This window comes from Panicum hallii, chromosome 3 (genome assembly GCF_002211085.1).
Source record: "Panicum hallii strain FIL2 chromosome 3, PHallii_v3.1, whole genome shotgun sequence".
NCBI classification, from domain to species: domain Eukaryota; kingdom Viridiplantae; phylum Streptophyta; class Magnoliopsida; order Poales; family Poaceae; genus Panicum; species Panicum hallii.
In genome coordinates, this window is record NC_038044.1 from 34,833,234 (window position 1) to 34,977,412 (window position 144,179).

The 144,179-nt window shown below is 47.5% G+C and overlaps 1 protein-coding gene and 1 pseudogene across 1 annotated transcript; both read right to left on the minus strand.

Annotated features, from left to right (window-relative positions):
• Nucleotides 1-3,846: 3,846 nt before the first annotated feature.
• On the minus strand, nucleotides 3,847-92,368 carry LOC112885406 (annotated as a pseudogene).
• Nucleotides 4,458-5,780, minus strand: LOC112884149 (52 kDa repressor of the inhibitor of the protein kinase-like). The gene is made up of 2 exons (XM_025949500.1): nucleotides 4,625-5,780; nucleotides 4,458-4,528 (listed from the first exon to the last, which is right to left on the minus strand). Exon 1 carries the CDS (start codon nucleotides 5,599-5,601, stop codon nucleotides 4,639-4,641), a length of 963 nt encoding a protein of 320 aa, XP_025805285.1. The 5' UTR covers nucleotides 5,602-5,780; the 3' UTR covers nucleotides 4,458-4,528; nucleotides 4,625-4,638.
• Nucleotides 92,369-144,179: the final 51,811 nt, after the last annotated feature.

The window sequence follows — 144,179 nt, forward strand, 5'->3', positions numbered from 1 at the left end:
CAAGGCATATTTTGGATAAAGCTGTAAGCATCGTCAAGCTGTCCAGCTCTTGACAAGGCATATTTTGGATGGAGCAGGCCGCGAGTGTTGCCAAGAGGGAGTGGGAGTTGGGGACGGTCTCCTGCTCCTGGGAGGCAGTTGCGCTGGTTGCGGAGGGCTGATGGTCACGGAGCATGCGGAGGAATAGGTGGAGGGAGGCGAGCGGGTGGCCGGCGCGTAGGTGCGGCGGAGGAGGCGGGACGTGGCTGTGGGCGGGAGCGGGAGGCCGAGGAGGAGCAGCTGCGCGTGCGCCTGGAGGGAAGGGCGGCGGCGGAGGGAGGCGAGGAGGGAAAGGTGGAGAAAGCCACCGGACGCGGCGGCGATGGTGCGGGCGGCGGGCGCGCGGGGGCGCGGGCGGCGCAGCACCGGGGGTGGCGGCGCGGGGGCCTGCGGGGGCGGCGCCAGTGGGCCGCGGCGCGGCGGAGGGCCGCGGGGCAGAGGGGCATAGCCGCGCGGGGCGGCGGCGGGGAGCCGCGCGAGGTGGCGGCGGCGGGGCTGAGGGGCGGCCGTCGGGCCGCGGCGGCAGGGGCCGCGGCGGTGGCGGCGGGGCGCGGGGGCGGGGCGCTCGGCTCAATCTGCTGCGGGCGTAGAATAAAACCAAATCGAGGGGAGGCTGGTACTTAGGGTACCGATATTTTCGTTGGCCAGAGTGAACCGACGAAATGAGATCTATTTTCATCGGGCCAGTGCAGGCCGACGAAAATCTGTGCTTTGTTTGGTCGGCCCGGATCTGGTCGACGAAAATATGGACATTTAAGAGTTTTGGGTCTGGCCGTCTGGCAAATGGTGGATGAGTTTTTTGAGTGGGAAATAATCAATGTTTATGGACTATGGTCCTATTCAAGATGAAAAAAGGAGGGAGACTTCAATTTGATCAGAAGAGTGGATGAAAAATCGACCGGCAATGTTGATCAAAGGTTTATGGACGTCTTTCTGAGATGATAGAAGCTGCTGAGTTGACGGAACTCTTTTTCAGAGGTGGTTGCAAATATACATGGACAAATAAATAACTTTCTTTTATCCAATGTGTTCTGGACAGAGTTCAAATCAACAATTCTTGGGAAGATGAATTCCACCTAGCTTCTGTGAAATCTATCCTGAGCGTAGGCTCTGACCGTACTACACTGTTGCTAGAGATAGAGATGAACACACCTTGGCAAATTAGATATTCCAGGTTTGATCCAAAATGGTTGGCCCGAGAGTGCTTTAAAGTTTGGGTGGAAACTAAACGGCCAATGAGGTTTAAGTAGAGTTGTATTGATGACTAGTATGTGCTATCTAGTAAGTTGAGGAGAACTATCACGGGACGGTCTCATAATTTTGAGAGTGAGATCAAGCAGAAAAAGCTCCTTTTGAGGCAACAGATGCAGGATTTTGACAAGGTGGCACATAGTAGAGACATGTCTCCTAGTGAGTGGGACCTAAGAGGAGTCAACTAAGATATATTAGACAGAAGAAATCCATTGGCAGGAGAGAGATAGAGAGAAGTGGATACATGTCTCCTAGTGAGTGGGCCCGAAGAGGAGTTAACTAAGGTATATTAGGGCAGCTCCAGTGTAAAATCGATCTTGCTCTGCCAAATGAAAAGCGTGTCAGAAAATTCGGTGCTTGAGTGTAAGCTTCAGCGTGTAGGACCCACCACTCAAATAGGGCAGGGAGAAAACCAATTAACAAATATCTATATCTCTACGTGTCATCTCTTTGTGTGGCCCTAGACCTTAGCTGACGTCCCGTGGACGTCCTCACCACTTAGCAGCACATATTTTATTCACTTTGGTTCGACGCGTCTGCGGAATGCAATTTCAAGTCTGACATCCACGGTTCGACGTTCACTATGTGCTCTGTTCGATTTTTCACCTCCACAATTCGATTTTTTCATACACTGGAGCTGCCCTTAGATAGAAGAAATCCATTGGCAGAAGGAAGAGAGAGATGATAGAAGGAATACAAGCGTTTGACCAACTTTTAGCTGCAAGCCTGGGGATTAACACTTGATCCTTATTTAGTTTCCCACATAGACTGCCATCAGACTGGTTATTCTCTTATTATCTGCCTACAGAAGCCGTCGAAAACAAACTAAATCTAAGATTTAGGAATAAAAATTGCTTACTATTCCTAATGTATATGCGCAATGCATATTTAGTTCCTGCTATACATTAATTTAGTCTAGACACGCTCGAGGCTTGACCATTTAAAAAGCTAAGAAACCTAATTATAAGTGTCTAAAGCTGACTGATTTAAAGCGTTATCGATGTGATATGGATAGTATATACATATAGGGATCAAGCATTCCTCACATGTCAGGAGGGGCCATGGCGCCCTGCTGCCCCGCTGGCTTTGCCACTCCAATCGTTCGTCCAAGTGACAGATAAAAATGTCAACTTGTCAGCATCTCTAAAAAGCAACCGATCAACATAATTCTATGATTTTAAATAAACATATAAAGTGTAGTTCATCATTTATACGGAAGCTATGTACGAGGTGGAGGTCGTGGCTTCCACACCAAAAACTATGTGAAACATAGTATATGGCTTGTTATATATGTGTAATTGGCTTGTTGTGGGGTGTGTCTCGAGTGAAGAACTATACTATATTTTTTCAAAATTTCTGCCTTTGAAAAATCATTTGCAAGATTCTACAGTAGTTTAGCACCGTTTGATCCAAAACCGACAATAAAAACCCTAGACCCGTCACTAAAGACCCTTTATTTGCTAGCTATTGTAGGGTCTAAAACTACACAAGTTCTAGAAAACTTTTTTGTCCAACAATTCAGTCTACAATTATTTCTTCCTCCAGAAACCAATGTGCCACTAGTACAGAAACAGGATTTAATCCCGGTTGGCAACCCTTCGGGAAAATAGATGACTTTTCGTCCCGGTTGACAACCCCCTTTTAGTCCTAGTTGTAGCAACCCAGACCCGTTGGCGCTTCAACCCCCTTTTAGTCCCGGTTGTAGCAACCCAGACCTGTTGACGCTTAAAAAATTGTGCCCCGCGGGATTCGAACCCAAGACCTCTTGTCTCGCATATATCTTCCTTGCCACCTCACCTACGCAACACATATGACGTACTCTATTTGGGATACTATCCTTTTGAACTAACCCGTGAAGAACCCTTTAGTCCGGGTTGGTAATAACAACATGGACTAAAGGATCCTTTAGTCTGAGTTGGTGGTACCAACTGGGACTAAAGGGTTGTCTCGGTTGGAGCCACCAATCGGGATTAAAGATAGACTTTTAATCCCGGTTGGTGGCTCCAACCGGGACTAAAGAGCACTCCTGCTCCCCTAACCGTTGGATTCAGGACTAATGCTTTCATTAGTTAGTCCTGCGTCCAACCTTGGCTGGGACTAAAGGGGTGGATGAAAGGCTTTTTCTGTACTAGTGTGCTGTTTAAACTAATGAAAATATATATGCAGTAAAACTAACACTTGTAGACCATATATGTCTCAAGTGTTTTAGCTTTAAAATAAATTGTAGACCATATATGTATCTTACCATGCATGCAAATAACATTCATATATAGCGACGGATAAATAGATTACACATGAAGAATACAAATGGCTGACCAACTTTTAGCTGCAAGCCTGGGGATTAACACTGCTTGATCCTTATTTTCCAATGAGAGTACAATCCTATGCAGCTACTACCTGATCCTCATTTAGTTTCCCACAGCTGCGATCATACTAACGCACAGCATATATAAATTATTTGGACTGCATCATTATTCTCTTATTATCTGCCTGCAGAAGCGAAATTACTTTTTAGGTAGTGATCGATTATATGCTGCAGGCCCAGCATATAATTTATTACATGGAATAGACCTCTGGCGTCATAGCAGTGTTTATGCATGGAATCAACCCTGCAAAATTGATGGGATCTATTTCTGTGATTCGTAGAAGATTGCGACCACCCCACGTTCATAGGTAGCTTGCGTAGGCTGTAGCTTGTCCCAGAACATGTACTCATCGCGATCCAAACGATAGGTCGTGTTTGGCATGCTGCACATTACCTCCGCGTTCAGCGCTCCTGATCCGCAGCATGCCCTCTCGACCTCCCTGAGCCCTGAATGTCACACACATGATCAATCAATTGAGTTTCGAACTGCAGAATACTAAACAATAATCTTGCTGAATCATCAACCAGCAGGAATTTTTTTTCACCAAAAAGATTATGCAAACCTGCCACGAGTGGGTTGCTGATCAAGTCAGCGATAACGTTGTAGGTGCTTCCTGTGGAGTATTTCATGCCGGGCAGTGGCGGAGGACGCCGAAAATTTTAGGTGTGGCGGACGGGGCTGCGGGGCGGCGGGCGCGGGGCCTGCGGGGCGGGAGCCTACGGCTGCGGACTGGCGGACTGGCGGTGGATTACTAGATTATGTTCAAATATTATACGGAAATAAAGGTTCACAATAAAAATATGGTTCAGAAGTACCTCAAATGAAGAAAAATACGTAAAGTACGCATCAAATCAACAATTGGACCAAAGAAGCTGTCAAACAAAGAGACAACATAAATTAGTAACGAAATATTAGAGTTAAAATATTAAATGTAATACAAGATACACAATTAGAGTATAGAGTTATACCGGTATATTTATTATTAGTTGCGTCTAGGAGACTTTGGCAATTGCATATTTCTATCTTTTTTCTTCTGAAAAGCCTTCTTGATAGATTCAAGATCAATTCCTTTAAATATCTCCCGCTCAATATACACCACCATCAAGTCATTAAGCCAACCATCGGACATCTTGTTCCGCAACTCAGTTTTAATAATCTTCATGGCTGAAAATGCTCTTTCAACTGATGCAGTTGCTACTGGTAGCAGCAATGCCAGCTCAATTAGGCGATAAACCAAGGGAAATATTTCATGCCTCTTAAGTTCAACCATTTTCATTGCTAGGCTTGCAAGGTCATAACAAGCTCTGAATGCCTCAACTCTTCTAACATGAATAATGAAGGTTTCTAACTGGTCTCTTATTCTTTTCCGGTCATCAAAACAAAAATCATCCAAATATATATCCGTGAGGCGAGCAAGTTTATTCACATCAAAGTTAGAGAACGAATCTCTAGGATCAAGGCAAGCAAAGCAAGTAAGTAATTCCGATGATACCTCATTGAATCGATGATCAAACTCTGTTGTGATAGCATCTATGGTAGCAAAGAAGGTATCAACACGAAAGTAATGATCTTGAGTGATGTTGTTTCTCCCTCCTTTCCTTGATCTACCAAATCTTGGTACACTATCTTCCATATTTGGTATTGGGATATCATTCTCTTGGCAAAATATTTTGACTTCTTCAAGTAGTGGCTCATAACCTTCGCTTCTCAAATTGTTCAAACGTGTTTTCACGTCAATAACCAAAGACATGGCCTCAACAATATTTTGATCCTTCTTCTGCAACAGATGAGATAGCTCATTTGTTATGCGAAGGATCTGTAACATCATCTTCATGATAAACACAAAGCTGAAAGACTCCATAATAGGCACCAACCCCCCTGCCCTTGATGGATTACGTTCCTCATCATGCACCACTTGCAGAACTTCTATTATTGAGTCCCACATTGTTTCAATACGAAGCAATGTCCTGTAGTGAGATCCCCATCTTGTATCTCCAGGCCTAGGCAATGATGTTTCTTGATTTTGTCCTCTACCTGATGAAATATCTCCACTGTCCAACTTATTCAAAACAATTGTATGATGACTATCAATCAATAAATCCTTCCTCTTACAAGATGCACTAGTGCTGCTCACAATCATATCCACATAGTCAAAGAAATCCTCTATAGATGAACAACACTTTGAAACCAAAACAACTACCAACTGCAATTGGTGAGCAAAGCAATGGATATAAAAAGCATATGGGTTCTCATCACGAATTAGTTTTTGAACACCATTGAATTCACCTTCATATTAGAAGCTCCATCATACCCTTGGCCTCGTATTTTGCAATAGTTAAACCATGGGCACTAAGAACCTCCACTATTGCTCTCTTTAATGCTTCTGATGTAGTTAGCTTGACATGCTTGATACCCAAAAATCTTTCAACTACTTGCCCCTTTTTATTCACATACCTATATGAAGAAACTCACAATATTTAGAAATATTATAACAAGATTCATCAACATTCAACAAGAATATAAGATATAAAAGCGGATGTTTACCTGACTATTATGGCCATTTGCTCTTTGACTGATATATCACGAGATTCATCAACAAGAATAGAGAATAAACAACCACTCATCTCTTCTTTTATGACTTTGGTAACCGCTTGAGCACAACACTCGGCAAGTTCTTTCTGAATTGTTCCAGAAGTCATTTTAGCATTTTTAGGACAAGCAAATTCAAATGCCTGCCTCACTTCCTCATTTCTTAGTTTGTACCAATCAAGAAATTCTAGAAAGTTACCTTTGTTCAATGAAGTTTCTGATTCATCATGTCCACGGAACGGTTCACCTTGCAAGGCAATATAACTTACAATAGCCAAAGATGTATCTACACGGGTTTCATACTTCTTTTGTGCCTCTTTGGTATGAACTATAATTTTCTCCTTTACACTTGCCCTTTGATTATCAAAATCATCAAATGCCGCTCTTGATCTATTATGAGCACTATTAGGGCCACCAACATGTTTACGGAGTGCTAAGTAGGCATTCTTCCATTGCCTAAAGCCTTCTTTTGTAAATGCCTCATAACCAAATTTATCATCATCTACACCAACTCTTCTAAAAAGATAACAACAAAAGCAATAAGCCTTATCATTCACCAAGCTATATTCCAGCCAATTATATTTCTCAAACCATTCTTTTCGAAAGCGCCTTTTATCTTCTCCTCTAGGAAAAACATGACTACTAGGTTGAGTTGGACCTCGTTCCATGAAAGCCCTCCTAATTTCATCTCTAATATTAGGACTAAATTGCTCAATTGGAATCCGAAGCCCCGGATCAGAAATGATATAATCCGGATTGAACTCAATTATTGTACCTTGATCATTTTGATCATTTTCATTGCTACCTGGCTGTTGGTCTATGGTATTGGTGTCCTCCAAATGAGTTTCCACCACCTCTTCCTCCTCTATTATGGCATTACCAACTTCACTTCCATGAGTGCTTGGGTTTATGCTACTGGATACGAATGGACTAAAATAGCTCTTTAGATCTGAAATAAATAGTCAAATTCATATTAAAGTAAATTAGCTTAACTTCCCAATCCTATACAACACCCAAAAAATACTAGTTCTCTCACCTCTTTCTTGTGCCTTTCTTTTCCCTTTTCTGCTAGAGCTTGGATTGGAAGCATCACCATCGAGTGGCAACATGCTAATTACTTTCTGATCCGGGGCGGCGCGCGGGGCTGCGGGCGGCCTTAAACCATCAATTTCTGGCTTATCTGAAACATTCCAATATACAACGCAATAAACACAATATTCAAGCTAGATCGAGCATTCGAGCGCAACAATTTTTATTTACACCCTAACATGGTAAAGAAAAATCTATATAGTGGAGAAAATACCGAGGTACTGCAGCACAAAAGAAATAGCCAGAAAAATGATAGTGCCACCATACTGAAAAGTCCCTAACCTGCTCCTACCAAACTGAAGTCAAGAACTTTAGCACTACAATTCATTTTCACACCATATTCAGGTAAAAATGGTTAATTCAAGCCTAGTAAACTAGCATAGAAAGATGTATATTAAACGTGAAAATAATCGGTCACAGCTCTGTAGAAATTAATAAGCACAACCCATCAGAAAACGCTAAATTTGATTTACAAAGTACACTACAGTGGTGGTAATTTGGTAAAACAAATTGCCTTGCCAAATGCCAATTGCCAAACTACCTAGCGCGGGGCCGGCGGCGGGGCCTGCGGCGCGCGGGGCCGGAGGCGGCGGCGCGGGGCCTGCAGCCCTGCAGCGCGCGGGGCCGGCGGCGCGCGGAGCCCGGAGGCGCGCGGCCGCGCGGGGCCTGCGGCACAGCGGCAGTGCGGCGCGCGGGGCCGGGCGGCCGGCAGCGCGCAGGCGGAGGCGCGCGGGGCCGGCGGCGGCCGGAGGCCGGAGCCCGGAGGCGCGCGGCCGCGCGGGGCCTGCGGCAGTGCGGCGCGCGTGGCCGGCGTCGCGCAGGCGGAGGCGCACGGGGCCGGCGGCGCGCGGGGCCTGCGGCGGCGCGGGGCCGGCGGCGGCGCGGGGCCGGCGGCGCGCGGGGCCTGCGGGCTGCGGCGGCGGCGGGCCGGCGGCCGCGGGAGCGCGGGACGGCGGGAGGCGGGAGGCGGGACTGGGGACTGGGGATTGGGGATAGTCGCATAGGGTTACACATTTTAATTGGGCCGGGGACCGGGGTATTCCCGCTTGGGCCGGGCCGAGGTGTGGCGAACGCCACACCTCGCCACACTGGGCCCTCCGCCCCTGATGCCGGGCATGGAGGTTGTGACAGCTCTTGCCACTTCAGCCCTAAGGAGTTTGTTGAAGGTCTGTGCCATGGAGTTGGCAGCGTCGTTGCATCCTCTGTTGGCCATGGGGCCTCTCGCACCTGGAGTACATCCGATTGCTGGCACGTCTAGTATCCCCAACCTCCGTGCTTCCATCTTATACAACGCCTGCATGCATTCACGCATGGTACATTAATTAACACCTAGCAGCACGTGTGCACCACAAACTGTGTGATGGCTTAGAAAAAGGGTGTATAGCCATGTCGCTGTTGCACTTTCTTTGTATGACAAATGCTTTCGTGTGTTATGTGTAGTGGGAGTGTACGCTGGACAGGGTCACTGAGTACACAAAGGCTCACTAGTACCGATTGGGAAACATCCATTATCCTGCTTTCCTAACAGGAACCGCCAATCTGGGACTAAAGGCCCGGGCCTTTAGTCCCGGGTCTGGCAACCAGGACTAAAGAAGCCCTTTAGTCCTGGTTGGTGTTACCAACCAGGATGGGACTAAATATTCTTTTTTTTTTATTTTTTCTATGTTCCTTTACATTCATTTCTTTTTTGTTTTAGTTATATTTTCATATTCAAAATTACATAGTATTTTATAGTATTACTATACGTTCATACACTTGCGCTTGTTTGAGCTGAGTATGAAATCCACTGATATATTATATATTATATATACACACACACATATACATAGCAAGTGGGATTCACCACTAAAGTGCAACAAAGTGAAACATGCATAGATATATACATACAAAGTGCAACGAAGTTTTATATGATATCTATGCTATATTAACTACTTCTATTAAGAATGTGTCCATCATAGTGGAATTCATCATCTATTTTGACGATTTGCTCATAAATAAATCCTGCCATGGCTTCTTGAATTGCCAAAACTTTTTCTTGTGGAAGGAGCTGATTCCGCATCCTATGGATCTATAAAAAAAGTGAAAAATACTAATTATGATATTTTTCAAAATTTGTTGAAACATTGCAAAATATTGTTTATTACTTATTTCCGTTTCCCAAGAAGTATATGTCTTGTAAGGACCTACAAGAGTGTGAATGTTCTCGCAAACATAGCATGCTCATAAATTATTACTTTGTGCCTGCCTCAAACACTTTAAGACAAAACAAATAATCAGGTATCCATATGAATATATAATAAAACAAATAAAACATGCAAAGCAGCATCCAACATGTACCGGAAAGTCTGTCTTCAATCTAAGTTCGTTTATGAAATTATGTGGTTCTTTTTCACTTAACTTCTCCCAAACCCTGCACATGACCGAGAACGAATAAATATATTTATCGCTAAGCACATGTAAGAAATTCTCACAATTAGTAATTACCTTTTCAACAAGTCGGTCATGTCTTGGTAAAGTTCGCTAAGCACATGTAAGGAATTATCACAATTAGTAATTATCTTTTCAACAAGTCGGTTAAATCTTGGTAAAGTTCTGGTTTTTTCTTCAATGAGTCCATAACAATCGCTAAGCGTATGTAAGGAATTATGTTAATTATATCCAGTAATTACTACAAGATTATACAGAGCCACTTTTTGTTAGGGTTAGAAAAATTCAATTATACAAAAATAAAAGGGTTACACGGCAGAAAACACTCACTGAAAGTTGTAAGAAAATACTATATTCTGCTTGTAATGCTAAATGGATAAGAATTTGTATAAGTTATGAAATGTTTCTTGAGGGTTGCCCTTGAGGGTTGTCCTTTAGAGTAATGCAATTCACAACCACTGGGTCGACGAAGCCCAAGTGAAAGTAGTCATTCTTCCTGGAAGTTTGAATCTCCATTCTACATGATACAAAAGAAACAAGGAATCTATAGATTGAGGGCATGTAATAAGATTCGCTAATTATGTAAATGAAAATTGAAGAACACCACTTACAGAAGGCAGGTGCTGACAAAACTGATGTCGAGGGCGTCTTGATGGTATAGTTGGTATAATTCTTTGAAATACAACCACATCACTTCCTTGCCATGAAAGTAATCTTCATCTTTAATCCATACATCCAGCATGCAGTTGTTATGGCTAGAAGCGAGCATGTAGTAATCATGTAGCCTGCGTTTTTCTGTCGGAAACACAAGCACGACTTTCAGGGGAACAAGGCTCTTGTGAAACTCATAGTTCCATTTAGCAACTCCGGGGTGTGTTCTAATTTCATCACGCCCTGCAACCTGAGCCGCCGAGAGACCAGAGGTGCCTAGAAAAGCAATTAGCCCTTGTTGTTCTGTTGGTAGCATAGCGAGCGGTTCAATTGATTGATTTTTTTGGGCTCCGAGCTGGGGAACATCAGACGACCCAGCAGATTTTTTCTTCTTCTTCTCGTATGATTTGGTAATTGAGCGGTAATAGTCTGATGGTGGAATGAATTTCCTCCTATTTGCATCGGTCATTTTTAAGAAAAAGGCTGAATCTGCTGGATTTATGGGTACCTTCTTCTCTGGCTTCTTTGGTTTGAAGTGCTCGTCAATCGCTTTCTTAGCTTCCTCATAATATTCCTCATAAGTTTTCTCCCACGGTAGCTTAGCAGGCTCCTTAGCTTTGTTCTTCGTTTGCTCCTTCTTCTTCGAACGCTCTTTAACTGATGATTGCTTCTTCGGCGGTTGCTTTTGCTTCTTTGCCGGCGGCAGAGGAGGTGAAAGAGGAGACTGCCTAGGAGGAGGTGACTGAGGAGAAGCCAACTGCCTAGGAGATGAAGCAGGTGACTGTGGACTCATGGTAGGTGCCCTTGAAGGAGAATATTGTGGTATAGGTGGCAGAGACGGTGGACTCGTGCTATGTGCCCTTGGAGGAGGTTGCAGAGATGCTGGCCTTGATGCCTGATCAGTAGGCTTGAGGAGGATGTCGCGCTTCTTCCACAGGATCCAACCATGAATGGCCTGTTCTAGTGTCGTCGTCTCCCTGTCACCTCTTAGAATGTCAAGCTCGCACTACTAGATTTTTACCCTATCGCCACGGAAAGCATTGCAACAACACTAATTTTGTTGCAATAGATAGGTGTTATTGCCACCTTTTTCAAATTGGTCGCCATATCTCACCCATAATGCCACAAATAATGTTGCGTTGCAATTTGCGTATTTTCTGTTGCAATAGCTGGGTGGTATTTGTCAGACCCGGGACTACGGGACTGCGTACATAACGTAGTTCATACAGGATTAGGGGATAGGACATATCCTATACCTTATCTATATTGTACTCTACTCGCATGCGAAGTAGAACTAGTCGATACAGAAGGAAGCTACTTGAGTTGTACTCGAATACGGTTCCTAGGCTAGTGTCAGACTAGGATTCATGTAACCCTATCCTCCCGGATATATAAGGGCGGGCAGGGACCCCCTCAAAACAACCTCAACACCAAAGGCAATACAAACAACCAAACAGGACGTAGGGTATTACGCACATCGCAGCCCGAACCTGTCTAAACCTTATGTTGCTTGCACCTTCGAGTTCCTGATCTCGGCGTCACCCTACCTAAAACTTACCACCTCGGGTATACCCCTCGGTGGGCAGGCGGTAAAACGCCGACAGCTGGCGCGCCAGGTAGGGGTGCGCATCGAAGTTCCACCGGCAAACTCGATGGCATCGTTCAAGTTCACCAGTGCTGTGCCCCTCCAGGGCATGACGTTCATTTTTGGCTCATGGGTCTGCATCGCAGACGGCGCGGGCAGTTTTCGTCGGTTCACCATTGACGCCATGAAGCCAAAAACTCTTGCAGTGAGTTTTCATAGTGACCTTGACGAGTTCGTCGATAATCTCGACGACTTGTCAACCCAAGGTTCCGCTGCGAGGATCGTGGAGGAGTTCGTTTTCAACGCAACTCCGTCCAGCGCTGCAACAACCTTGCTCGGGTTGGACTCTTTCCAATCTGAGGACTTGCGTAGCCGATCACGACTCGGTCTACGCAATTTGGCCACTAATCATCAGGAGGCCAACGATTCCGATTCCCTCTCCGCATTGGAAAAGGACTTGGACTATTTACGCCGAATCGGAAAGCCCGAAGCCACCGCACGTCGGGGGGCTGCGGGTTATCTTGGTGACAACGATCTGATGATCACCTCCACTCCAGAGGGCCGTTTTGTGCATTGGAAGGGCATGAAACTCTCTGACTTACTCGAGGACAAAGACCGACTTGTGGCACACCTTGAGCCCTTGCCTTTTCAGGAGGGCAGGCCAGTAGCCACCGTGGCAGAGGAGTCGACCGAGTTAGTCGAAGCGAGCTCTGATGAGCTCGAATCATGCAAGGTGCTGATGGCGGAGGAGGGCGAGGATGATGACAACTTACCCATCATCGAACTTGATGTGATATCCGAAGATGAGGCCACAGCCAACACCGGCGATGAAAACGATGCCGATCGTGAGGCACGGAGGGCCAGGAACAGAGCTCGCACAGTCCGGCGTAGGAGGGTCAACGAGCGCATGCGATCTATGCATTGCGAGCTAGACGCCGAATTCGCTGCCGTGAGCGAGCGGGGCTTCAAAACTCCTGTGGCCAACATCGCCAGGGTAACTGCTATACTCGAGCGCAGTAACGATCCAAACTTGCGTCAAGCACTTCGCTACGCGCAGAGGGCATGGATTCAGCTTGATCAACAAAACCTGGCGTCCACCGTTAGAGAAGAACACGTGGGAGAAAGCCGCAGCCAGGCTCACAGTCGAACGGCAGGCGGCCGTCCTCGACTTCAACGCAGCAACAACAACGACAACGCTCGTGGGAGTCAGGCCACTGGCGGGAGGCAGCAGCCACTTCCAGGAGGCAACCCGCGTGTAACACCCTAATGTAAATATCAAAATCTTAATGAATTTATTCTGGCTTAAATAAAGTTTCTAAGGTTTTTTCTTGATTTATCTTGCATTTAAATTTAATACCACAAAGAATTAAAATTTATTTTAGGATCAACATGTTTGTGCATTCATGCTGGTGCATCTCTTTTGTTCGTTTGAATGGTTAAGTTTGAATTCAAATCTCATTTGAATTCAAATAGAATTGAGTTAGCTTGAAAAAGAAAAGAGAAGGAGATTAGGGGAAAGAAGCCAGAAGCCCATTCCCCCTCTCTTTTCCCTCCGCGCGGCCCTCCTCTCCCTCCTTCCCCCGCGGCCCAACAGCCCATCGGCCCAGCTCGCCCCATCAGCCGTTCCCCGCCTTCCATCGGCCAGCCCGAGCCGTGCCTCCTCCCCTCTCTTTCTGGCTCTCTGGCCCCACCCGTCAGCGCCTCCCTCTCCTCTCCTTCTTTCTTCCTCCCCGTGCACCGGCCGCCTGAAATCTTCGGTGAGCCCTAGCGCTGGGCCCGCACGCCGAGACCCCCGGCCCGGCCTTTATCTGGCTTCCGTGGACTCCCTGCACCTCATCTCCTACCCCGCAGCCGCCCCAAACCCTAGCGCCACTCACCCTGACGCGCAGAGCCCTCGGCCCCACCGTGGACAGGCCGCTCCGCCGCACCCTAGCTCCGGCCAAGACCCGCAGCAGCTCCGCCTCGCTGCCAGGAAGCTTTGGAGCCTTCCACCCTTGACCTCGAGTCCGGCCGTGGCCGGAATTTGATCGAGAACCGCCGCAGGTGAGATGCCCCGCTCGTGCGATTCCTTGCCGCCGGTGATCCCCGGACCCCCCTGACCCCCGTGGCACCTCCACAGGTACACCCCGAGCTGATCCGTGGAGATCAGAAGCCCGGAAGACCCCTGCAGCAGCTCTCCCCACGAGCGCCGCCCGTTTCCGCCGCTCGGCCCTCGTCGCCGACCAGCTTGCGCCGCTCCTCCGATCCGTTCAGGCCCTCGGTGAGCCTCAGCATGTCACCTTGGTCCTTTTGCGCTAGATGTCGTAGACCTTTAGCCCTCTCTTCGACCGGAACACCGCGCGCCGGCGATGCCGCCGTGCCGACCCGCCCCCATTGTCATGCGCGTAGCCTGAGCCCTTCCCGAGCCCCGCCTTAGCCCTAGGTGGTTTACCCATGTCGCGCTGAACCTCCTAGATCCAAGCTCGAGTTGTTTTGACCCCCGGAGCACTGAGATCGCCCTGCTCCGGCGACGCGCCACCGCGGAAACAAATCTCCGGCGACCTCCCCGCCGCCGGCTGCGTTCCTGTCAGATCGGACCGGTCCGATCCAGATCGGACCATCCGAACTGGAACGTGTCCGAGTCATCAGATCTAGATCCAACCGTCCAGATTAGAAGATACTCCTTTGGCCTGGCTATTTTGTTAAAGAGCCCCTAGGTTTTCCCGAAATCAACCCGCAGTCCAGCGCCGTTTAAAAGAAATTCCATCTAAGTCCTGTTTTTTAGCGCCGGAGCCCCCTGAGCTTTCTGGAAATTGGGTCCGCCGTCCATCCCTGGTGTTTTTTTGCGGGTTAGACCCCAGATCTAGCCTTTAATTATGTTTAGACCCTCGGTTTTGCGCAGAACCCCTTAGAATCTCCTGTTTTCTTACAGAAAAGCCCCTGGACCTTGTTTTAGCTCTAGTTTTCGTGTCTTAGCTCCGTTTTAGTTGGTTTTCACGCTCACGCGATCGTTGTAATGCGTAGAACAGTTCTATCATAGTTTTGTGTGCTGTTTCTATGTAATGGTGTACTGTTTCTTATCTTTTGTCTTTGTCTGCATCTATTTGTATGTGCTGGACCATGTTTTGGCGTTGCGATCGTGAGTAGACGCTGAGCCTTTGGACGAGTACCAGGAGCCCCTTTCTGCAGAGCAATTTGAGCGGCAGCAGGAGAACTTTGAGGAAGGCAAGTATAACATGAACATCCTATCACTTTTAAATACAATTTCATACTGCATTTTAATACTGTATGCCTATAAGGATTTCCTAGCCACTTTTATCCTTTATCAAATACCTTGGGTTGCATTTTGATTAGTTGTGCTAGGTGCTGCGCTCTCACACATCTCGGTCCTTTTTAATTAATTTGATTAATGGTTATATGCAACTTAATTCTGAGAGTGGCCCTCTGTGCTATGTGCTTGAGCGGCTCACGTCTCGTTAAAAGATGTTTTTATAGAAACTTGGTTTAGGAGGCCAGCACGGTGCTTAGTGCTTGGTTGGCCACTCTCCATAAGGACCGGTTCATAGAGTGACAACCTGGGACAACCGCGCAACCATAAGACTGGAATGGGACGGTCTTGACTTACTAATTAGGTCATTTTGATTTGGGAGTAACTTACCTGCGGGGCAAGAGGAGTGGTAAGCTTCAATGGTCCCTGCTCCTCCGGCTTGGTCTGTGCTGTGTGTCTTGTACCCCCGGAGGTGGGCCCCATCGTTGCTGATCCAGAAACCTTAGCGGTTACACCTTACTAACGTGATCCTTTGTAACGGTCTCGTAGTGTGCTACTAGTCATCTCACCTAAGGAAGTGTGATGAACAACTAGTGTAGCTCACGACTTGTGGGTAAAGTTGTGCAACCTCTCGAGAGTGTAAAACTGGTATACAAGCCGTGCTCACGGTCATGAGCGGCCCAGATCCTCCGTCTGATTAGTGGGGTTTACCTTTGGTGGTTTGGCTTGGTTTTCAGTAGTCTCCTGGTTAATTTTGATTAATGATTATGTAATTTGGGTTATGGTAATTCATCCACTTGTAGTAAATAGCTTTAATAAAATTTGCCAAGATTAAAAGCTAATGCAGTTGAGTCAGCTAACCGTAGAGCCTCATAGTTGTGTTATACTTGTTGAGTACAAGTTGTGTACTCACACTTGCCTTCTCTACTCTTCTGTTCTCTTGGGATATCTTCGACTGCTGCTCAGTACCAGGCAACGGGGAGGACTACATCAGCGGACTCGACGATTTCTAGGCGTTGTCTCCCAGCCGACGTCCCTGTGGCGCCCTGTTCTTCATGTATTTATTTTACGCTTCCGCATTCCTTGAACTGATTCTTGATTCAGTTGTAATATAGATATTCATTTACAATTTATATGCTTTTATTTCGAGATACGTATTGTGATATCTTGATGATTCTGTTGTATATATGTGTGACTTGATCCTAGCGCATATATGATTGCTCGGTTTATGTTCTTATAAATCGGGTGTGACACCGCGACAGGCCAATCATCGGAATCCTCTAGAAGACCTATGCTAGAAAATCAATGAAGGATGCGATGTGTGATCCATAATTGATTCCAGGCGCAGAGAAGTAGCCGAGACAGAGGGTACTGACTGCAGCGATCGTTTTCCAGCGTTCACCGCACGGTTCAGCAGTTACAAGTATCCTGAGGGCTTCAAGCCGATTGGGATCACCAAGTATGATGGCAAGCAAGCTCCTCAGCAATGGCTACGTTGTTACTCCACCGCAATAGAAGTCGTAGGTGGCTCCAACATCACCAAGGTCATCTACTTCCCGATGGCTTTGGACCCTGCGCCGCTCACATGGTTGGAGAGCCTCAACAATAACTCGATTGACTCCTGGGAGTGGCTCAAGAAGGTCTTCATCGATAACTTCCAGGGGGCGATCACCCGCGCAAGTACTCATCACGACCTTGCTCAATGTAAACAGGAACGTAACGAGCTCCTACGATCCTACACACGCTATTTCTTTGACGTGCGCGCCACCATTGCGAATATCTCGGAGGAGGACATTATTGACTGCTTCTACAATGGCATCACCGACCCAGGCATCTACAGAGACTTTGGGCAGAACAGATCGAAAACTGTTGCAGGGCTTCGTGACATGATGCACGACTGGTCCGATGAAGCGTCCCCTCATCAGAGGTGACTAAATGTGATACAAATATCAATCCCAGGAGGCTGATAACACATTTATTACATCAGATGGTTCATTACCGTACAAACCGTCGAGGTAGCGGGCACTGAAGTGCCACTATCAAGAGGGACAATATAAGGACTACAAACCAAACTAAAGTGCCAATGAAATTTAAGATAACATCAGAGTCTTGCGCCATGGTAAGCTTCCTGTGGAGACCCTGAACCACAGGCAAGGTTGGGTGCAGGACGGCGACTTACTCGACGTCTTTAGGAACGAAGTTCGGATCCTCCTCTGTAAAAACTAGGCAAGAGTGAGTACATACATACTCAACAAGTCCAACCACACCCACGGAGGGGAATAATAAAGATCATGCATAGGATATATCAAGGATAAGGCTAGGGTTCGTTTGCGATAAAGCGAGGTTTTACACATGCAAGGGTTCATTTAATAAAAGAGTTCTCTCAAAATATTTCTGCAGTGATCGAATAATAAGTGGGTTTGATCCTACACAAAGATCCAAGTTTTAATGCTACCAGACTCCACATCCACATTAGCTCATGGCACAACCACCGGACACTTTCAAAACAACTCACGCCACAAAACCAAGAATCCCAAAATGTCTATTGAAATGACCATGCCGTAACTCGTCCAATACCGTGGATACGGCTATTCAAAGAGATTTTACACTCTGCAGAGGTTGTACACTTTACCCACAAGTAGGGTACCGCACTACGAACACCTTAGTATCGCTGCGGATCCTAACAAAGCCATTACCCACTTTAGCTGAATCTAACTAGCCAACACGGAAGCAACCATGGGGTTAATGACCTATCAACAAAGTCATAACCGGGACATAACTCACACAGATCGTATTCCTTCTCCATGATCTCCCATTGCTCACCAGCTCTCCTTTTGGCTAGCAGAACAACTAGTGGGGTTTATGCTAAGCCGTTGCCCACACAACGGTCGAGTGGTTGTACGATAAGTGGGTTAGGCAAGATAACACCTCAGTTCATCCTTACATTGACAAGAAGGACATCTCCCAACCATGCTCAACCACAAAAGTACAAGCTCACCAGTGGCATTTCACACAGGAAACACCGTCCATCTCGTCAAGTTATATCTTTCTTTTATTTTCCCGAAATCCCATTTTATCTTTTAAAACACTTACACCTTTATTTTTGATAAAGTGCGTTGTGGTCATGGTTAAAATATAATAAAGGGAATAAAAGGTCCTAAGCATCTCTAGCTGTAGATAACATCCAACAGAGCAAATCCTATATAGACATTAACCTAGGTCATCATAGAAATCAAGGGGTGGCTATCTAACCATATCTTGCAATAAAACAATGCATTTTATAAAACAGGCCAATAGGTTGTGTTTATAAAACTGGGATAAATATGCATCAAAGGATGGGATTGGACTTGCCGTCCTCAAAGCCTTCCGGAACCTCCTCCTCGAGGTATGGGTCTTCGGGCTCCGGCTCGCGGTCCTGCTCCTACTCGGTCACACCGTCGGCTACGACACATAAACAATCACACAATAAAAACAAAGTTCACCAACGAGCTAAAAAAAAGAGAGAGAAATAGAGAGCTTTTATAAAAAAATAGAGAAGACTATTATATTTATCGGATGTGGATCTTGAGACTTGGAGAAAATATTTGATGCGTGGTGGAGTTTGGAATCGATTCGGAATAAAATATCGCATGAACTGATGAGTTAAAGGTCATTTAGGGAGTAGTTTAAAAGGATGAGGACCTATTTGTAATGAAATAAAGAGATAGAAGGAGCTATGGTTAAATATTTGGGAGAGGGAGGTGGAGGGTTGCGGACTGCATAAGGAGGAAAAGTGGAGGGGGTTATGCACAAGTCTGCCTTTCTTCTTCCTTGAGACAGAACAGGAGGGGGAGGAGAACGGTAGAATGGGGGGGGGGGCGGCCAGGCCATGGGCGCTGGTCCCCTGGTGCATGGCAACACCCGGGGAGAAGGGAAAAATGGAGAAGAGGCCGAGGGGGTCCGATTCCGGCAATCACCTTGTGCGGAGACGGTCTACGGAGGGCTGTCCATGGGGATGGGTGGTGGCTGGCAATGGTGAGCGGCAGTAGCGAGCTGCAGCGCGAGGTAGAGGAGGGGAGGTGCTGGGGCGGTGTGGGCGGAGTGAGGGGCGGCTTGGGGTCTGATTTATAGGCCGAGAGGAAGAGGGGAGATGGCCGGTATGGGAGGGTCACGGGCAGTACAGGAACCTCGCCATTAATGGCGGCCAGGATGCCCGGGGACAAGGCGCAAGCTGCGAGGGCGAGGGGATGGGACGGAGACGGGCCGGCGCAGCAGCGGGCCGCACGCCGGCTTGGCGTGCACGGGCAGCAAGCACGCAGCGGCACAACGAGTAGCAGCGGCCGCGGCGGCCGTGGCGTGACGCGGGCGGCGTGATGCGAGTGCACGTGCACAACCAGCAATGGGGGCAGAGGCGGGTCGTGCGCTGGCCCGCGCGTGCGTGCAAGGAGCGGGCTACAGCTCGAGCAGGCAGCAGGCAGCACAGGGGAGAAAAAGAAAGAGGAAGCCAGTGCAAAAAAAAAGAGTCTGGGAAAAAAGTTAGAATAGAGAAATAAAATGGATTTGAACAAAATATGAGAAAAGAAAAGAGGGGACACGCGCACAGCACCGACGATCGCGGCTGGGCAGGCGTACGCGGCCGACTGCAACACGATGGTGATGCAACGGGATGGCGGGGTCAGTGGAAAAAGAAAAGGGACGGGCGGCTCCGCGGAAAAAGAGGAAGAGACTGCGCGATGTCGGAACGGCGGAAAATCGGGAGGTGGGCTTCGGGAGCTCAAGAGGTGGAAAGGTTTAAAAGATTTTTAAGCGAGTGATTGATAGTGCAATTTAAATAAGCTAAAAACACGGGCGTTACAAACCTACCCCACTTAAAATGAATCTCGTCCTCGAGATTCGGCTGGCTCCTAAATAGATGGGTGTCAGACCCGGGGCCACGGGACTGGATACGTGACGTAGTTTAAGGGGGTTTAAGAGATTAAGTCCGTCTTATCTCTTATTTACCTCGTTTATCTCCTATTTATCTCGTTTAAATAGGAGATAGAGCTAACCGATACAGAGGAAATCTACTCGAGATATGTTCTGGTACGATTCCTCAGCTGGCGTTGGTTAGTATCTTTGTAACCCTGGCCTCTCGGATATATAAGGGAGGACAGGGACCCCTCTCAAAACATGATCTCTAGGTCATTCAACATCAAAGGCAAAACAAACCACCATACAGGACGTAGGGTGTTACGCGCTTTGCGGCCCGAACCTGTCTAAGCTTTGTGTTCCTTGCACCTTCGAGTTCCTGATCTCGGCGTCTCCTCACCCAAAACTTACCACCTTGGGTATATCCCTCGGTGGGCAGCCAGTTAAACGCCGACAGCTGGCGCGCCAGATAGGGGAACGCGTCGAAGATCCATCGGCGAGCTCGATGGCGACTTTCAAATTCTCCAGGTCAGTTCCCTCTCAGGGCACGACATTCGTTTTTGGCTCGTGGGTCTGCATCGCAGATGGTGTGGGCGATTTTCGGCGATTCCTCATCGACATGAGGCCGAAGACCTTCGCTGCGGATCCTCACAGCGACCTCGACAAGTTCGTTGATGGGCTCGACAGCTTGCCGCTCCATGCTTCCGCAATACAGGTTGAGATGGAGTCTGCTTCAGGCTCGACTTTTTCTAGTGTTGCGGTAACTTCCCCTAGGTTGGACTTGTTCCAATCTAGGGATTTGCATAGCCGATCCCAACCCGGCTCATGCAAACCGGCCACTGATCTCCAGGAGGCCAACGTCTCTGGGTCCCTCTCCATGTTAGAAGAGGACCTGGGCTTTCTGCTCTAGGACGGAAAGCCTGAAGTCACCGCGTGTCGGGGGGCTTCAGGTTGTTCTGGTACCGGTGATCTGGTGATCACCTCCTTGCCAGAGGAGCGCATCGTGCATTGGAAGGGCATGGTGCTCTCCAATCTACTCGAGGCAGAGGGTCGACTTGTGGCCCACCTCGAGCCCTTGCCCTTTCAAGAGGGCAGGCCATTGGCTACCGCGGCGGAGGGATCGACTGAACTAGTCAACGCAAGCTCTCATGAGCTTTCCTCCCGCCAGGTGCTAATGGCGGAAGAAGGCGAGGACGATAGGGATCTTCCTATCGTCGACTTTGAAGCGATCTCCGAAGATGAGATCACGGCCAACGTCGGCGACGAGAACGACGCCGATCGTGAGGCGCGGAGGGCCAGAAACAGGGCCCGCACAATCCGGCGGAGGAGGGCCAATGAGCGTAGGCGATCTATGCATCGCGAGCTTGACCCTGAGTTTGCTGCTGTAAGTGAACGAGGTTTCAGGACTCCGGTGGCCAACATCGCCAGGGTGACGGCCATCCTCGAGCACAGTCATGATCCGGAAGTGCGCCACGTACTCCTTTATGCGCAGAGGGCTTGGATCCAGCTGGATCAGCACAACCCGGTGTCCACCATCAGGGAGGAGCGCGTGGGTGAGAGTCGAAGTCAGGCTCACAGCCGAACGGCTGGCGGCTGTCCTCGACATCAGCTCAGCAACGACAACGCTCGCGGAAGCCAGGCCCCTGGCGGGAGGCAGCAGCAACTACAAGGGGGTCATCTGCGGTAGGCCAATCATCAACTTCCTCCAGAGGACCTACGTCAGCACATCAATGAAGTCCGCGACGCGCGGACCGTGATTTCCTCCAGGCGCAAGGTCCGCGAAGAAGTTGAAACTGAAGGTACTGACTGTAGCGACCGATTCCCTGCTTTTTCTGCATGTTTCAGCAGCTACAAGTACCCAGAGGGCTTCAAACCGATCGGCATCATCAAGTACGACGGCAAGCAAGCCCCTCAGCAGTGGCTCCGTTGTTATTCCACGGCCATTGAGGTCGCCGGGGGGTCGAATATCACCAAAGTCATCTACTTCCCGATGGCTTTGGACCCTGTGCCGCTCACTTGGTTGGAGAGCCTCAGCAATAACTCGATCGACTCCTGGGAGCGCCTCAAGAGGGTCTTCATCGATAACTTCCATGGAGCGATTGCTCGTGCAGGTACTCATCATGATCTTGCTCAGTGTAAGCAGGAACGTAACGAGCTTCTGCGGTCCTACACACGTCGCTTCTTCGACGTCCGCGCCACCATCGCGAACATCTCGGAGGATGACATCATCGATTGTTTCTATAACAGCATCACCGACCCGGGTATATACAGGGATTTCGGGCGGAACAGGCCGAAGACTATTGCAGGCCTTCGTGATATGATGCACGATTGGTTCGAACAGGAGGAGAAGATGTGGGAGCGGTTCCCGAGGCGTCAAGATAGCAATCTGCGGCGCCCAAATGACAACCGCAATGACAAAGGCCAGCGGGACTTTTCGGGTCCACCCCGGAAATGAAAGCCAGATGATATCATCGCGGCTATCGATCATCCTTCGCGGGGCAAGAAGTCGACAACGCAGGAGGAGTTTGAGAAGCTCCTGTAGAAGAAGTGCCCGTGGCACCCAGGTGCCAATCATGCCGCCATAGACTGCTACCACCTTCGGAGGACATTCAACAACTTCGGTGGTGGCAAGAAGAACAAGAAGCCTGCGGACAAAGAACCTGAGGATGACGATCAAGAGGATCACGGGCGCAACCCGAAGTTTCAAGACGCCTCGAAGGTTGTCAATGTCATCTTCGGGGGAGATGAGGATTTTGGTTCCAGGCGGGACTAGAAGTTGCTTCTCCGGGAGATTTTGTCCATTGAGCCGGCGGTACCACGACCACTCCGTTGGTCGGAGGTCCTCATCTCGTTCTCTCGTGACGACCAGTGGACGAGCTTTTCGGAGCCTGGTAAGTTCCCCTTGGTCTTGGATCCTGTGGTGGCGGAGGTCAAGCTCACCAAGGTCCTCATCGATGGCGGGAGCGGGCTCAATCTCATCTTCGTCAGCACTTTGAAGAAAATAGGCCTGGACTTCAAGGACATGCTGGTTCCCAGCAAGTCTCCCTTTTACGGCATCGTCCAGGTAACGCGGCACACCCGCTTGGTACGGTGGTCCTCCCAGTCACCTTCGGCACGCGGGAGAACTATCGTACTGAGTTCATCAAGTTCGAAGTGGCTAACTTCGAATCTTCTTACCATGCAATATTGGGTCGTCCGGCACTCGCCAAGTTTATGGTAGTGCCGCATTACGTTTATCTGCTTCTCAAGATGCCAGGACTCAGCGGAGTACTCACCCTCCGTGGCGACTTGAAGAAGTCGTACGACTGCAATCAGGAGGTGATCCTGTATGCTTCGACTACTCGCGTGCCAGATGCTTCGGGAGAAGTACTCACGGCCGCGCAGCAGCTCTCCAAGTCCGGGCTGGAGATTCCCTCTAAGAAGGCCAGCAAGTCGAGCATCCAGTCGACTGATGACATGGCCCTCAAGACGATCCAGCTTCAGGAGGGAGATTCATCTAAGACCGCTGTCATCGGCGCGGGCTTGGGTGACAAATAGGAACGCGCGCTCGTCAGCTTTCTTCGGGCTAACCGAGACATATTCGCATGGAAACCAGCAGATATGCCAGGGGTGCCCAGGGAGTTGATCGAGCATGCTTTGAATGTACACCCGAAGGCTACGCCCAAAAAGCAACGCCTGCGAAGGTTTGCCCACGATAGGCATGAGGCCATTAAAAGGGAGATCGCTAAACTTCTCGCGGCTGGATTCATTAAAGAAGTAATCCATCCAGAGTGGGTAGAGAACCCCGTTCTTGTAAAGAAAAAGAACAATGAATGGAGAATGTGTGTCGACTACACTGATCTCAACAAGCACTGCCCAAAGGATCATTTTGGGCTACCGCGCATTGACCAAGTTGTCGATTCGACGGCTGGTTGTGTCCTTCTCTGTTTCCTTGATTGTTACTCAGGTTATCATCAGATCACGCTCAAGGAGGAGGATCAAATCAAGACTGCATTCATCACCCCATACGGGACTTATGCCTACAAAACCATGTCCTTCAAGTTGAAGAATGCAGGAGCGACCTATCAGCGTGCGATCCAGATGTGCTTCGCGGATCAGCTACATCGGAATGTTGAAGCTTATGTGGATGACGTGGTCATCAAAACCAGGGAGTCCAGCGACTTGATTGTAGACTTGGAGGAAACATTTAGCAGTTTGCGCAGATTTTGGTGGAAACATTTAGCATTTTTGGAGTACCTTCAGGGAAATTGCTCGGGTTCATCGTTAGCAACCGGGGCATCGAAGCCAACCCTGTAAAGATCACGGCCATTACTGATATGGAGGCTCCGGCCACAATCAAGGTGCAGAAGTTAACAGGTTGTATGGCGGCCCTGAACAGGTTCATCTCCCGACTCGGGGAGAGAGGACTGCCGTTCTTCAAGGTCCTGAAATGCCAAGATAAGTTCCAATGGTCGGAGGAGGCCGAGCGGGCCCTGCAGGATCTGAAACATCATCTTCAGTCACCTCTGATCCTTACAACACCGTTGCCAGGGGAGGATCTACTACTTTACATCGCGGCAACAACTCATGTTGTCAGCAGTGCTATTGTAGTCGAGCGAGGCGAGGAAGGCCATGCGTTTGGCGTGCAGAGGCCTGTCTACTTCGTCAGCGAGGTCCTCTCCGAATCCAAGGTACGGTACCCAGCTGTTCAAAAGCTTTTATATGCAATCTTAATCACATCAAGAAAGTTACGCCATTACTTCGACGAGTACAAGATCACTGTGATCACGGACTTCCCGTTGGTGGATATTCTCCATAATCAAGATGCCACGGGGCGCATATCCAAATGGGCAGTGGAACTGGGGGCTTTGTCAATCGACTTCAAGCCACGCACTGCAATCAAGTCACAGGCTCTAGTTGACTTCATGGCTGAATGGAGGGAGAATCAAGTCCCAACTCCAGTAGACAAGCCAGAGCACTGGACCATGTACTTTGATGGGTCCCTCAAGCTCGACGGCGGTGGCGCTGGTGTTCTGCTTATTTCTCCACGAGGTGAAGAATTGAAGTATGTCCTCTAGATCCTGTGGGCGGTATCCAACAATGAAGCCGAGTATGAAGCCTTGCTTCACGGGCTTCGTTTGGCGATATCACTAGGGATCAAAGCGACTACTTGTGTATGGCGATTCTCTTCTTGTCGTTCAACAGGTCAACAAAGAATGGGACTATAACAAGGATATGATGGAAGCTTATGTACAGGAAGTGCGCAAGTTGGAGAGTAAATTCTCCGGCTTGGAGGTTCACCATGTTTTGCGGGAGCACAATGTTGGTGCGGATATCCTGTCCAAATTGGGTCAACACGTGCGCAGGTCCCGCCTGGAGTTTTCGTCCAGGAGCTCAAGCAGCCATCCATCAAGCCTTCTCCACAGGTAACCATCGACGCGGGTCCCCAACAACTCGATCCAGAGGTTATGATGCTAGGGGAGGACTGGCGAGAGGCTTTTATTGACTTCATCCGCGATCAAAGGCTACCAGTGGGAATTGATGCCAGGAGCGCAGGGGTGGCACGCGTCCTGCGCAGAAGAAAGGGTTTCGTCTTGGTCGACGGCAAGCTCTACCGGCGCGGCGCTCGGTCAGGAGTTCTCATGAAGTGCGTCACAAAGGACGATGGTCACGACATACTGCGGGAGATCCACGAGGGCGTCTGCGAAAATCATGCAGCTTCAAGAACGCTGGTGGGGAAAGCATACCGGGCTGGTTTCTGGTGGCCCACTGCAGTGACCAACGCGGAGGATCTCGTGCGCAGGTGCCAAAATTGTCAATTCTTCGGCAAACAGACTCATGTTCCAGCTCACAGCCTCATCACCATACCGTCATCCTGGCCTTTCGCTTGTTGGAGCCTCGACATGATTGGGCCCTTCACAACGGCACCAGGCGGTTTCACCCATGTTCTGATGGCTATTGACAAGTTTACTAAGTGGATTGAGTACAAGCCGATAGCCAAGCTCACGCCAGATCGGATCGTCGACTTCATCTCAGCTATTTTGCACTGTTTCGGCTTCCCCAACACCATCATCACGGACTTGGGATCAAATTTCACGGCAAACCAGTTCTGGGAGTTCTACGAGAATGCTTGCATCGAAGTTAAATATGTCTCGGTCGCACACCCAAGGGCCAATGGACAAGTCGAAAGGGCGAACGGCTTGATAATTGACGGCCTCAAGAAGAGACTTTATGATGAAAACAGCAAGAAGGGAGGCAAATGGGTGCATGAGCTGCCACATGTCGTCTGGGGGCTTCGGACTCAGACGTCCAAAGCCACAAGACAAACACCTTTCTTCCTCGTATATGGATCTGAAGCTATTTTACCAGCTGATATCATGTGGAAGTCTCCAAGGGTCGAAATGTACAATGAAGGCGAGGCGGACGAGGCGAGGCAGTTAGAGCTCGATTCTGTGGAAGAAGCTCACTGCACCGCTCTTGTTCAGTCAGCTCGGTACCTGCAGGGGATCCGGCGATATCATGATCGCAACGTCAGGGAGCGGTCATTCAGTGTTGGTGATTTGGTCTTGCGTCGCATTCAGGACGAATCTGGCCTACACAAGCTCAACTCAAGGTGGGAGGGCCCGTTCGTCGTCAAGCAGGTTACAAGGCCAGGGTCTTATCGGCTACAATATCCTGAGGGTCAGGATGTCCTGAAGTCCTGGAACATTCAGAATCTGCGCAAGTTCTACCCATAAGAAGATGTCCGGAGATAGCTAAATCCCCGGGGGCTTAGAAGATCCCTTTTCCTTGAATCAATTTGGAGGCTATGTGCCACAAGATTCGAGTTGTACATTCCCTTCTGGGCGCACGGAGGCCGCGGTCACGTGCAACATTTGTATAAATCGACTTCCTGTCGTAAAGGTTACGGAGGCTATGGCCATGGTCATGTCTCATTGACTTCATTTTTTGACGGTACCCTCCGCTCCGCCCAAATTCTCTACATATCGATCTCCGCCGCTACCTTGGATGGTCGCACGCGACAGCAGTCGCATTTTCCCCAACATAATCGACCCGTTCGACTGGTTTATTTCCAGTTTGTTGGATGAGCTCGTGCAAAGAGCTGCCTCGACTACATCCTGCGTGGTTGCACCCAGAGTAGTCTCATCCCTGCCAAGAGCACGGCATACCAGCGGCGACGGCCGCATTCGCTCCCAGCAAGTCCGATCCGTCCGTCCGGGTCCTATCTAACTTGCGAAGCGTGCTCATACAAGGAGCGACCCTAACTACGTCCAGAGTCGATGCACTCGGGGTAGTTTTTCCTTAAGCCCGGCATTCGCGCGACGTCGCTCGTGTTCTTTTCTACAAGTTCTAGACCTAGAGTTCGGGTTGTGGACAACTTGTTAGATAAGTTCCTACATGGAGCTATGGCTACCTTTAGGGTCGTTGCACCCCCGGGTAGTGTCTACTACTTATGCCTTGTAAGCCTGGATACCAATTCAGCCTGGGCACATACACAAGTAGAGACATCAAAAGACACCATATATACAAGGAAACGAACACTTGTTTTTAGTACCCTAATCCTGCATTACACTTTGAACTATACATTCTGATACAGGTTGGGCTTCTAGGAGGTATCTGTCGAATTGTTCCTCGGTGCAGTCCGCCGCCATGCCTTGAGCGAATATCTCCAGTTGCGCGCTCGGCAGGAAGGACTTCACGATTGCGAGGGCGTTGTTGACGCACGTGACAGGTGCCTCGGAAAGGAACTTCATTACTTTCTTTGGGGCCTCGCGGAGATGCTCTAGCAGGGGCCGGGGGTTTGCTTCGCCTTCTTCTGGTGGATCCACCACGTCCACCAGCTCCCGGGCGGCCCCCCTGAGGTCTTCGAGTTCTTCGCCCAGAGTCTTGATTCGCCGAAGGCTGTCGACGAACTGTTGCTCAGTGTCGCCGATCACCTTCTGCAACCTCTTGACATCATCTGTACGGCGATAGAGCAGGTTCTTCATGTCAGTAAGTAGCTCTTTTTTACTCATTAAGATTCTCCTAAGCTTTGTGGTGGAAAGCTTTTCAGAATCCAGGTTGAGTCATACAGTGCAAGTACCCGAGGGAAGCAATTGTTTACCTTGGTGTGCTTTCTTTTGCTCCTTGAGCTGCTCCTGGTGCTCCTGCTTATGCGCCTCGAGCTCCTTCTTCTGCTCCTCGAGTTGTCGCTGGAGCTCGGCGTTGACCTTCTCAAGATGCACATTCTCCGTCTTCTCATCGTCAAGGCGCCTTCTCAGGGCAGCAAGTTCCTTGCGGTCACAGGCAATGGCCTTTAATTCTTCTGCTTGTTTCTGGGAGTGAGCGATCACACTCTGCGAAAAGGAGAAATCCAGATAAGCAACTCAATATATTTACTGGCAGTAAAGTTTTCAGGTCTTACCATGGCAAAGTCATGCGCCTTCTTGAGGTTCTCTATGTTGCCGTCTGTCAGCAGCTGGTCACCCGCCAGGTCGGCGGCGGCGGCATCCTGACAACCTGACCTGGCCAGCAGCAGCTCATCGGGTCTCTCGGAGGTTCCCATGGCTTCTTCAGTAGTCAGCTGCTGCGCACCTGCAATCACAAATGTTCTCACCATATAGCATGCGGATCCCGGTAGCTAGCTGGGGTGGTCAGACGCTCACCCGCGCCATCCGTAGGAGCGGTGCTAGGGGCCTCGACTTGTTTCTCGTCACCAACCCCGATCTCGGCTTGTCGGAGCTCGGGAGGCGGCAGGTCAGGCAGCGTGGTGTCCGCCCCGGGGGCTGGCTCCGCGGGCGCCGACCCTTCCGGGGCCGATGGATCGGGGGCTGACGTAGCAGTGACTGGCCCAGCACTTGCGGATTCCTCTCGGGTCGAAGACTCGGGGGCTGGGGTAGTCAAAGCTGGCGTCAGCTGGAGGTCCGCAACACTTGCAGCACTAATGAAGTCGAAGTTAGTCAACACATAAGTCGAAAGATCAAAATATTTGCTGTGCAACCAGAGGCAGAAGTACAGTACAGATTTCTTCTTAATGGCCCTTTTCATCTGCAAGGCCTGACGCGGCGTCCCCGTTGCTGGCGGTGGGGTTTCACCAGCCTGTGGCACGGTCCCCGCCACGGCGATGGTGACGGCCGCGGCGGCCGATGGGCCTGTTCTTTCTTCTTCGGGCTCGGCTCGGGAGGAGGAAGCGGAAGGACTACAGGATGACATTGTGAGCATGGCATAACCTCAACATATAGCAATGCATCAAAACAGTAAGCTCTTACCCGGCAGACTCGAGTTCTTGCGCCTTTCGCTTGCGCACCAACCGACGGCCTTGCGGCACCAACGGCAAAGCGCCGGTCAACTCCACGCTTTGGTCGGAGGAGTTGGCTCGACGCGCTTCTCCTTCAGCCCCCTTCTCCGACCGGGAGCTCCCATCCTCGGTGGATCCGCTACTGCGCAGGGCCGCAGCGATGCGAGCCCTCTTTGCCTCAACAGCGGCACTGGGGAGGAGGTGGTCCGGCCGGGGGATGTCAGGCCGTGGCGGGTAGCTGCGGTACAGCTCTGTATATCCCTGCAGAAGGTCCTTCAGTTCAGTATTGGAGTAAACGAGGATATTTTCAACAAAAAGAAGTCGAATACTCACTGGCTTGGGCGGATTTTGCGCGGAGAATAATGTTGGCACGTATGGCACGGCGTCCACGTCTAGCCCGCTGAAATCGCTGGAGCGCGGCCTCATCTGACAACTCCTCTGTGCACATGCGAGAAGGATCAGCGGGGCCGGTGTACTTGAATCCCAAGCGATGGTGCTGCTGGATTGGTTGGACGCGGCATTTGTAAAATGCGAACATGACGGAGGCACCGGTCACTCCCTTCTTCTTCTGTGCCTCTATGTTGTCCAGCAGCTCCTTGACCTGATCCATCTCCCCACCGGAGGGTTCAAGATTCCACTCTGGCCTCACTACAGGTGGTCTGTTTGACTTCGTTGGGAGGTGGGGAGCATGGTTCTCGATGCAAAACCAATAATTCCTCCACCCGGGAAGGTTGGAGGGGAATTTGTATGTGAGATATTTGTCGCCGACCTACTGTCGCAGTTGGATGCCGGCGCCCCCCACAACGGAAAGATTCTTAGTTGTGGGCTGTGGTTTGATGCGGAAAAGGAAGCGGAATAGATCCCGGTGGGGTTCGATTCCGAGGAAAGACTCGCAGAAATAGATAAAAATTGAAATGTGACAGATAGAATTGGGGTTGAGATGATGAAGCTCAAGCCCGTAGTAATACAGAAGGCCTTGGAAGAAGGAACAAGAGGGGAGGGCCAATCCCCGTTCGGCAAAATGAAGAAATGTGACGATTTCGTCAACATTTTCCATGGGGAAAGGTTCACGGTAAGAGGGGCGCCAGTTGACAAGGTTCTTTTCTTGCAGCAACCCCTCGGAAACTAGGTTGTTCAGATGGTTGAGGGAGCACTTACTTTGTGTCCACTCCGCGGTCGAAGGCTGCGCCTCTTTCTTCTTCCCCTCGATCTCTGCCTTCTTGGGCGCCATCTCCGATTCGCTGGCCACGAGATGCTCGGGGACTGCGGGGAGAGGGGGCGGGAAGGTCGGAGCGGGAGGAGTTCTTTGGGGGGAAGGCGGCGGCGTTTGGCTCTGTTTGGGGATTTTGGCGGTTCTTGGCAAAATGCAGATTGAAAGCACAGTCTTTTCCCACTGTTGTCGCGGGGTTAAATAACCAGCGGGGTGGGGAAAAGTTACTATTCCGAAGTTCAAGGGTCGTTTTTTGGGAATATTCCGAAGTTGAGAGGTCATTTGGTGGACTGTTTGGATTAAATATTCGATTACTCATTTTTTCAGGGCTCATTAGCCCGGAAAAAGGGGGATTTCTAGATTCATGATCCAATGTCCATCATTTGTATCATCACTTTGGCACTTTCTTAAGTTGTCATTTTTTAGCCTGCATGCCATGGTTTTCGGATCCTTATCTCCAAAATTGTGGGATTTAGATTCAAGGCTCGGGGGCTGCGGGATACGTGGCATCAACTACTTATTTTTTTAAATTTCTTTGAAGGATAAGGAGGATTACAGACTAATGGGACCCTCAGCCTGATTCTCCAATTCAGTCTAAGGCTCAGGGGCTACTCCATATGGAGTGCGATTTTTAAATCGCACACCATAACAAAAATTCGGGGCATGAGCACCTCATAGCTTCGATGCAGCCAAGCAAGTACTCGAAGAAGGACTTCAAAACGAAGCTTCAGAAGAAGTTGAAGACTGCTTCAGAAGTACTCGATAAGCCTGCAGTACTCAGCTACGAAGAGCTCGGGGGCTTGTCAGACCCGGGGCCACGGGACTGGATACGTGACGTAGTTTAAGGGGGTTTAGGAGATTAAGTCCGTCTTATCTCTTATTTACCTCGTTTATCTCTTATTTATCTCGTTTAAATAGGAGATAGAGCTAACCGATATAGAGGGAATCTACTCGAGATATGTTCTGGTACGATTCCTCAGCTGGTGTTGGTTAGTATCTTTGTAACCCTGGCCTCTCGGATATATAAGGGAGGACAGGGACCCCTCTCAAAACATGATCTCTAGGTCATTCAACATCAAAGGCAATACAAACCACCATACAGGACATAGGGTGTTATGCGCTTTGCGGCTCGAACCTGTCTAAGCTTTGTGTTCCTTGCACCTTCGAGTTCCTGATCTCGGCGTCTCCTCACCCAAAACTTACCACCTTGGGTATATCCCTCGGTGGGCAGCCGGTTAAACGGCGACAATGGGGAAACTCTTTCTTCAGGGCATCTTCACGTTCCCATGTAGCTTCTTCCACTCCATGTCTGCTCCACTGAACTCTGCAAATCCGTACTTCGGAGTTTCTTGTCCTTTTTGTGACAGTGTCCAAAATCTTGACAGGTACTTCCTGGTACCGAAGATTTGTCTGTAAAGCTATTTCTTCTTCCGGCACACACTCTTTCTCGGGTACCCTCAGACATCTTCTCAGTTGGGATACATGGAATACTGGGTGTATGTCAGCCATTCTTTCTGGTAGCTCTAGAAGGTATGCTACGGCTCCAATTTTCTTCTGTACTTGGTACGGTCCAATGTACCGAGGGGCTAGTTTCCCATGTACCTGAAATCTTCGAATCCCTCGAATAGGTGAAACCTTGAGATAGATGAAGTCTCCTGGATTGAAGCTTACTTCTCGTCTCTTCTTGTCTGAGTAACTCTTCTGTCGAGATTGGGCGGCCTCCAGTTTTTCTCTAATTTCGGCCACTCTTTCTTCCGCTTCCTTTATGAGTGCGGGTCCAACTAGGGCACGCACTCCAACTTCTGACCACATCAGGGGGGTTCTGCACTTTCTCCCATAGAGAGCTTCAAATGGTGACATGCCCAAGCTTGCTTGATAACCGTTGTTGTACGAAAACTCAGCATAGGGTAAACTTTGTTCCCAATCCTTGCCATAAGTAAGGACACATGCTCTTAGCATATCTTCCATAATCTGGTTCACCCTTTCTATTTGACCATCGGTCTGCGGGTGATGAGCTGAACTAAAATCCAACTTGGTGCCCATGGCCTTATGCTATCTTTTCCAAAACCTAGAGGTGAATTGGGTTCCTCTATCCGAAACAATTCTGCTAGGCACACCATGCAGCTTCACTATGTTGTCCACATAGAGCCGGGCTAGCTTTTCTCCACCATAATTGGTCCGTACGGGTAGGAAGTGAGCGACTTTTGTGAGCCAGTCCACTATCACGCATATGGAGTCATGTCCTTTCTATGTCTTGGGTAAACCCACTACAAAATCCATTCCTATCTCATCCCATTTCCAAACCGGGATGGGTAAGGGTTGCAGCAATCCTGCTAGCTTCTGATGTTCAGCCTTGATTCTTTGACAAGTATCACAATGGGCGACGAACCGTGCAATGTCCGCCTTAATTCCACTCCACCAATATTTTTGTCTTATATCCACATACATCTTGGTGGATCCTGGGTGGATGGAATATGCCAAGTTGTGGGCCTCATCCATAATAGTCTGCCGGAAGTCTCCTTCCTTGGGTACGCAAATTCTATCTTTGTACCATAAGGTTCCTTTGTCATCCACTCTAAAATCTGTTGCCTTGTTTTCTCCAGTATGCATGCGGATTTTCATCAAGTCCTTGTCTGAACCTTGGGCCTTTCTGATCTTATCCTCCAAAGTGGGTTGAACACTCAACTTGCGACTGGAACCATGAGGGGCGATGTGCACATTTAATCGTGCCATTTCTTCTAGTAGGTGGGCATCCTTAGGTCCATAAGATTTCCGGCTTAAGGCATCTGCTACCACGTTTGCTTTACCAGGATGGTAATGAATTACCATATTATAATCCTTAACTAGTTCTAACCACCTTCTTTGCCTTAAGTTCAAATCTGGCTGGGTAAAGATGTACTTCAAGCTCTTATGGTCTGTGTAGATCTCACACTTATTCCCAATCAGATAGTGTCTTCAAATCTTAAGGGCATGTACTACGGGTGCGAACTCCAAATCATGGGTTGGGTAATTCTGCTCATGAGGCTTGAGTTGTCGGGAAGCATATGCCACTACTTTCCCATCTTGCATAAGGACACATCCTAATCCTTGACAGGATGCATCACAATAAATGACAAAGTCCCGTTGAATATCCGGCAAGGTTAATACCGGGGTGGTTGTCAGTCTTCTCTTTAACTCCTGGAAGCTTCTCTCACATGACTTAGTCCAGGTGAACTTCTTCTCTTTCTTGAGTAGTTCTGTCATGGGTCGGGCTATCTTGGAGAATCCTTCAATAAATCACCGGTAATATCCTGCTAAACCGAGAAAGCTCCTGATTTCACTGACATTGGTTGGTTGCTGCCAATTGGAGACTGCTTCGACTTTTTCGGGGTCTACTACTACTCCTTCTGCAGTCAAGATATGACCAAGGAATGCTACTTCCTCAAGCCAAAATTCACACTTGCTGAACTTGGCATAGAGCTTGTGCGCTCTCAACTTTTCCAAAACCACTCGTAGGTGCTGCTCATGTTCTTCGACACTCTTAGACTAAATAAGTATGTCGTCAATGAAAACTATGACAAACTTATCTAACTCTTCCATAAACACCTTATTCATGAGGTTCATGAAATAAGCAGGTGCATTGGTGAGTCCAAAGGACATCACCGTAAACTCATATTGCCCATAGCGGGTGACGAAGGCCATCTTCAGAATATCACTTTCCTTAATCTTGAGCTGATGATATCCTGACCTTAAGTCTATCTTGGAGAAATACTTGGCTCCCTTCAACTGATCAAAGAGGTCATCAATTCTAGGAAGAGGGTATTTGTTCTTGATGGTTACTTCATTTAGTGCACGGTAATCCACGCACATCCTCATGCTTCCATCCTTCTTCTTGACGAACAAGACCGGAGCTCCCCATGGTGATGAGCTTGGTCTAATGAAACCACTTTGTTGTAACTCTTCAAGTTGTTTCTTTAGTTCTGCCAATTCGGAGGCTGCCATCCTATAGGGTCTCTTAGCTATAGGGGAGGTTCCAGGGACAAGGTCAATGACAAACTCTATATCCCTATCTGGCGGCCGTCCCGGGAGTTCTTCAGGGAAAAAATCTAGGTATTCATTTACTACTGGAACTTCTTCCAAGGATTTAGCTTCCATACTAAAAACCATTGGGTTTGGTCTACTTCCCCGAGTATGGCAGGTTACTTGTACTTCTTCCGGGTTGGTTAGATGTACCACCTTGTCAGCACAACTTATAAGGCCATTGTGCAGGCTTAGCCAATCCATTCCAAGGATCACATCTTACCTTTAGACTTAAGTACTACTAGATCTGCTAGGAACTCTACCCCACTTAAAATGATACTTACCCAAGAACAACCCAGTCGGCACTTAATGTCACCTCCAGGCGTTCGGGTTAATAGAGGCGTTTTTAGTAGTACTGTAGGTATATTGTGCTTTTCCACAAAACTTGAGGATACCAATGAATGGGATGCTCCAGAATCAAATAATATTGTTGCCAAAACTGAGCTGACTAGAAACTCAACGAGCACTACGCCTTGAGCATCCTGAGCCTCTTGCGCGTTGATGTGGTTGATGCGGGCTCATCCGAAGGACTGCTGGGGCGGCCCCATCTGCTGGTTGTTGTTGCCGGTGTTGTTGCTGCGGATGGGTACACGATTGGCTCCTGATAGAGCTGGTCTTGGTCCATTCACCGAGTTGGAGAAGGCTGATGCTGCCGGCTTGTTGTTGGCATATGGATAGTTGGCAATGAAGTGCCCTGTCTCACGGCAGTTGAAGCATGCCAGTGTTCGCATGATAACCCGCGTATTGGCACAAGTGGTTGAAGACTTGTGCATATTGCATGACGGTGTGGGTTCCCTGAGTCAGATTCAGAAATTCATTGAGCTTTCGCTCAATGAATCCTTCGGGAATGTGGTGCACTCTGAAAGCGGTCCAAAATTCATCCCAGGTGACGACATGACCAGCTGGCTGCATGGCATGGTAATGGTCCCACCATATGCGGGCGGTGCCGCGAAGTTGTTGGGCTGCGAAGAGGGCCTTGTTCTCATCTGAACATGGTGTAGACAACAATGCGAACTTGGACTCGATGGTGCGGAGCCAAGCATCAACGTCGAGGGGCTCATCTGCCTTATGGAACAATGGAGGCTGGGTGCTGAGAAAATCTTGATAACTAGCCGATGGGGGTTCATCACGACCTCGGGATTGGTGATGAAATTGGCTCATCTGAGCCTGCACTAGCTGGTTGAGGAGCTCTGTCTGCCGAGCCATGACCTCTGCTAGATTTGGCGGGGCTGGTGGCGGTTGCTGAGAACCGCTAGCTTGGTCTGGCCGGAAACCTTCCGGGGTTCCACGAGTAGCTCCAACCATCTGAAACAAAGGAGATATCCATTATCAACCATATTCTTACTCCTATTTTCAGATGATTTACTGTTGCTAAACAGATATGTAGTTCACATGTTCCTTTCAACCAACTCATTTCAGATGCAAAGATATTGAACAAGATAACAGAACACGAGGCTTAGATTACATCGCAGATACTGGTGGTCCTTAACGTCTTACATCAGGGTGGTTCGACGGCTACGGGTCAAACTATATATACACATGCCGCATATATTACAACAAGCGGCTCTAAGTCTAGGTAATCTACTCACGACCTAAATCATCGAGGTTGCCCACGGAGGACTGGCTGCTGGAAGAGGAATGATCTGTGTGGCAGAACCGCCTGAATTATTCTGGCTCAAGTGCACTAATGATCACTATGCAGCTGTCATTAACTCAATGCACTTCAAACGGAACAATCCATTATTCTGTTGGGTCTCCGCCCGATACAACCACGGTTCAACAGGATCGAAGCAGGCTTACCTCGCTCTAAGGCGAGTTTACAATCACAGAACAGCTCATCAACTTTTAATTTACAGATATTCGAACATTATTACAAACCAGGTTCAAACTCAAGTAAACTTATACAAACCATGTTTAAACTGACAAGCAGAATAGCTTATTCAAACTCACAGCGGAAAGAAAAGATTACGCGACTACACACGTCGCGACAGTTTACCATGCTCAGCCCAAGGCCTGGTGTCACTCAGGAGGGTCACTGCCAGCCGGGGATGGGTCCCACTCCACGGACCAGCCAAAAGATACAGAAGTTGGCCATGCAGGGTTGACCATGGAGTTCTCGAAAGTTATACCTGAAACAGATACTAGCAAGGTTGAGCATTCTAATACTCAGCAAGGCTTACTCGAGTTTGGGTATACTTTAGCCTGTAACTAGACTCATGAAGGCATTGCAAAGGCTCTGGGTTATTTTTAGCTGAAAAGCCACTAAGAGTATAACCTACTTTCAAGTTTTAGCTTTTAGATTCTAGCTTGATTAGTCATCTAGGTAAGCACCTATACTAAACAAGCAAGATAGATATTATCATCCATCAAGATTAATCCATCAATAATTACATTTATTACTCGATGTGGTAAAAGGGATAAGCAGTCTCAATCTTCGTGAGAAGCGGACGATTCTGAATCGAATTTAACCTTGCAAGGTAAACCTAACTCACACGCTTGGAACATCCAAAGATTGTTCCGAAGCAACCGTTTCCCTCATATTCTGGGTTATGGATCAGGGCCACCACAAGCGACTGCAGGACCGTACGCACACCAATTGTGCAAGACATACGTCTGTAGCGCGACTAGAAAACCCGTATACCTATCTGCCATGCAGAACGTACTCCCACACGTCGGTGCGTGTAAACATAAAATAAAAGTCGAGTGGTGGAGACATGTCCATTTGCCGGGCCATTCGGGTACTAGGCTTACCGCTTACCATATTTCACGGCATGTGGCTAGTACTTTCAAACGCTTAGCCACCACTACCACACATTTCGACCTTAACCACTTTTTAACAAAACAGATAGGGTAATCTTCAGGTCATGATACAGCACATGACCCTGTCAATCATCCTTATAATGGTTGCGGAATTGTAAACACGCAACTCCTATATCGCGCGAGTGACAGGAAATCACCCGACTTTTACCGGTCCTATTTAGCAGAGCATCTAAACGATAAGGACTCGGGTATAATACATTGGATTCCTAAGATCTCATGCAACTAGGGTTTCACTCCAACTCCTAGACGTAATGCAAAATATATATTGTATAAGTAAAATGGTAATAAATTGAAATACTGGGATATGCATCGGGGCTTGCCTTCTTGAGTGAGGGTGGGGGCAGAAGTGTCAGAGACTTCCGAACTTTGGTTCGGGGCTTCAGTTAGTTCCTTGACGACTTGTGTTGGGTCCTCGGAGAACTCTTCGCCCTGCCCTAAGACCAACTCGTAATCTCCGTCGTCGAGCGTCGTTGATTCTATATGATATGCAACAATTTAAGTAAAATAAGATTTAAATTTAAGATCTTACATCACAACAAGATTGCAATCCATCAGAGTCAACACACATGAGTTTATGAAATAAAAGGGGTTTAGGCTTGAATTACTATTCATAAATGAGTCCTGATTTAGTACTGAAATTATTGCAAACAGGAACTAGAATATTTGCATTTAAATTTAAATTCCAAGTTTAAAATTCAAAATTTAAATAAATAGGATCATAAAATTTTGGGAATTTAATTATACACTATTGATCAATACATTAGAGTATGACAAAAAGATCTTAACTAATTAGGTTTAAAGAACATGCTTAGCTAACTTAAAGCATTTCCAATTTGAATTTTCTAAATTCAAAAGAAGTTAAGCTACCAAACAGTGCTAGGTTTGAAATTTTAACATAAGGTTACACATAGCTTATAGAAGTTACATGCTAAAAATTATAAGAAACAAAGCTAGACTGTAGAAGTTATGTACAAAATATTCTTTAACCTTAGATTTGAAATAGATGCAAAAATATTTAGTTTCATACCAAACTTCATTAACAAAAGTTGTAGGGTTTGAAATCTAGTTTCCAACAAAATTAGTTTTGCAATTTTTGGATTTTTCTGTGGTTTTCTATGAATTTTGCAAAGCAGCAACACACACACATGAAATAATAGAACCACTAGGGGGGGGGTTCTTGGTCTTTTGCGCTCGGGTCCCTGAGAAATCAAAAACCTTCACACAAAGGTCCCTGCCAGGCCCCGACGGCGACCGGCCGTCGGCTCCGGCACGTTCCCACCGGCGGCGAGGTCGCCAGCGGGGAGGGACTGGTCTGGCACGACCAGCAGGGTGTGGGGAAAAGGTTGGGCGAAGTGGGGCTCGACGTGCAGAGGTGGAACCCTGCCGGCGGCGAAGAGGGGCGGCGGCCGTGGCGGCGCGTCGCCGTTCCCAGTGAAAGGCTGGTGAACGTGATAATCTAACGTGCGTAGGAGCACCAGTAGGCAAGGGGGAAGCGATCTCCATACTTGGATCGGTCGAGGAGGTAGCGGAGGGGTGCTTTCGATGGCGCGGTGAAGCTCGGGCGGCTCCGGTGAGGGGCGGCTCGGGGTGGGGGTGATTTCGGCGAGGGGGTGCTGGAAGTTGGGCCGGATCAAGCTGGGGTGCTAGGGGAGGGGGTGAGGAAGCATAAGGCTAAGTGGATTTAGTCGGGATGGTGCGGTTGAGGAGGATTCCGGTGAGGAATCAGCGGCGGCGGCTCGGTGTCGCGAGGAGGAAGAAAGGGTCAAGCAGCTGGAGAGAGAGGGGGTTGGATCGGTTTGTAGCAGCGTCCGGTTTGTAGAAGAGAGGGAAAAGAGGAGGGAGAGCATGCGGCCAGGCGCAGAGCGGCAGGCGGTGCCGGCGTGCCTGATGGGGCGGCGTGGCAGCCGCTCGGGGCGTCTGCCCGACGTGGAGGAACGAGGGGCGACCAGTGCGGGCAACGCGGGCGGTGGAAGGAGGGGCAGAGCGACGCGTGGAGCAAGGTGCAGAGGGTGCAGAGCTGCAGGGCGGCGCTCAGGACCGGGCGGGGGTGGCGGCGTGCAGCAGAGGAGGAAACAGAGAGAAGCCCGGGATTGGGGAAGACGAAGGGGACCTGGTTGTAAAAAGTAGAAAACACAGGGGCCTCACTATAAAGTATTGATAACTTTCCAAACAGTGCTCAAATGGAGATGGGCCCAAAAGCAAAAGTGTGTAGTTTTTCAAAATGCACAGCTTTGCTTAAAGACTCATCCACAGAAGAGCAACAGTTTTGAAATTAAAATAAAACTTAGCTAAACTTTCAAACCTTATGTAAATCTTATAGATCAAACTACACTACACATATATCCAAAAGGTAGTTTCACTTACTTTTGCGATTTAAACACAAATTTTGAACTTTAGCAAAACAACCCTCATACTTTTGAAATCTACCCTCCATGCTCACCCATTTAGCACAAAAGGACCCTGATTTAAATATAATTATATAAACAATCACTTTTCCTTATCATTAACATTTATAAACACACTTTTGCTGCATTTTGTACATAACCACACACTAAAGATCTAGGGTGTGACCATACTATTTACTTGAGTGTCACAATCTGGCTGAGGATTGAGTTCTGGGTCTCCATGCTTGAAGTCGAGATCGGAAACTCCTTCGATTTCCTCCGGGTCTTCTTCTCCACCTTCAGGGGCTACGGGTACAGCAGGAGGTACTAGCTGCTCCTGGAGTTCGTCGATGTGAGCATGGGCATCATCAACCTCAAGGATAAGGTTGTGAATTTGCTCCTAGAGGAACTCAATGATCGTGTTGCGCTGAGTGATGATTGCATCACTCTCATTGATCTGATCCTCCCGGTGAAGAATAGCCTCTTCCCGTGCTGTGATAATCTCCTCCTTCTCCGTGACCAAGGCTTGAAGCTCCACTATCTGGGTGACATGTCGATCAGCATTTCGATAGTGACCTTGAGCTATGCCAATCAACAGACCCACACCACGACATAGCAGAATCTGATAGTGGTGCTAAACATTCATGAACCTGATAAGGCCACGGAGCGTTTCTTCGGCTGAATCTCCCAACAAGTGGCCATAATGGGCTATCCTGAAATTCCACTCAGGATCACCAGAATCAATTGCAGGGAATAGGCCGATAGGATACCCTGCAACTTCCATCGGATGCTGGTTGCAGAAGATGTGGATGGCCTCAAGAGCTGCAGTCTCGATGGTGTCGATGAGACGATAACCAACCACATCGACCTCGATAGGCTGCCACTGGGAGCGGAAAGGATGTCGAGGAATAGTCATCTTGACTCGGCATCGAGGAACACCTTCTTCCCGATACTCCACTCCGTCATACTGGGGAGGCTCGATGTAGAAGAATAGACTAAGGGATTCCCATAGGAGATGGGGAAAACCTTCCCAGTGCAAGGCATTGGTATGGGGGTGTCCTGCATGATCCCAATAAAGGTTTGATGGAGCTACCATCTGAAACAAGAATTCAGATGGTGAGATTTCGAAGAATACTGAAAATTCAATTAAGGCTGTCACAAGAATTCTATTAAAACCATACTAGAGGTAAACAACACTAACTCGTCCTTAAAAGAACAACATATTCAAGCAAAACAACTGCCGAATACCTTCAGACTTACGGGGTTAATTTCCGTGGCATGACACATACGCCTCTCTCTAATAACTAGTCGATAAATCCTATCCGTCCTAACCCCTTAATCGTGGTTAGTGTACCTGCAGAAGATCACATATATATAACATGAACCTTTCATGGCAGCACGACATGAAAGCGTCCTGAAACAGTACTGTTCACTATAGAAACAGCATCTGTACCATTACGGCCGTACAGACGATGTTAACATACATTATCGAAACAACGTATTCATGGGGGTGCCGCAAAATGCGGGGGTATGAACAGCGATCGTCATACCCTGCGCCGAACCATATACTCCCAACATACTCAACCTAAGTTGATATATTGGCAGCATCTCAAGTAGGCCACTGCTTGAGAAACAGTATTCGGTTCGCATCACCGACAGAAGGCTAACTCCCCAGTTAGCTGAGGATCCTTACCTTCTTACCTCACCATCGATGGTGTCGTTACAAGTAGTAAAGTTGGGTTATGCATGAATTTAAGTTTTGACCCAAGTAGTGCTGCGAGTTAGAATGGGACTATATATATATATATACATTAGCAGCCATGTGATAATTCCCATATAATTCCCTAGGGCTTCGCGTTCTAAGCACCAACCTTAACGAATCCAACGCAATTTGTAAAGCTCTTTTATTAGAACAAATTTTATACTAAAAACATTTTTAAGAACTGCTACAGTTGTAAGAGTAAACCTACAGCTCTAATACCAGTTGTGGCAGAACCGCCTGAATTATTCTGGTTCAAGTGCGCTAGTCAGCGCTATACAGCCGATACTAAACCAACGCACTTCAAACGGAAGAACCCATTGGTCTGTTGGGTCTCCGCCCGATGTAACCACGATTCAACAGGATCGAAGCAGGTTTACCTCACACGAAGGCGAGTTTACAATCACACAACAGCTCATCAACTTTTAATCCACAGAATATTAAACATTATTACAAACCGTTTCAAACTTAAAGTATTATACAAACATTGCTTAAGACGACAGGCTAAATGGCTTGTCGAGGTTCATGGCGGAAGAAAATTTACGCACGCCTACACACGTCGCGGAGGTTGACACCACACTCAGCCCGAAGTATGGCGTCATTCCGGAGGCTCACTGCTAGCCGGGGACGGATCCCATTCCACGGACCAGCCAAACGGTACAGAAGTTGGCCATGCAGGACTATCTGTGGGGTTCTCAAAGGTCATACCTGAAAATTCAATAGCAAGACTGAGTATACTAATACTCAGCAAGACTTAACCGGGTCATGGTATACTTAGCCATGTAGCTAGACTCATGCTGGCTTGTAATGGTTCTGAGTTTAATTTCAGCTGAAAAGCAACAAAGAGTATGATCTACTTTCATGTTTTAGCTTTCAGATTCTAGTCTCATTAACCATTCTAGGTAAGCACCTATTCTAGACAAGCAAGGTAGAGATTAACATCCATCCAGATTATTCCATAAGGATTACTGTTCTTACTCTATGTGGCAGAAGGAGTAAGCAATCTCAATCTCCACGAGAAACGGACGATTCTGAATCGAATTTCCAAACCTTGCAAGGGTAAACCTAACTCACACGCTTGGAACATCCAAAGATCGTTCCGAAGCAACGGTTTCCCTCATATTCCGGGTTATGGATCAGGGCCACACAAGCGACTGCAGGACCGTACGCACACCAATTGTGCAGGACATACGTCTGTAGCGCGACTACATGATCGTACTCCTGTCTGCTATGCAGAACGTACTTCCACACGTTGGTGCGTGTGTACCACAGAAACCAAAATAATCGAGTGGTGGAGACATGTCCATTTGCCGGGCCAATCAGGTACTAGGCTTACCGCTTTATCATATTTCGCGGCATGTGGTTAGTAGTTTCAAACACTTAGCCACCACTACCACACACTGGGACCTTAACAACTTTTATCAACACAGACGAGGTGACCTTCCGAGTCATTATATTGCACATGACCCCATCCATGATCGTTATAGTGACTGCAGAATAGTAAACATTCAACTCCTATATCGCGCGAGTGACAGGAAATCACCCGACTTCTGCCGGTCCTATTAGCAGAGCATTTATGCGATAAGGACTCAGGAGCAATACATTGGTTCCTAGTATCAATGCATCTAGGGTTCCATTTCAACTCCTAGACTTAATGCAAGATATAATATATACGTATAAAATTGTAGTAAATTGAAATACTGGGTTATGCATCGGGGCTTGCCTTCTTGAGCGGGGCTAGGGTCAGGGGTGTCAGAGACTTCCGAACTTTGGTTCGGGGCTTCAGTTATAGTCTCAACGACGTTCGTAGGATCTTCAGAAAATCCTAGCTCATTTTCCGGGACTAGCTCGTAGTCTCCGTCGTCGAGTGACGTTGACTCTACATGATATGCAAGGATTTGATTAGTTGGTTTTTGAGTTAAGGATTTTACTTCACAATAAAGTTGCAATCCAATAAATTAACAAACATAAACTCATGAAACAAGGGGGGGGGGTGGATCCAATTCTATTATTTGTATTTAATTCATTGTCATAATAATGGAATTACTTTGAAGTAATTTGACAAGTTTGATTTTTATTTTGAAAATCATCAAGGTTCTGACTTTGAATTTTTGGTGGATAAGCTTATTTCTAACAATAAGATTATGGTGATTTTTTCATAATTTTCTGAAAACAGAAACTGAAGCATTTGAATTTGAATTCAAATTTCAAGTTTAAATTCAAACCTTGAGAAAACAGAACTATAAATTCTTGAAAATTTAATTATGAACTAATTATCAACAAATTAGGTTATGATAAAAAGATCTAAACAGAAAAGCCTCAGGAACATGCTTAAACAAATTCAAACCACTTCAAATTTGATTTGCAAAAGTTTAAAAGAACTTAAACTACAGAGCAGTACTGAGTATGGAATTTTTACACAAGCTCATTCACCACCTATACAGGCTACACACCAAAAATTACAAGAAAATAAGCTTGTATGCAAAGGTTATACACAAGATATCCTTTTCAATAAACTCTAAAATACTTTTAAAAGCATTTGGTTTCAAACCATACTCTATTAACAAAAGTTGTAGATTTATATTTCTAGATCCCAACAAAATAGGTTTGGTAATTTTTGGATTTTTCTACACATTCCTATGGATTTTACAAGTTGACAGCTAACACTAATTAAGAGTCTTGCAGAGAGGCCCTCGGTTTCTTGCACATGGGACCTTGAAACAGAAAGTTAATTCACAATTGGGTCCTCCACTATGACAACCAGGTAATTAGATATATAGATACTAGACTTAGTGTAAAGAGTATGTGCTTGCTATGGTATTTATGTATAGTACAAATAATTAAGAGTATATTTGTAATTTCTATAGAATATAGGTCCTTGAGTGTTGATTAAGTAGAATGGAAGATAGCTTTAAAACCTAGGATAAATATAACACTAGGTGTTAAGTCTATATAATATATTATCATAAGAAAGAAAGTGTAATAGATATGCTAGATCACATGAAAAATGGGTTTTTGTGTGGAAAACAAGGACCTAAATGTAATTAGTGCAAAAATATGGGTCCTTTTGTGCAAGTTAAGCAGGGTATAAAAGTGACTTCTAAAGTTTACTTAGGACTAACCTGCAAGAATGCCAGTCATCATGACAGTCATGAAAACTTATGTTTAGGTCCAAATTTTTGACCAAACCCCTTTTGAAAGAACCAAGGTAATTCAAATTTTACCTTTGTTCAAAATTCAACATGAAATACTGCAAGTTTTGAGTTTTTAAGCTTGAGCCCTAAAACAATGTTGTAGCGCTTGAAAAGTTCTACAACTTTCATTTTGGGCACCTTCTCATTAGATCTCTATATCAGTGGGAAAAATTAGTTTACTGTAGGGTCCCTGTAATTCTTCAGTTTTACAAACAGGTCCCTGGGAAAATCCCCTTTCTCTTCCTCCTCTGGCGCTGCTCTGCTTCTCTGCACTGCAATGCGCCGCTGCTCCGGCCACCCTCGCCACCTCCTGCTGCAAGTTCCCACGCGCCGCCCCAAATTTAGCGCTGGTCCGATCCCCTCCACCTCCTCCACCGTGACCTTATCTTCACCCCGCGCACGACACCGGGTCCTCTGCCGCTTGCCGTGCTGCCGCATCTCGTCGTGTCCCTGTTGCTGCCGCACTGTCTCCTCACTGCCTCCGCCACCACTCGCCCCACGCCACCTCCCTCCGCCTCTACGGACGGCTCAGGTCGCTCTCCATCCCCATCCCCGTCGCCTCCCTGCACTCGCTGCTCCTCTCCATCTCCTCCCCGAGGCCGCCTACGCGCCGCCCTCCTTCAAGCAGCACCACCCGCCGTCCGTGGGCCCTGTCTCTCCAGACTTCCCCGCCGCGCAGGCCATACGCGCCTCGCTCCGCCTCCGTGCCTCCACGGTTTCGCCCAGCCGGCCGCCACCAGATGCCCCTGCCCGGCTGGTCAGAACAGCCCGCGCCTGTAAGCTCCGCCTCCCTGCCAACGGTGATGTCCCCCTTGTGGCCCTCCTCCTCATTTTCTGATCCCCAAAAGGGATTCCCGGTGTACTGCTCGACCTCCCCGGCCGCCGGCATGGCCTCCTTCCGCTGGAACCGAGCTCCCCGGCGCCTCCTCTGTTTCAAGCTTGCATAGAGGACCTCGTGCAACAATTGGAACAAGTTCAGGGGGTTTTCTGCAAGTTCTAGACTCATAGGAACAGTGTTGTTTGGAGACCTCTGTGTAACAGTTTTTGTTATTTCATGTGAGTTCTGCTGCTGACTTGTAAATTCAATAGAAAATTGTAGAAAATTCCAAAAATTGTCAAACCAATTTTGCTAGAAACTAGATTTTAAATTCTACAACTTTTGTTTAATGAATTTGGTTTGAATTTGAATATTTTTTAATCTATTTCAAATCTAAGATAAGGGAGTATAATGTCCATAGCTCCTACATGTTAACTTTGTTGATCATGATTTTTGGTATACAATTTCTATAGATTAAGTATGAATTGATGTGGAAGTTTCATACCTAATTTTGTTTTGTAATTTAAATTCTTTTAAGTTGATCAACTCAATTTGTTTTATAGTAGAATTAGCTAAGTATACCCATTAAAGCCTATCTAATTAGATCTCTTGGTCATAATCTTTTAAGTATGCAATTGATCTAGGTTTAAATTTTCAAAACTTTATAACTTTAATTACCCAAGGTTTACATTCAAATTTGAATTTAATTTAAACTAGAAATATTTTAATTCTTGTTTTCAATTAAATCAATGCTATAGTCATGAGTTGAATGTAAATGATTCAAAGCTTAGGTCCCTTTTTGTACCATAAGTTCTTGAGTGTTAGCCTTTTGGATTGCAGCTTATCGTGAAATAAAGTAAAAAGACTATGCATCTCTTAATTTTATATCCTTGCATATCATGTAGACCCGACTACTCTCGCCGACGGTGATTACGAGCTGATCGCAGACCAAGCCGTGGAATTCCTGCTGACCTCGAAGACGCCGTCAAAAGTTTAACTGAAGTACTGAACCAAAGTTCGGAAAATACTAACTGCCTCAACCTCGTGCAAGAAGGCAAGCCCCGGTGCATAACCCAGTATTTCAAATTACTACATTATGCAATCTTATATCTATATATTACATCTTGCATTAAGTCTAGGAGATGAAATGAAACCATAGATGCATGAACCCTAGGAACCAATGTATTGCACCTGGTCCATATCGAATAAATGCTCTGCTAATAGGACCAGTAGAAGTCGGGTGATTTCCTATCACTCGCACGATATAGGAGTTGTAATGTTTACATTCCTGCAATCACTATAAGGATGACGGACGGGAAGAATGTAAGGTATCATGGTTGAGGTGATACCCCGTCTGTGTTGTGGAAATTGATAAAGTCGCGGTGTGTGCCGATCGGGGTTAAGCGTTTGAAAGTACTAACCACATGCCGTGAGTTTTGGGTAAGCGGTAAGCCTAGTAGCCAATCGGCCCGAGGAGTGGACATACCTCCCACCACTCGTCTTGCTTCTTCTAGTTACTTATGTTCGACGTGTGGGAATACGTGTTGCAAGGGCAACCAAGAATACGGGTTTTGTAGTCACGCTACAGACGTATGTCCTGCACTTTGGGATTTCGTATGGTCCTACAGTCGCTTGTGGTGGACCTGTCCACGAGTTGGAATGAAAGGCAAACGGTTGCTTCGGAACTATCGTTGGATGTTCCAAGCGTGTGAGTTAGGTTTACCTTGCAAGGTTAAATTTGATTCAGAATCGTCCGCTTCTCACGATGGTTGAGACTGCTTGATCCCTTTATCACACAGAGTAACAAGAGCAACTATATGATGAGTAATGCTGATGGTTGATATAAAGAGCTCTACCTTGCTTGAGTAGATATAGGTGCTTATCTAGAATGGATAATCAACTAGAACCTGAAAGCTAAAAGTTGAAATTAAGGATCTACTTTTGTTGCTTTTCAGCAGAAACTAAACCCAGAACTCTTATAAGCCTTCATAAGTCTAGTTATATGGCTAAGTATACCATGAAACGGGTAAGCCTTGCTGAGTATTAGTATACTCAGCCTTGCTAGTTTTATGTTTTTCAGGTAAAGTCTTGAAGACCCTACTCTTCCCTTGCCTTGGCCCTGTGCTCTTCCAGAAGATTGGTCTGTGGAATGGGATCCGTCCCGGGCCAGCACTGGTGATATCGAGTGATGTCGTGCCCGGGCTTAGCATGACATCCGTCTCGACGACGTGTTGTGAATCGTCATGTGTGTTTTCCGCTGCTAAAAACCACAACTTTAACAGTTTGTAATAATTTCTCTAAATTTGAAACTTCGTACTTCTTTTGGAAACTCTTGTAATATAATTCTCTATGATGTAAAATGTGATGGTGATTGTATCTCTGGACTCACCTTCGTATGAGGTAACCTTATTTGATCCTGTGTATCGGTGGTTTATCGGGACGTTACCCGACAGGCCAAGGGATTATACCGTTTGAAGCACGTTGGAGCCCTCGGGAGTGGACTCGCGTACTTGAGCCGGTATAATTCAGGTTGGTTCTGCCACAGCTGGTATCAGAGCTATAAGGTTACTCTGGAGATACATTTTACCTTAAAAATGCTTTTAGTATAAAAGTTTGACCAACAAAATATTTGGCAAAGCTGCGTTGGATTCGTTAAGGATTGTGTTTAGTACGTAAAGCCCTAGGGTGATATCTAGGGGAAATAGAGGTGGCTATAATGTATATATAAATAACTTTAACTACCAGCATTACTATTCTGTCAAAACTTAAATTTATGCACAACCCAACCTTATATTCTGTAACGACACTTTCGACGATGAGGTAAGGAGGTAAGGATCCTCAGCCAACTGAGGGAGCTTGGCCTTCCTGTCGGTGATGCGAACCGAACGCTGTTTCTCAAGCAGTAGCCTACTTGAGATGCTGCCAATGTACCAACTTCGGTTGACTACATTGGGAGTATATGGTTCGGCGCAGGGTATGGCGATCGCTGTTCATACCCCCGCATTTTGTACAGATGCTGTTTCTATAGTGAACAGTAATGATTGGGGACGCTTTCATGATATGCTGGCATGAAAGGTTCATTGAATATATAATGTGATTTCTCTGCAGGTACACTAACCACGATTACGAAATTAGGACGGATAGAGTTTATCGACTAGTTAATAGTGAGAGACGTATGTATTATGCCACCGAAATTAACCACGTAAGTCCAAAGATATTTGGCAGTTATTTTGGATTGTGAGGACGAGTAGAACGTGCATGCATAACTCATCATCAAATACATGAATACAATGTGTGTTTTGGTTCTTCTAGGGGTATGTAGTAGGATGTTGATCTCTGGTGTGCTTAACGGGATTCTTGTTGTAGTGTTAGTCAAGTATCTCAAGTATCTTTCTGATTTCCAGCCCTTGCTGTTATCAGAATCAGTTGTTTCGTCCCATTTACCTTGTAGGTCTTCAGCAGGGTAAATAAATTTTATCATCTGAATTTTTGTTTCAGATGGTTGGAGCCACACGTGGAACCCCGTAAGGTTTCCGGGCAGATCAGTCCAGCAATTCCCAACAACCATCCCTACCACTTTCACATCTAGCCGAGGTTATGGCTCGGCAAACTGAACTTCTCAATCTATTGGTACAAGCACAGCAGAATCAACAGCGTCAACAATCACGAGGTCGTGATGAAACTCAGGTGGCAACCTATCAAGATTTCCTCAGTACCCAGCCTCCGCTATTCAGTGAAGTGGAGGAGCCCTTGGATGCCGATGCTTGGCTCCGCACCATTGAATCTAAGTTTGCTCTTCTTACGATTCCATGTGCGGACTCTAACAAGGCTCATTTTGCTGCCCAACAATTATGCGGAGCTGCTCGTATTTGGTGGGATAATTATTGTGCTATGCAAACTGATGGCCATGCTATCTCCTGGGAAGAATTCCGGAATGCCTTCAGGGCACATCATATACCTGAAGGGCTGATGGAATGGAAACTAACTGAGTTCTTGGCACTTACTCAAGGCACCCGCACCGTACTGCAATATGCACAGGCTTTAAATCACCTGTGTTAGTATGCGAGTTATTATGCTGATAATGATGCCAAAAAGCAAGATCGTTTTTGTCGAGGTCTGAGCACTAAGCTCAAAGAATGTCTGAACCTTATCAAGGCGAATACCTTCAGTGAGCTGGTTAACATGGCTTTGACTCAGGAGGATTGCATCACGGCACACCGTGCTGAAAAGAAGCGAAGGATCTCCACTGGACCCGCGAGCATTCAACCCTCGCAGTATCAGTTGGTTCAGAATGTACCGCCTAGAGCGCCACAGCGAAATGCCCTGATCGGCAGACTGGCTTTCAGCCCGCCTCAACAACATAGAGAGTATCAACCTCCCGTATCTTTGCAACAATCCCAACAATCTGGCCTACGGCCAAATGATCAACAAGTCCAATAGAAAAGCAGTACTTATTGTTGTTTAAAGTGCGGAAGTGCGGATCATTTCATCAGAAATTGTCCGCAGCCCAAGAAACCTAATCAAGGGCAGAATTCCAGTCAGAATAACCAGAACAAGGGCAAAAGACCGATGATGCAAGTCCGCCAAGGCAGATTAACTTCACTACCCTTGCGGAACTTCCGAATGGAGCCCCTATCATGTCGGGCACATTCTCGATATATCACAAACCAGTTGTTACATTATTTGATTTAGGAGCAACTCATAGTTTCATTAGTAACAACTGCAGTACTCGAATAGGACTTGATCTTTGCCCTACCAAGGCGTCATATGTGATCTCTACCCCTGGAGAAAAAATTACATCTGATCAAATGGTCAACATGGTGCCAATTCAGTTGGGTAGCAAGGAAATCAGAACGGATTTGATTCTGTTAAACCTAGAGGGTATTGATATTATACTTGGGACAAATTGGATGACAGAACATAGAGTACTGCTAGACATCTCTTCCCGAGTTATCGAGATTGACTCACCACATCAAGAAGCAACAACCCTCTATCTGCCCCAGCAGGAGTATCTGCACTCTTGCACTTATGCCATCACAGACATCAAGGTAAAAGATATTCCTGTAGTCTGTGAGTACCCCGATGTCTTTCCAGATGATTTGCCTGGAATGCCACCGGACAGAGACATTGAGTTCATTATTGAACTTCAGCCTGGCACTGCTCCTATTTCCAAGAGGCCATATCGCATGCCACCAAATGAATTGGCCGAGCTAAAGATCCAACTCCAAAATCTTCTGGACAAAGGTTTCATATGCCCAAGTGCTTCACCTTGGGGTTGTCCTGCTCTCTTCGTAAAGATGAATGAAAATAGCCTAAGGCTATGTGTCGATTATCGTCCACTCAATGCGGTCACCATCAAAAATAAGTACCCTCTTCCCCGCATTGACATCTTGTTCGATTAGCTAGCTGGAGCTAAGGTCTTCTCTAAGATTGACTTATGCTCTGGTTATCACCAGATCAAGATTAGGCCTTGTGACATTCCAAAGACAGCCTTCTCAACCAGATATGGACTTTATGAATATCTGGTTATGTCATTTGGGCTTACCAACGCACCGGCATATTTCATGTATCTCATGAATTCAGTCTTTATGTCGGAACTTGACAAATTCATCGTGGTCTTCATCGACGATATTCTAATATATTCCAAGACTAATGAAGACCATGCCGATCACATACGCATCGTTCTTCAACGGCTACGTGATCATCGCCTTTATGCCAAATTCTCAAAATGTAAATTTTGGCTAGATAGTGTGAAATTTTTGGGACACACTATCTCTAGTGAAGGCATATCGGTTGACCCAACCAAAGTCCAGGAAGTTATGGATTGGAAGCCTCCAACTTCAGTCCATCAAATACGAAGTTTCCTCGGATTGGCAGGATACTATCGCCGATTCATCCCAGATTTCTCCAAGATAGCTAAACCTATGACTGAGCTGCTTAAGAAAGAGGTTAAGTTCCGCTGGGATGATAAGTGTGATAAAGCATTCCACACTTTGAGAAGACTTCTAACAACTGCCCCAGTGCTAGCTCAGCCAGATAATACTCAGCCTTTTGATGTCTACTGTGATGCTTCTGGAACTGGCCTTGGTTGTGTTCTTATGCAAAACAACCGGGTCATCGCTTATGCATCCCGAGCACTTCGGAACCATGAACAAAATTATCCAACTCATGATCTAGAATTGGCAGCTGTTATTCATGCTCTCAAGATCTGGAGACATCATCTTATGGGTGCTAAGTGTAACATCTACACTGACCATAAGAGCCTCAAGTATATCTTCACCCAAGCCGACCTAAATATGAGGCAAAGGCGTTGGTTAGAACTAATTAAAGACTACGATCTTGAGGTACACTACCATCCTGGCAAAGCCAATGTGTTTGCAGATGCACTTAGCCGCAAGGCACATTGTCACTGCTTATCCATATCAACCTTTAGTGACACTCTCTGCCATCAGATGAGAAAACTCAATCTAGAGATCATTCCTCAAGGTAGTCTGAATCTGCTAACCATTGAGTCTACTCTGCAAGATAGAATCATCATGTCGCAACTACATGATGAGGGTATCAGATCAAATCAAAGCTATCTCTGGAAGAAGCCAAATATAAGTGTTTTCACACCGATCATCAAGGAGTCCTATGGTTCAACAATCGTATTGTTGTACCTAAAGACCATCCACTGCGTAGACAAATCCTTGATGAAGCCCATCTATCCAAATTCTCTATTCATCCTGGTAGTACTAAAATGTATCAAGATCTTCGATAGAATTTTTGGTGGACCAGAATGAAAAGAGAAATTGCTAAATATGTATCTGAGTGCGATACGTGCCAGAGAGTTAAAGCCAGTCATCTCAAGGCATCTAGTACACTCCAACCACTACCCATTCCGTCATGGAAATGGAAGACATTAGTATGGATTTTATTGTTCGTCTTCCTAACACCTCCCAAAAACATGACTCCATATGGGTAATTATTGATAGACTTACTAAAACAGCTCATTTTCTTCCTGTGCATACCACTTACTCTGCTAAGATGTATGCCGAAGTCTATCTGGATCAAATTGTTCGGTTGCATGGTGTCCCTAAGACTATTATTTCTGATCGGGGGGCACAATTTATTGCACGCTTCTGGGAACAACTACAGTCTGCTCTTGGATCCAAACTAATTCGAAGCTCTGCATATCATCCTCAGACGGATGGACAGACTGAACGAGTCAACCAAATTCTTGAAGACATGCTCCGAGCTTGTATAATTCACTATGGTACAAGCTGGGACAAATGTCTTGCTTTGGCTGAATTCTCTTACAACAACAGTTATCAATCTAGCCTTCAGATGGCTCCTTTTGAAGCGTTATATGGTCGCAGATGTCGAACTCCTTTGAGTTGGTCCGAGGCCGGTGAACGCAAAATCTTTGGACCAGACCTAGTTGTTGAAGCCGAAGATAAGGTCAAGATTATTCAAGCCAACCTTAAAATAGCTCAGTCCAGACAGAAAAGCTATGCGGATAAAAGAAGGAAACCTCTGCAATTCCAAGCAAGAGATTTTGTCTATCTCCGACTGTCTCCTACCAAGGGTGTTCAGCGTTTCGGCATAAAAGGGAAATTAGCACCACGGTATATTGGACCCTTTGAGATTCTTAAGGTCTGTGGCCCAGTGGCTTACAAAATTCGCCTTCCATCTCAATTGGCTGCCATTCACGATGTCTTCCATATCTCTCAACTCAAGAAATGTATTAAAGTACCTACGGAGATCATTGAAACCACCACCATTGAGATTGAACCTGATCTATCTTACACCGAGCAACCTATTCAAATCTTGGATACCAAGGAAAGAGTTACTAGAAGAAAGACGATTAAGATGTACAAGATTTTATGGGATCACCACACCGAAGAAGAAGCAACTTGGGAAACAGAATCTTATCTTCAACAAAATTTCCCAAACTTCCTTCAAGCCAATCCCCAAATCTAATCGTCTGATTCTTTCTGCCTTCGAATCTCGGGATGAGATTCTTTTTAGGGGGGAAGGCTGTGACAACCAGGTAAGTAGATATATAGATACTAGACTTAGTGTAAAGAGTATGTGCTTGCTATGGTATTTATGTATAGTACAAATAATTAAGAGTATATTTGTAATTTCTATAGAATATAGGTCCTTGAGTGTTGATTAAGTAGAATGGAAGATAGCTTTAAAACCTAGGATAAATATAACACTAGGTGTTAAGTCTATATAATATATTATCATAAGAAAGAAAGTGTAATAGATATGCTAGATCACATGAAAAATGGGTTTTTGTGTGGAAAACAAGGACCTAAATGTAATTAGTGCAAAAATATGGGTCCTTTTGTGCAAGTTAAGCAGGGTATAAAAGTGACTTCTAAAGTTTACTTAGGACTAACCTGCAAGAATGCCATTCATCATGACAGTCATGAAAACTTATGTTTTGGTCCAAATTTTTGACCAAACCCCTTTTGAAAGAACCAAGGTAATTCAAATTTTACCTTTGTTCAAAATTCAACATGAAATGCTGCAAGTTTTGAGTTTTTAAGCTTGAGCCCTAAAACAATGTTGTAGGGCTTGAAAAGTTCTACAACTTTCGTTTTGGGCACCTTCTCATTAGATCTCTATATCAGTGGGAAAAATTAGTTTACTGTCGGGTCCCTGTAATTCTTTAGTTTTACAAACAGGTCCCTAGGAAAATCCCCTTTCTCTTCCTCCTCTGGCGCTGCTCTGCTTCTCTGCACTGCGGTGCGTCGCTGCTCCGGCCACCCTCGCCACCTCCTGCTGCAAGTTCCCACGCGCCGCCCCAATTTTAGCGCTGGTCCGATCCCCTCCACCTCCTCCACCGTGACCTTATCTTCACCCCACGCACGACACCGGGTCCTCTGCCGCTTGCCGTGCTGCCGCATCTCGTCGTGTCCCTGTTGCTGCCGCACTGTCTCCTCACTGCCTTCGCTGCCACTCGCCCCACGCCACCTCCCTCCGCCTCTACGGACGGCTCAGGTCGCTCTCCATCCCCATCCCCGTCGCCTCCCTGCACTCGCTGCTCCTCTCCATCTCCTCCCCGAGGCCGCCTACGCGCCGCCCTTCTTCAAGCAGCACCACCCGCCGTCCGTGGGCCCTGTCTCTCCAGACTTCCCCGCCGCGCAGGCCATACACGCCTCGCTCCGCCTCCGTGCCTCCACGGTTTCGCCCAGCCGGCCGCCACCAGACGCCCCTGCCCGGCCGGTCAGAACAGCTCGCGCCTGTAAGCTCCTCCTCCCCCCCAACACCGATGTCCCCCTTGTGGCCCTCCTCCTCGTTTTTTGACCCCCAAAAGGGATTCCCGGTGTACTGTTCGACCTCCCCGGCCGCCGGCATGGCCTCCTTCCGCTGGAACCGAGCTCCCCGGCGCCTCCTCTGTTTCAAGCTTGCATAGAGGACCTCGTGCAACAATTGGAACAAGTTCAGGGGGTTTTCTGCAAGTTCTAGACTCATAGGAACAGTGTTGTTTGGGGACCTCTGTGTAAGAGTTTTTGTTATTTCATGTGAGTTGTGCTGCTGACTTGTAAATTCAATAGAAAATTGTAGAAAGTTCCAAAAATTGTCAAACCAATTTTGCTAGAAACTAGATTTTAAATTCTACAACTTTTGTTAAATGAATTTGGTTTGAATCTGAATATTTTTGAATCTATTTCAAATCTAAGATAAGGGAGTATAATGTCCATAGCTCCTACATGTTAACTTTGTTGATCATGATTTTTGGTATACAATTTCTATAGATTAAGTATGAATTGATGTGGAAGTTTCATACCTAATTTTGTTTTGTAATTTAAATTCTTTTAAGTTGATCAACTCAATTTTTTTTATAGTAGAATTAGCTAAGTATACCCATTAAAGCCTATCTAATTAGATCTCTTGGTCATAATCTTTTAAGTATGCAATTGATCTAGGTTTAAATTTTCAAAACTTTATAACTTTAATTACCCAAGGTTTACATTCAAATTTGAATTTAATTTAAACTAGAAATATTTTAATTCTTGTTTTCAATTAAATCAATGCTATAGTCATGAGTTGAATGTAAATGATTCAAAGCTTAGGTCCCTTTTTGTACCATAAGTTCTTGAGTGTTAGCCTTTTGGATTGCAGCTTATCGTGAAATAAAGTAAAAAGATTGTGCATCTCTTAATTTTATATCCTTGCATATCATGTAGACCCGACTACTCTCGCCGACGGTGATTACGAGCTGATCGCAGACCAAGCCGTGGAATTCCTGCAGACCCTGAAGACGCCGTCAAAAGTTTAACTGAAGTACCGAACCAAAGTTCGGAAAATACTAACTGCCCCAACCTCGTGCAAGAAGGCAAGCCCCGGTGCATAACCCAGTATTTCAAATTACTACATTATGCAATCTTATATCAATATATTACATCTTGCATTAAGTCTAGGAGATGAAATGAAACCCTAGATGCATGAACCCTAGGAACCAATGTATTGCACCTGAGTCCATATCGAATAAATGCTCTGCTAATATGACCGGTAGAAGTCGGGTGATTTCCTGTCACTCGCGCGATATAGGAGTTGTAATGTTTACATTTCAGCAATCACTATAAGGATGACGGACGGGGAGAATGTAAGGTATCATGGTTGAGGTGATACCCCGTCTGTGTTGTGGAAATTGATAAGGTCGCGGTGTGTGCCGATCGGGGTTAAGCGTTTGAAAGTACTAACCACATGCCGTGAGTTTTGGGTAAGCGGTAAGCCTAGTAGCCAATCGGCCCGAGGAGTGGACATACCTCCCACCACTCGTCTTGCTTCTTCTGGTTACTTATGTTCAACATGTGGGAATACGTGTTGCAAGGGCAACCAGGAATACGGGTTTTGTAGTCACGCTACAGACGTATGTCCTGCACTTTGGGAGTGCGTATGGTCCTACAGTCGCTAGTGGTGGACCTGTCCACGAGTCGGAATGGAAGGCAAACGGTTGCTTCGGAACTATCGTTGGATGTTCCAAGCGTGTGAGTTAGGTTTACCTTGCATGGTTAAATTCGATTCAGAATCGTCCGCTTCTCACGATGGTTGAGACTGCTTGATCCCTTTATCACACAAAGTAACAAGAGCAACTATATGATGAGTAATGCTGATGGTTGATATAAAGAGCTCTACCTTGCTTGAGTAGATATAGGTGCTTATCTAGAATGGATAATCAACTAGAACCTGAAAGCTAAAAGTTGAAATTAAGGATCTACTTTTGTTGGCTGAAACTAAACCCAGAACTCTTATAAGCCTTCATAAGTCTAGTTATATGGCTAAGTATACCATGAAACGGGTAAGCCTTGCTGAGTATTAGTATACTCAGCCTTGCTAGTTTTATGTTTTTCAGGTAATGTCTTGAAGACCCTACTCTTCCCTTGCCTTGGCCCTGTGCTCTTCTAGAAGATTGGTCCGTGGAATGGGATCCGTCCCCGGCCAGCATTGGTGATATCGAGTGATATCGTGCCCAGGCTTAGCATGACATCCGTCTCGACGACGTGTTGTGAAGTGTCACGTGTGTTTTCCGCTGCTAAAAACCACAACTTTAACAGTTTGTAATAATTTCTCTAAGTTTGAAACTTCGTACTTCTTTTGGAAACTCTTGTAATATAATTCTCTATGATGTAAAATGTGATGGTGATTGTATCTCTGGACTCACCTTCGTGTGAGGTAACCTTATTTGATCCTGTGTATCGGTGGTTTATCGGGACGTTACCCGACAGGCCAAGGGATTATACTATTTGAAGCACGTTGGAGCCCTCGGGAGTGGACTTGCGTACAGGAGTCGGTATAATTCAGGTTCGTTCTGCCACATCGACAGCCCACGACAACGGCCGGCGTGTCGGTCCGGTGTGTTCTCGCCGGCGGCGAGGTCCTGGGCGGGGAGGAACAGGCCCTACACGACCTACAGGACCTGCTGATCACAACGGTGGGTGATGTGCACAAGAAACAGTGGGGGAGCATGGCCGGCGGTGAGGAATGGCGGCGGCCATGGCGGCGTGCTCATGTTCCCAGTGAGGGGCCGGCGAACGTGAGTGGCTTGGATGCGCATGAGCACCGTGGAGGTGTGGGGGTGCGATTACCGTACCTAATTTGGCCGGAGGTAGGGCGGAAGGGGGTCGTCGACGGTGGGGCGGCTCGGGTTTTTCACCGGCGGCGATGGCGGCACGGCATTCTGCTGGCTGGGGTGTCAGAGGGTAGTGAAGAAGCTGCTAGGAAGCTTCTACAGTTTGATGTGGTGCTGCTGGTGCCCTTGACTGGGGTGAAGAGGCTCTATATCGACGGCGAGGCCGAGCGGCAGCGGAGCTTTGAGCTCACCAGCGCTGCGGGAGATGATGTTTGGGCACGGGAGAATGAAATTGGTTGGGCTAGGGAGCACCAGTGGGTCATGGCGGTGCTCTAATAGCACTGGATCGGGGCTCGGAGGCGGTGTGGGCGGCTAACGACGGCGACCCGAGGCTATGGCGGAGGTCCGGCGAGGGGTGGTGCTCGGGAGAGGAAAAGGTCGTGGAAATGTAGTCGCGTGAAGGGAAGAAGGGGTGCGTGGGTAGCTCCAGGAGGTGCTCGGTGTCCAGAAGAAGGTGTGGTGACGCGGGAGCAGGAGCTGGCGGCCGGCAGGAGTCGTGACGGCTCGGGCGACGGCGGCGCGACGTGGAGAGGGCAGGAGCGGCTAGCGCGAGCCGGGGAAGCGGCTGCGCAGGCGCCAGGGTGGCACGTGTGGCAGAACCAACCTGAATTATACCGGTTCAAGTACGCGAGTCCACTCCCGAGGGCTCCAACGTGCTTCAAATGGTATAATCCCTTGGCCTGTCGGGTAACATCCCGATAAACCACCGATATACAGGATCTAATAAGGTTACCTCACATGAACGTGAGTCCAGAGATACAGTCACCATCATATTTTACATCACAGGGATTACATTACAAGAGTTTCCAAAAGTAGTACGAAGTTTCAAATCTAGAGAAATGATTACAAACTGTTAAAGCTATGGTTTTTGGCAGCGGAAAACATATGCGATGATTTACAGCACGTCGTCAAGACAGATGTCATGTTAAGCCCTGACACGACATCACTTAGTATCATCAGAATTGGCCGGGGACGGATCCCACTCCACAGACCAATCATCTGAAGAGCACAGGGCCAAGGCAAGGGAAGAGTAGGGTCCTCAAAGATTTTACCTGAAAAACAAGTAACTAGCAAGACTGAGTATACTAATACTCAGCAAGGCTTACCCGGGATTGGGTATACTTTAGCCCGTAACTAGACTCATGAAGGCATTATAAAAGTTCTGGGTTTATTTTCAGCTGAAAAGCAACAAAGAGTATAACCTACTTTCAAGTTTTAGCTTTCAGATTCTAGCTTGATTAGCCATTCTAGGTAAGCACCTATACTAAACAAGCAAGATAGAGATTATCATCCATCAAGATTATTCCATTAACAATTACACTTTTTACTCTATGTGGCAGAAGGGATAAGCAGTCTCATTCATCATGAGAGGCGGACGATTCCTGAATCGAAATTCAACCTTGCAAGGTAAACCTAACTCATACGCTTGGAACATCCAACGATAGTTCCGAAGCAACCGTTTGCCTCTCATTCCGGGTCGTGGATCAGGGCCACCACAAGCAACTGTAGGACCGTACGCACACCAATTGTGCAGGACATACGTCTGTAGCGTGACTACAAAACCCGTATTCCTATCTGCCTTGCAGAACGTACTCCCACACGTCGGTGCGTGTGAATATAAAATAAAATCGAGTGGTGGGAGGTATGTTCACTTGCCGGGCCAATCGGTTACTAGGCTTACCGCTTACCATATTTCACGGCATGTGGCTAGTACTTTCAAACGCTTAGCCACCACTACCACACATATCGACCTTACCATTTTTTAACAAAACAGACAGGGTAAAACTTTAGGTCATGATACAGCACATGACCCTGTCCGTCATCCTTATAGTGACTGCAGAATGGTAAACAAGCAATTCCTATATCGCGCGAGTGACAGGAAATCACTCGACTTTTACCGGCCCTATTAGCGGAGCATCTATCCGATAAGGACTCAGGAGCATTACATTGGATTCCTAGTATCCATGCATCTAGGGTTTCATTACAACTCCTAGACTTAATGCATAAGTATAGATAAATAGACATAGATTGCAGCGTAAATAAAGTAGTGGGATATGTCCGGGGCTTGCCTTTACTGGTGGGGCCGAAGTCAGAAATGTTAATATCTTCCGAACTTTGGTTCGGGGCTTCAGTTAATCCCTTGGTGACGTTCACTTGGTCTTCAGGAACATCCTCTGCAAACTCCTGGGAGATCTTGTAGGTACCGTTTGCAGAAGTAGTCGTATCTATATGCAATGCAACATTACATTCAAAGTGTGCACATAAAACTACCTTACTTTACAATACAGTTGCAATCCAGCACTCATATAACACACTATTCACATCACAACCAAAAAGATCTGAAACTAAACTTAGATAGAGCTTTAGAGGGACAACTAATTAGAATCAGCTACTTGTTGAGGGTTGCAACAGAGCCGATTGGAAACAACAGAGGTTTAGCCGATTGATGAGTGCATCGGGTTCCTAGATGATCGATAAAAGCATCGATTACTTTGGCAGGAGGATGATTCCTAAAGCAGTTGTGTCTTAATTGAGATGTGCTTAAGTGTTATCCTAGGTAACTAGGTGTGGTTGTGTCGGCTCGATTACGTCAGCACAACAATTGAGTGACGTACAGCCGATTGGAGTGTGGTTGAGGGTATGTAACCGATAGATATATAGCCGATTTCCTAGTTGATAAATCGGCTGATAGAAGTGTGTGGATAAGGATGGGAGAAACTAAGAATTGATCGGCCATATTTGACCGATATGGAAAACAACTAGAATCGGCTTGGATCGGCTGATAGCAAGAACTCTAAGATTGTGTGTGCGTCTCTGATACATCGACTATGTGCAACCGATGTAGGACAGAATAAAAGAATTGTATCGGCAGCAGCCGATATTAGAAAGATATCAACCGTATCAGCTAACCAGCCGATGGTAGAAGCATACCAAAAGAAATGCATCGGCTGATAGCTGTTACACAGAAGTATCATAAACTCAAAGGAAACAGATGCTTAGCGGCTGAGCTGATAGCCGATACTGAAACACAACTGCCGAGATGTGGTGGCTAAGCAGCAGATACACACGGACTAACAAAGATCTTTATATGAAAAGGGCCTTAAGGAGATTGCAATCAAGACCAGAACAATGTCTTGATGGCAGGGATATGAATACTCGGGTGAAAGGATTGACTAGATATCACATATCTTTACTTGAGATATATGTTTTATGGTTACTTTTCAGCTACAGCACATGCATATTACATAAGATACAAATAAAGCACACACTCCCTAATATTTAACCTAGATCACAAATCAAGACTTTCAATTCAAGAGCACAACATAAAACTTGTAGACTTTGACCTAAGGATTCAGACAAAACTGATTTTACATTTTTATGAACTTCCTACGAAAATCTATGAAATGTAGAAGTTCATTGATTTGAAATAAAGAAAGTTCTGGAAATCTTATAGAAAACACCCTAAAACTTTTTAAACCAAAGCAATTAAGTCCCTGGTCAGGGAAAAACAGATAGCAGGAAGATACTGACGATATTCCGGCAAAGAGATCGCCGGCATTAGAAAGATTCAGTGAATCAGGGCAAACCTTGGGGTAGCCTTGGTTATGAAGGAGAACACGCGGAAAGTAAATTCCCGCGGTGAACAAGATTGGCGATGAGAAGAGCTCGATGAGAGGGTTCACGAGCTTTCTTGAGGTGTTGTGGTCTTGCTCGGACGATCGACGAGAAATAGGAGTTGTTGGGTGTTGTGGACTCCTGGGACGAGACGACAGAGCCGGATTGGTTCGCTAGGACAACTCTTCCGCGAACCTCCATGGTCCAACTGCTCACGAGTTGAACTTCTTCTGCTCACGCACGTGTGCCACAGAAACACGGCCGGCACACCCGCGTAGCTCCCTGCAGGATTGCCGTGCTTGGTTGCATCGAGGCTCCTCCGAGCTCGTCACGTCTGACTGCCGCCTTCGCTCCACAACTTCTCCTTCCGACTTGCCATGCCATAAACGCTTCTTCGCCTCCGCGAGGATCGAGGTCTGCTCGCACCTGGCCACCTCTAAATCTTCCACAAACCATTCGCAGTGCTGTCTGATCTCGTCCGCTACTTTCTCTTCAACGGTTTCCGACATCCTTCACGCGGGGTCTCGCTGCTCCCGTGCGAATCTGCCCGCAGCCGCTGCACCGCATGCCATCGCCCGGCGTGCCGCTGCCCTGCACGTCGTTGCAACATCCGCCTGACGGCATTCGGTACCCTTGACGCCTTGTCCAACAGCAGGACCCTCGCGTTCTCCAGCACTACGCGTATCGGCATTTCGTCGAACACCTGAGCTGCGTCCTCGATACGGCCATCACGTTCCCGCATCTTGCGCAACACCTTTCCACCGCAACTCTTCCTGCGCGTGCCGTTGCTCGGCACGTCGCACTCCGGCACTGCCTCCTCATGCCTATGGGCCCGCTCTGCTCCGGCCGCCCAACACCTGCACACACCGCCAGCTTCCGCGCGCCACCGCGGGCACGCTCGCGTCGCCTGCTGCCCGTTCTTCGCCGGTCTCGAGCCGCGCCCGCTCCCTGCGTCCGCGCTCACTAGCCGTCCGCGCGCTTCACTCCAGCGCTGCCAGCTTCGCATCGGGCCCCTCCGCGCACGCGTGCCCTGCGCACGCGTGCCTGCTCCCGCGCTCGCTTGCCGCCTGAGCCAGCGCGCTCCTGTCAGCACTGCGCCGCGCGCGCTCGTCCGCTCGGCACCTGCCACGCCCGAGCTGTACCGCCCCTGTGACTGCTGCCGCGCCGCATCTGCTCCACGCCGACCCGAGCCGCTCGCCCGCGCCGCGCCTCCCCGCACGCCGGGCCACCTGGAGCCGCTCGCCAGCCATGCTTTTCGCGCCAGCCGCGAGCCGCCGCTCCTCCCGCGTCCGGCCGCCCGAGCCCGCGCGTGCTCCGCCCACCTGCTGCACGCGCCCGGCCCAAGCCGCCGTCGCTCGCCAGCCGCCGCGCCGGCCCGCTCCTCGCGCTGGAGCCCGCTGCCTGGTTCACCCGCAGCCTCCCGCGCGCGCTCGCGCCTGCGCTCGCCCGCGCGCCGAGCCGTCGCGCGTGCGCTGCGCCACCGCCCAGCTCCTGCGCGCCTGTGGCCTGCTCGGCCGGTAGAGGAAAGAGAAAGGGGAAGAACAGGATGGGGATAAGGATGGGCCAGAGAACAGACACCGGCGGTGGGGAAAAAGAAAGGCGCCAGTGAGAAGAAAACAGAGGAGAAAGAGAAAAGAGATTTCCCAAGGACTTGTGCGTAATTTAGAAAACTGCAGGGACTTGTTTGTAAAGTAAAATTTCCCATTGATTTAAAACCCAAATGAAGAAATGCCCAAAACGAAAGTTGGAGAGTTTTTCAAACTCTACAACATTGCTTTAGGGCCCAAGTTCAGAAACTCAAAACTTATATTTTTACACGTGAATTTTTGAATAAAAGTCGGATTTGAATTACTTTTGTCCTAAAGAGCGTAACTTTATAAAATTCAGGACCTAAATGCAAGCATTTATGACACGTCATGATGACGGGATAGACTCGTCATAATGGTTGGATAGACATGTCATGATGACTTGCACTTTTTATACTTTAGTCCTAAGTAATTTTGAAAGTTACCTTTAGTAAGTCAAATACTTGCATAAAAGGACTTGTACTTTTATAAAATTATATAAACACCCTTATTTTTACCATTTTTACCCAAAATTTTTACACACTTCAGCACACACATTTCAAATGCAACTTTTGGATAAATATATATTTTTTTACAGGGAATAAAATAAGAAAACATGTTTACAAAACCACCCTTCACTTATTTTAAAGTTACCCCTATCAAATTACATTTTGCAAAAACAACCCTAAGTTTTTCTGCAATTACAAAAGTTACCCTTTTTATTTGCACTTTTAAGTTTTCAAAAGATTCACATAAACATACACAAGCTTTACACTAACAAACACATACTTCACACTAACAAATATATATCTAGCATTACAAGTATATGAACTGTCACAGCACGTGGCATGGTTTAGAGCGGCGCGGGGCGGCCGGTGCTCGACACATGGCCGGCGAAGCGGCGGCGGCGCATCAGGCAGAGGGAAATCAGAGCAGAGCAGAGCAGAGAGCTGGAGGTAGATGAAGGACTGACTCGGAATTTTCCAAAAATATAGGGACTCCAATATAATGTCTAGCTAACTTTCAAACCATAGCTCAAATGAAAATGTGCCCAAAAGCAAAAGTGTAGAGTTCATCAAGATCTACAACTTTGCTTTAAGGCCCAATTGCAAAAGAGTTAAGGATTTGAAACTAAAATAAAACTTGACAGAGCTTTAAACTTTAAGTAAATCCCCTTTAAATTTCTAGACCACACTTGCATCCTAGGTGTAGTTTCACTTCCACTTGGGGTTAAAAGTAAGTTCTTGCTCTTTACACATCTACCTTCATATATTTTTGATTTCACCTCCCATTCTCACCCATTTATCACTAAAGGACATCTGTTTTTTAGAATTACATAAATGTCCTTTTCCCTTTTTGCATTCAATTTGAACACACATACAAAATCAAACATGCACATTTTATACTAAAATTTAATATGTTTATAATCTTGATATCTGAATGTCACAGCACCACCATCTCCTTCGGGCCGTCCGACTGCCCGGAGAACATGGCGGGGGCTGGGGTGCTGCCACTCGTCACCGTCCCCACCATTGCCAACATCAGGCTCCACCATATGCCGATTGACAGAGGTGCTAGCCTCAGCGTCAGCACCTATGCAGCGTTCAAGCACCTGCAGATTCCGGAGTCCAAGTTGGCCCCTCACGCCCATTTTCCGGAGTGGGCCCAAATCCCGTTTACCCGATGGCGACCATCTCCCTACCGGTCACGTTCGGGACGAAGGTGAACTTCCGCACGGAGAACGTACAGTTCGAAGTTGCGGAGGTGAACCTCCCTTTCAATGCCATCATTGGCAGACCGGCTCTGTACCGGTTCATGGCTGTTGCTCATTATGGGTACTTGGTCCTCAAGATGCCATCCCCGGCAGGCATCCTCACCTTGCAGGGCGATCGGACCGCTGCTGTGGCCGCAGTTGAGAAGCTGCATGCATTGGTAGCAGGGCTCGCCCCGGCAGCTGGTGTAGATGGGTCCGACCCCTCACTCTCATGCGCCAGGGTGCTAGCCAAGGCGCTGAAGGTCCGTCCGTCTGATATGGATGATGTTCCCATGAAGACCATCCAAGTCAGAGCGGAGTCCTCCCAGACCACCCGCATCGGCGGGAACCTGGGAGAGAAATAGGAAAGCACGCTCATCGCCTTCTTCCAGGCAAACGTTGACGTGTTTGCCTGGGAACCGTCACAGATGCCCGGGATCCCCAGGGAGGTGATTGAGCACCATCTGAAGATCCACCCTGATGCCACGCCGGTACGACAAAAGCCACGGAAGCAGTCCATTGAGCGATAGAACTTCATCCGTGAAGAGGTCCGCAAGCTGCTGCAGGCTGGCTTCATCGAAAAGGTCTACCACCCTGTGTGGTTAGCCAATCCGGTCGTCATCCCGAAGGCTAATGGGAAGCTTCGGATGTGCATCGACTACACCAACCTCAATAAGGCATGTCCAAAAGACTGCTATCCACTTCCTCAAATAGATCAGATTGTAGACTCCACCTCCGGGTGTGACTTGCTGTCCTTCATAGATGCCTATTCTTGTTTTCATCAAATCAAAATGGCTAAGGATGATAGGAAGCATACAGCTTTTGTAACAGTGGATGGTCTTTATTGCTATGTTGTAATGCCATATGGACTGCTTAATGCTCTACCCACCTTTGCTCGTGCAATGAACATCACGTTAGGTGATTTGGTTAGAGACATAGTTGAGGTGTATGTTGATGACATCGTTGTCAAGACTAGAGAATCGAACTCCCTGCTAGAAAATTTAGCTCAAGTCTTTGACAAGTTATGCGCGACCTCCACGAAGCTTAACCCCAAGAAATGTGTCTTTGGCATTTCAGCGGGGAAGCTCCTCGGTTTCCTAGTGTCCCACCGGGGGATCGAGGCAAACTCGGATAAGATCCGGGCAATTGAGGCAATGAGACCCTCTGCATATCTCAAGGACATGCAGTGGTTGACGGGGTCCCTTGCAGCCCTCGGCCGTTTCATTTCAAGGCTGGCAAAGAGGGCCCTCCCCTTCTTCAAGCTGATGAGGGGGTCCGGTCCATTCACATAGATTGAAGAGGCAGAACAAGCCTTCCAGGAGATGAAGTAGTACCTCACCTCCCTATCGGTCCTGGTAGCCCTGGACCCAGGTAAGACACTGTTTCTTTACCTTGCAGCGACGACTGAAGTGATCAGCATGGTGCTGGTCGCAGAGAGGTCTGAGCAACTCCTGCAGGGGGCCTCCGTGGTCCCCCCTGGAGGAGGTGGAGGTCCGGCCTCCACCAACGTGACAACCGACCTTGCTTTGGAGGGTCCGGCCGGGTCCCGACCCGGGGAAGAATCAGAGGACCTGGGGTCCGGCGAGTCCCCAGCTAAGGGAGAAGGACCCAGTCTCCTTGGCAAAGTCAAGACTGTCCAGATGCCGGTCTACTACATCAGCAAGGTCCTGCATGAGGCAAAGGCTAGGTATCCCGAGACGCATAAGCTCCTTTATGCTATACTCATTGCGTCCCGGAAGCTCCGCCATTATTTCCAGGCCCACAAGATTGTGGTGGTGACCTCTTACCCTTTGAGGGCCATCCTCCACAATTCCAATGCCACGGGAAACATCACCAAGTGGGCTGTAGAGCTTGCTGGATTTCAACTCGACTTCCAGCCCCACCACGCCATCAAAAGCCAGGTCCTCGCTAACTTTATTGCGGAGTGGACTCCAACACCAAGCGTCCCAGGGGGCCCGGACCATGGGTCGGACCCCTCACCTCCAGGAGTCAGGGCTCCGGTGTTCACCGGACCTCACTGGACTCTCTTCTTTGATGGGTCCGTGCGCAGCAAGAAGGCTGGAGCTGGTGTGGTCCTCATCGACCCAAGTGGAGAACAAGTGAAGTATATGGTGCTCCTTGACTTTGAGGCCACCAATAATATGGCGGAGTATGAGGCCTTGATCTTCTTACTTATGGTGGCCCTATCCCTGGGGGTCCGGGAGCTCCTGGTCAAAGGGGACTCCCAACTCGTTATCAGACAGGTCCAGGGGGAATGTTGTTGCAACAATCCCTAGCTCGTAGCGTACCTCATCCATATGAGGAAGTTGGAGAAGGACTTCGATATGCTGGAACTGCAACACATTCCACGTGAGGGCAACTCAGTGGCAGATGCACTCTCCGCGAGGGCGTCAACTCAGGCATCCGTGCCAGAGGGTATCTTCCAAAGACGACTGCTGAAGCCATCCGCCCAGCCTGCCGAACTGGGCGAAGGGGGTGAGACTAGTACCTCGAAGCTAGCGGTCCTAGTGGCGCTCTATCTGTGGAGCCCACCAAGGGCTGTGTGCACCATCGAGGGTCCCGAAGACCTCGTGGAGCCACACCCAGCTTCTCAGGGGGGTCCTGATGCATGGATCTCCAAGATCTGGGACTACCTGAAAGATAATTTCCTTCCTGAAGACCAAGCATCTACTGAGCGCATAGTGCGGTTGGCTAAGTGATACACGGTGGTAGAGGGAGATCTCTACCGCCGTGGTGCCAATGGCATCCTCATGCGGTGCATTACCCGGGAAGAGGGCTGCAACTTGCTCGCAGAGATCCATGGAGGTGAGTGCAGAAGTCACTCTTCATCCCGCACGCTGGTCGGTAAAGCCTTTCGGCATGGCTTTTACTAGCCGACAGCGCTCCAAGATGCAGCTGAGCTAGTAAGGTCCTGCAAGGCATGCTAGTTCCATGCAAAGAAGATACACACTCCAGCTCAAGCTCTATAGATGATTCCACCCTCTTAGCCTTTCGCCGTATGGGGGTTGGATATCTTGGGACCTTTCCCCAGGGCTGTCGGCGGGTACCGGTACCTCTACGTCGCCATCAGCAAGTTTACCAAGTGGCCGGAAGCAACCCCTATGGTCAACATCACCAAGGCGTCAGCAACTACCTTCCTCAAGTCAATTGTGTGTCAGTTCGGGGTCTCGAATCGGATTATCACTAACAATGGGACCCAGTTCAAGAGCCAGTTCTTCCAAGAGTACTGTAAAGACATTGGTATCCAGCTCTATTTTGCTTCCGTAGCGCATCCTAGGAGCAATGGCTAAGTTGAGCGGGCTAATGCTGAAATCCTCAGAGGGCTCAAGATCCGAACCTACAACGATCTTGAAAAACATAGCGCAAAATGGGTTGACCAGCTTCCAAGTGTGCTGTGGGGGAACCGAACCACACCCAGCCGAGCGACCGGGGAGACCCCTTTCTTCCTGGTCTACAGGGCCGAAGCATGCCTTCCCCCAGAGATTACCATGGGCTCACTACGAGTCAAAGCTTTCGATGAGGACTTGCAAGAGTGGCAGCATCGCCAAGATGTATACATCGTCGACGAGCAAAGATGGTGAGCAGCAGTCCGAAATGCACGGTACAACGAAGCGCTCTGGCATTACCATCAACGGTTCGTGCATAGTAGGGAGCTCCCGGTCGGGGACCTAGTCCTAAGGCGAATCCTGAACCGGGAAGGGCTACACAAGCTCTCCCCTAGCTGGGAGGGTCCCTTCAAGGTGATGAAAGTATGCCGACCCAGGTCTGTCCGCTTGGCTACGGAGGAAGGCATGCAACTACCCAACCCGTAGAATATTGAGCACCTCCGTAAGTTTTACCCTTAGGGGCCTGGCTGAGAGAAAATTCTTTCCTTTGTAAATGGTAGCATCCCTGTGCGGACCAGGGCGGTGGAGGTCTGTCCTCGTAAACTCGCATCCATCACACACTCTGTCTATACCAATTTATTAAGGAAAAATTTATTCTTAGTATGTCTTTAAGGTTTATGCAATTCTTTTTTCTCCTTGTTTCCTACTTACCCTAACCCCCACGTGGTCCTTAATTCTCATGCCGTGCCCGAGGCCGGCTTTGAGTTGCTACGTTGTGTCTCTGCCCCAGGACCTCTGCTTCACGAAGGGAAGGGTCCAGCTTTCTGGGGACTGGCTTCAGGGAAATGTGCTCATCCTCCGCGGGGTCCAGAGCTGTGTAGCCGCTTAGCCTAGTTCCATACCCTAAGCCTACATGCTCTACCTCCCTAGAATAAGCACCATAGTACCTCGAACCACGGACCCAGAAACCTGGGCCCTTCAATCCTTGAACCCAGGTCCTGGTGCTCTGATTCGCTATGCAACTCAAAGGACCCTCACCGGCAAGGTCCGGGACCCCGTGGGTACGATGGCTAAGCAACGATTCTAAGTCATGTGCAGGGTTATACCTCGGTTCAATGGTAGCTAGTCCCAATTCATCGCGACTACCTCCCAGGGGGCCAAGGGACCTTGGCAGGACCAAAAGCACATGACAGGATAGGCAATCGGAAAAACGGCTAAGTTTTGTTTTCTTAAAAACTTAAGAAAACATTACATTACGTAAAAGCACATGACAGATAAGTCTGCTTATCATATACAAAACATTATATTACTTAACAAATTATACTACTCTTATTCTTCTGGCGGTCCGGAGGGGTCCCTCCTGTTTGCAGGTCCAGGGTCGGGGCGGCGCTCGATGCGGGACACCATGATATCTGCCGCCTCTTGCACTCCTTCCCGAGCAGCAGCCACCGTTTCTGGTACGGGGCCAACCAGGACCGGAGTTAGCGGAATCTCGGGGTCGTGGCTCCGGAAGCAAGTGAGGACGTACTCGACGATCACCCGGGCAACCACTCGCCCTTCGGCCTCCAGGCGCTCGAGGACGCTGGACTCCATGCGTCGCAATCGCTCTGCGGCGGAGTCCAGCACTGGAAGGATGGCACCAAGTGAAGGAGGGACCTCTGCGACCCCGATGGGACTTAGCCCGAGGGTATCCAGGGTGGGGTTCGCTTCACCGACCCACTTCACAACCCAGTCGACCTCGACGCTCCACTCCGCTAGGAGTTCCTCCATCTTGGCCTCCCTCTCCTAGAAGGCCATCTCCCTCTCCTGGAGGGCCGTCTCCCGCTCCTTGAGGTCCTGGGCCTAGGTCGCCAGGTCTACCCGGAGGGCGGCAAGGCTGGCTCTCTCCTTCGCCACGACCAGCTCCCGTTCCTAGAGGTCAGCTCGCTGCTCGTCAATCACCGTCCCGCAGCCTTGGCGTGGTTGATCACGTCGTGAGCGGCCTTCACCTTCTCCTCCATCTCCAGGTCTCGCTCGATTACCACCTTCTCTCACCGGACGACCGCCTTCTCCCGCTGGGCAACCGCCACCTCTAGGTCGAGGGTCCTGCGCATCTTCTCGTGCAGGACATCACGCTCCTGCTCGAGCTGGGCTCGCTCCTTGGCATTGGGGAAGGTAACTGCTTTGATGCGTTCCCCCAGACGGTGTTCCCAGTCGGCGAGCCAGTGGCGCTCTACCTCCAACTCCTCCCACTCCTGCCGGAGGCCCACCTCCATTTCTTCCATCACCCGTTGGGCCTTAACCATGAGGCGGGGGAATGGAACCTTCACTGGCTTTGGGAGGAGGCGCCTCCCGTACACCACCTCCGGCATGTCCTCCTGTGCGGGCTGTAGGTCGGAGCTGGGGGCCTCTGCGACCTCCGCTGTGGTTGCCTCCACAGTTGCCGCAGCCTCCTCTACAGCTGGCCCTGTCGTGGGGGGCTTTGCCGCGGCACTAGGCATGGCCGTCGCAGCTGGCTCTTCGCCCGCTACGACGGAAGGGGCTGCCTCATCCTGAGGTGCGGACTCGACCTCCCGGGGTAAGGTTTCAAGCTCCGGACCTCTGGGTTGGGCCCCTATCGATGAAGACGAGGACGGTGGTGCTGCTGGTGTTGTCGCCGGTCTTCCAGCGGAAGTGGATGAAGCTGTTATCCAGAAATTAAATGGAACAAAGAAAAGCATGAGGAGTTAGCTGCTCACGTGAAGTCACGCACCACCCATTCTCCCTGGATGATCGGGGTACCCTTCCTTCCTGAGGAAGATACCCCGGTCATCTGGTGGGGCCCTCTCGCCGAGGGCATCCCTGGCTGGGATGGTGGTGGTGGCGGCAATGCCTGGCGTTGCTGTGTTGGCGGCGGCGGTGGTGGTGGTCGATGCTATGTTGGAGACCGCCTCACCTCCTCTGGCTTCCTCTGCGGCTGCTAGCGGAGCGGCGGTGTTGGTGCAGCCTGGGAGCTGCTCTGCCCCCACGACTCCGCCGTCTTTTGGCGCTTGGGGGCCGGCTCCCCTACGAAGGACCCGTCGCTGTGGCGGAGCCTCTGTAACCTGGCCTCCTCGTGGTCCTGGCTGCTCCGGGTGGTGGCCGATCCCCGCACCTCATCATCCTTCCAAATCAGGATGGAGCCCACGTTGTGCTTGTGGCAGAGCTTCGGCTCCGGCTCCTTCCTTTTCCCTTTTCCGATGGGTGCCGGACCTCCGTGGCAGGACTCGCCGGGGCCTTGGTCGGGGCGCTGCTAGCTATCGGGCGAGGTGCCGGGGATCCTCATCCCGCGATTGGGGTCGCCTCCACCTGCCAGACTGCCAGGCTGCCCTCGTCGAGAGTTGGCATCGACGCTAGGACCGCCGACCGCATTGCCTGGTCCTTGCATAGGGCCTTGATCCCCCTCAGGTGTACCAGTGACTCCGGGGTGTACGTCTCGCCGGTTATCACCCGGATCGAGGCCTCCAATTCCGCACCGGACAGATCTGTGCCGGCCCCGCGCGCGATCCTGCAGCAGTCGTTCACCTCGGTGAACATGCAGGCCATTCTGTCGCTGTTGTAGGAGGGCAATGCGGCGCCTCAGGAAGTCACCCAGCACCATCATGGATGTCAGGCCAACCCTCGCTAGAGTTTTGACTCGGTCCAGCACTGGGTCAAGCTCCGCTGGCAAGGTCGACTTGGCCTTCTAGCAGCTGCGGTCGCTAAGGGGCCCTTCCATTGGCAGCTCGAGGTAGTCGTTGGCGTCGGTCATGGTGATGACCCAATCAGCACGCCAGTCCTCCCACTTGGCGCTGGAGAAGTCGCTGATGTAGGAGCCGGACATCCCATGCCAGAGCTGGAAGTAGTAGGCACCAATCTCGCGCTTGCTCCTTCCCGTGTCAACTAGGGCATAGAAATGCTTGAAGATGGTGACATAGGGACGGACCCCCATGAACATCTCCATAAGGTGGGCAAAGACGGCCATGAGGAGGACAGAGTGGGGGTTGAGGTGCTGGAGCTGAAGGCCGAACTCCTCCAGGAGCAGGAGGAAGAAGGAGGAGATTGGTGGCACCAGCCCGCAGGTGATGTACGAGTTGAAGAGGACGAACTCCCCCGCGACTAGGTCATTGAGGGAGCTCGAGCCTGCTCGGATCTTCCCGGAGAGCTCCGGCGTGGTCCACCCAGGAGGCGGCGCACCGCATCAAGCTGGCCCTAGCGCTGAAAGCGGCGGGGTTGACGAAGCAAGGACATGGTGGTGGTTGCTGCGGTTGCGAGGGGATGGATTGTAAGGGAGCAGGAAGAGCAAGAATGGTTGCTGCGGTTGCGAGGGGATGGATTGTAAGGGAGCAGGAAGAGCAAGAAACATCAGGCGTAAAATGCAGATCGCAAATCTGCAAGTGGAGACGAAGGGGTGCTGCGGCGTCTGGAGAAGGCAAGTATGAAAAGATAGCCGATCTCTACGGCGCATCCCTTTAAGTAAAGCTGCTCACCCTTTTGAACTCCACGGTCACCGAGGAGAAGCCAAAGGGTCGCTCGTACCAGGCCCCCACCTCTCACCCTCTATGATTGGTGGGCCCAGGCCTGCCAGTCAAGGGAGTGGTCGCTGGAGGAGGGGGAAAAGTGGAATCCGAACCGCCAGTGCCGCGGGACAGGCTCGAATAAGACAAGAAGCTGAACCGTCAGGCGCATAGAACGCTGACGGAGGACGGGCCGCTCAGGGATCGCGCCGAGGGGGAAAGGTCTTTCTTGCCCCTTCACTGCGGGCATAATCTGTCCACCCGGCGCAACACTGGGATATGGCCCCACCTGCGGGTTCGTTCGTCATCCGAGGTGGGCCCGGGGGCCTCTGTCGGTACATACGGACAGGGGTACCTCCTGCTAGGGTGTCCAGCTCCGGCGTGTGCGCCAAGCGCATCGTGGTGGACGCGGGCCACCACATGCTTGGCCGCCTCTCCTCGATCATCGCCAAGGAGCTGCTCAACGACCAGAAGGTCGTGGTGGTCTGCTGCGAGGAGATCTGCATGTCCGGCGGTCTCGTCCGCCAGGGAGTCGTCCGCCAGAGTGTCCAACCTAATGGGTGTAAGGTTATCCGTGACTGCGCCCTAGGCCTTTGGGGTGATGTGGAGTATGGCCCGGACCTGACAGCTGGGGTCATGGTCCCCGGACCTCTCCCCGTGCTCTTGCAGGTCTGGCGCCTCCACGTACCCACAAGGCCAGGGTGCTCAGGAATAGCCTCCACAGGCCCAGACCGCCCCCCCCCCCGGGGGTGTCCGTGCCGCCACGTGTGGGAGCCAGACCCCCTGGGGCCTGTGCACCCGGGCCGGCCTCGGGGTCCCGGACCTCCCTTCCTCCCGGGGAGGAGGTCCGGTGCCGCCACGTGCCCCTGAGGAGGCGGCTGCTAGGCCAGCTCTGCCACATGTCCAGCGACAACCAGCCTTCTACGGGATGCCAGCCCAACTACCGCATTAAATGCGGGTAGATGGGGGGAGCGTGCCCAGGTCAAGGCGTGGGCTGTCCACTGACACGTTGGGCAGGTATGCTGATACCACGGTAAGCCCGCCTGTTACGAAGGCGGCGCGTCACATCACTGTGCTCTGCGTGCGGGCAGGCGGCGTGCAGTCACATCATAGCGATGCGCGCATGAGCAAGAGGTAATTATGGTGTGCTGCACGACAGCTGAGGCATGCGCTGCCACAGTGTGCATGGAGGCGACGGCGCGGCAGGTCAACATATCTCCTTCGCCTGTCAGCGGGAATCGACCCAACAGTGACAGCAAGTCTTCCACTGTGCGGGTCACTGATAACAGGCACTGTGCCGGTAAGGCGGCACATGACCACACCCCGGTTGTACATACGCACATTAACTTCTCAATCGAGGACTACAGGGAGGAGCTGGAGTGGAAGATCTCCGTATCTGCGACATAGAAGGCTCCAGTATGCATATTATTTAATGTGTCGCTGGGTCCACCTGTCGGGACCCCGCTCAGTGTACGCGCTCCCCTTGAGTCTATAAAAGGGAGAGCACACACATTAGAACACAACTCCTAAGTCCAACAAGGTCCTAGCTCTCAAGCTCCAAGAAACTCACAAGCAATATAGCACGCAAGTGGACGTAGGGTTTTACACTCCGGCGGCCTGAACCACTCTAAATCCCCATGTCTTTCCCGCGTTCATCCATCCTTTGATCAGGCGTGTGACATCCTAGGTGCTAAATATAGCAAGCCAATAGGAAGAATGTTTGGTGTGGATTAAAATTGTGTGAAAATTAAGAAAGTTATGAAAATAAGGGTATTTGTGTAAATTTATGAAAGTACAAGTCCTTTTATGTAAATTAGTAGAAGTATAAAAGTAACATCCAAATTTACCAAGGGTCAAAATGTAAAAAGGTGAAAGTCATCATGACTTGTCATAAATGCTTGCAATTAGGTCCAAAGTTATAAGAAATTTACCTTGAGAAGGACAAAACTTATTTAAAGTTTGATTTGAGTGCAAAATCATAAAATAAAACATTATGCTTTAGGTTTTTGAACTTGAACCCTAAAGCAAAGTTGTAGGAATTGAAAATTTCTACAACTTCTATTTTGACCATTTCTTCATTAGAGCTTTGGATCAGTGGGAAAAATATTATTTATAGAGAGGTCCCTAGAAACTTTTAATTTTGCAAATCAGCCCTAGCATCCCCCTGTTCCTCTTCCTCCTCTGCCTCCTCTGCTGCGCGACAGCACTGCCGCCCACTGCTGTTGCCGCGCTGCCCGAGGCTGACCACTGCTCCAGTGCCGCTCCACGCGTCGTCCCCGAGCTCGCCCGCCACCCTAGCCCCTCTTTGCTGGCCCTCCCCGAGTACGCCACGACCGCCCTGCCGACCGCCCGAGCTGCCTCTCCTATGCCGCCGCAGGCTGCAGCTGCTCGCCGTTGCTGCCGCGCTGCCGGCGCCACCTCCTGTTCTGATAGCCGCCGCCGCTCTAGCTCCTCCCCTCTGGCTCATTCCCCCGCGCGCCACGCCGCCCGCCTCTGCCCGAGCTCCGCCCGGTCGCCACGATGCGCCGCCGGCCGCCAGCAGCAGCTACTGCTCACCGTGCCCTCTCCTAGTCTCGAAGCATGCCCTCTGGATGCTCCTCGACTTCTTCTATCCCTTCACACACCCGCTGCTGCCCCCTTCTTTCTCTGCTCGACTACTTCACAGGATCTCCGCTGCCCGACCGAGCCGCCACCTCGCCGTTGCCGTGGCTAGCACTCAGCAGCCTATAAAACCCTCTCTTTTCTTGCCCCAGCGCTTCCTGAGCTTACTGTCATGCTATTCCACCACTCCTTGAGCACAGAAAAAGATCGCAGCCCCGAACCCGCCATTGCCGCCCATCCTTTGTCCCCAGCGAGCTTTGCTCACCGTGGGCAGCCGCCGTCAGCTTGCCCCTGCTCAAATTGACCCTTGAGCAAGCTTTCTCATCGCCCATCGGTGCTTTCTGAACATACCCCAACACCAATTCCCCACCAGATTGCTCTGTCGACGCTCGCCGACGCGGTTCTTCTTCGCCGCCGCTCAGCTCACCGTCGACCCGCCGCTCTTGTCGTTCTCCGCCCTCGACAAGCATACTACCCGAACCACATCACCCCGGCGCAACTGTTAGACCACACCCCTACCCATCTCCAAGCTCCAGTACGCCGGAACACCGCCGCCGTGATCAAGCTCCACCGCCGCCGCTTCGGGTCGCCGCTGTTCCGCCCCCTCCGGTCACCCCCGACCTGCACATCACCCTAGCAAGGTTCGCCCTAGTTCCTAGAACCTTCGTGGCCGGTTCCCCCTCCCCGCCGGCGATCGCCGCCGCCAGAATTTGACTGGCATCTCTCGGCTTCTCTGTCCCGATGAGCAAGGACCCAATTGCGATGCTTTAAATCTTCCCGAGGGCCTGGCTGCAAGATTCCAGTCCCTCCCCTCTTTTCAAATCAGTAAACTTCAAAAATGTGTAGAAATTTGTAGAAGAATCCAAAAATTGTTAAACTAGTTTTGTTGTACTCTTGAAGTTGAGCTCGACTACTTTTGTTACTAAAGTTTGATTTGAAACTAAATACTTTTTGACTTATTTTAAACTCTGGCAAAAAGGTATCTTGAGCATAACTTTTGTATGCTAGCTCTTTTTCCTGTGATTTTTGGTGTGTATACTATTTAAGGTGAGTACAATCTTGTGTAAAAATTTCAACACCAGTACTACACCCTAGCTTCAGCTAATTCAATTTTGTGCAAAACAAGCTTGAAAGGATTCAAATTTTATTCAAACAGGTTCCTAAGCTTTTCCTATTTAGATCGTTTTACCATATGTTGATATGTTGATAGTTAGTCCCTAATTAATTTTTCAAGAATTTATAACACTGTTTACCTAAGATTTAAATTTAAACCTAACCCTTAAACTAAATTCAAATACCCTAGTGTCTATTCTCAAAAAATTATAAAAAATTCATAGTAAGCTTATCCACTAGGAATAAGTTTATCCACCAAAATTTAAGGCCATAGCCTTTACGAATTTCAAATTAAAAATCAAACTTGTTAACCTAAATCAATTAATTCAACTAATTAAGATAATTGAATTAGGATATCAATAATAAGTTTATATTTAAACCTCTTGCTTTATGGATGTATGTGTATGACTCTGATGGATTGCAACTTTCTCGTGAAATAAAAATCTTAACTCAAGAACCATCTAAATCAAATCCTTGCATATCATATAGAGTCAGCAACACTTGACGACGGAGACTACGAGCTAGTTCCGGAACACGAGCAAGGATTTTCTAAAGATCCTGCAAACATCGCTGAGGTTATAACTGAAGCCCCGAACCAAAGTTCGGAAGTCTCTGACACCACTGACCCTAGCCCCACCAGTAAAGGCAAGCCCCGGTGCATAACCCAATATTTCCTTATGCAATTCTATACTTATATATTATATCTTGCATTAAGTCTAGGAGTTGGAATGAAACCTTAAATGCATGAATCCTCGAAACCTATGTATTGTGCCCGAGTCCTTATCGAATAAATGCTCTGCTGATAGGACCGGTAGAAGTCGGGTGATTTCCTATCACTCGTGAGCTTTATAGGAATTGTAATGTTTACATTCCTGTAATCACTAAAAGGATGACGGACGGGATTTATGTGAAGTATTATGGTTGAGATGATACCCCATCTGTGTTGATGAATTTGATAAGGTCGCAGTGTGTGGTAGCGGTGGTTAAGCGTTTGAAAGTACTAGCCACATGCCGCGAAATATGGTAAGCGGTAAGCCTAGTAACCAATCGGCCCGAGGAGTGGACATACCCCCACCACTCGTATTTTGGTTTTTCACACGCACCGATGTGCGGGAGTATGTTCCGCACAGCGGACAGGAGTATGGTCATGTAGTCGCGCTACAGACATACGTGCTGCACATTGGATGTGCGTATGGTCCTACAATCGCTTGTGGTGGTCCTGATCCACGAGTTGGAATGAAAGGCAAATGGTTGCTTCGGAATCATCGTTGGATGTTCCAAGCGTGAGAGTTAGGTTTGCCTTGCAAGGTTGTGAAATTCAATTCAAAATCGTCCGTTTCTCGCAAAGATTGAGACTGCTTAATCCCTTTGCCACATAGAGTAACAGGAGCAACTTTATGATTATCAAAGATGATGTTTTGTTTAAAAGATTCTACCATGCTTGAATAGCTATAGTTACTTACCTAGAATGTATAATCAACTAGAACCTGAAAGCTAAAATTTGAAATTAAGGATCTACTCTTTGTTGCTTTTCAGCTAAAAACCTTACTCATAACCATTAAAGCCTTCATAAGTCTAGTTACATGGCTAAGTATACCACGAAACGGGTAAGCCTTGCTGAGTATTAGAATACTCAGTCTTGCATTGTGACTTTTTATTCAGGAAATCCCCTTGAGGACTCAACTCTGCCTGTGCCATGGCCTTATACTCTGCCCGATGGTTGGTCCGTGGAATGGGATCCGTCCCCGGCCAACACTGATCCTACCGAGTGATATCATGCCAGGGCTTAGCATGATATCCATACTGGCGACGTGTACAATGGTTGTGTTTTAAATTCCGCTGCCGTAAACTTGAAAACTTGAACCAGTTTGTAATAAATCCTATCAGTTTGGAACTGATACTACTTTTGACAACTTGTGTAATATAAATGCCTGTGATGTAAAATATGATGGTGATTGTATCTCTGGACTCGCCTTCATGTGAGGTACCTTGTTTGATCCGACAGGCCAAGGGGTTACACCGTTTAAGGTACGATTGGAGCCCTTGAGAGAGAGGACTTGCGTACTTGAAACGGTGTAATTCAGGTTGGTTCTGCCACAAGGCATCCCTAGATCTCCCCCAAACTCATCCTAAACCAGGATTAGACAGGTGCATTCCGCCACCCGGCTGGAGATTTCCTCCGACAGCCTCGACTTCTATCCTTGCAAAATGTATCAAATGCAACACATCACTGCGTGGCAAAACCCATATTTATTGCAACAAAATAAAAAATGTGGCCCAAAGTTTTAACCACGCAACTGTTTGCCACAGCTGCCAACGACCATCATGTTGCGGTGATTGATACATATTGCCACGATTGGGCCCCTATTGCCACAATTTTCCAGTGTTGCAAAAGTCCAAATTTCTAGTAGTGTCAAGCATCTCAAAATCCTGGCACACCTCCTCCACACCTACTTTAGCGTATCTAACAGGAATCAGTTGTCCATGGTAGACGTCTCCTGGTTGGGTTGGCGTAACAGTACTGTAGCCAACCATGAAGATTATGCCCTTGTGTTTACTTTGTAGTGCACAAGGTGTCCGTTGAGTGATATCATCCACGGGATAGCGCTGCTGGCCAGTTTCAACTGCGTTATCGACAGGGAGCTCCATGGAAGCGCAACTTCTTCTTCACTGAGACACATTAGCTTCATTGACATTAGGCACCGAAGCTGGTTGTGATTGCTGCTGCTGACTCATTGCTATGGCAACTTGTTGTTTCACTTCATCCACCATTTTGGCATTGTTAGATAACAATTGTTCTTCGAGCCTTCTCAAGTGCACTTGCTCCTTGTTCTTCCTTCTTTATTGGCTTCTGTAAGAGTTGATGTACTGGCGGAACCCATATTTCCATGGAATCACGCCTTTGCCTCGTGTTCGACCTGGATATTCTAGATTCTCAAAGGCATAAGTCAGCTCATCTTTTTCTCTATTAGGCTGGAATATTCCCTAGGCAACTGCTTCTATGGCCTCCTGTAGTCTGATGGCTGCTCTTTGAATTCTTTCGCCAAAAATGCACTCGCCATTCTCTAGGTTCAAGGTTCCGTCATGACCATAAAACCAGTTCCTTGACATTCAGGCCAATTGATGGTTGCAAGTGTGATACCTCTAGCAAACAAATCTTGCTCCATCTTCTCCCATTTCGGGATTGCGACCTTGTAGCCATCTTGCCCTAGAGAGTGGTGATATTTTTTCTTCAATGCATTTTCTTTGTTCCTTTGCACCCACTGGATCAGCTCCGGACACTTATATGCCACAAATGCATCCCAATGGTCCTTCTGTTTTTCAAGTGCTCCTATAAATGTTAGCGTTTTTCCTTGCTTGATATAATCCTTAACCAAATTCTTCTTGAAGGTCTGAAATTGTGTGGCCATCTTCTTGAAGGTCTAGTCCTTAACTAATTCTTCAGACTCTGGTGGAAGTGTGAAATTGTTCTTTAATTCACGCCAAAGTTGTTCCTTATCTCTTTGAGGCACCACTACACTTTGCTCATTTGCATTATTGGATTTCCACAACCTAAAGCTTATCGGGATATGGTCCCTCACAGAGCGTCCATATTCTCATATGTATTTCCCTGCAGCACTAGCGGGAGTCATGGGTTCACCATTATGTGCCACTTCTGTGATAATGTATCGCCCTTCGAATATTTTGGTCGGGCCTTGTTTGCCTCTTTTATGCTTCTCCATGCCGAGAGCTACAAATAAAAGACATATTATTATTTATGCTCAATAATAGTCATTGTCTATATTGTTCAATCTCGTCACAAGATATATTGAGGTATATGTTGGTATTGCTGGCATCATCATGACGTGCTTCTTCTTCTTCGAAATGATGATGAGCATCAGCACCGGCATCTTCTTCTTCGACATTACCATCGGTAATCATGTTCATTAGGAACTGATTACCAACTTCATCCTCTCTCGGATCCATCTTAACTAGTAATAGAATACAAATAAAAAAATCAAAAATTTATGTAAAATAATTAACACTAAGTAACTACATAATTTCTAAGAACTTCTACGTAATTAACAATAGACTTCTCCAGGGTTAGTTATGCAAAATAACACTAAGGATCAGCCCTATGAAATTTCTAAGGACTTATACATAAGTAACTATAGTCTTCAAGGTTAGCTATGAAAAATAATGCTAAGGATCAACCCAATACAATTTCTAAGGACCTATACATAAATAACAATAGACTTCAGTGTTACTTATGTAAAATAACACTAGATCGGCCATATACAATTTCTAAGAACTTATACATGAAATTTCTAGAAATATACACTAAACTAAATATACATGAAATTTTCAAGAATTTAATCTAGTCACCAATGTCACTATCAATTTTCTACAAATTAATCTAGTCACAATAGCCACTATACAAATTTTCTAGTCATTAAAGTAAATATACAAATTTCTAGAATTTTTTCTAGTCATTAAAGTCACTATGCAATATACATGAAATTTTTAAGAACTATGTCTAGTCACTAAAGTTACTAAATTTTCAATATACAAATATCTAGAAATTTTCTAGATATGTACATTTCCGTAGAGATGTCGGCGCATGAGGCCGACCAGGGGACGAAGGCGGGGTGCCGGTGTGGATCAGATGTTGGCATGTGAGTCCGAGCATGGGGGGCAAGATGCCAGTGGTGGCGAGGACCGGACGTCGACGTCGGCGCGCGAGGGACTACATAAATGAAAATTACCTAGTTAGTTGAATTTCAATACATACACATTGCACACATCATACACACACATGCAAACCCACACACCATATATATATACATACACCTCAATTCTAAAAAAACACATACAAAATTCACACACACACGGCCCACTCACACACGCGGCCCACACGGGCCCACTCACACACGCCCACGCACACACCACGCACACAGACACAACGCAAACACACTACCGGCGACGACGGCGGCCGATGTGCTTGCCAGGGGTGGCATGGCATGTATGGGGACAAGGGAGGCTAGGTCAGGCGGTGGTGCACATGTGGACGCGTCTCAGTGGATCGGATCATTGATGGCCGCCGCACCAGCGGCGCTCAGGACGACGGGGCGAGAGGGCCGGGGTGCGTTACCACGTGGGGTGCGAAGGGATGGCGAGTCAGCCGCGCGGGCGCTCGGGCACGGTGCGAATTGAGGACGGCGATGGCGGCATGGGCGCTCAGGCACGGGGGACGCCGACGGAGGAAGTTGCGGTGGAGGCGCTTTCGGAGGCGCGCGGTGAGGAGGAGGAGGCAGAGGCACCAGCGCGGACGTGTGCAGGGGCGGAGGAGGAGGCGGAGGCACCGGCGCGCCAGACGTAAAGATGGCGGCAGCCAAGATCGAGAATGGAGAAGGGAGAAGGGGAAGCCGGGATATATAGGGGGGCGACCTTTAGTCCCAGGTGGAGCTACGACTCGGGATTAAAGAACCTTTAGTCTCGGGTGTTGGCTAGAACCGAGACTAAAGATCAACCCTTTAGTCCCGGGTGTAGCCACCACCCGGGACCAAAGGTTCTTTAGTCCTGGGTCGTGGCGCCACCCGAGACTAAAGGGAAATTTTGGCGGGCCATACGAAATTTCAGCCCACCTTTAGTCCCGGGTGGATCTACCACCCGGGACAAATAGGGCCCTGTTCCAGTTTTTGTGTACTGTTTCCATTTTGATTTATTTTTTTAATAAGTAGGCTGGTAGTTGTTAATTGTGTAAAAAATAATTTATGGGTCAAAAAATACCAAACAAAGTATTTTGTTTTGTTTAGATTTCTTTAATTTATATTCATGTGTTTTGATCCATTAAATACATAACTTGATACGCATTATATTTTTCATTTTGACCATGCAAATATGTATTAGCTAAATGAAATATTTGAAATTATTGCTTTTCGAGAGGAAATGAGTTTTGTCACCACATTAACGTTAAAAATAAGTTTTGCCATAACATTATTGCCAATAATAAGCCTTTTTATGGAATCTATGAGTTTTTGCCTTGTTTTAATACTATAATAAAGTTTTTGCCTTGTTCTAATACTATAATAAAAAATAAGTGTGTGTGTGAGTGTGAGTGTGTGTGTGAGTGTGTGTATGTGTGTGTGAGAGAGAAGAGTGCATGCGTGTGTGTGAGAGCGCGTGTGTGTGAGTAGTGTTACTATGTGTGTTAGTATAAGTTTGATGAAAAATATCTAGATAACTGAGTACTAATCCAAAAGATATCTAAAAATTATATTTGGACATGAAAATTAAGTAGAAAACTACGAAATTTATAAAACACAACGAATAATGCTGAAATGCATATAATCGAAATATCCAAATTGTTCATAATATATTTATAAAATGATACATAATAATTCTAATACATTAAAGATCAGCATCTGCTGGTACGGTAATTGTCTTCCTCTTCACATATGTCTCTTGATTATGATCACGGCGCAAGTATAGAGCATCCTCACTGGCTAACATGATGCATGGATCAGCATTCACCGCGAAAGGAGGAATCTCAACAAACTTATTATAATCCTCCGACAGGTTTGTCTTATCCTTGACTCCAATGATGTTTCATTTTCCTCAAAGAACTATGTGCCTCTTTGGCTCATCTGTTTGCTTGTTTATCCCTCCTCTTTGGCTTGTTGGACATGTCCTTCACGTAGAAAACCTGAGCGACATCCTAGGCTAGGACGAATGGCTCGTCTCTATACCCAAGATGGTTGAGGTCCACTATTGTCATCCCATACTGATCTTTTGTTACCCCTCATCCAGTCAGCTTCACCCATTGGCACCAAAATAGAGGTATCTTCAAAATGGGTCCATAATCCAGCTTCATATCTCCTTTATGTAACCATAATATGTCTCCTTTTTACCGTTGTTGTCTGTGGCATCCATACGGACACTGCTATTTTGGTTGGTGCTCTTTTTATCTTAGGCTCTAATGTAAAATGTGTTCCCATTTATCTCATACCCTTGGAATGATAGGATACTCCAAGATGGTCCCCTAGCCAACCACGCTATCTGTTCTAGTATAACCATGTTATGCATTAGATGCTTCCACAACCAACTGGCGAAAGAATCCATGTATCGACGTGTAATCCAGGCCTCAGACTTTTCTAGAATCGGAGCATAGAATCTTCTTATGTTCCTCGATGTACGGATCCACTAAGGAGGATTGTTGAAGAACCAAGTAATGTGCTTTTTTGAACAAGAAATCATCTGTACAGATATATGCTTTCTTTCCTAGTGTGCCTTTTCCACGTATTCTCTCCTCATACTGTGATTCAGGAACCACAATCGGTTTAAGGTCATCAATAAAGTCAACACAAAGCTCAATGACCTCCTCTGTTCCATAGCCACTGGCAATGCTTCCTTCAGAACGAGCATGATTACGAACATATTTCTTTAGTACGACCATGAACCTTTTGAAAGGGAACATATTGTGCAGGTATACAGTTCCAAGAATATCAATCTCTTTGACAAGGTGAACTAGGATATGTATCATAATGTTGAAGAATGATGGTAGAAATATCAACTCAAAGCTATCTAGACATTGTACCACATTGTTCTGCAGCTTTATAAGATTGTCTGGATCAATTACCTTCTGAGAAATTGCATTGAGGAAAGCACACAGCTTTATGATGGTTAATCTAATGTTCTCAGACAGAATCCCACGCAACGCAACTGGAAGAAGTTGAGTCATAAGCACGTGACAATCATGAGACTTTAGGTTTGTGAATTTCTTCTCTAGCATATTTAGGATTCCTTTTATGTTCGAGGAGTATCCATATGGGACCTTGATACCTCTCAAGCATTCGAACATGCTTTTCTTCACTTCTTTGCTAAGAAAATAGCTGGCAGGACTTAAGTAGTGCCATCCATTTTCTCTCATTTCTGGATGTAGGCCATCTTGTTCTTCCATATGTTGCAATTCCTACTGTGCTTCTAGTGTATCTTTTGTCTTCCTGTACACTCCTAGAAATCCTATTAGGTTGACACAAAGGTTCTTCATGACGTGCATCACATCAATTGAATTGCGAACATCTAACACTTCCCAATATGGTAACTCCCAAAAAATAGACTTCTTCTTCCACATGGGCGTCATTTCGTTTTCGCTCGGAACAGGTTGGCTACCAGGTCCCTTACCAAATACTACTTCTATATCCTTTACCATATCAAAGACTTGCATACTACTTCAGTGCATCGGCTTTGTACGATGGTCTGCTTGCCCTTTGAAATGTTTGCCTCTCCTTCGTACCTAATGTTTGATGGGGAGAAACCGATGATGACCCCTGTGTACAACCTTTTTGCAGTGAATCAAGTATGCAATATCAGTTTCATCTAAGCAGTGTGCGCAGGCTCTATATCCCTTGTTCGTTTATCCTGACAGGTTACTAAGAGCAGGCCAGTCATTGATGGTTACCAATAACAAGGCTCATAGGTTAAATTCTCCTGTTGGTATTCATCCCACATCTATACACCTTCTTCACGCCACAGCAATAACAGTTCTTCGACCAATGGTGTTAGGTACATATCAATATCGTTACCAGGTTGCTTTAGGCCTAGGATAAGCACCGGCATGATGATGAATTTTCGCTTCATGCAGAGCCATAGTGGGAGCTTGTATATACATAGAGTCACAAGCCAAGTGTTGTGGCTATTGCTCATTTCACCAAAAGGATTCATGTCATCCGTACTCATAGCGAACCTTATATTCCTCGCATCCAGTGCAAAGTCTGGGTAAGTTCTATCTATTTTTTCCACTTGGATCCATCAGCCGGGTTTGTCAACATTGTGTCTTGCTTTCGTTCTTCTTTGTGCCATCGCATCAACTTAGCTGATCTTTGTTCCTAAATAGACGCTTCAAACGTGGTATTATAGGAGAGTACCATATGACCTTGACAGGAACTCTCTTCCTAGGACGCTCCCCCTCGACTTCTCCAGGGTCGTCTCTCCTGATCTTATACCTCAATGCACCGCATATGGGGCATGCATCCAAATTCTCGTACTCATCACCGTGGCATAGGATACATTCATTGGGATATGCGTGTATCTTCTGTACCTCTAAATCTAGAGGGCAAACAAGTTGTTTTGCTTCGTTTGTTGTGGTAGGCAACTCCTTATCCTTAGGAAGCATTTTTTTTTAAAAAGTTTCACTAATTCACCAAATCCCTTGTCGGATACACCATGCATTGTCTTCCATTGTAGCAACTCTATAGTGATGCCAAGCTTCTTCAAGCCATCTGCGCATCCTGGGTACAACAACTTGTGGTGGTCTGCAAACATCTGCAGGAACTTCATCCTCTCATTCTCACTTTCACAATCTTCACGCGCATCGCGCAGCGCCTACCCAAGTTCGTCTGTGGGATCATCATCTGCCGCCTCTCCTTCAGGCTCTTCCATTGGAGCATCATCATCAAGGCACCGAATCTAGCGTGGCTTGGAAAGTTGCCGTCAAATTTTTTTTCTTCATTATCCTCCATTATAATCCCTTTTTCTCCATGACTGGTCCAACAAATGTAATTGGACATTAAACCATTAGCAAAAATATGGCTGTGAAGGGTCCTTGAAGAGGAGTAATCCTTCTTGTTCTGGCAATGGATGCTTGGGCAGCATATGAAACCATTCCGCTTGTTTGCCTCAGCCACATCAAAAAATAATGGAGGCCCTCAATGAATTTCTTGGAACATTGGTCAGCGTTGTACATTCATTGTCGGTCCATCTGCATTGCACGATATGTTATTTTACATAACATGAACAATTACACAACAAGATTAATTAATATATCTAAAATATCGATTTTGTTATAAGTATCAAATAAATGTAATAAATGAACAAATTCTCATAATTACAATAACATGAATAATTAAAAGGTCCAAAATATCCATCACACAATATAAATAATAATTAAAAGGTCTACAGATCCATTACACAACATAATTAATTAAAAAGTCTAAAATACTAAATAAGCTACATGCTAAAACAAACTACTCACGAGACCTATTGACTGATGCCTCATGAACCGCCGCGCCAACTCTCGACACTGAACAGTCAATTTCTGCCATCCCCGACGCTTCGCGCCTTAATTTACGTCGAGCCATTAACTCGCGATCATCATCCGTACCATGCAACTCGACATCAAATTCACACTCAAATTTGCAACTTGCATTTCTAGGCGTGAGGCAATGAAATGCTTTCTTAATCCAATGACGAATACGACCGCTAACAAGTCCAAGGCGCTCTTCAGTGCGGAACTCAAGGGAATATCCTGTGCGCTTCAAATGATTGCATACCAACGCCCGAGGGGACGCACGGCGCTCCAATGCATCATGTTGCAAAGCCATTTCTATCGATTAAAGATTAATTAATCATCATGTTGGGTGAAGCACTCAACTACAATATTTTTAAAAATAAAACTAATCTCACTACACTTATCAAATAAATGTAAAAAATTGAATAAATTTTTAGAGGCGAACACTTATTATTTTTAAACTCTTCAGTTTGAGGCGAACACTCATTGTCCCATGCCATATGGGATGCAATCAAGGTTCACAACTTTGTTTCAGGCTCTATATGCAAAAACTATCAAGAAGAAAAAACATCTTTGTTTAGGAACATATATATGTCGTTAACCTTGACCATACAATGATGACATTTACCATTCGGGGCCAACATTGATATCCGCGATATGGTGCGGTATAGGGACTTGATGAAGGAGTACAGCCTTAGTCCGAATGGTGGCATCCTCACCTCGCTCAAAGGTGAGGATTTCTTCATTGGAACCAAGGCCGTACTCCTTCATCACGTCCTTATACCGCACCGTGTCGTGAATATCATGTTGGCCCCGAATGACAATATCATCACCGCATGGTCAAGGATAATGACAGATACATATTCCAAAATAAAGATTTTTTTACTCTCGACGGTTTTAATGTGAGCCTGAATAAATACATCATTAAAGTATCAAAGTAATTCATTCATAGTATAATACCAACTATACATCTTTTTTTCACTTTCAATAATTATTCAATTTGACATTTCACATTGCACATAAACATTCAATTTGAAATTTCACATTCACACATTTCATATTTCACATTCAAATCCACCTATGGTCATATATACATACTCTCATTCTACAAATAAAAAATCCTACTATACTTATTTTTATATCCATATTTTTTCTAAATAGTATTCCTCTCTCTATGTATATACTCCCATTGCAAAAAAAATAATATCCTACTTTATGCAAACCTTAAGTAATTTGTGCTCAAAATGGTCTATAAATCCAAAAAACTCCAACATTTTTCCTAATTTAAAAAATCTCAAAATCTTTATTTCTAAACCATGAAACGAGCTACAATAGCAATGGAAGATAAGAGGATGAATTTTCTAACCTTTAAATCGTTGGATGGATGGGGGAATCAAAAGCCTTTGCAAATCGTGGAGAAAATTGGCATACCTCCCCTCACCCGAGAGCCAAGAACAGGAACAACAACGAATGAGGAATGGCTTGGGCAGGGGAGGAAGAAGGGGATAGTCCCGGTTGGTGGCTCCAGCCGGGACAAATGGGCCTGTGGGCCAACCGGGACAAATGAGGGACTTTTAGTTTCGGTTGGTAGCTCCAACCGGGACTAAATGTGCCCCACCCTTCCGATAGACCCCTAGCCGTTGGACCCGAAACTAATGCTTCTATTAGTCCCAGCCCAAAACTGGCCAGGACAAATGAGGAGGATGAAAGATCGTTTCTGTAGTAGTGGGTGTTGTTTTCGGTCTTCACCGTTGTTTCCGTGGCCATGATACCATTTGTACTCTTAAAACCTTCTTTCCCACTTAGAACGGCAGAGCTCCTGCTATTTGCGTTCAAAAATTGTTTTCGTGGCATTTACTTCTGTAACCTTTTGCCAATATACTTTCTCCGATAACATATATAAGTCTATCTTGGTTTTCTTGTTGTAAGTCAAAACTCTTTAACTTTGACCATCAATATCTAAATTTTATGTGATTTGAAAACACATGATCGACATTAATTGATTCATTGTGAAAACTATTGACTTAATATATATACCTATTTTATTTAAGATAATATACTTATTGATATTGTTAGTCAAAGTTTGATTTAAGGTTTTATATTTGTGATTAGAGTAAATGTATATTATTCAGTAAAGTTGGACTATAGTTGGAGTTGTCAGGAAAAGAAATTTTATTATATCTCTATTTTATTTAAGCTCAAAGACAACTATTGGTAATAAACCCTCCAGGTAAAAGGATGAATTCCTCCAGATGATAATAGATGGCGAATAAAAGAACATATATCCTAATATAGCTAGCTAGCTAACTTGCGACAACCATGTCCCCTAACAACGAAGATCATGCGTGTAGTAAACACATTAAAACGTTGATAGTAAATTTCTTGCATACATTGAAATTGAATTTCACAAATGCTGTCGGTAGATTTGTGTCTGAAAAATTAGTCTCTTAATAATACAATTTTTCTATGGTTTGTCTATGTGTTTGTCTATGTGTTGTAGTAGAAATTAATAGCCAAAGTTTATTTCGGAGACCATGACAAGGTCCAAAAAAAACCGTACGTGGCACTCTTTTGTGACCGGTGCAGAAGTAGCTTTGTGTAACCAATATTATAACTTTTTATTTGCGTGCATGCTTGTGATGTGAAGTAATGTGATGTATATGGTTGCTTTCACATACGTCGATATCACATATGTTGAGACCATTCTAGTGATGTAGGATGGAGCATCTTCTTTGGCCATGCCCCTTTCGCTGAAGGCAGAGAAGTCGTTGCCTCCGGCACTAACAAGAAAAAATGACTTCGAGAGCAAATCGTTGAGCTTCCAGCCACACCTCATTCTCGATTTTGTTTTGTAGAACAACATGATTTATTTATGCAGTGTAAGTGTTCCATTTCCCTGCATGCATATTCGACAACAGCCAGACATGCACGAATTAGTATATCGATATATATAATTCTGCTTTTGCAGCAGAGAAGAGCATATAGACACATGTTTAAGTAAAGCTATAAATATGTGGAATCAAAAGCCGCAGGTATGCTCATGCACTATTCATAAGATACTGTACTTCCTCAGTACAAGTCTAAGGGCTCCATATGCTAATAGATCAAGGATTTGCTAGGTAGGAAAAAGACTTGACATCTGACCATACATATACTCCTATTTTCTGGATTGTATAACCTAATAACTGCTAATCCACCTTGACAGTGTTAGAAGTGAGATACATAATAAAAGAATATTGCAAGACCACATATATACCTTTTTAAATATTCAATTGATCTTATTTTGTGTGATTAAACATCATATCCCTTGTCGTGATGTACTTATATTTGAGGTCGTATGATAACAATATAACAGAACCTCTTGAAATTACTTGGCTGCCACATTATATGATAAATAAATGATTGTGGTGCTGTACAAGAAGATCATATATATACACTTGTGAACTCATGAGAATCAATTAATATCCATATATACAGCTAGCTTTTTGTGTAATCTAAAAAAAGCTAGCTTATTAGGCGCACACCGTGGTGTTCAGAATGCCGGATCCGCCGGAAGCGTAATTTGCACCAATTCGGCATCTCAATAGGTCATAGTTTGTTACGGGTGTCAACGAGAGGTTAGCAGGTGGACTCTTCATGAATCCCAGACGTCATGCTGTACATATACATACAAATTGTGGCAATAACAGTGACCATATTACAATAATCTATATATCTTTGTTGCAATAAACTAGTTGCGATATATAGTTTCCTATAGACATCTCAGTAATTCTTAGCAGTGTTGTAATTGTAAATGTCAACTTTATGTTTTGGAGCTGTGAAGTCAAATGTCAGCATCAATACATGTATAAATAATGGAGATACCTGTGGAAGCTATATACATTGCAAGATTTGTTATAAAAGTTGTCTCGTTACTACTATCAATTTAGATAATTATAGTTACACACAATATAAAAACATAGGTAAAAGTCTACATTTTTGGAAAACCATGAAACTGGAATGTTATTTGTATGTGTAAATAATATCGACACATATATAAAACATAAGCATGCATATAATGGATATATACCGACTAAATCGGCAATATTGTAGCCATTTGCGAATCGCCCAGTGATGCTGGGGGAGTCGATGCCGTATGGAGAGTGCGCCCGGGGTGCAGGTGGCGGTAGGAAGTTGTTATTGCTGACATCAACAATATAATCGAATCACCAAACACATAAATGGAAGGGACTAAGTGGTGGGAGAGCTCGACAACTTCAGTGGCCACGGAGCGGCTAATGATGCAGACAAGGAAGGTGGCATGCTACTAGAGAAATGACCGATGTATTACTCATGGCTGAGTAATCAAATGATTATGTGCAGGCACATGCAATCTTTTACAACCAAACTAGATATTCTTTCCTCCAAATAATACACGCAGCTAGCTGCTAATAGGGATGGTTTAGGGTTCGAGCTCTCGGCTGATGGTCGGCTCTGGAGTGAGGAGTGATGCTTGTGGCGTTTGGTATTTATAGTGTTTACATCAAACGTGATACACGCTTCACAATAATGGATGCAAGTAGGTGGTCGTTGGATGCTTCTTTAATTTGTTCTAAACATCAAGGACTGTATGTGGCATTATTCGTATTAAACACGGTAGATGGGAATGCGTGCATATAGTGTGGACCAACCATAGACTTTTACCTTCTCTTTTGAAGCTATGAACATGTCAGAAATGAGGCACCATCCGTTCATGCTCTTTGCTCTGTGACAACGGTGGAATAAACGTTCCTGGCTTCCAGGTCGACAAAATTATTCAACGGTGCACCAGTCCATTGTTTCGGCGTCCTTTTGGTATTCGATCACCACAGCCACTTCAGATTCCTAGCTAGTCAATTTTGTTTTCACCAACGTGCGCTCTAGCAACGACATTCTAGGGCCTCGATGAATGATGATTGTTATCCTGGCGAAGCTATGGCAAAGCTACTATATACTGCCATTATTTTGTATATAAGGATGCAGGCACAGCATCACTCAGACGATGCTACGAGTTTTTATAAGGCTATGCATTTGCAACAACTATCTCGCTGAAACAAATGCAAAAAATATTTGGTTAATCTAACATTACATTTCTAATTCTCTACCGCTATTGGAGAATTCATCCATGCCAGCTCGAAAACCTCATCCTTGCCGGTTATCGTTTATCTCTATCGGCTTCTGTTTTGACCTGATATGGATAATGAAGAATCGACTTTTAACTACAGGTGGTATGGAGTATTAGTGTACCCCTATTGGCTTTAGTGACGGCCTTGGCATAGACATTACTCCCTCCATCTTGAAATATAAGACATTGAAGGGTTTAAAATTTGTACTCCAATATAAGGCATTCTATGACTTTTTGATAAGTATTAAAGAAAATTATTTAAATTTTCTTATCTTTTAGCTGCATACTTAACTTTTCTATTCCTTCCTCCCCTGCTTAATCTTAGAAACAACTTTAATTATAGTTGGTAAATAAAAAGCTCCAGAGGGTATATGCATATCTTTTGTTCTCTCCCTTAATCTGTCTTAGAATTGCTAGAATGCCTTATATATACTGCAGGATGGAGGGAGTATGTATCATTGCTGATGTTAAATAGGGCCAAAGCTTAGATACTAAATGCACGACATTCATATACAGGGAGAAAACAACATGACCTTGACAATGCCTTAGTCTAACAAATTAATTCACTGCCATGGTGTTTGATATGATGGTGGTGGGCATAAAATGGGGAAGAACTTGAAGCACACACTTGTAAAACACTACAACGGTTACGGAACTTTGAAGCTCAGAAGCCTCGTGAACACGACACATCCGGATGCTTAAGGTGAGTGCCATAAAGAAACACCAGTAACGCCCGTACTGATTCTCAGACTCAGTATGGAGGTCGGGGGCTTAGACTCACTAGGTCCGCTCGTGTTAACCTGGAGAAAGAATAGCCACATATGGGGAAAGGGCTCACAAAACACGACGAAACCTCCCACGACTCTCTGAGTCACGAGGAGGCTTGGGGGCTACTAAAGTGTACCTATACCATGGGTACGGGTACCCCATAGGAGGAGTAACGAAGACCATTTACGCTAAGCTCTCGTCCACAAATGTGTTGCCGAATAAGAGCTCAGAACTCTCATCAGACAGTCGTGCCCGGACCCCAAGGCGCGAGCTCGAATGGTCGAGTGCTTGCCCTGACTGACCGTGATGCCTCGCCTGGAAGGGCCCTATCACCTCATGACCGATGACGCTCCAGTTGGGAGTTCTAATTGACCTTAGCCGCCGTTCATGGCATGGCCCCGGGCCCACTTAGGCAGCCAAGGTACCCAAGTATGCACAGTCCCTCTCCGGTCAGCACCGTAGTGCTGATGGAATGGGCACCACCGAAGCCGTGACAGCATTAGGCCTCACCGGAAGGTGCCCCAATGGAATCCGCATGAGGACATAAGCAGGGCAGTTATGATCTGACACGCCGCCCTCGCCCACGGGCACGCCCCCGACAGGACGTAGAATAGTAACGGCAATAGGACAGCTGTGGGCCCGCCATGACCTAGACGATCGTCGGGCAATATAGCAGCAACCGCCTGGCGACATGGAGGGCCGCCCTCTTCTTTTTGTAACTCCTCTCCGGACTATGCAAGGAGAGGCAGAGGCTTTCTTCTCACTCTCTAGAAACCCTCTCGCATAGACATTATGCTCTCTCCTCTCAAGAGCGCTTGTTTGTAACCCTACCACAGATATGTGAGCCTTCGGAGCTTAGGAACATGATTTTCCACCTCGACTAGATGTAGGACGACTAGCTCGAACCAGTATAACTAGATGCAGGAAGATAGGGGCATAGTACAGCAGTCAACATTTTTCCTTTGCACACCAATCCAGAAGAGAAGATGCTTGGACTTGCACAGGAAATATTCGTGGATTATGTATCTGAATCATCCAAATTCCAACCTATATGCGGATATGTAGACTAGCCAAGCCAGTAGTATCGGCCTGACGGATGGACCTTCGGTGTCGGTGCGCTTTGCGCCGGCAGGGATGAGCCGACGCGGATGAGTAAACTCAATATTCTTCAGTTTTCAAAAGCACAGTATTATCAAACACATAGTGCGGCTTATTACCACAAAATTATGCTCACATAGGCATCCACAGAAACATCGTCTGCCCATTCTTCATGTGTGTGCCCATCCACAAATTTCTGCGTGCGATTTGATCCTATCTATAACTAATCAAGACGATTTCGAAATAAGTGCTGAGAAACAAAACCTAGTCAAGTGCAAAACTTGCTGTCTGACAGTGCAATTTCAGCTTAGAACTAGTTATATCGAAATGCACAGAAATTACTGAACGTGTAATTCAAGTCCTAACTGGCATTAACACAATGCGTCCACTGTAGTGATTAACCGAGCATCAAACCCAGAACTGGCCTGGATAATATTTACAGGACCGAATGTATTCAGAAGATACATTAAGCAAGCACGTAATCTCTGAACTAAACGACGTAACAGATGGGATCTTAGTTAATCTTTGAACTAAACAACAATATGACAAACCGAGATTGACAGCAGAAAAGTAGTTTCAGTTGGGTAAGTAAAACCCATCCTCAATCTCAAAAGATAGCAGCGAACGGAGTTGATCTGCAGCCTGGGCAAGCAGCACACGTCAATACCCTACATCTTCTTCCACCCATGATGTGCCCCCTACATTATTTCCGTTCCTCCATGATGCCTTACACCCGTTCCTGCATTCATTGCCACAGCTTCTTGGACACGTGATGCCCTACATCGGTTCCTGCGCGGTGTTCTTGACCAGATGCCAGAGGGCATCGGTAGCAGTAGCAGGTCGGGAGGGAAGTGGCACTTCGATTGAGACGGAGGGGGCAGATGACCATCTATAGATTGGGGACCGAGGGCGCAATGCTAGGTACAGTCCTAGATAGGGACAGAGGGTTGAATCGAATGGGCAGCAGGGTAAATCATTATTTACGCCATACGCCAGAGTCTTGAAGCGGAACCCCATCCTTGGGAGTTGATAGTTTGAGACCGAGGTCGATGCTGATAGAAAAAACTCTTCGGAACGAACACGTATCACAACAGCTCGGTTATTCTTACTAATTACGAAATGACGTTCAAATGCATATGAAGGATAATCCGAATTAAAAGAATTAGTCAATGCGTTCGGACCGGCCATCCTATCAAATACAGTTACAAGGCTAGGGGTATTTATAGAGTCCCTTTGTCTCAACGTACCGAAGATTACACATTTTTACCCACTTCTAGGATATTCTAGGGTATACTGTAATTTTTGTCCTGTGCGCTATTTACTGGCGGGCCACTTAAGCAATCGCCAGCACTAATGGATAACATTTCCTTTGGCAGGCGACTATTAACCGCCATCACAAATGACACAATATATAGCTGTTCGCACCATCTTCCTCCTCCAGCCCTATAACATCCAAAGTGAATAAAGGGCAAAATACATTTTCTATGCGGGAATAAGTAAAGTTGATAGCTAAAATTAATTTTTTTATCCGCTGCTTGGATGGATGAACGGACACTGTGGTTGTGACGAGTCCAGGGACCCGGGTCCCTAGCGGGCCCACTTTCATCAACTGATCCAAGGCCTTGCCTAGGTCAGACGCTCATCCGTACGAAGTAAACAAATTCATTTGGGCTAATCAACCCAAAACTCCGCCTGGTTGCTAGCCTCTTAAACACTTCCGAGGTGAGTGGCAAGAGATTCACTACGAGGCCTTTATAAGAATTCCCTAACTTACAATCCGCTAAGGTTTCAGACCACAGTGGTCATAACCCTCCCTAATGAGGAAGACACCTTAACCAGGATCATATCTAAACCTCAAGAGGACCTAGCTATACCCCATCAACGCACTCCCCTCTTGCCCTTTCGGTAAGATCATCACAAGCTATGAGTTTCTAATTAATTAGCTAAGACCAGAGCCATATAGTATTATGGTTGCACTATTTTTCTGGATGGTTCTCCATGTTCCGATTAAAACATATGATATTGTGATTAACAACACAAAGAGCATGAACATGGATAAAACAGGTGTAACATCATCATTGTTGTCATCATGGTTATATATTATTCCCAAACCAGAACCAGTTATAGCAACTAAGCAATAGCTACCCAACATAAAGGTAAAATCTAGGTTGACAAAGAATGATCATAAAGATTAGGCATATCCTTAATTTGGATCCATCAAAATTAAGATCCATCAAAATTAAGACACATGCATGGATAAAAAGAAAAGTTGTATTTATTGTGATTATTAGGATAAAAGAATGATCAAGAAAATACTTGCCTTTCTTTTAGAGAATAGCTACTCAGAGTCTTCAACTCTTATTCTTGAAACTCTAAATTTTCAAAGCTCTTGGATCGTGCTCCTTCTAACATCACACAAGCATCGGACTGAAGCACAACAACAAACAAACAAATAAGAAGAACCGAGAACAACACACCCACGTAAGAAAAGCTTAAAAAAAGTATACTAAAGAATAGGGCTCGTTGCTACGGTCAAGAGGGCGCAAAAAATATGGAAAACGGAGCTAGGGTTGAAAAGAAACAACTATCGGAAGCTTTGTGTTATAAAAGAAATAAAAGAACTATAGGCTTTCATTTATTTTAATTTAGAAAACTAATGTAAAAGATATTCAAAATAGAATATCCCTAATTATGATTAACTCATATTATATTTGTATTTATAAAAAACGAGATACAACTTAGTCAAATTTTATATACAATTAATTAGAAAAGAAATAGGTGAGAGCATCTAAATGTCGAACTTTATGGTTCTTGTTGAACTAAAAAAATTACAACTAAAACACATTTAAGTTGATTTAATCAAATTAACATTAACTAAGAAAACCGGAGTAAAGACTTAATTGGATTTTAATTGGAAAAACTAGATGAGAGGACATTAATCAAATTAAATCTATTTTTAATTTTAAAAAACAAGAACTATGATACAATAACGCTACAAAACAATATCTTAGGGTTTTAAAAGACTAACGCAAAAAGAACGGATCGAAACGGATGTAAAACAAGGAAACTACGTACGAAACAAGGTTGCAAGGACCCATACATGATTAACTATAGATTTCAGGGGCTAGCAGGGAAGATCTGCAGGACACAGAAACAGTGCTCGCAAATTAGGAAAAGTTTAGGGTTAGATCTGAAAAAGACCACGGGTGGGGCTGGGTTGCAAAGATGCAATAGATCCAGGGGGTTTTCTGCGAAGTTTGCAAGACACAGAGAAAACTGCAGGAATTACATAATCTTTCAAGGGCTAAATTAGAAAAGCTTGGGGAGTACCTGGACATGGCCGCCGGCTGCACAGTTGGCCGGATTCCCGGTGATTCCGGACACAAGAGAGCGTGGGGAGCGGGGGAAAAGAAAGAGGACGTCGAGGGGATTCGATTTTATACCTTACATGTAGTAGAGATGCGTCGTGGTGGCCGGATTTTGCCGGAGAAGAGGGCGGCGGCGCACTGCTCAGAACAGGCGAGCAGTCCTGGGTGGCGGCGCTGGGCAGGCGCATCTGGTGGCGGCAGTCTGGTTCCTCGCCGAGTAGACCTTGGCGGTGCTGGCAAAAGGGGACGCGTGTAGGGGGTGAAGGCGTGGCTGTAGGGGGCACACGACTTGCTGTAGAGGCGCGCAGGACTCGCTGCAGGGGTGCGTGGCCAGGCATGGAGCAAGGGAACCGACAGCAGCAGCTGGCGGGGCATGCAGGGGCAGTGCGGGGATGATGCATGGCAGCAGGGACGCAGGGGGAGATGGGGGCCTTTTCTCGGCCCTTGTTGGCCGCGCTAGGCTGGGCGATGCAAGGGGGTAGGGGGCGCAGCGCCAAGGGCTTCACGAGCAGGAGGGCAATGCGGCATGCAGGAGGGCGTGAGGCCGAGTGGTTCGCAAAGAGCGGCTTCGGATGGGTTTTATAGGGGCGCGAGGCCTGGGCGTGCCGAGGCTGACCCGGGCCGGGAGCCGTGGGCAGGGTTGAGTTAGCCCGAGATAGGTTCACGTGTGGGCCGAACAGCTTCGGCCATAGGCTGAGAGTTGAACCTAAGCTGGCCAAGCAAGTTCGGTTGGTGCTAGCCTAGAACACTGAACTGGGCCGTGGAAAGTAGAAAAGACGGGAAGGTGGAACTGGACCAGCACAAACCGATGAGCCGGTCGAGAGAGCGGATCAGAGCGGATCAACCATGGATAGAATGAGATAGAGAGATAGAGATAGAGAAAGGTCGAGCGGGCTTCACAAATCCTTTCATAGAGCATGGATTGCCAGGCTTGTGTGACGCCCACACCGAGGACAACCACGTGAGCCATCCAGTCTCGAATGGAACCAAAATGGCACGTAGCAAACAACTAGCTCGGTGTGCAGATGACATACAAGAATACGATGAGGCGGGTATGTGTGGCCAGATGGGACTCGATCGACGAGTCCTAGCACGCACGCACAGGAAAGCTAAGTTTGGCATGACATAGCTATGGTGTCGAGGAAGGAAAAAGAGAGGAGAGGGATGTTGTTGGCTGAATTAGGTCGGATCAGGTTTAGGTTTTGGCGAGTCAGAGGTCAAGGTCATGTAGCAACGACGCAGGTTGCCGTAGCTAGCATTTACGACACCGGAGCATTGTCGGAAAACATCAAAATCGAGCTATGGCTCCTTTTCGAGCGTGTTTTGATTCGGGAGAATGACTAGATGTCACACCCGATTCATAAGAATATAAACCGAGCAATCATATATGCGCCAGGATCAAGTCACGCATATATACAACAGAATCATCAAGATATCACAACACGTATCTCGAAATAAAAGCGTATAAATCATAAATGAATATCTTTATTACAACTGAACCAAGAATCAGTTCAAGGAATGCAGAAGCGTAAAATAAATACATGGGGAACAGGGCGCCACAGGGACGTCGGCTGGGAGACAACGCCTAGAAATCGTCAAGTCCGCTGATATAGTCTTCCACGTCGCCTGGTACTGAGCAGCAGTCGAAGATATCCCAAAGAGAACAGAAAAGTAGAGGAGGCAAGTGTGAGTACATAACTTGTACTCAACAAGTATAACACAAACTATGAGGCTCTACGGTTAGCTGACTCAACTGCATTAGCTTTTAATCTTGGCAAATTTTATTAAAGCTATTTACTACCAGTGGATGAATTACCATAATCCAATTTATATAATAATTAATCAAAATTTACCATGAGTCTACTGAAAACAAAGCCAAAACCACCAAAGGTAAACCGCACTAATCAGACGGAGGATCTGGGTCGCTCATGACCATGAGCATGGCTAGTTGTAACATCCCAGTTTTCATCACTATTGAAAGAAATGCAAAACAACACTCTAGTTCCTTCTCCATTAAGTAAGTGTGAGATATTTTCAAGGCAACACTCTAGTTCCTTCTCCATTAAGTAAGAGAGTGGGATATTTTCAAGGTAACACTCTAGTTCCTTCTCCATTAAGCAAAAGTGAGATATTTTCAAGGCAACCCTCTAGTTCCTTCTCCATTAAGCAAGAGTGGGATATTCTGAAGTCAACCCTCTAGTTGCTTCTCCATTAAGCAAAAGTGAGATATTTTCAAGGAATACTCTAGAATTAGTAATAAGTAAAATTTTGAAAATGCTAGGATATTTTGGAATTCTCTAGAAAGGGGATACTTGTCCTAATACCATGACTTCCCTTGACCTATAAATAGAACACCCCCCTTTTGCCATGCCATCCACTTATGAGCAAGGTAGATAAGTTGTGGTAAGGCTAGAAGGGCGAGTGCTGGACTAGCCACTTAAAGGTGTGCGTTCCTTCGTGACTTTATCGCTCCAATAAGGTAAGTGTTAGTCTCCTGGTTAAACTTGAGTACTTAGTATATAGGTTGTGATTCATCTGTTGGTAGGCTCCACCTCGCCATAAATCAGGGTCGTCGCACACAGCACCGGCCGAGATATTTTTCCGCCGCGCGAACCGCCTCACCTCATTTATAAAGGAAGCCGACGCCCCTCCCTGCCGTCCCCACCCGCGCTCGCTTTCACTCCCGCACGCACAACATGCCGGCCCCACGACGGGACCGCGCACTGCCGTCGGCACCACGCCGTGCCGCCCACCTTCGCGTCCCCACCTCGCCCACGCTGCTGCAGTGTCCTCGCCGGCTTTGCCGCCTCGACGCTCGCGCCTTCAGTGCTGCCACTGTTTGAGTTGACGGCGAGCTGCCGCAGCCCACGCCGTCGCCGGTCCCTGTCCGACACCGCTGCTGCTCTCCTCGCCTATAAAAGGAGCGAGGCAGTGATGAGCTCCATCATCAGCCCAAGCACACCGAGCCGTTTCACTTCGCTAGCTAAACCACTTCTCACGAGCCCAGTTCACTCACGAGACGAAGCCCCAACAGTTGAGCCTCTTCCTCGAGCTGTTCCATGCCAAGGTGAGATGGCAGGCAGCTCCCCGGTCGTTACCTCCGCAATACTAATAAAGGCCCAAAACACCCACCAGGCCGTGAGCACCTAATCCAAATCGTTCTATATAAACACCAACCAATGTTGTAAACCCAATATCTCCTTCGTATCAACTCCTTTTCATATAACTCTTTTTCCTAAACTCTCCTCAAATCATATACTATCTATTCCTCCTATTTTCATCTCCATTTGAGCTTATTTTATAGCTTGATTGTGTTTGTTTGCCGGTTGTGCCGTTTCCACCGTAGATCATGGAGTGATCGAGGAGGAGCCGACCAAGGAGTACGAAGGCCAATACAGTGGGCCGGAGCCAGAAGACCCGTACCGCGAGCAGGAAGCCGCCGCTGCCGACGCGTACGTAAGCGAAGGCAAGTTTCATTGACCCCTACGTGAGCGGTTGCATCCATGTGAGGACGTCTAGTTGTAGTCCTGGTTTAGGATTGATTACATATATCGGTGCTTGAGTGATTGAGTATTCTCATACATGCATATGAGTAGTTATGCATATCCAGAGTTGAGACTAGGATATGAAGGGATTTTGCTGAGGCTAGGGCAGCTGGGTATGCTGGAGCCGGCACTACCGTGGTGGTAGCTGGCAGGTGAGTGCTACCGTGGAGGTAGGCTCGAGTTAACATGTTGAGGGATGGTTGCTGCCCTGGTGAACCATAAGGACCGAGTTGTTTTGACATCTCACCTAGCTTACTTTAGTACGACCACAGGTTCCGTTATGGGCCGGACTTAGCCTAATCCCACTGGTTAGCCTGACGGTCGCAGGGATGGTTCACGGGTATAGACCATTGGGGTCAGGGCCCGAGGGTTTGTGCGGCCGGGCTGGGGCGTGACCACGGCTGGGTGTCGGCTATGTCGGTTGTCCGTTCGGGCAGTCGAGCTTGTGGGTACAGTGTACGACCTCTGCAGAGTGTAGAATCCATTCGAATGGTCCGTGTCCACGGAATGGATAGGCTACGGTGTGGTCCTGACAACTAGTGAGCTACCTGCTGTGGGTTGTGTCGGGAAGAGTTGCATACCATAAGTTGCATTACTAATGCTTTGTGCTTAATGTGCATCGTGCATGTCATTTCCCCTCCCGTAGGGTGAGGTGGAACTTGCTGAGTACTTTTGTACTCACCCGTTTATGACTTGTTGCAGAGGATCCTGATTTCGTGCCTGAGGAAGGCGAGTAGTTCGTGCCCTATACCCAAGTCTGGAGTGGTGCCATTGCAGTAGAAGCCACCATGTCAGATGAAGAGTTTACCCTTGCGTTTATCACCGCTGCTGTTGTATTCCTAGTTTATATTATTATTGTAATAATATTGGCGCCAGTTCATGGAGCATGGCACCGAAAGCTGTGAGGTTACCATCCATATTGGCGCCAGTGACAAATACTTGGAGATGCAACCATGGAGCGTCACCGCCACTGGAGCCCGTATGCCTGACACCATTCAACTTGCAGCTCGCAAGGCACTGCGGTACCTGTGCCAGATGTTCGAATGGCACTTGGGTTCTACTCCCATGAAGTACTTTCCACCGTTGGACCGTAGCCGTCCTGCTTGGGCTGCGAGGATCTGCAACCTGGAAAGTCCCGCAAGGACAGAGAAGAACCCCATAGTTGTCGCTATGTCTGGCCATTTGCTTAGCCTCGACGATTTGTGCGACCAACTGCATCAGCGTGTGAGAGATTTAACCCAGCGTGCTAAGGGAGCGGAGTCCCGTTGGCATAAGGCTAAGCTGGCCTTAGCTCAAGCAGAAGCCCGAGCGGCTGAAGCTGAAAGCCGCCTCGCCGTGGCCGAAGAAAACCTTAGGGAGCAGGCAGACCACCATAGCCAGCTTCTTAGAGGTGTCTACCTAGTAGATCGCACCAAGCGTAAAGGACACCATCCCAGGACTGCCGCTGAGTCGCCAATCCTGGAGGGGATCCCACTGTGCCCTTTGTCCCAACCGCGCAGGAGGATTTGCGAATCAATGCCGCCCACGTTTCCCGCATCTCCCCGAGATCCCGGAAACAGTGACCCCGAAGACCGTGTTGTAGAGTTCACTAGTCGAGTCATCCCGGCCGACCCTTAAAAGTCGAGCTGCGTTATTGTAATCCATCGTGTCATGTATCCCTGCTTGTTTGAATGAATGCTTGGTGCTTGAATGATTTGTTTGTGTTGTGTGCTATTATATATATTTATATATGCAAATCTACCCTAGTAATAAATTAGGAGAGCCACCTAATCGTACCTTATCCCTCCTTGACCGCAGATGCCCCGTCGTTCGAGTCGAGTCCAGGGACTCCATGCTTAGGAAGACGGTGATGAGGTCAACCCGAGAAACCAGGCCCCTTTGAACGTAGCTCCAGGAGCACCAAAAAATGGACACCCACCGCCGCCACCTCCCCATGCCCCAGCACCCATTGATCTGGCAGCCATACTGCAGCAGCAGAACCAACTCCTTCAAGTTCTTGTGACGACTCTCACAGCTCAAGCTCAAGGCAATCCTGGCAACAATAGACCTGCAATGCATCATGGCAATGGCAGCAGAATTGCAGATTTCAACCGCTTGCAGCCACCTAAGTTTGGAGGATCTGATAACCCTATTGAGGCAGATGATTGGCTGCAAGAGATTGAAATGAAACTCGAGGTGGTCCATGCAGATGACAGAGACAAAGTTTTGCTCGCAGTACAACAGTTAAGGGGACCAGCCCTTGCTTGGTGGCAGAGTTATCGGGAAATAAATGAAAACGCTAACGAGATGGTATGGGCTGACTTTGTCAAGATCTTCAGAGAACATCACATTCCCAGCAGTGTTATGAAGCTCAAGAGGGATGAGTTCAGAAAGCTTCATCAAGGTGGAATGAATGTGATGGAGTATCTTCATAAGTTCACGGAGTTGTCTCGTTATGCACCAGAGGATATCAATGATGACGAGAAGAAGCAAGAAGCTTTTCTTGGTGGGCTAAACCCTGAAATCAGGACCTTGGTTGAAGTCACCACCCACAGTGACTTTAATGCCTTGATCAACAGGGCTATCACCACTGAGAGAAATAGGAAGTCAGAACTTAGTGAGCGCAAACGACGGTTTGAAAGCAAGAAACCCCAGCAGATGGAGAAGTTCCAGAAGACTCAGTATCCGGCTCACTCAGGCCAGAGGAGTGTGACGCCCTGAAATTTCGCCAAATTAAATCGCGCGCTAGAATGCTTCGTTTAAAGGTCATTCGTCGCCAAAACCCTAGCCCTAACCCTTTCTGACCGACGCGAGCCTGACCGCCGCACCGCTTACACGCTAGAGTAATCGTAGAAACGGTTCGACGACAAAACCCTAAAACCTAACCAGATCGCTGCCCCGTTCCGCTTCGCCCGATGGCCTGTCGCTCACGCGCGACCGCCCGCCGCGATTAGCGCCGGCGCGACTCCTTTTCTTTTCCCCTCTCCTCGCGCGAATCCCGCGCGCGTGGCCGACCGGCCGCAGTCGCCGCCGCGACCGGCACCGACGCACCCCCTCTCTCTCTCCCTCTCCTTCTTCTTTCCTTTCTCTCTCCCAATTCTTTTTCTTTCTTTTCCTTTCTTTTCTTTCCTTTCTCTCTTTTCCTTTCTTCCCTTTTTCCTTCCTTCTCTCTTCTTTCTTTCCCTCCTCCTTCCCTCTTCCCTCCTCCTTCCCTGCCGCGCCCGAGCGCTGGCTGGTCGCGCGCCTGCTCTGCCGGACCGCTCCGCGACGCACGCGCAACGCGTGGCCGTGCGCCGCGCCGCGCCGTCCATCGCCACGCCCTCGCCCTGGCCCGCGCCGTGCCGCGCCGCGCGCGCACGCGCGCACGGACGCCACGCCGCCCCGCACGCGCACGCGGCCGCGCCGCCCGTCGTTCGCCGCGCCGCCCGCCGCTGTTGCACCCCGCCTCGCCGCCCGCGCCGCTCCTGTGCCGGCACAGCACCACGTACGAAGCTCGGCGCCCTGTCCCGTCGACCGGCCTCCACGCGCCGCCCCGACCCGAGGTGAGGCCGGGAATCAATCCCCCTCACCTCCCTCTCCCTTTTGCCCCCATTCCCGGCCGCTGCCGCACTCCGGCCTGCCGGAATCGGCCGGCGCCCGAGCCTCCTCTCCCTCCCCTGTTTCCTGTTAACGGGAGGAGGAAGAAGGGGGGGGCATTTTGCCCATAACCCCCTCCCTTTTTCCTGTATTCCCCAAAGAGAAAACCCCCTCCCTTAATTAACTCTTTTGCTAAAGGAACCTTGCTCTTTTTAATATTTCAAACCAAGCCCCCCCCTCACCACGTAGACCTAATTACACTTGACACCCGTTAGCATGCCCTGAATATTTCTAGTATTCGCAAATAAGCCCCCACCCTCCTTAGATAATTGTGAAAAGGCCCCTGGACCCCCGTTTAAGCCCTAAAACCCGCTTTAGCGCGTCATTTTATGTGCGAAACGACCTCCGATTGACCCGAAACTTTACCACGCCCCTTCTAGCATAGTTTTAGACATGCCATTTAGAAACCACCCAAAAATATCACCCCTACCTCCGTAACTAAATTATTTCCGATTCAAGCTCAACGATAAAAGCTTTTAGTTCTTGCGCTTGATTGTGTGTCTGTTTGTTTGCGTCGTAGAACCCGGAGTGAACGAGGAAGGACCCGACTGCGATCAAGTGAACGAGGACCAGTTCCGCGACTCCGAGCCCGAGGGGCAGTGCTACGATCAGGACTTCTCGCAAGAGTTTGACGATGGCAAGTTCAATCCCGCCCTTTGATGCATGTTTCTATCCTAGTTTTTATAAACACAACCCAGTGGCCTGTTTTATGAAATTGCATGGTTTTGCGTGTTGAAAACATGGTAGGATAGCCACCCTTGCTTGAGACAACCCTACTTTGACCACCTGATTTTATAAAGAAAATGTGTGTGTGTGGGAAGGGATAAAATGTGGTTTTGAAAGACGAGTCGGACGGGATGGATGGCATTTCTGGGTGAATTGCCGTCGGTGTGCTCGTACCTGTGTGGTAGGGCAAGGAAGGGAGATATCCATCCTGTCACCCCTAAGGACCGAGTTGATGTGACATCTCACCTAGCTTCTTGTCGTGCGAACCACTTGACCGTTGTATGGGCAACGGCTTAGCATAAATCCCACTAGTTAGCCTGATAGTCATCAGGAGAGCTGAGAGCAACGGGTGATCAAGGAAAAGGGATAAGATCTGTGTGACTTATGCCCCGGTTAAACCTCGGAGATAGGTCGAATGACCCCTTGATGGATCCCGTGGTGGCTAGTCAGGTCTAGCTAAGGTGGGTAATGGCTTTGTTGGGATCTGCACCGGCACTAAGGTGTTCGTGTTGTGGTACCCCACCTGTGGGTAAAGTTGCACACCTCTGCAGAGTTAAAAATCTATTCGAATAGCCGTGCCCACGGTACTGGGCAAGTTACGGTGTGGTCACATAACTAGTGTTTCTCTCTGGGAATGGACGGGCTGGTGAGATTTGTTTGGAAAGTGTCCGGCAGTTGTGCCGTGAGCTACGGCGGACGGGGAGTCCGGTAGCAGTTTAAAACTTGGATCCTGTGTGGATCAACCTCGTGTGTTCTTTGGTGCTAGAAAACTTGTTTTGGAAACTGTTTTTAAACGAACCCTTGCATACAATTGAGTTTTTCGCAAATGAACCTTAGCCTTACCCTTGGATTGTCCTGTGCATTTGATTACTGTTATACCCCCCCCTCCGTGGGTGTGATTGGACTTGCTGAGTACGTTTGTACTCACCCCATTCCTACTTTTACAGTGGAAGACCCAGACTACGTCCCCGAAGACAACGAGTAGGGTTTCGTCCTGCACCCAGTCTTGCCTGTGGTTGAGGCCACCGTTGGATTCCGCATGGCGCAAGACTCTGATGATCCTTTGTTCGTAGCTAGTGTAGTTGTGTGGGTTGTGGTTGTAATCCTCGCGATAGTGGCGCTTCACTGCCCATTACCGCGTAGAGTTGTACGGTGATGTACCATCTGATGTAATAAAAGTGTTATCAGCCTCCTGGGACTGATAAAACAACACTTTTAAGTTCTCCCGGATGGGGGGACACTTCAGGTGGTATCAGAGCCGTAGGCTGGCCGTAGGATGTGACCCTAGGAGCGAGACCCTTTTCAGGCCCTAGAACTTGTCCCGGTTTAGAAACTTTCTGCACAAACACTCACCGCTGGTCTTTGCCTTGTCCCAGATGGCTGGCAATGGATGGGTTAGCAGAATCTGCCACGCAGAGCCCGGCCTCCCCAAGTTACTATTGCTCAGCCTGGAACGCGTCGGGGTTATGGAACCACCGGAGTATGCCTACCGTGAGTACATCGCCGGAGGCACCCTTCGGTGCGACATGATGGTTTTTGTGGAGAGAAGCACCCGCTACCCTGATGTGGACCCTTGGTTCATCTCCACCGCTGGTTTCCGCTTCCCCGACACCTACCGAAAGGCCGCCCGTAAAGCCCTGCGATGACTACGTGTTATCTACAGGCACTACCTTCAGCGGGCTCCTATGGGATTTTTCCCACCCGCTGAAAGAAGTGGACGCACTTGGATTGCCCGGATGAGGAGACTCGGACGAGAAGAAGAAGACTTAGAAGATGCGGTCTCCCACCTATCTATCTACCTTACTGGCTTGGATGCACTCTGCCGCGAACAGTCGGCACAACTGAAGAAGCTAATCCAGGGGATTGAAAAGTTAACCCAGGAGCTGGAGGAACAACGAACTAGAGCCGCAAGCGCCGAGTATTCCTTAGCCGCCCTCCAAGCCCAGATGCAAGAGAGTCGCAACAGAATAGGTGGGTGGATAGAGGAAGAAGAAGAAGAAGAGCCCATGGAGACCCATTGGGATAAGGGTACGCAGACCGAAAACGAGATGGATCGGTTCCTTCCAATAAAGAAGCGCTCTATCAGGACCGAGGAAGAATCCCCATGATAGGATTAGCACCCCGAGCTGGAACCCTACCCTAATGATCACGTATCCATGAAAACTGTACCACCCTTGTTGTAATAATAAATATCATCTACTCCCTTCTGCACCTGTACCAGATTGTTTACCCTGTTACTGTTTCAGATGGCTGAGGAAGGATGGACCCAGGGCGATTGCCAAGCTGCACCTGGATTCCCCAGCCTTTTGTTCAACACCCTGGAAGGCCTTGGCGTTACGGAGCGCCCAAGGTACTACAGCCGAGAGTACGAGCACCATGGTACCCTCCGCTGCAGGGTGATCCTGGTCATCGCCAGGAGCAACCGCTACACCGACATCCAGCCCTGGCGGGTGACCGCCACAGGGTTTAGACACCAAGACACCTACCCCTTGGCCATCAGAAAAGCACTCCGTTATTCGTGCCGGATTTTTGAAGAACACCTCGCCTCCACACCAGCAAGGTTCTTCCCGCCGGCCATCAGAACCCCAGTTTGGGAAGCACGCATGAGAAACCTGGAACGACGCCGCCACGAAGAAGGTCCCCTGTACCAAGTGGCTACTTACCTAGCTGCCTTGGACCAACTCTTTGATGAGCAAGCCAACCTTCTGAGGGAGCAGACCCATCGAGCCGAGCAAGCAGAACTCGCGGTGAGATTACAGCAGATCCGAGCCGCCCACGCCGAGGCAAGAGCCGCAGCCGCGGTCAGTAGCGAAGCCGTCGCCCAAGAGAGCCTCAGGCAAGCCCGAGACCGGCGCATGCAAGATTGGACCCGAAGTGGAACACCAGTCCCGGCAATTGGAGAAGACCATGTTCTACTCGGGACGCCTGTCATAGGATGGGGAACGCTTTTTGGAAACACACCAACCCCACCCGAGAACCCTGAAAGCTCTGCTGCAGCCGTCGAAAGGGATACTGCAGCGCAACCCTTGACCAATGGAAATCCAGAGGACGGCGAGCAAGGATCACTCACGCTCTCCGCCCCAGAAGAAGGCCTGCCCCGCAAGTAAAATAATCGACGCCACCCTAGTGATGTGTCCCCAGCCGCTTTTGTTTAAGTCGTGCCTGACCCCGGACGAGTAGTACGAGACCTAGCCTTACCCCAAGCTGTACCCCCGTTGCAGTAATAAAGTTGTTTGTGCTTGTTGTTTGTGATGTTGTGTGCTGTTTTGTTGTGTGCTACGAGTTATATAACTACTGGCAGAAGATAGATTTTGCCTTATATACGAATTAAATAACTTAAACATCACATAATAGTAACTCCACTCTACCCAATCGACAGATGGTTCCCCGGAGCGTCACGAGGGCCTCCCGTAGCCGGAACCCCGCAGCCGCTGGTGCCAGAGCACAGCCTGCCGGACAAAACCCTCCTCAGGCAGAACAAGAAGTAAGCCAGAACCGAGGGGAAAACCAAGAAGGAGAGCAACTGCCACCACCCCCACCCCTCGGAGATTTGGCGCAGATAATCCACAACCAGACCCTCATACTGGAGACGCTGGCCAATGCCCTCGTTAACCGGCAACCACGAGGGCAGAACATGAATGACAAGCTGACAGCTTTTCTGAGGACCAAGCCGCCCACCTTTGCTGGATCTTGCAACCCGTTGGATGCAGACGACTGGTTGCGAGTGATTCAGAGGAAGCTCGAACCGTTCGAATGCCAGGACCGAGACAAAGTCCTTCTGGCAGCCCACCAACTCACCGGAACAGCATTATCCTGGTGGGAAAACTATTGTGCCGCAGCCGAAGATGCCTCTACCATCACCTGGGGAGAATTCGTAAGGGAGTTCCGCCGCTACCACATCCCTTCGGCCACCATGAAGCGCAAGGCGGATGAATTCCGCGCACTGCAGCAAGGAAGCATGACGGTGGAAGAGTACACCCACCGGTTCATTGAGTTGGCCCGCTATGCACCGGAGGAAGTGAATGACGACGACAAGAAACAGGATATGTTCAAGAAGGGACTAAGCCCAGAACTCCGGACCCTGCTTACACCCCAGATCTACCCTGACTTCAACACTCTGATGAACAAAACCATCCTTACAGAAAGGGCCAAAGCCGAAGAGCGGAAGGACAACAAGCGGAAATTCCTGGAGAGCAAGGCCCGCCAACAGGACCGCTTCCAAAAGCCGAGGAACTCCAACTACACTGCACCAAGATCTCAGGCCCCGATGCAGTATAGAACTCAGTCCCAAGTGACAGGACCACAGGCCCCGCCCAGGAGTCAGAATACCACGAGGGCCCCGCAGAGCAGTGCAAGCCAGGTTGCTCCCGACAACAACAATGTTAGGGCCTGTTTTAACTGCCGCGAGGTAGGGCATTACATTGCCAATTGCCCTTATGCCAAGAATAAGCCGGCCACGTCAGCCTTCTCCAACACAGTGAATGGACCCAGACCAGCCCTGACTGGTGCCAACCGTGTGCCCGTCCGCAACAATGACAACAGTCAGCAGACAAAGCAGCCCCAACAATCGTTTGGACGAGCCCGCGTCAATCACATCGATGCGCAGGAGGCCCAAGAAGCCCAGGGCGTAGTGCTCGGTGAGTATCTAGTCAACTCAGCTCTGGCAACAGTACTATTTGATTCTGGAGCATCGCACTCGTTCGTATCCTCAAGCTTTGTGGAAAAACACAAAATACCCACAGTACTACTAAAAACACCCCTATTAACCCGGACGCCTGGAGGCGACATCAATTGTCAATTAGGCTGTCCACGGGTAAGAATCAATTTAAGTGGGGTAGAATTTCTAGCAGACTTGGTAGTACTTAAGTCTGGGGGAATAGACGTAATCCTTGGAATGGACTGGTTAAGCCGACACAATGGTCTCATAGGCTGTACTGACAAAGTGGTACACCTAACAAACCCTGAAGGAGTACAAGTGATCTGCCATACCCGGGATAGTAAATTTGACCCAATGGTGTTTAGCATGGAAGCCCAGCCCTTAGAAGGAGTCCCGGTAGTGAACGAATACCCAGATGTTTTTCCCGAGGAACTTCCCGGTATGCCACCAGACAGGGATATAGAATTCGTCATCGACCTTAACCCCGGAACCTCCCCTATAGCCAAGAGACCCTATAGGATGGCGGCCTCGGAATTGACGGAATTAAAGAAGCAACTAGAAGAACTACAACGGATTGGCTTTATCAGACCAAGCTCGTCGCCATGGGGAGCCCCGGTTCTGTTTGTCAAAAAGAAAGATGGGAGTATGAGGATGTGTGTAGATTACCGGGCACTGAATGAAGTCACCATTAAGAATAAGTACCCCCTCCCCAGGATTGATGACCTGTTCGATCAGCTAAAAGGAGCCAAGTACTTTTCCAAGATCGATTTAAGGTCAGGATATTTTCAGCTCAAGATTAGGGAAAGTGACATCCCTAAGACAGCTTTCGTCACCCGCTACGGGCAGTTTGAGTTCACTGTAATGTCCTTCGGACTAACCAATGCCCCTGCCTATTTTATGAACCTCATGAACAAGGTATTTATGGACGAGCTAGATAAGTTTGTCGTAGTCTTTATCGACGATATACTTATCTACTCTAAGAGTATTCAGGAACATGAGCAACATCTGCGAGTAGTGTTGGAAAAGCTGAGAATACATAGGTTATATGCCAAATTCAGCAAGTGTGAATTCTGGCTGGAGAGAGTAGCTTTCCTTGGTCACATTCTAACCGCGGAAGGCGTAGCAGTGGACCCAGAGAAGGTCGAAGCAGTCTCCAACTGGCAGCGCCCGACCAATGTTAGTGAAATCAGAAGTTTTCTTGGATTAGCGGGGTACTATCGGAGATTTATCGAGGGATTTTCCAAGATAGCCCGACCCATGACGGAACTTCTTAAGAAAGAGAAGAAGTTCGCCTGGACGGAAAATTGTGAAAGAAGTTTTCAAGAACTGAAGCAAAGGTTGACAACCGCCCCAGTGCTGACCCTACCGGACATTCACCGGGACTTTGTCATTTATTGTGACGCATCCCGGCAAGGATTAGGGTGTGTACTGATGCAAGACGGGAAAGTCGTTGCATATGCCTCCCGCCAACTCAGGACTCATGAGCAAAATTATCCGACCCATGACTTGGAATTAGCAGCCGTAGTGCATGCCCTCAAGATTTGGAGGCATTACTTGATTGGGAATAAGTGTGAGATTTACACTGACCATAAGAGTCTGAAGTATATCTTCACCCAGCCAGATTTGAACTTAAGACAAAGAAGATGGTTAGAGCTAGTCAAGGACTATAATTTGGAAATCCATTATCACCCCGGAAAAGCGAATGTGGTGGCCGATGCCCTAAGCCGGAAGACTTATGGACCCAAGGATGACAACCTGCGCGAGGAAATGGCACGATTAAATGTGCACATTGTTCCTCGAGGTTCCAGCCATGTGCTGAGCGTCCAATCAACACTAGAGGATAGAATTAGAGAGGCTCAAAGCTCGGATCAGGAGCTAGTAAAGATCTGCAAGCAAACTGGAGAAAACAAAGCACCAGGCTTCAGAGTAGATGAAAAAGGAACGTTATGGTATGAGAATAGAATTTGTGTACCCCAGGATGGAGACTTCCGGCAGATGATCATGGACGAAGCCCACAACTCGGCCTACTCCATCCACCCAGGATCCACCAAAATGTATATGGACATAAGGCAAAAATATTGGTGGAATGGAATGAAGGCGGACATCGCACGATTTGTGGCCCATTGTGATACTTGCCAGAGGATCAAGGCCGAACATCAAAAACCAGCCGGGTTATTGCAACCCTTGCCTATCCCGGTCTGGAAATGGGATGAAATAGGAATGGACTTTGTAGTGGGTCTGCCCAGAACACAGAAGGGACACGATTCCATATGGGTAATAGTGGATCGACTCACTAAGTCGGCTCATTTCATACCCGTACGAACCACTTACGGTGGAGAAAAGCTGGCAAAGCTTTATGTAGAAAACATAGTAAAGTTACATGGAGTGCCTAGCAGGATTGTCTCGGATAGAGGGACCCAATTTACATCTAGGTTTTGGAAAAGCCTGCATAAAGCCATGGGCACTAAGTTAGATTTCAGCTCCGCATATCACCCGCAGACGGATGGTCAAACCGAAAGGGTGAATCAGATTATGGAAGATATGCTGAGAGCATGCGTCCTGACCTATGGACAGGATTGGGAGCAGAGTCTGCCTTATGCAGAATTTTCGTACAATAATAGCTACCAAGCCAGCTTGGGCATGTCGCCATTCGAAGCCCTCTATGGAAGGAAGTGCAAAACTCCCCTGATGTGGTCAGAAGTTGGAGAGCGTGCACTAGTAGGACCCGCGCTCATAAAAGAAGCAGAAGAAAAAGTAGCGGAAATCCGCGAGAAATTGAAAGCAGCTCAGTCCCGACAGAAGAGCTATGCAGACAAGAAGAGGCGGGAAATAGGCTTCAATCCGGGAGATTTTGTCTATCTCAAAGTCTCACCTATTCGAGGGACACGAAGATTTCAGGTACAAGAAAAATTAGCCCCTCGGTACATTGGACCGTATCGAGTCCTGAAGAAAGTCGGAGCCGTGGCATACCAACTGGAGTTACCAGAAGAAATGTCAGATATACACCCAGTGTTTCATGTTTCGCAATTAAGAAGGTGTCTCAGAGTACCCGAGGGAGAACATGTGCCGGTGGAAGCAATAGATCTACAGCCGGATTTGCGATACCAGGAAGTACCGGTCAAAATTCCGGACACTGTCACTAGAAGGACAAGAAACTCCGAAGTACGGATATGCAGGGTTCAGTGGAGTAGACATGGAATAGAAGAAGCGACATGGGAACGCGAGGAGGCTCTCAAGAAAGAATTTCCCCATCTATTTAGGAGCCAGCCGAATCTCGAGGACGAGATTCATTTAAGTGGGGTAGGTTTGTGACGCCCTGAAATTTCGCCAAATTAAATCGCGCGCTAGAATGCTTCGTTTAAAGGTCATTCGTCGCCAAAACCCTAGCCCTAACCCTTTCTGACCGACGCGAGCCTGACCGCCGCACCGCTTACACGCTAGAGTAATCGTAGAAACGGTTCGACGACAAAACCCTAAAACCTAACCAGATCGCTGCCCCGTTCCGCTTCGCCCGATGGCCTGTCGCTCACGCGCGACCGCCCGCCGCGATTAGCGCCGGCGCGACTCCTTTTCTTTTCCCCTCTCCTCGCGCGAATCCCGCGCGCGTGGCCGACCGGCCGCAGTCGCCGCCGCGACCGGCACCGACGCACCCCCTCTCTCTCTCCCTCTCCTTCTTCTTTCCTTTCTCTCTCCCAATTCTTTTTCTTTCTTTTCCTTTCTTTTCTTTCCTTTCTCTCTTTTCCTTTCTTCCCTTTTTCCTTCCTTCTCTCTTCTTTCTTTCCCTCCTCCTTCCCTCTTCCCTCCTCCTTCCCTGCCGCGCCCGAGCGCTGGCTGGTCGCGCGCCTGCTCTGCCGGACCGCTCCGCGACGCACGCGCAACGCGTGGCCGTGCGCCGCGCCGCGCCGTCCGTCGCCACGCCCTCGCCCTGGCCCGCGCCGTGCCGCGCCGCGCGCGCACGCGCGCACGGACGCCACGCCGCCCCGCACGCGCACGCGGCCGCGCCGCCCGTCGTTCGCCGCGCCGCCCGCCGCTGTTGCACCCCGCCTCGCCGCCCGCGCCGCTCCTGTGCCGGCACAGCACCACGTACGAAGCTCGGCGCCCTGTCCCGTCGACCGGCCTCCACGCGCCGCCCCGACCCGAGGTGAGGCCGGGAATCAATCCCCCTCACCTCCCTCTCCCTTTTGCCCCCATTCCCGGCCGCTGCCGCACTCCGGCCTGCCGGAATCGGCCGGCGCCCGAGCCTCCTCTCCCTCCCCTGTTTCCTGTTAACGGGAGGAGGAAGAAGGGGGGGGCATTTTGCCCATAACCCCCTCCCTTTTTCCTGTATTCCCCAAAGAGAAAACCCCCTCCCTTAATTAACTCTTTTGCTAAAGGAACCTTGCTCTTTTTAATATTTCAAACCAAGCCCCCCCCTCACCACGTAGACCTAATTACACTTGACACCCGTTAGCATGCCCTGAATATTTCTAGTATTCGCAAATAAGCCCCCACCCTCCTTAGATAATTGTGAAAAGGCCCCTGGACCCCCGTTTAAGCCCTAAAACCCGCTTTAGCGCGTCATTTTATGTGCGAAACGACCTCCGATTGACCCGAAACTTTACCACGCCCCTTCTAGCATAGTTTTAGACATGCCATTTAGAAACCACCCAAAAATATCACCCCTACCTCCGTAACTAAATTATTTCCGATTCAAGCTCAACGATAAAAGCTTTTAGTTCTTGCGCTTGATTGTGTGTCTGTTTGTTTGCGTCGTAGAACCCGGAGTGAACGAGGAAGGACCCGACTGCGATCAAGTGAACGAGGACCAGTTCCGCGACTCCGAGCCCGAGGGGCAGTGCTACGATCAGGACTTCTCGCAAGAGTTTGACGATGGCAAGTTCAATCCCGCCCTTTGATGCATGTTTCTATCCTAGTTTTTATAAACACAACCCAGTGGCCTGTTTTATGAAATTGCATGGTTTTGCGTGTTGAAAACATGGTAGGATAGCCACCCTTGCTTGAGACAACCCTACTTTGACCACCTGATTTTATAAAGAAAATGTGTGTGTGTGGGAAGGGATAAAATGTGGTTTTGAAAGACGAGTCGGACGGGATGGATGGCATTTCTGGGTGAATTGCCGTCGGTGTGCTCGTACCTGTGTGGTAGGGCAAGGAAGGGAGATATCCATCCTGTCACCCCTAAGGACCGAGTTGATGTGACATCTCACCTAGCTTCTTGTCGTGCGAACCACTTGACCGTTGTATGGGCAACGGCTTAGCATAAATCCCACTAGTTAGCCTGATAGTCATCAGGAGAGCTGAGAGCAACGGGTGATCAAGGAAAAGGGATAAGATCTGTGTGACTTATGCCCCGGTTAAACCTCGGAGATAGGTCGAATGACCCCTTGATGGATCCCGTGGTGGCTAGTCAGGTCTAGCTAAGGTGGGTAATGGCTTTGTTGGGATCTGCACCGGCACTAAGGTGTTCGTGTTGTGGTACCCCACCTGTGGGTAAAGTTGCACACCTCTGCAGAGTTAAAAATCTATTCGAATAGCCGTGCCCACGGTACTGGGCAAGTTACGGTGTGGTCACATAACTAGTGTTTCTCTCTGGGAATGGACGGGCTGGTGAGATTTGTTTGGAAAGTGTCCGGCAGTTGTGCCGTGAGCTACGGCGGACGGGGAGTCCGGTAGCAGTTTAAAACTTGGATCCTGTGTGGATCAACCTCGTGTGTTCTTTGGTGCTAGAAAACTTGTTTTGGAAACTGTTTTTAAACGAACCCTTGCATACAATTGAGTTTTTCGCAAATGAACCTTAGCCTTACCCTTGGATTGTCCTGTGCATTTGATTACTGTTATACCCCCCCCTCCGTGGGTGTGATTGGACTTGCTGAGTACGTTTGTACTCACCCCATTCCTACTTTTACAGTGGAAGACCCAGACTACGTCCCCGAAGACAACGAGTAGGGTTTCGTCCTGCACCCAGTCTTGCCTGTGGTTGAGGCCACCGTTGGATTCCGCATGGCGCAAGACTCTGATGATCCTTTGTTCGTAGCTAGTGTAGTTGTGTGGGTTGTGGTTGTAATCCTCGCGATAGTGGCGCTTCACTGCCCATTACCGCGTAGAGTTGTACGGTGATGTACCATCTGATGTAATAAAAGTGTTATCAGCCTCCTGGGACTGATAAAACAACACTTTTAAGTTCTCCCGGATGGGGGGACGCTTCAAGGAGCCAGGGTGCAATCTCATTCAAACCCCAGTTCTTTCCAGAAGCCAGCCCAGTCAGCTCCTGTTATGCAGACCCAGAATACCTCCCGCACCCAACCGACTGGCGGAAGTCAAGTGACCAATGTGAAGGCTTGTTTCCACTGCCGCGAAGTCGGACATTACAGGGCCAACTGTCCGTATCTCAATCAGCCGGCCCCTTCTATTTTCTCCAACTCTGTTCAAGGACCAAAGCAGCCGACGGGAACCAACCGTACAGCACCAGCTAGGAGCCAGCAGCAGTCCTTCGGCAAGGCAAAGGTGAACCATGTGCATGCTGAAGAGGCAGAGGATGCACCAGGAGTGATTTTCGGTGAGTTTCTGGTCCAATCAACTCTAGCCTCAGTACTCTTTGATTCTGGAGCATCGCATTCCTTTATATCCTCCCACTTTGTGGAAAAGCATGATATCCCTACTATAGCCCTTAAGCGGCCGTTAATGACACGTTCGCCTGGAGGTCATATACCTTGCCACTTAGGCGTTTTAGATATCCCTATAAACCTAAGTGGGGTAGTATTCCTTGCCAACCTAGTAGTCCTTGCTTCCAAAGGGATAGATGTCATACTCGGTATGGACTGGCTCACCAAGCACCGAGGAAACATAGCTTGTGCTGAGAGAGCCGTGACAGTCACCAACCACCAAGGGTCAACAGTCACATGCCTAATCCGGTCTAGCCTATCAGACTCCATGGTGAACCATATTCAAGCAGAATCTCCAGAAGATGTGCCAGTAGTTCAGGAATTCGCAGATGTGTTTCCAGATGAACTACCCGGTATGCCTCCAGAAAGAGATGTAGAGTTCACTATTGATTTAGTCCCTAGAACCAAGCCTATAGCAAAGAATGCCTATCGGTTAGCAGCCCCAGAGCTTGCCGAGTTGAAGAAGCAGCTCGAAGAGCTTCAACAAAAGGGATTTATTAGACCTGCTGCTTCTCCGTGGGGAGCCCCAGTGCTTTTTGTGAAGAAGAAGGATGGAAGCATGAGACTTTGTGTGGACTACCGTGACCTGAATGCAGTCACCATCAAGAACAAGTACCCCGTGCCTCGGATCGATGACCTGTTTGATCAGCTGAAGGGAGCTAAGTTCTTCTCCAAGATAGATCTGAGGTCAGGTTAGCATCAGCTCAGAGTACGACCAGAGGACATCCCTAAGACAGCCTTCAGGACCCGTTATGGCCAGTATGAGTTCACAGTGATGCCTTTTGGTCTAACTAACGCCCCTGCCTTTTTCATGACCCTCATGAATAAGGTGTTTATGGAGGAGTTAGATCGGTTTGTCATGGTATTCATAGACGACATACTGGTCTACTCTAAGAGTGCTGAGGAGCATGGACAACATCTTAGAGTTGTGCTGGGAAAGCTCAGAAAACACCAGTTGTATGCCAAGTTTAGTAAGTGTGAATTCTGGATGCAGAGAATCAGTTTCCTGGGTCACGTCTTAACAGCTGAAGGTGTTGAAGTGGACCCAGAAAAGGTCAAGGCAGTATCAGAATGGAAGCAACCAACCTCAGCCTCAGAGATCAGGAGTTTCTTGGGATTAGCCGGCTATTACCGGAGATTCATAGAAGGTTTCTCTAAGATAGCCTGGCCTATGACCGAGTTGCTCCGAAAGGACACAAAGTTTGTCTGGTCTGAAGCTTGCGAGGGAAGTTTTCAAGAGTTGAAGAGGCGACTAACCTCTGCCCCGGTGTTAGTCTTGCCAGATAATCAGAAGAGCTTTGTCGTTTATTGTGACGCATCTCGACAAGGATTGGGCTGTGTGCTGATGCAAGAAGGAAGAGTTGTAGCCTATGCCTCAAGACAGTTGAGAACACATGAGCAGAACTACCCCACCCATGACTTGGAGTTAGCCGCGGTGGTGCATTCCCTCAAAATTTGGAGACATTATCTAATCGGGAACAAGTGTGAGATCTACACGGATCATAAGAGCCTGAAGTACATTTTCACCCAGTCAGATCTCAACCTTAGACAGAGAAGATGGTTGGAGTTGATCAAAGACTATGATTTGGAAATTCATTACCACCCTGGAAAAGCTAATGTGGTGGCTGATGCGCTCAGTCGTAAAGCGTATTGCCATCACCTAGTTACGCAAGCCCCAGAGCTGAGTGAAGAAATGAGGAAGTTGAACCTAAGGGTTATACGCCACCCTTGCAACCACAATCTTAGTGTTCATCCCATCCTGGATGACCAGATCAAGGAAGCTCAGATGGAGGATGAAAGATTGGTATGGATTAAAGATCGCAACAGTGAGGGCAAAGCCCCAGATTTCCGGGTAGATAAGGATGGAGTCCTGTGGTTCAAGAAAAGATTATGTGTGCCTAAGCAAGGCCATTTCCGCAGGACCATCTTGGATGAAGCCCATAACTCCACTTATTCCATTCACCCCGGCACTACGAAAATGTACCTGGACCTTAAGGAGAAGTATTGGTGGAATGGTATGAAGGGGGATATCGCTCGATTCGTCGCTCATTGTGATGTGTGCAAAAGGGTTAAGGCAGAGCACCAGAAACCCAGTGGATTACTCCAACCGTTGCCAATTCCAGTATGGAAGTGGGATGAAGTTAGTATGGATTTTATCACCGGTCTACCAAGAACCCAGAGCGGCCATGACTCGGTTTGGGTAATTGTCGATCGACTTACTAAGGTGGCACACTTCATCCCAGTACGTACCAGTTATGGAGGGGATAAATTAGCCAAATTATATATTGAGTGTATTGTGAAGTTGCATGGAGTACCTAAGAGGATTGTGTCAGATAGAGGCACCCAGTTCACTATGAGATTCTGGGGCAGGTTACATGAAGCACTTGGTACAAAGTTGGACTTCAGTTCAGCCTATCATCCCCAGACTGATGGCCAGACCGAAAGAATTAATCAGATCCTTGAAGACATGCTAAGAGCTTGTGTTCTTACTTATGGTAAAAATTGGGAAGACAGCTTGCCATATGCGGAGTTCTCTTACAACAACAGCTACCAGTCCAGTTTGAAGATGTCGCCGTTTGAAGCCCTCTACGGGAGGAAGTGCCGCACACCTCTCATGTGGACTGAAGTCGGTGATCGTATTATTGAGGGCCCAGATTTTATTAAAGAAGCAGAAGATAAGATAGCGAAAATCAGAGAGAATATAAAAGCAGCTCAGTCCCGCCAGAAAAGTTATGCTGATAAAAGAAGGCATACTCTCAGCTTCGAAGTTGGGGACTATGTGTACCTTGAAGTTTCCCCAATCCGCGGCACACGCAGATTCTAGGTACAAGGAAAGTTGGCCCCACGTTACATTGGACCTTTCCCAATTATCAAGAAAGTGGGAGCGGTAGCCTATAAGCTTCAGTTGCCAGCAGAGATGTCAGATGTACACGATGTATTCCACGTGTCCCAACTCAGAAAGTGTTTGCGAGTACCAGAAGAACAAGTGGCCCCAGAAACAATCGACCTGCAGGATGATCTCAGATACCAAGAAGTACCAGTAAAAATTCTAGATATTGTGACGCGAAGAACCCGCAACTCAGCAGTCAAAATTTGTCGAGTCCAGTGGAGTGGGCATTCTGAAGCAGAAGCAACTTGGGCGAGAGAAGATGCGCTCCGAGCCGAGTTCCCCAGTCTCTTTAGTGGTGAAACTGAATCTCGGGGACGAGATTCAACCTAAGTGGGGTAGATTTGTAACATCCCAGTTTTCATCACTATTGAAAGAAATGCAAAACAACACTCTAGTTCCTTCTCCATTAAGTAAGTGTGGGATATTTTCAAGGCAACACTCTAGTTCCTTCTCCATTAAGTAAGAGAGTGGGATATTTTCAAGGTAACACTCTAGTTCCTTCTCCATTAAGCAAAAGTGAGATATTTTCAAGGCAACCCTCTAGTTTCTTCTCCATTAAGCAAGAGTGGGATATTCTCAAGTCAACCCTCTAGTTGCTTCTCCATTAAGCAAAAGTGAGATATTTTCAAGGAATACTCTAGAATTAGTAATAAGTAAAATTTTGAAAATGCTAGGATATTTTGGAATTCTCTAGAAAGGGGATACTTGTCCTAATACCATGACTTCCCTTGACCTATAAATAGAACCCCCCTTTTGCCATGCCATCCACTTATGAGCAAGGTAGATAAGTTGTGGTAAGGCTAGAAGGGCGAGTGCTGGACTAGCCACTTAAAGGTGTGCGTTCCTTCGTGACTTTATCGCTCCAATAAGGTAAGTGTGAGTCTCCTTGTTAAACTTGAGTACTTAGTATATAGGTTGTGATTCATCTGTTGGTAGCTCCACCTCGCCATAAATCAGGGTCGTCGCACACAGCGCCGGCCGAGATATTTTTCCGCCGCGCGAACCGCCTCACCTCATTTATAAAGGAAGCCGACGCCCCTCCCTGCCGTCCCCACCCGCGCTCGCTTTCACTCGCGCACGCGCGACATGCCGGCCCCACGACGGGACCGCGCACTGCCGTCGGCACTGCGCCGTGCCGCCCACCTCCGCATCCCCACCTCGCCCACGCCGCTGCAGCGTCCTCGCCGGCTTTGCCGCCTCGACGCTCGCGCCTTTAGTGCTGCCACTGTTTGAGTTGACGGCGAGCTGCCGCAGCCCACGCCGTCACCGATCCCTGTGCGACGCCGCCGCTGCTCTCCTCGCCTATAAAAGGAGCGAGGCAGTGATGAGCTCCATCATCAGCCCAAGCACACCGAGCCGTTTCACTTCGCTAGCTAAACCACTTCTCACGAGCCCAGTTCACTCACGAGACGAAGCCCCAACAGTTGAGCCTCTTCCTCGAGCTGTTCCACGCCAAGGTGAGATGGCAGGCAGCTCCCCGGTCGTTACCTCCGCAATACTAATAAAGGCCCAAAACACCCACCAGGCCGTGAGCACCTAATCCAAATAGTTCTATATAAACACCAACCAATGCTGTAAACCCAATATCTCCTTCGTATCAACTCCTTTTCATATAACTCTTTTTCCTAAACTCTCCTCAAATCATATACTATCTCTTCCTCCTATTTTCATCTCCATTTGAGCCTATTTTATAGCTTGATTGTGTTTTTTTGCCGGTTGTGCCATTTCCACCGTAGATCACGGAGTGATCGAGGAGGAGCCGACCAAGGAGTACGAAGGCCAATACAGCGGGCTGGAGCTAGAAGACCCGTACCGCGCGCAGGAAGCCGCCACCGCCGACGCGTACGTAAGCTAAGGCAAGTTTCATTGACCCCTACGTGAGCGGTTGCATCCATGTGAAGACGTCTAGTTGTAGTCCCAGTTTAGGATCGATTACATATATTGGTGCTTGAGTGATTGAGTGTGCTCATACATGCATATGAGTAGTTATGCATATCCAGAGTTGAGACTAGGATATGAAGGGATTTGGCTGAGGCTAGGGCAGCTGGGTATGCTGGAGCCGGCGCTACCGTGGTGGTAGACTGGCAGGTGAGTGCTACCGTGGAGGTAGGCTCGAGTTAACATGTTGAGGGATGGTTGCTGCCCTGGTGAACTATAAGGACCGAGTTGTTTTGACATCTCACCTAGCTTACTTTAGTACGACCACAGGTTCCGTTATGGGCCGGACTTAGCCTAATCCCACTGGTTAGCCTGACGGTCGCAGGGATGGTTCGCGGGTATAGACCATTGGGGTTAGGGCCCGAGGGTTTGTGCGGCTGGGCTGGGGCGTGACCACGGCTGGGTGTCGGCTATGTTAGTTGTCCGTTCGGGCAGTCGAGCTTGTGGGTACAGTGTACGACCTCTGCAGAGTGTAGAATCCATTCGAATGGTCCGTGTCCACGGAATGGACAGGCTACGGTGTGGTCCTGACAACTAGTGAGCTACCTACTGTGGGTTGTGTCGGGAAGAGTTGCATACCATAAGTTGCATTACTAATGCTTTGTGCTTAATGTGCATCGTGCATGTCATTTCCCCTCCCGTAGGGTGAGGTGGAACTTGCTGAGTACTTTTGTACTCACCCGTTTATGACTTGTTGCAGAGGATCCTGATTTCGTGCCTGAGGAAGGCGAGTAGTTCGTGCCCTATACCCAAGTCTGGAGTGGTGCCATTGCAGTAGAAGCCACCATGTCAGATGAAGAGTTTACCCTTACCTTTATCACCGCTGCTGTTGTATTCCTAGTTTATATTATTATTGTAATCGAACGTATTAAATAAAGCTATGTATGACTGTGGCACCACTTGTGTAATGTATTTTCACCAGAGACTGTTCTCTGGTGTTTAAATACATGTTTAGCTCCGGTTGTTTAGATCGAGGCATTTCACTAGTATACCAGTTTTACACTCTCGAGAGGTTGCACAACTTTACCCACAAGTCGTGAGCTACGCTAGTTGTTCATCACACTTCCTTGGGTGAGATGACTAGCAAGCACACTACGAGACCGTTACAAAGGATCACGTTAGTAAGGCGTAACTGCTAAGGTTTCTGGATCAGCAACGATGGGGCCCACCTCATGGGGGTACAAGCACATAGCACAGACCAAGCCGGAGGAGCAGGGACCATTGAAGCTTACCACGCCTCTTGCCCCGCAGGTAAGTTACTCCCAAACAAAAATGACCTAATTAGTAAGTCAAGACCGTCCCATTCCAGTCTTGTGGTTGCGCGGTTATCCCAGGTTGTCGCTCTATGAACCGGTCCTTAGGGAGAGTGGCCAACCAAGCACTAAGCACCGTGCTGGCCCCCTAAACCATGTTTCTAACAAAAACATATTTTAAGGAGACGTGAGCCACTCAAGCACACAGCACAGAGGGCCACTCTCAGAATTAAGTTGCATATACCATTAATCAAATTTAATTACAAAGGACCATTATATGTGAGAGCGCAGCACATAGCACAACTAACCACAATGCAACCCAAGGTATTATATAAAGGATAACAGTGGCTAGGAAATCCTTATAGGCATACAGTATTAAAATGCAGTATGAAATTATATTTAAAAGTGATAGGATGTTCATGTTATACTTGCCTTCCTCAAAGTTCCCCTGTTGTTGCTCAAAGGCTTCTGAAGATGGTGGCTCCTGGTACTCCTTCGGTGGCTCGACGTCTACTCACGATCGTAACATCAAAACATGGTCCACACATGCACACACATGTAAACAATGGCAAAATATAAGAAACAATACAACAATACAAAGAAACAGCGCACAAAACTAGTCTAAAGCCATTCTACGCATTACAACGATCGCGTGAGCGCGAAAACCACCTAAAACGGAGCTAAGACGTGGAATCTAGGGTTAAAACAGGGTCCAGGGACCTTTCTATAGAAAAAAGAAGTTCCAGGGGGTTCTGCACGAAAACCGAGGTCCTAAACCTAATTAAAGGGTAGATCTAGGGTCTAACCCACGAAAACACAAGGGCTGGACTGCAGACCCAAAATCCAGAAAGTTCACGGGGCTCCGGCGCCAAAACAGGACTTAAATGGAATTTCTTTTGAACAGGGGTGGACTGCGGGTTGATTTCAAATAAACCCAGGGACTCTTTAACAAAAACACCAGGCCGAACCGGTACGCGTGGATTCCATCCGTTGGATCACGATCTGACAGTCCGGACCCTACCCATCTGCGATCTAATCCTGATCGTCCGCTACGGATCGGGCGGCTGGCGTCCAACGCGAGGGAGGGGGCGGCGCTGGGTCGCCAGACTCCCGTTCCCGCGGCGGAGGTTCGCCGGAGTTGGCCGATCTCGGCCGTCCGGGCTCCATTTTGGATGAGGTCTGGCCCGGGAGGTAGAGCACGACACAGCGAACACATCTAGGTACTTGAGATGGCCAATTAGGGTTCGGTTTGGGGCTCCCCACGGCGGGGGCGGCACTAGCTCTCGGTATCGAGGGGAACTCGCTCGCGCAGAGGGAAAGGGAGAGGGAAAAAGGGCACGGCGTGATCCTTACCACCCCTGGAAACTACGATGGTGGCTAGAGGTCGAAGATCGGTGGCGTCAGGGTTGAATCGCGGCGACGCAGGGGCGGATCGGCGGCAGCGCACCCTCGGCTTGAGCGACGGCACGGCGGCACAAGGGTTCGGGGAGAGCTGGGAGGTGCAGTGGCGGCTGAGGGAGAGCGCGAAGGAGCTGCCGTGGCTAAGAAGGGTGGGGCGGCCTCGGCGTGCGGGTCACCCATGCAACGGATGCCGCGCATCCCGCGGGTTCGTTGCAGCTCGCCCAAATCGGGGCTCGGGTGGGCTTCTAGAGGGGTCTAGGCGTGGGGCAGAACCGGCGTGCGGCTCAGGTCAGATGCGGCGCGGGGTAGAGGGCCCAGATGCAGGAGAGCGGCCGGGGCGGAGTGGCCGGTGAAGCAGAGCGTGGCGCGAGGAAGAAGGGAGAGGGGGAAAGGGGCGCTGCTAGGTGGGGTCGCCCGGTCAGAGAGAGGGAGAGGGAAACGGGTGCTGAAGAACTGGGCCGAGCGAGCTGGGCCGAGTTGGCTGTGCGTGAGGGGGAGGAAAAGAAGAGAGCGGGCCGCAGGGAGAGGAGGCCAGGTGAGCGAGGAAAGAAAGAGATAGGGAGATAGTGGGCCTGCGCGGGGGGGGGGGGGGTGGGAAAGGGCCGGCCCACGGGGAAGAGGGGAGGCAGGCTGGGCTGCCTTCTCTAATTTCCTTTCCCTTTTTCTTTTCTAAACCCTTTTTAAACCCAAATCTATTTGAATTCAAATGAACTTTTGAATTCAAACCCTATGCACTCATTCCAATAAAACATATGCACCAGCATGAATGCACAATCATGTTGTTCCTACAATGAATTTTAATTCTTGCTATAATTTAATTAGGCCAAATGCAAACTAAGCACAATAAATCTTTAGAAAATTAATGGAGCCAAATTAAATTCATTATAAATCTTGAAATATTACATTAGGGTGTTACATTAGATAACGAGAAACTCGATGGGGCATCTTAGGGAGTCAGAGATGACAGAGTTAAAAGGATGGACAACAAAGAAATGGCTTGGTCCGACTACGAGATAAAGAAAGAAAGAAAGAAAGAAAGAAAGAAAGGGCAAATGGAAAGGCTTCTAGTAACTCCATCTTGGCAAAGAAAGATGATTGACGGCGAGTGGCAGTCAGGTAGCTTTGACGAGCTATTAAGCTTCGGAAAGAAAAGGCAAAAGGCGAAAACATGGGTGTTCACTTCGGTAACTCAAGAAGAAGCTTTTGATTTACTTTTTGTCGTCAAAACGCGACAGATGACGAGATTACGGCAGTGGCCGAGCTCAACAGCACGGTTCTATGGTCTTGGGGTGGATTGGACCAAAACTGAATTAAGTCTAGCTTGAGATGAAAAGAAAAAGAATTCATTTTCCAGAACATATTTAGAAAAAGAATTCATTTTCCAGAACATATTTCAAGCTTAAAATTAATCTAGAAAAGTCTAGATAAATCTTTTGAACCACGAAAAATATATCCTGAAGAATCCCAAAAATTTCAGGGAAAAACCTAGGACACGATGAGTCCAAATAAAATACTCGGAGTCCGAGAAAAAGATTTTAGAGCTTTCCAATAAATGGATTAGCTCAACGAAAAAAGAGAATAATTTCCAGAAAAATCTGGAAAATTCTTGAAAAACTCTAAAGATGGATGAACGCATTTTAAAAGATATTCACATCCTAAAATTAAATATTTTAGGGTGTGACACCGCCTTGGCCCTTAACCCCAACTATTCGGTCAGGGTGACCAAGGCCCGTGTCCCCGACTGCAAGGTAGTCGAGGGCCGGATCCGTACCTAGTCTCCGACAGGGAGTTCCGCTTGAGTTCCGCCCAACACGTGCCCGCCTCCTTGACTGGTGGGGCAATCGGAAGGCCGAACTCAGCTTGCCAGCAGACTCGGGAGTAGATGCGGAAGATAAGGATGGGTCTTAGGGTCAACTTATCGTACACGGCCAACCACCCCTCCATGGGGGTTACAGTCCTCTCTACTGTGGCAAGAGGATGCCACTATTCTACTTGCCCATCCTCGCAAAGGGATGTGCAGAGCATCATCATGCTACGGCCGGGATGCCCCTGTCACGATGAGGTGATCAGGAGAGGCACCAGGGATGGGGCGTGATAGTCGTACCGTACCTATCGACGTGCCACGACCTCCGATTGACGGAGCATAACGCACAGGGACAAGACGAGACAGCTCTCCCATGACGCAAGACTTGGGCGATGGTCATCTCAGGGCCCCAACTGATAGGAGCTGGCAGCCCCGACTAGTGAAGTGAGGAATTGTCTCTCGCTCTACCTCATTTCTTCTACTTTAGCACCCCTGTAAAGGAGATCTCCCTTGGGCTATAAAAGGGAGGATCACCCGCCTAGGAGGGGGGAATCGAAAAATCCAGTCTCCGAGTCTCACGACTTCCACTCAAAAGCTTGTAACTCCCCAACTCTCATGAGCACTTAGGCTTAAGTAATACATCAGACTGACCCCCAACTGGACGTAGTGCATTCCGCCCGAACCAGTATAAATCTTGAGTCATTGTGTGCTAGGCCACATCCGATCATGACGCACGATACACATCTTCGAGTAGTTTTAGCTACAGCCCATTTCTGAAAATGACTGTTTGGCGCCATCCGTGGGGAGGATATCGTGCGTCCACTGTCCTGGTGATCGGCTGGCCTCCATCTTCGACACGTCCATCCTCAGGAGCCTGAGCGATACGATTTTCTTTGGCTCATTGGAGTTTCCAACAGCCCCGTGCGCTGGGCTATGGGAACATCTTTGTCCCGTTCCGAGACTTCTGCTTTGGAAGTCTGGGCTTTGTTGCCGATCATCTCGGCACGCTTCACCTCTGTGAGGAGCCCACTCCTCTGACACCACTCGAGGGAGACATTCCCTCAAATGGGCCGCTAGCCAACTTCGACACTGAGGTGCTGGCGTGGCACCTCAAGCTTATGCTCAGAGCCGATCCCTCAGCAAGCGACATGGAACTGGTCCTATTCTTGCTACACAATTTCTTCCGCCAACTCTCTAGGGGCACCCTACTATCCCCACCGTGCTCACCACGTAGCCAGCTCTCTTTCATCCTCACGAACGCCACAGGCGCATGCGCCAGGGAACTGCCAAGCGCTAGGCTGCCACCCTCGCTCGTGACCAAGCTCGTGGGCATGATGGGGAACGGCCTCACCTCGTTCCATGACCTCCTCTCTGATGATGACCTTCTTACCGAGGTTTCTAGCATTAGGGATGTGTTGTCCCCTAGCTACCCCATGCTATGAGAATGCACCATGGCGGACATGCAAGGGCAACGACCGGACCCGGTGGAAACTGAGGACACGCACACCGCGCCGGACCCGCGCGCTTGAGCCTTGGCTAATGCGCAGGTGCACGACGAGGACCTACGCCAGCAGCGGTGACACCAGCCACCGGCCGCGTCGGTGCATCACCAATGCAACTCCAAGTCGAATGCTCGTAATGTCGTAGGTGGCACACGGGCGTGCGCCTATCAGGTCCAGTAGGCCATCGTTGCGGAAGCCAATGGCCCCCCGCAGTTTGTGCGGGCCAGACAGAACATCACCGTCGCTGCGATGCTCTGACGCAACCAGCCCGAGCCTGCGGACCACTAGCAGCAGGAGCTCCACCGCAATATCCGGACGGTGGTGGAGCATGCCGCTGTGTAGGAGGCGGAAAGTTCCACGTCGCACCAACGGCACGTGGTCTGCTGTCGAGTCGCTGGGGCAGGCTCGTAGCAGCTAAACCCCTCGGTCCACCAGTAGCAAGCGTGTAACACCCTAATTTTCAAATTAGAAACCTAAATAAATTTTGCTAGATTTCTTTTAGGATCCATGAGGTTTTTATTCAATCATTTTTTATTTTAGAGCATTTACCGTGAATTAATAGCAATTTATTAAACCATAAAAAGAAATATAAGGAGCTGTAGGTTTTGTGCATTTCATGTCCCGTTGCATTGTTTTATTATTTTGTCTTCCATTTGAATTTAAATTTCAAACTCAAATTCAAATGCATTTGAGTGAAATTATTTTTCTCCCTCTTTTTCTAATTGGGCCCGGCCCACTCTTCCTTTTTCTTTTTCCTCTCTTTCTTCCTTGCAGCCCGGCCCAACCAGGCCTTTCTTCTTTTTCTTTTCCCCCGCGAGGCCCAGCCCAGCCCCGCTTCTTCCCTTCTCGCCCCCCTCCCCCCCGCGCGGCCCAGCCTTCCTCGGCCCAGCTCCCCGCGTGGCCTGCTTCTTCCTCCCCTCCCTCTCCCTCTCGCTAGCAGGTGGGTCCCGCCTATCGGGACCTTCCCCTTCCCCGCGACCGGCTCGGACTCGAGCTCGAGTTAGACCGTGGTCTGGCGTCGCCTCGTTGCGCGGAGCCCCTGTGGCAGAACCGCTTGAATTATTCTGACTCAAGCGCGCTAGTCATCGCTAGGCAGGCAACAGAAACTCAACGCACTTCAAATGGAACAACTCATTGGTCTGTCGGGTCACCGTCCGATTCAATCACGGTTACATAGGATCGACGTAGGTTAACCTCGCACGAAGGCGAGTCTAGCCTTACAACAGGTCGTAACTTTTACACCACAGGATAATTAAACATTATTACACAAGGATTTTGTTTTATCCTAGCTAATACAAATTTATACAAGCATTATTCAAAACTTCAAGTTTACCAGGCAGTATACAGAGTTAGCAGTGAAAACTACAACGCGACTACATACGTCGCAGAGGTAGGCACCATACTCAGCCCAAAGCATGGTGTTACTCCGCAGGGTCATTGCCGGCCGGGGACGGATCCCATTCCACGGACCAGCCAATCGGAACAGTGCCGGACCAAGTCAGACTATCCATTTGGGTCACGAACAACATACCTGAAAATCATATTACTAGCAAGGCTGAGTATACTAATACTCAGCAAGGCTTACCCGACATTTGGGTATACTTAGCCCATAACTAGACCATGATAGGTTGAACGGCTCTAGTTTTCTTTTGCTGAAAAGCAACAAAGAGTATGTCCTTACTTTCATATGTTAGCTTTCAGATTCTAGTTTCTTTTAACCATTCTAGGTAAGCACCTATACTAGTCAAGCAAGGTAGATATTAAGCATCCATCAAAATTATTCCATTAACTGTTACTGTTATTACTCTATGTGGCAGAAGTATCAACCAGTCTCAATCTCCGTGAGAAACAGATGATTCTGAATCAAATTTCATAACCTTGCAAGGGATCCTAACTCACACGCTCGGAACTTAACTTTCCAGGCAACCGTTCCCATCTTATTCCGGGACGTGGATCAAGGCCACCACAAGCGACTGCAGGACCATATGCACATTCACTGTGCGGGACGTACGCCTACAGCGCGACTGTATGGCCGTACTCCCGTCCGCTACGCGGAACGTATTCCCACACGTCGGTGCGTGTGTGTGACAAAAACCAAAATTCGAGTGGTGGGGTAAGTCCACTTGCCGGGCCAATCAAGTAATTGGCTTACCGCGTACCATATTTACGGTATGTGACTAGTACTTTCAAATACTTGACCACCACTACCACATACTGCGACCTTATCAAACTTAAACCCACATAGACGGGGTATTCTTTCAAGTCATGATATCGTACATAACCCTGTCCGTTATCCTTATAGTGATTGCAGAATGGTAAACAATCAACTCCTATATCGCGCGAGTGATAGGAAATCACTCAACTTCTGCTGGTCCTATTAGCAGAGCATCTATTCGGTAAAGACTCAGAAAACATTACATAGGTTCCTAAGTTTCATGCATCTAGGGTTTCATTACAACTCCTAAAACTTACTGCACAATATAGATATATAACATAATAAGTGCATAATTTGAAAAACTGGGTTATGCACCGGGGCTTGCCTTCTTGGGTGACGCTGGGGTCAGGAATGTCAACAACTTCTGAACTTTGGTTCGGGGCTTCAGTCAGATCCTCGGTGACGTTCACTTAGCCTTCAGATATACCCTGCTCGGTTTCCGAGACCAATTCGTAGGTTCTGTATTCAAGCGTCGTTGATTCTACATGATATGCAATGATTTGAATTAAGTGATTATTAAGTCAATAACTTTCTTTCACGATAAGGTTGCAATCCAACAATTCACATTCAATACACCACAAAGCAAAGGATTTGAATTCCAAGAATTAAAATTTTACTTATTATACATTAATCCAATTAACTCTACTAGTACCATAAATAATTTCTATAACTTCAAGCATAAGAGTATTGAGGTTAGGAATTTAACTACACACACTTGAAGTTGATATAAAGCTTCTGTTAATTTCTTATTTTTAAACTTAACAGGTTAGTGGTACAAAAATGAACAAATTCAAACTTAAGTTAACAAGTTTTATTTTTAGTTTGAAATCTATAGGGGCTTTGGCTTTGAATTTTAGTGAGTGTGTTTACTTCTATGAGATGAGCTTGCCATAAATTTTTCATAAATTTTTGAAAGCAGAAACTAAGGTATTTGAATCAAATTCAAATTTCAAGTTTAAATCAAAATCTTAAGTTAAATAGTGCTATAAATTATTCAAAAATTACTATCAATTACTCAACATCAGAAAGATATATGGTAAAAAGATCTAAGCATGGAAGCATCAGAAACATGCTTGAATAATCTTAATTCATTTCAAGCTTAATTTGCACAAATTTAAATGTGTTCCAGTTAGAGTTTATTACTGATGGTGAAATTTGCACACAAGTTCACTCATGCCACAAACAAGATGCATACCAAAGATTACATGAAATAAAGCTAGCATGCAAGAGATACATACAAGATTCCCTTTTGTTAAACTTTAAAATAACACTTAAAACATTAAGTTTCAAACTAAACTTTAGTAACAAAAGTTGCAGAGCTAGACTCTTAGAGTACAACAAAACTAGTTTGACAATTTTTGGATTTTTCTACAAATTTCTATAGATTTTCAAACTTGGCAGATTTGAATTGGGGGGTACTGATATGTTGCAGAAAAGACCCTAGAAAGCAAAGAAGACTTGCAATTGGGTCCCTGGTTGGTTTGAACAAAGGAATCGAACGACGGCGGCTAAATTCCGGTGAGGCGGCTCACCGGCGGCGAGGGGAAAGTGGTGGAAAAGGTTCAGGGGCTCACGACAGACTCGGGGATGACCGGAATCGAAGAAGAAAGGCTCAGAGGCGGTGGTTCGATGGGGTTCGAGCCGGTGCGGCGAAGCTCCGAGAGCGGCGATGGTGTTCTGACAGTCGGAATGCAGGAGGGTAATGGGAAAGTGGCCAGGAAGCTTCTACGCGTAGATGTGGTGTTGGTGGTGAGCTTGTGGAGGGCTAAGAGGGGGCGGAGCGTCGGGACGACGGTGAGCCCGAGCGGCGGCGGTGGAGAGGATCGCCAGTGCGGCGTTCTGGGCAGCGTAAGTGCAAGAGGATGGAGAAGAGCTAGCTAGGAAATTTTGGTGGGATGCACCGGTGCCAGGGGAGCACTTGCTGCGGACGTGGAGTGGCGGAGGTGGCTATCGGCAGCGAGCAGGATGGAGGCGGAGCTCTAGCGACGTTAGCCAAGTGGAGAAGAAAACGAGGAGGTGAAATGCGGCCACATGAGGAGGGAAAAGAAGTCGAGGAGGGCTCCTAGACGCGCTGCAAGATTAAGAGGACTCACGGGCGAGCGGGGAGCAGCCGCTGGCGGCCGGCGATGCAACGTGGCAGCTTCGGGTGGCGGCGGTGCGACGTGTCTGGGCGGGGGAAACGCCAGCGGGGTCAGGCGAGCGGCGGCCGGGTGAGGTGGAGGCCAGGTGGTGCGAGTAGGGCGGCGAGGGGGCAGCTGGTGGCCAGGGAGATCGCCGGCGAGGGGGCGGTGGGCGGCGCAGCAGTGAAACAGAGAGGGAGGGGAGAGAGGAAGACGATGAGGACTTATCCAAAATTTTCCAAAAGTGCAAGGGGTTCACTATAAAATAAAATTTTCTTTCAAACCATATCCCAAATGAAAATATGCCCAAAATCAAAAGTGTAGAGCTTAAAAAGAACTACAACTTTGCTTTAAGGGTCAGCTTCAAAGGAGTTAAGGTTTTGAAACTATTTCAAAATCCGACAAACTATGCAATTTCAAATAAAACCTATTTAAATTTCACATTTCAAATGAAACCTTAGGGTGATTCCACTTCTTACAATGTTTTTAAAAGTAAATACTTGCTTTTGCAACATAAACCTTCATACATTTTGAAATTACCTTTCATTCAAGCATATTTTACAAAAGAACCCTAATTTTTCCATAATTACAAAAATACCTTGTAACTTGCATTTAGGTTTTAAACACATTTACAAGAACAAACACAAACTTTACACTAAACTCTAGTGTGTCTTACCCCCAAGTACCAGAAATGTCATAGCCCTGGGCCTGCATGCCAAGGCTGTAGCCGCCCTATTTAATGCCCCGCCCCGTGCCCTAGCTCTTCCCCAAGCCGCAGCCACCGTTCCACCAAAAAAACCCTAAGCGCCCGAGCTCTTCCACCGCCACCGCCTCCGTGCTTCGGCCGCTTGCCGCGCCTCCGCTCCGTTGCTCCCCACCGTCGAGCAACTGCTCCAGAAGCTTCGCATTGTGGTGAGGATTCTTGCTAGCCGCTTTTTCCTCTCCCCCTTGCCTCCCCGCGCGCTCGATTCCACACTGGAGCCCCGCGGCCGTGCGCCCACCTCCGGCCATCGTCGCTTCTTCCCGAGCCCCTAAATGCACTCCTCGCCTCGCTCTCTTGCTCGCTATTGTGGCAGAACCAACATGAATTACACCGGCTCAAGTGTGCTGATCCTTTCTCGGAAGGCATTAAAGGCTCAACCGCACTTCAAATGGTGTAACCCCATGGTCTGTCGGGTAAAGTCCTAATAAAACCACCTATCACAGGATCAAAACAAGGTACCTCGCATGAAGGCGAGTCCAAGATACAAACACCAATCATTTTTACATCACAGGCATAATATTACATTAGTATTCAAACATAGAATTTGAGCATCAACTCCAAGATCTGCACCTCGAAATGTCCAATGGTAGTATCTCTCCCGGCAATTCCTTGTCCAAGCAAATGAATCTGGTCATCTTTCAAGGTAAGACTCCTATGAAAATCCTAGGCCAGATCCACCATATCGTCCACACATTTTTGCTTAAGTGACTGGAAACGATACTGAGCGTTCATATACCTGATCACTGTCCTGAGGGTCTCTTCAGCGAGATCTCCAACTAAATGTCCAAGATGGTTTGTTCTAAAGATCCACTCAGCATCATGTGCAAATACTGCCGGAAACAGTCCGATGGGATATGCTGCGACTTCCTCCGGATGTTGTTCACAAAAGGTGGTAATAGCCTTGAGGGCTGCTGCTTCAAAGGTGTCCACGAGACGATATCTGACAAGTTCTATCTCAATGGATTGCCACTCGAGGATAGGATGTTGGGGAACGGTAACAGTAGCACGGCATCGTGGGACTCCGACCTCTGTAAACTCACGACCCTTATATTGGGGTGGGTACCGGTAGTGAAATAGACGAAGTGTATCCCACAAGATTTTCGGAAACCCTTCCCAATGCAGGCAAGCAGTGTGAGCATACCCCTCAGCATCCCAATAAATTCTCTAAAAATCTGCCATCTGAATCAAGAGGATTCAAATGTTAGATTGGATATAAATTTTCTTAAGGTTTTAAGAAGGCTGCGGAAAAAATGTGAGTTAAGCTCAAGAAATGCTGGAATGCACCATGATATACATCCAACTGAGAACTCACAAGGTAAATGGAACAAGATATTGGATTCTAGTCATAGCAGAACTGGAGATCAGATAGTTACAATAGATTTGGGGGATGAAACAAAGATGCCAAGATACTAAACCCTTTGGCTGTCTGGGCAACCATTTCTAGGCTGCACTTGTGAATAACCACACTCTAAGTATCCCCATCACAACATAAACACGAGTTTTAATTTATGATCAATTCAAGATGCATGCACGCACTAACGTCCTCACAAACCAAAATAACTGCCAAATATCTTTGGACTTGCGTGGTTAAGTACGGTGGCATCATATAGATATGTCTCTCCCTATAATATCTAGTCGATAATTCCTAACCGTTCAGACCTATCGAATCGGGGTTAGCGTACCTGCAGGAAAACACAAAATATATCTCCAATGAACCTTTCATGCCAGCATGTCATGAAAGCGTCCCCCAAACATTACTGTTTACTATAGAAACAGTATCTGTACAATTACCGCCGTACAGACAACGTTAACATACGTTATCGAAAAACGTATTCATGGAGGTATCGCAAAATGCGGGGGTATGAACAGCGATCGCCATACCCTGCGCCTAACCATATACTCCCAATATAATCAACCTAAGTTCATATATTGGCAGCATCTCAAGTAGGCCACTGCTTCAGAAACAGCGTTCGGTTCGCATCACCGACGGGAAGGCTAACTCCCCAGTTAGCTGAGGATCCTTACCTTCTTATCTCATCATCGAAGGTATCGTTACAAAATGTAAAGTTGATTGTGCATGAATTTAAGTTTTAACAGAAAGGTAATGCTGGACATCAGAGTTTATATATTTATACTATAGCCACCTCTAATTCCCTTATTAAACATCACCCTAGGGCTTTACGTACTAAACACAATCCTTAACGGAACCAACATAGTTTTGCAAAATACTTGTTGGTCCAATTTTATACTAAAAGTATTTTAAGGCAATTCATATCTCCGGTGTACACTTGTTAGCTCTGATACCAGCTGTGGCAGAACCAACTTGAATTACACCGGCTCAAGTGTGCTGATCCTTTCTCAGAAGGCATTAAAGGCTCAACCGCACTTCAAACGGTGTAACCCCGTGGTCTGTTGGGTAAAGTCCCGATAAAACCACCTATCATAGGATCAAAAAAAGGTACCTCGCACGAAGGCGTGTCAAGAGATACAAACACCAATCATTTTTAGATCACAGGCATAATATTACATTAGTATTCAAACATAGTAGTAGCAAACCTGACTAGTACGAATTTATACAAAACTGTTCAAAGTTTTAAATGTCTGTAGTGGAAAGTTTAACGCGACACTATCAGACGTCGCACAACGGATGTTGAGCTAAGCCCAAGCTCAACATCACTCGGAGGGACCTGTGTTGGCCGGGGACGGATCCCACTCCACGGTTCAACCATCAGAAAGAACATAAGGCCATGGCACAGGCAGAGCAGAGTCCTTAGGGGGATTACCTGAACAAAAGTCACATTGCAAGGCTGAGTATACTTAACCATGTAACTAGACAATGAAGGCTTGTAATGGTTCTGGGTATAATTTTTAGCTAAAAAGCAACAAAGAGTAGATCCTTAATTTCAACTTTTAGCTTTCAGGTTCTAGTTGGTTATTCATTCTAGGTAAGCAACTATAACTATTCAAGCATGATAGAATCTTTTAAACAAACATCATCTTTGATAATCATAAGGTTGCTCTTGTTACTCTATGTGGCAAATGGATCAAGCAGTCTCAATCTCCGCGAGAAATGGACGATTCTGAATCGAATTTCACAACCTTGCAAGGGTAAACCTAACTCACACGCTTGGAACATCCAATGATTATTCTGAAGCAATCATTTACCTTTCATTCCGACTCGTGGATCAGTGCCACCACAAGCGACTGTAGGACCATACGCATATCCAATGTGCAGGACGTACGCCTGTAGCGCGACTACATGACTGTACTCCTGTCCGCAGTGCGAAACTTACTCCTACAGTGTGCATGACTGTAGGACGTACTCTCATCCGCTGCGGAACATACTCCCGCACGTCAGTGCGTGTGCGAAAAACCAAATTACGAGTGGTGGGGAGTATGTCCACTCCTCGGGCCGATTGGTTACTAGGCTTACCGCTTACCATATTTCGTGGCATGTGGCTAGTACTTTCAAACGCTTAACCACCGTTACCACACACTACGACCTTATCAAATTTTCATCAACACAGACGGGGTTTTTACCAAGGTCATAATCACAACCCCGTCCGTCGTCCTTATAGTGGTTGCAGGAATGTAAACATTGCAACTCCTATAAAGCTCACGAGTGATAGGGAATCACTCATCTTCTACCGGTCCTATTAGTTTAAGCAGCTAGTCAGACTCAATTTCTAATATTCGATACATAGATTCCTAGGAATATGCAACTAAGGTTTCAAGACAAGTCCTAGAAACTTAAATGCACAAGGAGATACACATAGATATATATAAATTGCAGTGTAGTAAAAATAGCGGTTTATGTCCGGGGCTTGCCTTCTTGGGTGGGGCTAGGGTCAGGGATGTCAAAAACTTCCAAACTTTGGTTCGGGGCTTTAGTTAATTCCTCGGCGACGTTCACTTGGTCTTCAGAAAACCTTTTCTTGTGTTTCGGGACTAGTTCGTAGTCCCCATCGTCGATTGTCGTTGACTCTATATGATATGCAATGATTTGAATTAGGTGGTTCTTGAGTTAAGAATTTTACTTCACGATAAATTTGCAATCTAACAATGGATAAACACAACTTCATAATACAAGAAATTTGAATTCAAACCTACTATTGGTATTTTAATTCAATTATCATAATCAATTGAATTAATTGAATTAGGTTAACCAGTTTGATTTTTATTTTGAAACCAACAAAGGCTATGGTCTTGAATTTTTGTGGGTAAGATTACTTCTAGTAGATAAGCTTACTATGAATTTTTCATAATTTTCTGAAAATAGAAACTAAAACATTTGAATTAAGTTTAATTTTCAAGTTTAAATTTAAACCTTAGATAAAAAAGTGCCATAAATTATTGAAAGATTTATTATGAACTACTTAATTATAGAACATCCCATAGTAAAAAGATCTAAGCATGAAAACCTTAGTAACATGCTTAAATAAATTTAAATCATTTCAAGCTTGTTTTATATAAGTAAAAAGATCTAATTAACACACCCATTTCCTAGTATTTATTCTAATTCAAAATATCCACTTATTCAGCTCAAGGTTATTACATAAAAGTTGTAAAGATTCAAACAAAATTGGTTTGACATTTTTCTGAATTTCCTACGAATTTCTACAAATTTATAAAGATCACTGATTTGGAATTGAGGGGAGGGACAAGAATCTTGCAGCTAGGCCCTTAGGAAGATTTAAATCAATATAATTGGGTCCTTGGTTCATCGGGACAGAGGAGTTGGAATTCGCCGGCCAAATTCCGGCGACGGTGGTTGTCGGCGGCGAGGGGGAACCGGCCAGGGAGGATCAGGGGGCTAGGGCGGTCCTCGCTGGGGGTGATGTGATGGTCGGGTCAACCGGAGGGGTGGGAGTGGCGGTGAACCGAGGCGGCGACGATGGAGCTCAACCACGGCGATGGTGTTCCAGCGTGGCGGCTCACCGGCGGTGGATCGGAGGTAGGGGAAAAGCTCCAGGGAAACAAGGTGGTTCAATTGGTCACCTTGGCGAGGGTGGAGGTAGTCGAGGAAGTAGATTCCCACGGTAGACCGAGGCGGCGGCGGAGAGGTCAACGGCGACGGCGATGCTCCGGTGATCAACGTCAGTGATGGTCTTGCGCACGAGCATCGGTGAGCCATGGGTGATACACTGCTGCACTCAATTGAGGCTAACAGCTACGGGAAGGGGGTGACCGACGATGACCGTGATGACGGCGGAGAAGATGAACACTAGCGAGCGTCGGGGAGGCCAAATTGAAGCTCAAAGAAGTCGATTGAAGGGTGGGCATGCTTCGCAGGAGCACGGCGAAGCTACTGGAGGTGATGGTGTGGCTTGAGAAGGGGCGGGGCGAGCTGTCCACGGCGGCGGATAGAGGCTGCGGCGGAGGTCCGGTGAAAGTAGTCGAACAGAGGGAGGAAGAAGGCAAGAGCAGGTGCGTGAGGGGTAAAAGGAATAGTGGAGCATCCTGGAGCATGCTTTAAGACCAGGAGAGGGCACGGCGAGCAGTAGCTGCTGCTGGCGGCCGACGGTGGCGTGGCGACGGCCGGACAGGGCTCGGCAGATGCCGGGCAACGTGGGGTGCACGGAAGAAGGCCAGAGGGAAGGAGCTAGAGCGGCGGCCGGCCTAGAGGTGACGCGTGGGAGCTACCCAAGTAGAAAATGGCACCGGCAGAGCTGCAGCGACGGTGAGCTGCGGCGGTGACGGCAAGTAGCTGCTGGCGGCTCGGGCGGCGGCGTGGCGCGCTCGGGGAAGGCCAGCAGGAGGGAGGTGAGGCGGTGGGCGGGCTCGGGGGCGACGCGTGGGGTCAGGGGAGGCAGGTGGGGGCCTCGAGCGGCGCGGCACGACGGCCTGCGGCGGCGCTGCAGCGCGGCAGAGGAGGAACAGAGGAGGAAGAAGAAGGGGGGAGGGGGCGCCAGGGGCTAAATTGTGAACTTTAAAACTCCAGGGACCTTACTGTAAACTAAAATTTCCCACTGTTCTAAGGCTTAAATAAGAAAATGGTCAAAATAAAAGTTGTAGAACTTTTCAAACCCTATCACTTTTATTTAGGTTTCAAATTCAAAAACTCAAAGGATAGAGCTTTATTTAAAAACTTTGGACTCAATTCAAACTTTTCAAAGTTTTTGTCCTTAGTTAGGTAAATTCCATATACTTTTGGACTGAATTGCAAGTTTAGGTAATGTAATGATGACTAACACTTTTACACTTTGACCCCTAGTGAAATTTAAGAGTTACCTTTGTAATTCAAACATTTTACACAAAAGGACTCATATTTTTGAAATAATTACACACAAGTCCTTATTGTCACACATTCATCCAATTTCACTCAATCCAATACACACATTACACATTCCTTCCTAGTGTTTTAAAATTTTGACACCTAGGGTGTCACAACCTTCCCCCCAAAAAGAAATCTCGGCCCGAGATTACAGGAATGATACAACTTGGAAGATGGATACCTAAGGAGTTTTAAGAAAATCGGGGAAATTTTTCTGAAGATAGTCTTCAGTTTCCTAGGTGGCTTCTTCTGCAGTATGGTGGTCCCACAAGATCTTATACATTCTAATCTTTTTTCTTCTAGTGCTTCTCTCTTTGGTATCGAGAATTTGAAGGGATTGTTCGATATAAGATAGATCAGGCTCGATCTCGATAGCTTGTTGTTCAATGACTTCAGTAGGCACTTTGATGCATTTCTTGAGTTGGGATATATGAAAAACATCATGAATTGCGGCCAACTGGGTAGGAAGACGAACTCTGTAAGCCACTAGGCCACAGGTTTCGCTAATTTTGAAGGGTCCGATGTATCGAGGTGCTTATTTTCCTTTTATACGGAAACGTTGAACACCCTTAGTAGGAGATACTCGAAGATAAACATAATCTTCTACTTGGAATTGTAATGGTTTTCTCCTTTGGTCTGCATAACTTTTCTGTCTAGACTGGGCTGCCTTAAGATTGGCTTGGATAAGCTTGACCTTATCTTCGGCTTCGGTAACTAAGTCTGGTCCGAAGATTTGGTGTTCACCGGTCTCAGACCAACTCAAAGGAGTTTGACATCTTCGACCGTACAACGCCTCAAAGGGAGCCATTTGAAGACTGGATTGATACCTGTTGTTATAAGAAAATTCAGCCAAGGCTAGACATTTATCCCAGTTCGTACCATAGTGAATGATACAAGCTCGAGCATGTCTTCAAGGATCTGATTAACTCGTTCGGTTTGTCCATCAGTTTGTGGATGGTATGCAGAGCTTCGAATCAGCTTGGTTCCGAGAGAAGATTGCAATTGCTCCCAGAAGCGTGCAATGAATTGTGCCCCTCGATCAGAAATGATTGTCTTAGGGACACCATGCAAATGAATGATTTGATCAAGATAGACTTTGGCATACTTCTTAGCAGTATAAGTTGTATGCACAGGAAGAAAATGTGCTACTTTTGTGAGTCTATCAATGATTACCCAGATGGAATCATGCTTCTGAGATATATTGGGAAGACCAATGATGAAATCCATACTAATGTCTTCCCATTTCCACGATGGAATAGGTAGGGGTTGGAGTGTACCGGATACTTTTAGATGACTGGCTTTGATTCTCTGGCATCTATTACATTCTGATACATACTTAGCAATTTCTCTTTTCATCCTGGTCCACCAAAAGTTTCGTCTAAGGTCTTGATACATTTTAGTACTACCAGGATGAATAGAAAACCTAGACAGATGTGCTTCATCAAGGATTTGTTTACGGAGTTGATGATTCTTAGGTACAACAATACAATTGTTGAACCATAGAACTCCTTGATGATCAATGTGGAAACACCTATATTTTGTTTCTCCTTGAGATAGTTTCTGTTTGATAATTTTGATACCTTCATCATGCAATTGCGACATGATGATTCTATCTTGAAGAGTAGATTCGATAGATATGAGATTCAGGCTACCTTGAGGAATAATTTCCAGATTGAGTTTTCTCATCTAATAGCAAAGAGTTTCACTGAAAACTTCTATAGATAGGCAATGGTAATGTGCCTTGCAGCTAAGTGCATCCGCAACCACATTGGCCTTGCCGGGATGGTAGTGTACTTCAAGATCGTAGTCCTTAATCAATTCTAACCAACGCCTTTGCCACATATTTAGGTCAGCTTGAGTAAAGATGTATTTGAGGCTCTTATGGTCAGTGTAAATTTTACACTTGGTGCCCATAAGATGATGTCTCTAAATCTTGAGAGCGTGAATAACAGCTGCTAACTCAAGATCATGGGTTGGATAATTTTGTTCATGATTCTGGAGTGCTCTAGAAGCATAAGCAATGACCCGGTTGTTCTGCATAAGCACACAACCAAGTCCGGTTCCGGAAGCATCACAATAGACATCAAAAGGCTTGGTACTATCCGGCTGAGCTAATACTGGAGCAGTGGTTAGAAGCTTTCTTAATGTATGAAATGCTTCTTCTCACTTATCATTCCAATGAAATTTAACTTCCTTCTTAAGTAGCTTAGTCATGGGTTTGGCTATTTTTGAGAAATCGGGAATAAATCGACGATAATATCTTACCAATCCAAGGAAACTACGGATTTGATGGACTAAAGTTGGAGGCTTCCAATCCATAACTTCCTGAACTTTAGTGGGATCAACCGATATGCCTTCACTAGAGATAGTATGCCCCAGAAATTTCACACTATCGAGCCAGAACTCGCATTTAGAGAATTTGGCATAAAGACGGTGATCACGTAGTCGTTTAAGAACGACACGTATATGATTAGCATGATCATCTTTAGTCTTAGAGTATATCAGAATATCGTCGATGAAAACCACGATGAATTTATCAAGCTCCGGCATGAAGACTGAATTCATAAGATACATGAAGTATGCCGGTGCATTAGTGAGTCCAAAAGACATAACCAGATATTCATAAAGTTCATATCTGGTCGAAAAAGCCATTTTTGGAACATCACTAGGCTTGATTTTGATCTGATGATAACCAGAGCGTAGATCAATCTTAGCAAAGATTTTGGCTCCAGCTAGTTGGTCAAATAAGATATCAATGCAGGGGAGAGGGTACTTATTTTTGATAGTGACCGCATTGAGTGGACGATAGTCGACACATAGCCTTAAGCTATTATCCTTTTTCTTTACAAAGAGAGCAGGGCATCCCCAAGGTGAAGCACATGGGCGTATGAAACCCTTGTCAAGAAGATCTTGAAGTTGGATTTTTAGCTCGGCCAATTCATTGGGCGGCATTCGATACGGCCTCTTGGAAATAGGAGCTGTGCCAGGTTGGAGCTCAATAATGAACTCGATATCCCGATCTGGTGGCATTCCAGCAAATCGTCTGGAAAGACATCGGAATACTCACAGACTATAGGAATGTCTTCTAAATTTTATGTCTGTGGTTGCATAAACGCAAGAGTGAAAATACTCTTGTTGGGGTAGATAGAGGGTAGTGGCTCCATCATATGGTGAGTCAATCTGAATAACTCGGGAAAAGATATCTAATAAGACCTTATGTTTTGTCATCCAATCCATTCCAAGTGTGAAATCCATACCTTCTAAAGGAAGCAAAACCAAATCAGTTTTTATTTCCTTGCTACCCAACTGTATTGGCACATGTCTAATCAGTTGATTTGAACCAATCTTTCCCCCAGGGGTAGAGATCATGTACGACCCCTTGGCTTGACAAGAGTCAAGTCCCACTCGGGCAACACATTTGTCACTAATGAAGCTATGAGTTGCACCGGAATCAAATAAGATAATAACGGGTTTGTAGTCAATAGAAAATGTACCCGCCATTATGGGGGCTCCTTCTGGAAGTTCTGCAAGGGTGGTGAAGTTGACTCGCCCTTGTCGGACTTGCATTACTCGCTTCTTGCCCTTGCCCTGGTTGTTCTGATTAGAACCCTACCCTTGATTAGGCTTCCTGGGCTGAGGACAGTCTCTGATGAAGTGATCCGCACTCCCGCAGTTGAAACAACGATAAGTGCTACTTCTCTGCTGAAATTATTGAGCATTTGGCCTTATGCCAAACTGTTGCGGCTGTTGCGGAGGCACTGGAGGTCTATACCCTCCTTGTTGCTGAGGTGGGCGGAAAACCAGTCTGCCAGGTGGGGCATTCCGTTGCGGTGCTCTGAACTGTGTGTTGGGAACAACACGATACCTCGGTGGCTGAGCACTTGAGGGTCCAGTGGGAGTCTTTCGTTTCTTCTTGGCACAATGTGCCGTGATGCAATCCTCCTGGGTTAGAGCCATATTAACCATCTCACTGAAAGTATTAGCCTTGACAAGATTCAGGCGTTCCTTGAGCTTGGTACTGAGGCCATGATGAAAACGATCCTGTTTCTTGACATCATTGTCCGCATGATAACCTGCATATTAGCACAGATGATTGAAAGTCTGTGCATACTGCAGTACCGTACGACTTCCTTGGGTGAGGGCCAGGAATTCGTTCAACTTCCGCTCCATCAGTCCTTCAGGAATATAATGTGCTCTGAAGGTAGTCCAAAATTCCTCCCAAGAGATAACATGGCCATCAGGTTGCATGGCACAATAGTTATCCCACCAAATACGGGCAGCACCACGAAGTTGTTGGGCGGCGAAGTGAGCTTTACTCGAGTCCGCACATGGTATGGTAAGAAGAGTGAACTTCGATTCAATGGTATGAAGCCAAGCATCGGCATCCAAAGGTTCTTCAGCCTTACTGAAAAATGAGGGCTGAGTACTAAGGAAATCCTGATAGCTTGCCACTTGGGGGTTGAGATCATCACGACCTCCTCGTGATTGCTGGCGATGTTGGTTCTGTTGGGCCTGTACTAACAGATTAAGAAGCTCAGTCTGTCATGCCATAACCTCTGCTAGGTTTAGGGGGGGTGGTGGTGGTTGTTGGGAACTGCTAGTCTGGTCTGGCCTGAACCCTTCAGGAGTTCCACGCGTAGCACCAACCATCTGAAAAACATGGAAGATGTCCATTACATCAAGTTATTCTTGCTTCCATTTTCAGAATATACCACACCAAAAGGAACATGAAAAGATAGCACAATAGATTGACAGATCGATAGATGACTGAACAGAAACATAAGTTATAGATTACAACTGGTGGTATGTATATTACATCTTGGTACTCTACCGATTGCCATTCAACCATACCTACTCTTGCCACATATAATACAACAAGTGGCCCTTAGGTCAAGCTAGAGTACACACTCCCTATGTCACACCATTTTACACTAAACACATCTAGGATATCTACGACAATGATGATTTAGAAGTCATCGAGGTTGCCCACAGAAGACTGGCTGCCAGATGAAGAATGGCTGCCAGAAGATGAATGATTGGGCTGAGGATTTGGTTCTGGATCTCCATGTTCTGAATCGATTTTAGATACGCCTTCAATTTCCTCAGGTTCTTCTTCTGAATCTTCGTCTTCTTCTTCAAACTCGTTTGGCACAAGAGGAGGCATTTGCTGTTCTTGGAGCATCTCAATATGTCCGAGGGCATCACCTAACTCCTAGTTCAAGTCATGGACTTTTTCCTGCAAGAAGTCAATTACGGTGTTGCGCTGGAGAATTTGAGCATCAACCTCCAAGATCTGCACCTCGAAATGTCCAATGGTAGTATCTCTCCCGGCAATTCCTTGTCCAAGCAAATGAATCTGGTCATCTTTCAAGGTAAGACTCCTATGAAAATCCTAGGCCAGATCCACCATATCGTCCACACATTTTTGCTTAAGTGACTGGAAACGATACTGAGCGTTCATATACCTGATCACTGTCCTGAGGGTCTCTTCAGCGAGATCTCCAACTAAATGTCCAAGATGGTTTGTTCTGAAGATCCACTCAGCATCATGTGCAAATACTGCCGGAAACAGTCCGATGGGATATGCTGCGACTTCCTCCGGATGTTGTTCACAAAAGGTGGTAATAGCCTTGAGGGCTGCTGCTTCAAAGGTGTCCACGAGACGATATCTGACAAGTTCTATCTCAATGGATTGCCACTCGAGGATAGGATGTTGGGGAACGGTAACAGTAGCACGGCATCGTGGGACTCCGACCTCTGTAAACTCACGACCCTTATATTGGGGTGGGTACCGGTAGTGAAATAGACGAAGTGTATCCCACAAGATTTTCGGAAACCCTTCCCAATGCAGGCAAGCAGTGTGAGCATACCCCTCAGCATCCCAATAAATTCTCTAAAAATCTGCCATCTGAATCAAGAGGATTCAAATGTTAGATTGGATATAAATTTTCTTAAGGTTTTAAGAAGGCTGCGGAAAAAATGTGAGTTAAGCTCAAGAAATGCTGGAATGCACCATGATATACATCCAACTGAGAACTCACAAGGTAAATGGAACAAGATATTGGATTCTAGTCATAGCAGAACTGGAGATCAGATAGTTACAATAGATTTGGGGGATGAAACAAAGATGCCAAGATACTAAACCCTTTGGCTGTCTGGGCAA

Excerpts from the sequence above, each read along its gene's own strand:
- LOC112884149 (XM_025949500.1), bottom strand. The coding sequence starts at position 5,601 with ATGTGGGACTCAATAATAGAAGTTCTGCAAGTGGTGCATGATGAGGAA.